The 144,179-nt window shown below is 40.8% G+C and overlaps 1 protein-coding gene across 5 annotated transcripts; it reads right to left on the bottom strand.

Moving 5' to 3' along the window:
- Positions 1-41,790: 41,790 nt before the first annotated feature.
- On the bottom strand, positions 41,791-122,917 carry ZNF608 (zinc finger protein 608). Of its 5 annotated transcripts, none has more exons than XM_032206197.1 (10): positions 122,866-122,917; positions 119,144-120,195; positions 85,333-85,588; positions 51,541-51,628; positions 48,607-51,058; positions 46,410-46,827; positions 45,668-45,840; positions 44,590-44,743; positions 43,247-43,306; positions 41,791-42,110 (listed from the first exon to the last, which is right to left on the bottom strand). In XM_032206197.1, exons 2-10 carry the CDS (start codon positions 120,032-120,034, stop codon positions 41,974-41,976), a joined length of 4,629 nt encoding a protein of 1,542 aa, XP_032062088.1. In that variant the 5' UTR covers positions 120,035-120,195; positions 122,866-122,917; the 3' UTR covers positions 41,791-41,973. The 5 variants fall into 5 exon arrangements, with proteins under 5 accessions (XP_032062088.1, XP_032062087.1, XP_032062086.1 ...); XM_032206196.1 differs by lacking the exon at positions 122,866-122,917 and adding an exon at positions 122,213-122,249; XM_032206195.1 differs by lacking the exon at positions 122,866-122,917 and adding an exon at positions 121,134-121,499.
- Between the last annotated feature and the right edge of the window lie 21,262 nt (positions 122,918-144,179).

The following is a 144,179-nucleotide window of genomic DNA, read 5'->3' as shown; positions in this document are numbered from 1 at the left end:
AATTTTTCATGAGAAACTGTTATTGCAGTTGGCCTTAAAGTTCCCATTGTATTCAATAATGTAAAGAAGTCATTATGAAAACATAACCAATTCACTAGTGCCTCCATCAAAGCTATGCTCTTTTTATCTACATGTATTCTCAGGTGAGACTGAATGACTCATCCAAACCCTTCAATGGATCTTTTTTTGTATTTTGATGCAAGCTTTTCTTCATCTGAGCTTATTCAAAGCAAACCTAAAAGTGGTTGTATGTGGTGCATGACCTTGTCATTATAGGACATGATTTGAGTCTGCTTTATCTGACAGTTGGCTATGGAATTGCTTTTATACCTACTCGTGAAGCCAAAGACAAAGAATTCTGTTTTAAGTGACATGGTAGTAATAAAAATGAGGCACATTTCCAAGGGAACACTTCACCACTTGTGATGTTGTATTTGATTTATTGATTAGTCTGAACTTAAAGTCACGATTTCTGTAGACTAGAAACAACAATAAAATATTAATCTGAATCCATTGCAGTGCACTTTGTGCAGATATCCAGTAATACAAACACAAGTTATATTCCAAGCGGTATTGAGCACTGCTTATCAGGATTGTTTTTTCTTTCTTTACTCACCTAGAGTACAGTACACTGGCGTATGTTTTCCTCTGCAACATTCTCCTGAAATGAAGGTTTATGAAAGATTATGAAAGTTTTTATATTAATTAGATGAAACACTACAAGACAGTGAGGAAGAATAAATTCGAATGAGGAGTTCTGGGGTAACTGCAGGTCGTTGCAGACTTCTGAAATAACAGCAGCTGTGGGCAGCTGGCTGCAGCTTGTCAACTGTTTTGCAGAAATAATACTGCACAAATTAGAAAACAAGAACTTTCAAAAGCATGGTTAAAGTTGTGTTATCGACTGTGAAAAAGTATGCCACTGTCTTCTGCAAGATGCAGAGTAAAAGTAATGACTGCATTGAGGACAAGCTTCTCAATATAAAAAAAGAAAAAAACATATTTGCTTGATTTTGGTGATGCTGTGCTAGTTTTCACTCACTACAACACCAGCCTTGATGAGGTTTGAAGAAAAGCATCAGTGCAGTCCAACAAGATGCCACTTCAAAAGTCCCTGAACTGCAAGAAACCTGATTGGTTCCCCTAGAACCCTGAAAAACACTAACTACCAAAAGTAAAATAAAATAAGTAAATAAAAAGAAAAAATAAAATAAAATAAATAAAATAAAATAAAATAAAATAAAATAAAATAAAATAAAATAAAATAAAATAAAATAAAATAAAATAAAATAAAATAAAATAAATAATAAAATAATATTGAGCCTGTTGCATTTGCAGTTTACAGATTTCCACCATTCAGCTCTTTCTGTTGTGATCATAAAATATTGACATCTTCGTAATCAGATATGTGTCACTGCCATCTCTGAAGCAGTTCATATAATTTTCAGTGAAAGACACACTTCTACAATGATTTTCCCTGTCATATTGTAACAGAAGAGAGAGTGCATTTCTGAGAAACAAAAGGAAATGAAGAGGAACAGGGTGAAAAAAAGTTGCCCTGAAAAAATAAGGATAAGCTAGTGTTTTCCTAGTTAGAGAATATTGCTTAGTGATATGATTAATGGAAAGCACAGGTTTTCTTGATATCAATAGCAACCATTATATGCTAGAACTGGATCATTTAATGACCTATATTTCTCTAAGGTCCTCTAATGTCTGATTGCTGAAAAAGGCAAGGGATTGTAAGCAAACCTCAAAAATCTCTAAGGTTTGACTCAGAAACATGCTCACAAATCCCATTGCTTATCCTAAGCTTTTCTAAACCTCTTTCGTGTGGTAATGAAGCAGAGGATCATTGTATGATTGGATCTCTTTTTCTCTTGTGGGTAGGTGGTCTAAAATAAAAGAAAACCAATACTGCTTGTGATATTTATCTTAATGTGAAGCAAGTAAAATGCAAAATTTTAAATAAGTAACATGGTACCACTTCTTGCATTCGCACAAAACAAAACAAAACAACAAAAAAAAAAATAGTACATCTAGCTTCAGTATTGTTTCCAGACTCAGGTTTTTCATGTTTTTTAGTGGATTCCCTGTTCTGAAGACTATTGATTCAAGAACCGTGCCCTTCCCATGCTGCTCAGGGGCTTTATTCTCTGAGGAATAAACTGACTTGAATGGGAATATTGGCAGCATATGGCACTGCTCAGGACATCTGAAGTGGATGGTTCGTTATATGGGAAGAAGATTTACTCTTCTTTAGCTCTCATTGTTGCACGCGCTTTTGAGCAGCACACGCCCACTAACTCTCCAATATGGCAATTTTACTGCTCCCGTTTTTCTAGGATTTGCTGCCCTGATGCTAATAGAAGTGAAAGAAACAGTACAGCAGCTCGTAGGCTGGGATTTTAACTACTAAGCTGTTGGGGGAATTTGTTTTGTTTTGTTTTGTTTTGTTTGTTTTGTTTTTCTTTACTGCAGTGGTAGCAGAAATAGTGTGTGTGTGTGTGGGGGGTGTTACTAGGAAGATAAATCTTCTGTATATTTAACTTCTAATATATGTGAACATGGATTATCTCTACTTTATCCAGAGCGCTGGATGTGTGTTTTTGCCCAAGAGGTACAACCACCCTCTCCACATTCTTCCATTCAAAATAGGATGTGCTTTGAAAGAGAGAAATGACTGGAAGGCCTCCTCTCATCCCCAAAGTCTACACCTGCTGGAAGACTGATGGATTTACCAGCTGGTCTGCCTTTCTTTAATCATCTTCCCGCCAACATCTGCTCCAAGCAGCAAAGCCAGCTCCATGTGCTCAAAATGGCCGAGGGAGGAAAAATAGATCTGCTGGTGGGGTAGGGGACTGCTATTTCACATGAGGTGTGAGAAATAGGAAAGTACAGTTATGTTTTTCCCTGTGGGTTTGAGCAGAGTGAATTTGATGAAAAGGTGATGTTGTGTTAGAATTGGGCTAAGCAAAGTATTAACTGAGAAGGGTTGGACAAGGATCAGTGGAAGAGACATGGGACACAAAATTCTGCAGACTAGGAGAGGAGATACAAACTTCTGTGCCTTCATGAAAAGCTGTGAATATCTGTGTGTTTACAGAGGATTGTAGTGGGAGCCAAAGGACAGAAAGGAAAGAGGAGTGGGGAGGTGCAAATGCAAGGAGCAAATCCGAGTCTTTTTGCTCAGGAGAACAAAGCCAATGTTTCTTGTACAAACACTGCTTCGGTCATGCAGGAAAAATGACTCAGCTTCTGGGGACTAACTGAATGTTTTGGCTGTGCTTCCCTAAGCAAGTCATTCTGCTTCATTTGTACATGATAATTGCAACAGGCTTTACAGCTTGTAGTCCCCTTACTGTTAAAGAAAATTTCACGTGGACCAATTTAGGCCAGAAGGCCAGGTTTATTGTATGTTGATCATGTTCGCAAGTTCATATACAGGCTAGATAATTTCTTCTTTGGTAGCTGAGTCTTAATGGTGTTTTCTTTTACATGCCAGCTATTTTCTAGCTTTTAAGTATTTTGTCACTCTGATATTGCCTGAACCATGAAACCTAATGAAGTGATTACATAAGCTAGTGAATATGGCTTGGTTCTTCTCTCTTTTCTTTGCTAGAGTATCTGTTAAATACATGAGCAAAAAACAGCTCTCTGACCTACCAGCGAAAAATAATAGAAGCAGGAGCACACACACTCGGTAAAGTAGCCTTAGATTTTTACATACACATTAGTGTTTAATTTCAGTCTGTCAGACAATTAAGAAGATTGTTTAGGTAATATTTGTATAAAAGGCATGTATAAAATTTTCACTGAATCATTGGCTGGGTATAAGACTGATCACCAAAAGCAAAGCAAAACCCAAACAAAGGTTTCCATTCTCACAACAATTATTCTATTCTGATCAGCTGAGTGTATGGAAATATCCCTTGACATGCATATACACAGTACTGATTTCCCTGTAAGTAAGCACAGTCCACCACTATCACATTCCAATTACATAGCTGTGCTATGAAGACAATTGTTCACTGAAAGCTGTTGGGAAGGCAAAGTTCACATGCCTTTAAAAACAAAACAAAACAAAATGTAAACTTTTGACTGTTAAAATTCATTATGCTTCCCACTGCTCTTCACTTCAGTGAAGGATCTTGCAGGAAAGCTGTTACAACAATGAAAAACCCATTGCTTTACATGGGGCTGTGTTTGCAAATTCCCTGTGGCTAGTGCATTTCTTTCTCAAACTGAAAGAAATGAAGTGTCATGTACATCAGGTTGTTCTTCATTGCTCACATTCCTCTTTGTGTTTACCAGAATTTTTCATCACAAGAATGCAAGAATGGCACTTTACTTAAAGATGGTGCGCTATGTTAAGCAGACAGTATTGTCATTATTTAGCTGCTATGGTAGACTGTGGATGCAGTCCTGTTGATTTTATTAAAGAGGTTGTCAGGATCTATAATTCACACATCATTAACCGCTTCATTAAAACTACAGCAGCTCTGTGAGCCCTAAACTTGTAACAGTTTCAAGACAATACAAGTAAATGCTCACTGTCTGAGACATGCAGACATCTCCAGTGACTTGTTCACTGAATAGTTAAAAGACAGTGTTGGTTTTTAGGAAATACTTTTTTTTCAAACTATAAGCATGAATGCATAAAACATGTTCACTTAGAATTTATTTGATTTAAGTTAAAAGCATTACTTTGCAATGAGGTGTGCATTCTCACATCGTCAATCAAAAAATAAAAGGCAATAACATACCAAAATGTACAGTCATTTAAACATTTTCATATGGTTTAAGTTTTCTTTACTGGAATATGAAGCAGCCGGTGTCCTGAAACAATGTGAAGGAGAACACTAACAGTCGTGAGCAATGTGAATCATATTTATTTAAGAACTTAAAATTAATGGAGCATTAATTATGTAGAGATAATTTTTATTTCCCTATTATTTTCCCAGAGTCCTTCTATATTTCTGTTTTGCTAAAGTCAGTGTCTGTCCCTTGTCTTCTCTTTCCCTCTTTCACCAGACACCTCCTTCTCTTTCCCCACTTTCTTTGCTAGAGCTACTCACTCAGACACAAGCATATACCATGGATTTTTGAGCTGTGCTTTGGAGCCTGGTCAACTTGAGCACATTTGGAACCAAGCAGAAAGATTTGCACTTCCACCCATAAGCTGTGGAAGCCTCATGGGTGGGATGCATGTGCAGCTCTCACAGCTCTTTCACCCCTCTTTTCAGAGCCACCAGCCATCCCCCCTTACACTCAGGGAGGTTTTTGGTAAAGCTACATGGTGTCCCCATGAATTCAGATCTTGTGCACCTGTCCTATAGGCTGCCAGCCTTCTCCCACACTTCCATCACCCTGAGCACCCCAGCCCCATGGTCAGCCCCACAGCCACCCCTGCAGATGACCTGACTCAGAGCCACCAGGATGCTCTGAGCTCGTGTCCCAGTAGGTCTGGACCTGCATTTCTGGGACCAAGCGCATTGCACTGCAGTTCCGCAGCAGACTGGCATCCATGAACCAGGGTTCTACTCAAGCTACAGGCACTACCTAAACATAAAGAGCCAAAATCTGTATTGCTTGCAAAAAGCAAGTAAAAGCTGAGCAGATGTCTGGAAAGCTGGCAGTCTTGTGGGAGTCTCAGTCCACTGTTATTGTTAGAGGTAGGGTCAAGGAAAGAGCAAACCCAGAGCTATCACAAGAGTAGGGCTGCCCAGGGAAATTGACTGTTCCCTGGCCATCACACTCTATGGGTTTTTATCACCTTCTTTTGGAAGGCTGCTAAACAAAATAAATAGCCCTTATTGTATGTCTTATTATCGGTCCAGGAATGCTAAGCAAAGCATAATTGATTGATGTTGTCCTGAAAGTCCATTTGAGTTTTGCTAACTTTGAGTTTACAGCTTCACTGAAAAATTAAATAGCATATTTGTTGCCATAAAGTAAATCTCTGGATAAATGTACTGTCAGCAAGCATATTGTACCTTTCTTGGAGTCAGTATGTGAATATCTCTATTGACATTTTTGTGGAGAAATAAGTCAAATTTTATTTTCAGAAAGTTTTTTCTCTTCTCCTTCCCATTTACCTAGACAGATAAACAGATGTATAGATAGCTTTCTGCTCAATCATGCTAGATTCTTTCAAGGTTAAATCCCAGGTCTCCAGGGGAATGCATTATTCTCTTTGCAAGATGTCAATATTTCCAAGAATGGTCTAAAAAGGAAAAAAAAAAAAAAAAGGCATTTTTTTCCAATAGCACATTGAATCATAGAATCATAGAAGATCCCAAGTTGGAAGGGACCCATAAGGATCATCAAGTCCAACTCTTACATTCCATTCCATTGCTTACAACTATTTTTGCTGGGACAGAGCAGTTCATGACGGTCACAAGTTATAATATGCTCACAATTTATTGGGATGTCTGGGCAGTAAAACTGTGGCTTGGGTTGAGATTATTCTTTCCATATTTTGGTATAGTAATAGTTACTGAGAAATAAAATCAGCTACGGTTAGTAGTCTTTGTCTTTAGCCCCATCCAAACATGACAAATATGACAAAACTGGCTTTTGTAAAAGGGGAATGAATGAGGAACTCTGATTTTATTTATTTATTTGTTTGTTTATTTATTTATTTTATGTAATTATGACTGGTGAGTATTTGTGCTCTCAGCAGAAAAAGTGCTTGTTATGTTGGGAACTGCTAGATCTTGACAAACCAGAAGGCTAGTCACTGTGTAAAGAGTTAGAAGCCAAGATTTTTATTTATTTATTTATTTTTGCCATGACCTTGCACTGACCTCAGCCTTGAGGTAGGAACTTCTTTGCAAGAGATAAACATTAATGCCTTCCTTTCTGTCCAGGACAGATGGCCTAAGACATGGCAGTAAATTCAATCTGCACAAGGACATTCTCTGGCAATGAAGCCAGCCTACAAGGAATGGCACACATCCTTTCCTTTAAACTATCTCACTGCTCATGACAAGTTGGCCAAATCTGTACCCACAGGTTGTGCAAAGTCACAACCCATGCCCAGCACAAGACTGCTAGCTGGTACAGACAAATCTGGGCTGAGGCAGCCCTGGCACTGTCGGTGTGGGTGGCTGAGCCTAGTGCCCAGATCTGTTTCCCAGCACTCTTTCATTTCACAGTATACCATATATATGTAGTAAGGGGGCTGCTTCTGGTGCTGTCCACTTTTTCTGGGGAGTAAATCTACCCATTCCATGTTCATTTTACCTAGAAAACTTGGAGGAAATACAAGCAGTGACCTCTTAAAGGAAGGTCAATTGTTACCACAAAAGCTTCTGAGCCAGTCAGATTGTATTCATACATTTTCCCAGCACAATTAGCACATTCCTTTCACAGCCTTATCCTTTCCCTGAAACCTGTATTCATTCTTAAGCTAAAAGTAGATTGAAAAGAAGAAAAGAAAAGAAAAGAAAAGAAAAGAAAAGAAAAGAAAAGAAAAGAAAAGAAAAGAAAAGAAAAGAAAAGAAAAGAAAAGAAAAGAAAAGAAAAGAAAAGAAAAGAAAAGAAAAGAAAAGAAAAGAAAAGAAAAGAAAAGAAAAGAAAAGAAAAGAAAAGAAAAGAAAAGAAAAGAAAAGAAAAGAAAAAGGAAGGGAAGGGAAGGGAAGGGAAGGGAAGGGAAGGGAAGGGAAGGGAAGGGAAGGGAAGGGAAGGGAAGGGAAGGGAAGGGAAGGGAAGGGAAGGGAAGGGAAGGGAAGGGAAGGGAAGGGAAGGGAAGGGAAGGGAAGGGAAGGGAAGGGAAGGGAAGGGAAGGGAAGGGAAGGGAAGGGAAGGGAAGGGAAGGGAAGGGAAGGAAAAAGTCAGATATTCCTAACTGACCTGGCAGTGTGGAGGATTGTTTGTGTCTAGAGTCTGGATGACAAGAGGCTTGTATCTATGGCAAATCAACATGTTGTAAACGTTACAGAAAGTTAGCAAGGCTTAATTAATTAGTCCCACAAGATAGTATTGTTGACTAACTGGGCAAGTCAACAGTAAAATATTTTTCCTAAAAGATCATCCAGCTTTGCAAGAGCTGAAAATTCAACAACTTATGATTATGGGCTGCAAACAAAAACTCATAGAACTCATCATGAGAAAATCCTTGTCACATATAATTGTAAAAAAAAAAAAAAAAAAAAAAAAAGTGTTTGAAAAATAACTAGGAAAAAAAATGTCTTTCCAATAGATAAAGAAAAAAATAAAAGAAAAGCTGTGTTGTCCCTCTCATACAATTCCAGAAACCTGCATACCTAACACAAAGATACTGTGAAACAGGCAAGTACATCTTATTTTGACTTTTTTTTTTTTTTTTTTGACCATGGGTCACTTTACTCAGCACCCAGCCTGATGGCTGCATATGGGTCCCTATCTCCAAGGGGAAAAAGGATCCTGGGCCAGGAGCTGGCAGGGCTCATTGAGAGAGCTTTAAACTAGGTAAGATGGAGGATGGGGTTGAAGCAAGGCTTGTTGGAACTGTGCCAGGGGGAACAATGGCAAGGCCGGGGGATAAGGCAATGGCCCAGCTGAAGTGCATCTACACCAATGCACGCAGCATGGGTAACAAACAGGAGGAGCTGGAAGCCATCGTGCAGCAGGCAGGCTATGACTTGGTTGCCATCACGGAGACGTGGTGGGACCAGTCTCATGACTGGAGTGCTGAAATGACTGGCTATAAGCTCTTCAGAAGGGACAGGCAGCACAGAAAGGGTGGTGGTGTGTCTCTCTATATTAGATAATCTTTTGATGTTATGGAACTCGAGGCTGGGAATGACAAGGTTGAGTCCCTTTGGGTTAGGATCGGTGGGAAGGCCAACAAGGCTAGCATCCGGGTTGGGGTCTGTTATAGACCGCTGAACCAGGACGAGGAGACAGATGAGGAGTTCTACAGGCAGCTGACAGAAGTTGCGAAATCGTCAGCACTTGTTCTCGTGGGGGACTTCAACTTCCCTGACATATCCTGGAAGCACAACACAGCCCTGAGAAAGCAGTCTAGGAGGTTTCTGGAGAGCGTGGAAGATAGCTTCCTGACGCAGCTGGTTAGTGAGCCTATCAGGGTTGGCGCCCCACTAGACCTTCTCTTCACAACCAGAGAAGGACTGGTGGGAGATGTGGTGGTCAGAAGCTGTCTAGGGCAGAGTGACCATGAAATGGTGGAGTTCTCTATTCTTGGCGAGGCCAGGAACTGGACCAGCAAAACCGCTGTATTGGACTTCCGGAGGGCTGACTTTGAGCTGCTCAGGACACTGGTTGGTGGAGTCCCTTGGGAGGCAGTTCTGAAGGGCAGAGGAGTCCAGGAAGGCTGGGCGCTCTTCAAGAGGGAAATCTTAATGGCGCAGGAACGGTCTGTCCCCACGTGCCCAAAGACGAGCTGGCGGGGAAGAAGACCAGCCTGGCTCAACAGAGAATTGCAGCTTGATCTTAGGAGAAAAAAGAGGGTTTATAATCTTTGGAAAAGTGGGCAGGCCACTAGGGAGGACTTTAAGGATGTAGTGAGCTGTGCAGGGACAAAATTAGGAAGGCCAAAGCTCATCTGGAGCTCAATCTGGCTACTGCCGTTAAAGATAACAAAAAACGTTTCTATAAATACATCAACACAAAAAGGAGGACTAAGGAGAATCTCCAGCCTTTACTGGATGCGGGGGAAAACCTTGTTACAAAAGATGAGGAAAAGGCGGAGGTGCTTAATGCCTTCTTTGCCTCAGTCTTTAGCGGCAATACCGGTTGTTCTCTGGACACCCAATACCCTGGGCTGGTGGAAGGGGTTGGGGAGCAGAATGTGGCCCTCACCATCCATGAAGAACTGGTTGGTGACCTGCTACGGCACTTGGATGTGAGCAAGTCGATGGGGCTGGATGGGATCCACCTGAGGAAACTGAGAGAACTGGCGGAGGAGCTGGCCAAGCCACTTCCCATCATTTATCACCATCCTGGCTATCAGGGGAGGTCCCAGGTGACTGGCGGCTAGCAAATGTGACGCCCATCTACAAGAAGGGCCGGAGGGCAGACCTGGGGAACTACAGGCCTGTCAGTTTGACCTTAGTACCAGGGAAGCTCATGGAGCAGATCCTCCTGAGAGTCATCGCGCAGCACTTGCAGGGCAAGCAGGCGATCAGGCCCAGTCAGCATGGGTTTATGAAAGGCAGATCCTGCTTGACGAACCTGATCTCCTTCTATGACAAAGTGACACACTTGGTGGATGAGGGAAAGGCTGTGGATGTGGTTTACCTTGACTTCAGTAAGGCTTTTGACACCGTTTCCCACAGCATTCTCCTCAAGAAACTGGCTGCTCTTGGCTTGGACTGGCGCACGCTTCGTTGGGTTAGAAACTGGCTGGATAGGCAGGCCCAAAGAGTCATAGTAAATGGAGTCAAATCCAGTTGGAGGCTGGTCACTAGTGGCGTCCCCCAGGGCTTGGTGCTGGGGCTGGTCCTCTTTAATATCTTCGTCGATGATCTGGATGAGGACATTGAGTGCACCCTCAGTAATTTTGCAGGTGACACCAAGTTAGGTGCGTGTGTCGATCTGCTTGAGGGAAGGAAGGCTCTGCAGGAGGATCTGGATAGGCTGCACCGATGGGCTGAGGTCAACTGCATGAAGTTCAACAAGGCCAAGTGCCAGGTCCTGCACTGGGGCGCAATAACCCCAAGCAGAACTAGGGCCTGGGAGATGAATGGTTGGAAAGCTGCCTGGCGGAGAAGGACCTGGGAGTATTGATGGATAGTCGGCTGAATATGAGCCAGCAGTGTGCTCAGGTGGCCAAGAAGGCCAACAGCATCCTGGCTTGCATAAGAAACAGTGTGGCCAGGAGGTCTATGGAAGTGATTGTTCCCTTGTATTTGGCTCTGGTGAGGCCGCATCTCGAGTACTGTGTTCAGTTTTGGGCCCCTTGCTACAAGAAGGACATCGAGGTGCTTGAGCGAGTCCAGAGAAGGGCGACGAAGCTGGTGAGGGGCCTGGAGAACAAGTCCTACGAGGAGCGGCTGAGGGAGCTGGGCTTGTTCAGCCTGGAGAAGAGGAGGCTCAGGGGTGACCTTATCGCTCTCTACAGATACCTTAAAGGAGGCTGTAGTGAGGTGTGGGTTGGCCTGTTCTCCCACGTGCCTGGTGACAGGACGAGGGGGAATGGGCTAAAGTTGCGCCAGGGGAGTTTTAGGTTGGATGTTAGGAAGAACTTCTTTACTGAAAGGGTTGTTAGACATTGGAACAGGCTGCCCAGGGAAGTGGTGGAGTCACCATCCCTGGAGGTCTTTAAAAGACGTTTAGATGTAGAGTTTAGGGATATGGTTTAGTGGGGACTGTTTGTGTTAGGTCAGAGGTTGGTCTCGATGATCTTGAGGTCTCTTCTGACCTAGAAATTCTGTGATTCTGTGATTCTGTGATCTACAACAGTTACGTGAATACATATCTTATTGGCAAGGTATCATCATCGTATTGTTCAATAAAGGAAGTACAGTCCATGCTTAATCAATGTAAAAGTAAAGTGCAGCCCAACACAACTAGAAACTATAAAATGGTAAAAAGGGAAAAATATTTTAAAATTAAAATTTAAAAATATTTAAAATATTTAAAAATATTTAAAATTTAAAATATTTTAAAATTAACCCCTTACAGGAAGGCATTAGTCATAGCATAGAAATGTCATTTGAAAAAAAAAAAAAAAAAAAGTAAAAATAAAAATAATAGAACAGAAACCTCTTACTGGAAAATTTTAGACAGTAGAGTACATTTGCCTCTACTCTAGGTCTTGTCATAGCCATATAACCTTCCTAACAGTAAGTCTGTGGTCTCTTGGGTACCATCAGAAAGATGTCTAAAGAAGCCAGGTGAAGAAAGGAATCCAGAGATGGTGTTTAAATTTTTCTCATTACAGTGAGTTGTGAATAACTATAAATTAGGACGTACAGAGCACAATTAAACATACATAGTGTTACTTCTCTTACATTTTAGCCTAGATGAAAAGCACCTGTCTTGTGAGGATAGGCTTCTGGCCTGAATGACCTGGCTTCAATATGTTTGCTATTGGTTTGCTATTGTCTTTTTGTGGGGAGGTCAGCTTGTAGGTATGCCAATGAAAGCAAAGCCAAAGAAAGAAATCTTTCACCTGGAACAGATCTTTTTTTTTTTTTTTTTTTTTTTTTCCCCACTTGGAAGGAAGCCAGAGGGAAGTGTTTTGTGGGGCATATGATGATTACATTTAATGCATATGCTGACACAGAAGGCTTGTCCATGCTCCTCTTCCAGTCTCCCAGCCAGTGGCTATCCGAGCCCTTTGGCCAGCACCCAGCCTGCAGGTCCTGCAGAACTGCATCTCGTGCAGCTGCCAGGAAGGCAGGGCATGCTGTGCACCCCAGTCGGAGTGACCAAGTCCTTGAACAGGTTGCCCAGAGGGGTGGCAGCACCTCCATCCTTGGAGAACTTGAGAATCTCAGTGTGACAGGGTCCTGGGCAACGTGCTCCAGGAGGCCCGTGCTTGAGGAACGGGCTGGACTACATGATCTCCAGGGGTCCCTTCCAAGCTCAGACACTCTGTGCCTCTGTGAGCCTGTGATGAGGTGACACTTTTGGACTCTGAAAGTGGCTGAGGACAGGCTTTGAGCAACCAAAGCTCTTGAATATGTACGCCACCTCCCCGCCTCCAACCCCTTAAGCAAGAAGAGATGAGCAGGCAGAAAGCTGTTGGGTTAGGACGAGCAGTTAAGCAAGGGCAGGTGACCTTATCGTGGGGGTCTGCTACAGGTCAGTTGACGCTGAAATCCAAGAAGTTGAGGTCTTCTGCAGGCAGATAGAAGCAGCCTTCCTTTTAGAAGCCCTGGTCATCACGGGAGATTTTGACCATCTCCATATCTTTTGGAAAGACAGCACAGCAGAGAATAAGCAATCCAAGAGATTCCTCGTATGTGTTGATGTTAAATTCTTTACTCAAGGAATAGAGGAGCCAATGAGGCAAGGTGCCATGCTGTATCTTGTTCTCACCAAGGAGGTGCTCGTTGTGAATCTGAAGGTCAACGTCTGTTTTGGCTGCAGTGACCATGAAATGGTGGAGTACAAGAGTCAGCAAGGAGGAGCACAGCAAGCTCAGTACCTCAGTCTTCAGTAGAGCTGCCTTTGAGTTCTTCAAAATTCTGCTTGGTCATGTACTGTAGGATAAGGCTCTGGAAGGAAGGAAGAAGGGCCTAGTAAAGTCAGAGTCAAGGACTACTTCCTGCAGGCTTAGGAGTAATGCATCTCAGTAAAGAGGAAGTCCGGCAAAAATGCCAGGAGGCCTTCATAGGTGAACAAGGAGCTCAAACGCAGGCATAACAAGGAAGTGTACTTCCATAACAAGGAAGGTGGAAGCAAGGACAGGTGATGTGGGAGGAATAGGGAGACAATATCTGAGCAGCCAAGGATCAAGTTAGGTAAACTAAAGCCCAGATAGCATTGCATCTGACAATTTAGGGACATCGAGGACAACAAGAACGGCTTCAACAGTATGTCAATAACAAAAGGAAGACTGGGAAAATTGTGAGTCCTCTCCATAAGGAAACAGGAGAAGTGGTTATCCAGGACTTGTAGAAGGCTGAAGGACTCCACATTTTTTTTCCATTGCCTGTCTTCACTGGCAAGTGCTCTAGTCACATAGCCCAATTCATAGAATCCAAAGGCAGGGACTGGGACTATGAGGTACCACAGACTTTAAGAGAAGATCAGGTTCAAGAGCATCTAACGAGCCTGAATGTACAAAAGTCCATGGGACCTGATGACATGCACCTGAGTGTCCCAAGGGAACTGGAAAATAACGTTACTAAGCCACTGTCCATCATCATGTTTGAGAGGCTGTGGCAGTCTGGTGATGTTCCCACTGATTGGAAGAGGGAAATCATATGCCCAATAATTTAAAAAGGGAAAAAAGGTGAACCTGAGGAACTACAGTCCAGTCAGTATCACCTCTGTACCAGGCAGAATCGTGGAGCAGATCCTCCTGGAAACTGTGCTAAGGTACATGGAAGATCAGGAGGTGATGGGTGACAGCCAACATGGATACACTAAGGGCAGATCATGCCTGACAAATGTAGTGGCCTTCTGTAATAGGGTTATGGCATTGCTGCATAAAAGAGCAACTGACACCATCTACCTGGACTCGTGCAAAGCATTTGACCGTATCCAGCACAACATTCTTCTCTCTAAAATAGAGAGAATAGAATCGCCTTTTGAACACTTGCACACATTCTAAAAATGCAAAGATTTTAACACCTTATGATAGTTAGCTGTTTCAACCCAATGATTTTAACCATAACCAGTTTACTCAACTCTGTTCTTACTGCATATTTTACATTCAATCTTGGAAACAAACAAACAAACAAACAAAAAAAACAAACAAACCACTATCTTTCAAGGGTGAAGCTTGGGAATAAAGCAAAAATCAGCAGCTGAATGTAAACTTACATATTATAATCTGTTATCGAAATCCTGGAACTATTCTACAATTTATAAATCTAAAATGCTTATGGGGTTCTGTCTATGTGGAAACTGGAGTCCCAAAGTAGTCTGAACTCTAAATCAAGGGTAACCTGAACAAAGACACATGAACTGCTGTAATCTCTCTGCCATATGTGCTTTATAAAATTCCTCTATGGCACCAGTGTGGTAATATGAATCCAAACTATTGACCTACTGGATTTCAGCCGTTTCTCTAAAACAAGAGATGCCCTCAACTTTTAACTGTGTCTTCACCATCAACAAGTTTAATATCACACAGAGGTGTATAGATGAAACTACTCAGAATACTTTTAAAGATTGCAATGAAAGACAATCACTATAAATATTTTTATACATCCCCATCACCAGGTACCGTGCACTGCTGTTTTTCTGGAATCCTGCCCAGATTTCTAACCTAATCCTGGTGCCTGACAGCATACACCAAATTTATGTATACATCCAAGATGTATGTAATACACAGAACATGCACACTAAACAAAGCATTTCTTACACATGGCAGTGGGATAGCGTGACCCTTACAAATCTGAATAGTGTCATGATTTTTTTCTTGTAAACTAGTGGCCTTTGTGCTTTGAATCCTTGCAATTGGTTTTTGGATTAAGGTTAATCTAACAGAGCAATACTTCGTCCGCAAGTAAATAGGTTTTAGACAAATGAAAATAGCAGTGGCTTTAAAAGTGCCTTTTCTGTCACGGATGTAATGTGAGGACAACTAATTCAAGGTGATAATGTTAATGGAGGTTGATAAAGTGTTCGAGCAGACATTTGTATGGATTTATCAAGTGAAGCATGCATCTGAAATGCATTAGAAAATGATCATCTCACACTGATTAAGGATGTAAAATTTCTTTCCATTGAGACATGTTTTACACCTGGGAGGCTGCACTGAGTCTTGCAAATAGCTTAAGTATTTCACAGGCAAATTATGTGTTTCTCACTTCTGCATGTTCTGTCACTAACTGAACAGAGACGCCAGAAATCTCAGCTCTTAAAAAAAAACAAAAAACAAAAAAACAACAACAAAAAAACAAAAACAAAACAAAACAAAACAAAAAAACAAAACAAAACAAAAAAAAACTTTCATTGTTTTTCCGTCCAAAACAGCCTTTATATTATGAGCCAGCCTTTTTGCAAGTGCTCTAATACATTTTGAGATGTTTCTCTTGTATTCCCTTAGCAAGCTATGACACAGCTAGATAGACATGAGGAAACTTCAGCCTTGTGAACACTTGCCCACGAGAGACATGTAATCCCTGGCAGCAGTGCTTAATCACATTCCTCAGTCAGGTGTCAAACAGAGCAAAGGCACAAACACACAAGCAAGTTTTGTTTAGAGGACCTCAAAAAACCAGCCAAGTGGCAAATTTGGACATCTGTGCTAGACTGTGGCTGTCCTGTTTTTCCAGTCTAATCTGTCAAGATAACCATTTCCCCATTCTCTTAAACAAACACAGACTTCCTTGTTTAAACACTGCAACAGTTCTAACAGAGCACAGGTTTTAATCATTCTCTGCTAAGTACACTAGCAAGAGACTGCAAAAAGAAACAAAACATCTTAAATGTGAGCTGTTGATTTTGCTCTGTGCAGAAGAATAGATGCATGCAACCCTCAAATTTCAGATGGACTGTAAACAGTGTGCTTGTAAGAAAAAGCTGCAGCTTAAAAAGATACAAGCTCTTTTTTTGGCCTTTCAGTTTGAAGAAGCAGCTGAATTCAATTCTACTCTGACAGAATAATTAGAATGGGGGGAGGGGAGGGTTCATTTTTCTTTCCCTATAGGGTACACTTTCCTACGGATTTTCTCTTCTACTCAGATTATATTAATGTAGCATTAGTGAAAGGTTTTCCATGAGTGATATAATCATAAAATATGATAAATGTTGAACTATAATCATTCATATTTAGTCACTGCTTTTAATGCCAAAATCTAGGAAGAAATAAGAAGTCATTCACAGGAAATATAGATACACAAATAAATCCAATTAAAATCAGTCTTTTTTTTTTTTTTAAATATATATATATTTAATATTGACTTTTTTATTCTCTTCAGGCTTTCCCCCCCCTGTTCTTTTGTATTAGTTCTGGTTTATTATATTCACTTCTATATTATTATTTTTTTTATTATTATTTTATTTTATTTTTGTTCTGCACATTGTTCTCTTGCCCTTCTCTTCTGTAACTACTTGTTCTTTTTCTCTTTGAAAGGAGCATTTCTCTTCCATTCATTCTTCATTGCTTTTATGCCCAGCACCCATTACTGACCCACACACACGCTTCTCTCTCCTTTTCCTATGATCTTACGCTTCTTTTCTTTTCTTTTCTTTTGTCTGTTTCTTTTCATTGCATTCTATTGTCTCTTTCTTACTGTCCACTATCACGTTCATCCTTATCCTTTATCCCCAGGGTCTACTTTTTCTTGCCATTGAATCTCTCCTTTTAACTCTTTCTCAATACGGGATTTCCCCACATCCTATTTCCAACATATGGTGCTTCTAACCTCTCATTCCTTATGAGGTCTCTCTTCCTGTCGTCCTGCAAAGGAAATATTTCTACTGACAGAAATACTACTCTCCCATCTTCCTTTTTCACCTTTTGTTCTATTTACACTACAGCAACAGCTGAGTCATATCACATGCTTGGAAATCAGTCTGCACAGGGTTTGGATCTTGTGATTTCCCACACAAATAATTCTGATAATTTTCCACCTGTGAGTCACCTGGGTGTACTCTGGGTGTGGGTTCTGGGTTGGGAGACTCCTTTTCCCTCAACAGAAGAAGAGTCTCAGCCAGGTCCATGCAGCAGCCCCCCATCACAAATTTTCCCATATAGCTCATACAGACTTCCAAGCGCTCCTCTTCTGTGGTTCTCTGGTTGAAAGCATTAAAAAAAAAAAAAAAAAAAAAAAAAGTCTGCAGAGGGATTTTTAAAATACTTTATTCTTGGATAATACAGAAACCACACTGATCCGTGTACAAACATGAACCCTGCATATATCTCTTGGCCAGAGTTAGTTCTTCCCTCTTCAGTTGTTCTTCAGGTTCAATTTATGACTGAGGCAGCTGCACACCTTTCCTCTTCTTCATTACTCTCCTGTTTTCTAAGGATGGTTCTTCAGTGGGGTAGGGAGAGAGGTCAGATAGGTCTGAGAAGATATCTATCTTCAAGTAAGACCTGTTCACCCTTGTCAGGTTACTCACCACTTTTAATATCCTAGCCAGATGCCCAGCTCTGACTTCCATTATCTTAGTCTATTGACAAAATATGTCATTTCTCCTTTATATTCAGGATAAAAATAATTAAGCAACTGGTTTTACAGCACAAAGTGGGATGAAACAATCCAGAAGTAAAGTGTCATGTGCAGTGAATCTGAAATACCGTGTATTTTGACAAAATGAGATGCAGGCAAATTCACAAAAACATTGTGATTTCTTGCACAGTAATGTATAGAAAATGCTTCATCAATAGTGTATGGACACTGGAAAAAGAAAGGCACATACCTGGAAAATGTTTCTCCTACCCAAAAGGTGCAGTGTGCTGCTGGGATCAGTACTTCAGATTGAACAAAATAATCATCCTTAGGTACTCCAGTGGTATAGCTACCATTCTTGCTCATTGCTAAATAATGCCAACGCCCAAACAAACGCTAAGGAAAAAAAAAATTAGTAGCTAAGGATCATAAGTAGCCCAGATCTGGAAAGAACCAGAAGCTGTTCACAGTCTTAGCAGGCATAAAGTCTTAAAGACTTGGACATTGGAAATGAAAAGAAATTGTAGTCATATCCCCATGAGACAGGAGTGAAAAAAAGATCACTGAACTAACTGGAAAAAGGACCTAAAGAAACAGCAGGCCCTGGTTCGGGTCTTTGTCCTAGGTCTGACTGCCTCAAGGTAAGTTTCCCTCACATGGGAAATCCAGACTTGTTTGCTACAGGGGGTCCCTTTTAGAGACCAAGTGCAGAACAGCTGGTTGTCCATAGTCTCAATTAAAAAACAGACATTTTAGAGCTTCTGCAAAGAATTTTAGCAGCACCTACATATAAATTCTTTTTGTTGCTGAAGTGTGACCATACTTAGAAAATCCTTGAATACAGAACTTATTTAAAGACAGACTTTAAAAATTTCTAAAATTGCACTGTACTTCTCTGTGCTTGCAAAGATGTCTGCCTTTGAGTCTTCTATACATGCTATAATCTCAGCATTGTGCAAAATAAGTTGCATCCTTCAAAATTATGAGGCCTGCTTTGGGAAACCTACTGTAGATTTCTCATGTCTACTGTGTTGAGGTCATCCATTGAAGCAACACGTCATGGGTGAGTTGTTTTCCACTTAGTGTTAGAAATTCTGCTGAGGGCTTTTATGTTTATGCAATATTGTGGCGTCTTTCCTCAGTTCTGACAAGGAGACTAACAAAATCATGGAAGGATAATGAATTAGAGACACAACATCCAGATTTCCTTCCATATTTTCCTGCTAATCTTGCCCTGCAAAGTCGTTAGCTAAGCAAGTTCATAATCCATCAACACTTGCACATTCTGCAATTACTAATCACCTGGAGGAATTTATAGCTTGGGGAAAAGAGCATAGTTCTAAGAAGAATCCAAATATTAGTGAGGACTGATGTTACAAAGCAGTTTCTCACAAAGGGAATGGAATATTGTCCTGAAGGTTTAAATGTCAGAACATTATGTGGGGAAATGCAAATGGCCATATCACTCAGTGAAAAGATGAGGTTTTCATAAACTAGATGCAAGGTGTGTGAAGTGAGGAATTTAGAGAAACACAGAACAGACTGTAATCAAGAATGAGAATAGAAATAAAAACTCCAGAGGCATCTGAATGGAACTAGCATCTACAAAGGAGAAATGTGAGAATGAAGAAATAGGACTCCAGAGCACCAGGGCTGTCAGACATGGTATGTGACACTGACCATCCAGATTTTAGGCTGGTGTCCAGTCTAGGACAGAATTTGGCCTGACGTGGCCCAGGACTGGCTTGCATTCCTGCTAGGGCATGCTGCTGGCTCATGCTCACAGTGGTGACCAGGGCCTTTACCCAGTCAGACTGCAGCCCATGCCTTTGCCTGAGATCACTGTGTCCCAGGTACAGGACTTAAAGCAAGCTTTGTTACACCTTGTGCCATTCTTTATGACCAAACCATCCAACCTGTCTACGTCCTGTACAGTGGCTCTTCCTCCCTCTGTACATAAAAGCTGCTCCTACTTTGGTGTCATATTCAAACGTTACCCTTGGTAAATATGTGTTGGCTTTTCCCAGTTGCATTCTTGTCCTTTGGGTGCTTGAAAGCAACTCACCACGAGATCTGTACCACAGTTTTTTCAGGGACTGCAACATCCTCTTCTCAGGCTTGAAACATCCTGGATCTGTATTTGCTCTGACCTGCCTCTGATTTCCTGGAACTGTTATCTTCAGTTTAACACCCTATGTATTGGAAGGACACAAATGGGGTACCTCCAAAATTTGTGTGTATCACTTGAGAAGATGACATACAAAATGGCATTCTAGAAGCAGGTGCTCCTGTGACTCATTTAGTCCCTAAAAAGCCCTTTAAGAGGTTCATTTGGGTCTTAGAGCATCCTGTAGTATAGCTCAAGGCTGAGCTTACAGTATGGCTTTTGGAGGGGAAAGAGAAGAAGCTACCCAGAAGCTGCGCAAAATGTCTTCGGTACATAGGCCAGGTCAAGCACTAATTGTACCTCTCCCTTTTTTGTCATGACCCAGTATGTGTCCAGCACTGTGTTGCCCACCCACACAGGCATACATTATCTGAGTGTCCTCTGGTGAGGCCCTTGGTACTTATAATATTGGTACCTTCACACGCATGCCCTGTTAGGACAACATAGGCATATACTTTGTGGGTTTTGCCTCTGTATACATCAGGCTGTGAGTGAGCACTCTGACTCACAGAGCACTCTGTAAGGCTGTGAGTGGCTAGGATGTTCTGACTTGCACCTTAAAATCTCTCTGTTGAGAGAAAGAAGGTAGAATGAATATTTGTTTGATAAACTCAATAGAAGAGGTACCTGAAGGCATGTCTTATAAGGCAACACAAAAGGGATCATACAAAATACTAAAACCTACTTTGAATATTTTCTAACAGAAGAAATAGGTTTTGCAGCGTAATACAATAGTAAGGGAATAAAGTTATCACTCATATATTTCTACCATTGTGTATCTCTGCCTTTACTTTCAGACAAAGTAATTTAAACTGTTATACTGTACAGATACCATGTAAAGTCACAGAAAGGCTGTGTTCTTTTTCAAAAGGTGAATTTTAGCACTTCAACAGTAAGTCAGATTCAAGAGCCATGTTGGCACAATCAATATAGTTTTGTGAATATTTGGCTTATTATCAGCATGAATAATTAATTCAATCGAGGTAGACTCCTTTAAAAAACAATTTACTAAGCTGTCAACCAATACGGCAACAAAACACTAGGAAAAGCTTGCTAGGAAATGCTTGCTAAGAGGCACAACTTTAAAAAAGAATTAATTATTAGATTAAAAATATGATAAAAATACTTTTCTTCTGAACCGTGTGGTTCAATTGCCACATTGTCTTCACAAAAATTCACAACTGTGAAAGATGTGTGGAAGACAAATGATTTTGTTATTATATATATATATATATATATCTGTGTGTGTGTGTATATATATATATATATATTAAATGTAACTCCCTACAAGAGATATTTCACATCTAAAATAAATGTTAAATGAATGTATTGCTTACTTCAGAATGATTTAAATATTCCTCAATAATTAATGTGCTGCTGTGCTAATGTGGCATTATAGAGAAGAACTAATTCAAAGGCAATTAGTAGTATCAGATGAAAGTTTTGCTTTGGGGACTTTTATTATTTAGGAGCTATTTTTTATCATTAATTTAAACTCAGTGGCTTACATTTGAGGTCGTGTGGCTGTGGCTGCCTGCTACATGCATGCATGCTCTCCAGCCCGCCAGCCCGTACAGCCCAGAGACAGGGACCCCAGAACAGCTTTCTGCATTCAGGCTATCGCATGGGTGTGCAAACATTTTTAACCCTGCCACCTCCTTGCTATTGTAGCTAAGATATAAAGGAAGAATGCAGCGTCCTGGCTTTGTCTTGCACTTCAGTCCTATGGAGAGGCAAAGGTTAAGAATGAGGAAAATTAGGCAGACAGCCCTGTGTGGCCCAGAGAAAGACATGCTCTTCTGTGGGGGCCAGGTCCCCTTACATAAATGGGAGAAGGCTCTATGAATGAGATCATTTTGACTTCCTCTGCTCACATGCTAATTTGGGCTTTCTTCCCTTTGGCTGAAGCAGGTCAGCCATGCAGCATGGTTCAGCGCCGCATTGTGAAACGTTTCCGAGCCCCTGGTGCCCGCACTGTGACTCAGGCCTGACGAACGTGATGTGAGAGGGCTTCTCCCAGCAGCCCAGCATCCACGGAGCCCACCTTGGTTTTCCCACTGAGATGTCTGCAGACCAGAGACCAGCACGATCAGGAGGAACCATGGGTAGCGGGTTTGATTGCAGGCCACTTCTCAAGGACTTATTAAAATGAGGTTTGTGTGTGCCCTGCCCTCACTGAGAGAAAATTAAATTTTAACAGGGTGCAGCTATAGCGTTTAGGAGTGCCAGCCATCACAGACAAGTGACAGAAAAATCAGACAGAAACACTCTTTTTCCTGGTGTTTAGTTGGTGGCTTTTTTTAATCCTTGGATGACTTTGCCCTCAAATTCTTCTACAGTTTGCTCACTGAGTTATGTTCACTTCAAAGACGGGCATCCAGTTTCCTCTGCTTCCACAGCAACCATCAATTCAAGCTAAAATGAAAGGGTCAAATTCAGAGGCAAGCAGACAGTGGTGTAAATTTCTTGTTAGTGAATCAGTCCAAATTTGTGAAATTCTTTGTTATTGCACCAAAGTCATCCCTGCTTTAAGTGAAACCAAAGTCCATTAATTTCTTTGGGAATGGCATGTTTTTTACCCTCTGCTTGATTCATTGGGTCAGATTACCTCTATACCCTTGACATGACTGTGAATTTGGATTAATTATTAATTATTAATTGTTGTTAATTATTAATTACTTATGTGAACATAAATCTGTATAATTCACTGCTGAGACGGGAATGGGGCTGATGTGGGAAAAAAGAAAGCAAAAGACTAACGAGTTTACATCTATGTATGTGTGCATATATACATACAGATATGTATGTATATATTTATACATATGAAATTTTAAAAAGTATACTTAAAAACAGAATATATCACACAATAAAAATAAGAGAAACAGAAAGGCAAATATATGTCCTTTACTGTGGAATTACTTCTAACCATAAGCTTTTTTAATGAGCCTTCGTTCACGGAAACTTTGCATCAGCTGCAATTTTCTCCTCTTTTTCAAAAGACATCTTTAGAGACGCTTTATAATATTACAAAACCACTATAAGAGTCCTAAATCCTTATGAAATGGATGCATTAGTCAGGGTAGGTCACTTTTAGCAGTAATGTTGTCAAGGACAGCCTCAGCTGCTCTTTTTTTATTATTTATTTTCACGCTGTCCAGATTTGCTTGATATTGTTTTGCATTTTTAGCCCTGTTATCTCTGAAAGCCAGAATGAAGCATTATACCACAGTCATGCTATTATCTCTGAAATATATGTGAACAAAGGCATATTCAGAAGTACATGCAGTTTGGAGGAAATACTATATTCAACACTGGAAATATTTAATGGATCAGATTCTATTCAGTCCCTTTAGGCAGTACCGTCTCTTCCCCACACACGCATAAAATTAATATTAATATATTTTTAAAGGAGATTTGCAGGTATTTAGCTCTACGTGCTTGCCTGCACAAGAGCCTTATAGAAATCCTGTTATGCCTAGAATTAATCTGTGAACAAGCTGAAACAGGATGTTAGCACCTACAGCTGTAAAGACCACTGAACTATACGCCTCATACATGAGGAGTCACTCACATTTCCTGCAATAGTGATCAATATACATTTGATTGGACTGCAGTCTCTGAACTAAACACTGGAGCCTGAGCTGCTGTTATGTATCTCTGCAAGAAAAGCTAGAGCCTGGTTTGCAGTCTGACACAGTGTTTCCCGTTCGACACTCACTAAACATATGTTTTTGAAATGGTGGAGAATTGTAATAAATTCCAGGGCTGTAGATGGGAGGACGCACAGCCTGGATTCAAATTCTTGGCTCTGAACACTTTGGATTTCAGATTTGGATCATAATCTACGCAGACAGTCAGTGTCAGATTTGCTGTGGTCAGAGTCTCGTGTGAGCTGCCAATTGTATTTCCTATCAAGAGAACAGGAATTTTATGAAAGCAGCTGTTCTGGAGAGATTTTTGCTATTCTCCAGGCTGATTAGAGCTGATTTGTCTTTATCTACTTCATACCATACTCAAACTTTGGGAAATGTACTTCATTATCCTCTTTGGAGTGACTGAGAGAGTCTGTGTTATCTGTATTATCACCAGCAGACTGATAAGACTCAGCTCACCTTCCCACTTTGCTCACTGGTAGACTCGTATCTGTGAAATAGCAAAATGGTGGAGGAGATTTGTGTGGTGTTGTGCCTCGCATACCATCAGACAGAGGAACAGCCACTCAGTACCACGCCAAAGGCTGTCTCTGCAAGGGAAGGCTGTGCTCCTGCTGTGGAGCCCTGTCTCTTCTGCCAGGAGCCACGAGGACATCAAGAGCCACGCACAGGCTTTGGAGGGTGTCAGACCTCAGGTATGCAAACCAGCAGTTAAAACCCCAGCTGGTCTTTGCAAAGCTCATATTGTACACGCTGATGGATCATAGTACTGAAATCACTTCAGTCCAAGCTGATGAATGCTGAATTGCTTCAATTTCTGCTGGCTTTTAATGGTGCCCTTGGGGGCCACTACTCTGTTTGGAATGAACTTCCTAGCACACACACTGTCTACCCAGCGTGTGATGTAAATACAACATCAGTCAGACAGTTCTTAAGGAATTGTTAGCCACTGGCTGATTCTTTAGATCTAATCACCTACTCTTGAGAAACCTAATTAAATAAACTTGTTAAAAATTTCTTCCAACTCCATGTGAATAGCATCTGTATCCTTGCCCTTGTATTCATTTGTAGTACAATGGCCCCAAATATTCATTTGTAAGGAAAAGATTTGAAAAATGCTGCTGCTGCTGTTGAACCAATGTACACCCTCTTTTTGGCTAAAAGGCACTGTCTTAGTTCAACTTTCAGAACAGAAGGCTGAAGGGAGACCTGACTGCTGTCTACAGCTACTTAGTGGGAGGATATAGGGAAAGCGGAGCCAGGCCCTTCCCAAAGCTGGACAGGAGTGTGAAAAGAAACAACAAACACAAGCTGGAACATGGGAAACTTCAACTAGGTAAAATAAAAACAATTTTCACCATGAAGGCAGTGAGACACTGGAAGAAAAGCCTGGAGAGGTGTGGGATTTTCACTCTTGAATATATTTAAAACTCAGCTGGACACAGCCCTGAGCAACCCCATCTGACCAGACCTGCATCAAGCTGGGTGTTCTGTAATTCTAAGAGCAAACCAAGGAGGTGGGTTTAATAAAATACAGCTGTGGGTAGCTGTTTCTGATCTTTGTTGGGCTCCAAAGAGTGTCCTAAGACAGTCGTGCCTCATCTGTCTATACAAAATCACATGACATTTCATACTGCTAGATTAAAATGTCCAAATACCCATCATTTAGCAACTTTAATCTCTACCCTGCTGTATGCAAACACAAAAGGCACTTCCACACTTGGAATTTCTGTCAGGGGAAGTCCTGCCTTACAAGCCTCTTAACACAGCCTTTTGGGGGATCAACAAGCATATGGAAAAGGATGATTCAACCAGATCACCCAAGTGATAGTGCCTAGTTGGTTTTCCAAGAGCTTCTTGACAGAGTCTTTCATGCTGCTGTAGTTAAACTCAGCAGGCAGCTAAGTGCCCCAGCAGCTCATTCTACCCACGTAGTATGGGGGAAAGAATCAGAAAGGTAAAAGCGCAAGAACTCATGGGTTGAGATAAAGACAGTTTACTAGGTAAAGCAAAAGGCGCGCACGCAAGAAAAGCAAAACAAGGAATTCATTCGCTGCTTCCCATCAGCAGGCAGGCGTTCAGCCCCTCCCAGGAAAGCAGGGCTCAGCACGCGTAATGGTTCCTCAGGCAGACAAATGCCATCACTCTGAATGTTCCCCCTTTCCTCCTTCTTTACCCCAGCTTTTATTGCTGAGCATGACGGTACATGGTATGGAATATCCCCTTGGTGAGCCTGTGCCAGCAGTCCTGGCTGTGTCCCCTCCCAGCTCCTGGTGCACCCTCAGCCTCCTTGCTGGCAGGACAGCACCAGGAGCTGAAACATCCTTGGCTCTGTGTAAGTGCTGCACTGCAACAACTAAAAACTTCAGTGTGTTAGCACCATTATTTTCATCATAAATCCAACACACCGCATTGTGTGAGCCTCTACAAATAAAATTAACCAGCCAAAACCATGACAATGTCCACCCCTTGTTCCATACCATTTATGTCATGCTCAGGTCCCATACTTTCCAATACATATTCATTAATCACCACCCTTGAATACACAGATATAATTTTCTTAGTCTATGGACCACCCATATGAAATGTCCATAAAATGTCCATTAAAAGTCCACTGATTTCTTTTAGTCCATGACTTAGCTTCTATCTGTTACGGTGGTCGCTCAGGACAGGAGACGTGGTGTGTTGCGTGGAGTTATTGGACGCCAAAGTCAGCTCAGGTCGGGTCACTGCTGTACTTGCACTGGTTCTTGTGAGGCTCATCCTCTCTTGATTCGAGTGTTTCCTGCTACAGGAATCCTGTGATCAAGGTTTACAAAAGTTTGAAGGCATATCCATCACAATCTCCACCCCTTGTCCTTTTGGACCAGGCCGTAGGGTTTAGCATTGCAGTGAACTCATCCCCTTGCCCCTGCTCCAGCCTGGGCTTCTCCACTGGCCACTGTCCCTTAGAGGTGTACCTGCTCTGGAATGGACTCATTCATGAGCCACAGTCCCTTCAGAAGTCTACCTACTGTGTTGTGGACTTACCCATGGCCACTAATGCCTTGTGGTCTACCTGCTCTGGTAGTAATGGGCCACACTCACTTTGAGGCGTTCCTGCTCTGGCACAGCCCTTTTCACTGGTCTCAGACACCTGTTCCGTCATGGTCTTATCCACAGCCACAGACTTCTCAGGATGTTCTGGCATGCCCTTATCCATGGACCCTGCAAGGTGTACCTGCTACACAGCATGGACTTCTCCATGGCCGCAGACACTTTGGGGTGTATGTGCTCCCATGTGGACTCACCCACAGGTCACAGTTCCTCTGATGTGAATTCAGTCTGGAGCCCCAGCCTGCCTAGTACAGCAGCAATGAGAATGAAAACAAGAACAGCAGCAATGATCTGGCCATCCAACAGCCCCGGAGAATGGTCACGGCTGATACCAAAATGTTCCCAGGCACAGCAAAGCAAGATGCTAAGGAGTAGAGCAAATGGCAGAAGCAGAAGCAGCCACTGACAAGCACTGGACTCTAACATAAAGTAAGGCAAGCAAGCTCCATGGCAAGCACGGGAGCCAGCCAATTAGCAGCTAAACAGCTATAATATTTCCACACTCCAATCAAATCTGTCATCATCTCCAACCTTTCATGGCATATGTTGGGCTCCAGAAAGGACTGCTGTAGTTTAACCTAGAGGGCAGCTTAGCACCACCCCGCTGCTCACCCACTCTCCCCAGGTAGATGGGGGAGAGAATCAGGAAGGTAAAACTGAGAGAGAACTCATGGGTTGAGACAGAGACAGCTCACTTGGGAAAGCAAAAGCTGTGCACACAAGGAAAGCAAAATGAGGAATTCATTCACTGCTTGCCATCAGCAGGCAGGTGTTCAGCCACTCCCAGGAGAGCAGGGCTCAGCATGCACAGCGGTTCCTTGGGCAGGCAAACACTGTCACTCTGAACATCCCCCCTCCCTCCTTCTTTACCCCAGGTTGACCATGACACCACACAGTATGGGACATCCCTCTGGCCAGCCTGGGCCAGCTGTCCTGGCCGTGTACCCTCCTGGTGCACCCCCAGCCTCCTCGCTGGCAGAGCAGCACCAGGAGCTGAAACGTCCTTGGCTCTGTGTGAGCACTGCTCTGCAGCAAGTGACACATCCATGTGCTGTCACTGCTATTTTCATCACAAATCCAAAACACAGCATTGTGTGAGCCTCTGCGAAGAAAATCAACTCTGTCCCAGACAAAACCATGACACATGATGGCTTTTAAAGAAACTCACCAGCATAGAAGTGCACAGAAGGAAAAAACTGGCTAAAACCCAGGAAGCTAAAGGTACAAATAAAAGGGGAGTTCTCACAACGGGAAGATGGATATGTGTCTCCACAGCTTAACAATTATATGAGAAATTAAAAAGGTTCAGGGAAGGATGGGAAGAATGATTAATAGTCTCCATATAGCAAAAAAAAAAAAAAAAAAAAAAAAAAGGAGAAGGAAAAATAGAAAAAAAAGAGATTAGTCTGGAAATCTTCAGTGAGGGGAAAAAAAGATCACTTAAGGGAGAATATATTAAAGTCTATAAAATCACAGGAGGTGTAGGAGGAAGATGATTAGAACTGAAATTGGTTTTGTTACTTCCAGTACAGGAATCCAGGTCTATCAAATAAAGATAACAGGCATTGCAGTCAGAGCACACAGAAGGTCTTCATGCAATGGCCAGCACACATGGCAAAATCCTTGGCAAGGGACACTGTGAACACAAGAAGTTTCTATTGCATTCAAGAGGGGAGGGAACAAGCAGCTTAAAAATGTTTGTACATTATTACATAGAAAAAACACAAGAGGGTCGGAAAATACCCTGGATGAAAACTGCCAGAAAGCAGGAGAGCGTTGGCATGGTTGAGTATCCTCTTCATGCTCTTTCCCAGGCATTTGCTTGTGGCCACCGGTGATGACCAAGCTAGCCATATGTTTGGCCCCATGTTCCTTGACCTCCTCTCTGACCTTCCTTCACCCCGGGTACTGCAAAGAGCACCGAGCAAGCAGGTTCCCTGGCCGCAGGGCCACCCCGCATTGCTCAGCATGGATGTGTGTCTGGGGATGTTGTCCTGCCTCCAGTGCCTTCGTGTCCCGGGGTGGCCTCCTGGCTGTCCTCCTGTGCAGCATACACCTGAAGGCTGCTGCAACTCTCAGCTTTGCATTTCAGCCCTGGAGCTATACCTTGTCAGACCTGACGTGCAGGGAGAGGGGAAGTGAGGCAACTCTGTTGCCTGGACCTTTCTGCTGCGGAAGCAGCTGGAGTTTCAAGAGCATTCAGGTGCCTAGAAAGCTCTTCAAAGGAATCTCAAAATGTGCTTTGCTAGATAGTTGCCAGATGCCTAATTCCCCTTGATTTCACTGTGATAGCACTTGTGGAAATACGTATCTACCTATCTACATCTTTAGGTGCTTAAATCACTCCAGTGTGCTGACCCCATGCCCTCCAGAACTTAAAAATAACTTTGCCTAATTGGACCCCTACTTGACCCCATGTGGCTTGAGGCCCGCTCTGCCTGCATGGGATGACAGGGCAAATGAAAATGTATTAATCTGAAGTGAAAAGCACTTATTGCAGATGGAGTGGGGTCCCTTGAGGAACGTTTCTTATCCCAAAGTTATGGACAGGCAGAGCAATTTTAATATTAATACTACATTTTAAATAATAGAGAAGCTGTGAAATGTTCAATTCATGGCCTAACAAACTATGAATCACGCTTTTGTATGCCAGATTAAAGGACTGCAATCCATAACTTTTCATGGTTCTCTAGTAAAACAGCGCTATCGTATTAAGCAGAAAGCTGCTATCCATTTGCTTTTTGTCCCCAACACAACCAAAAAGAAAGAAAGGAAGAAGGAAAATGACTGGGACAGAGCTCCGTTTTTAAGCAGGATTGAGTGGACCATGCTGGAATATTTGGAGGGCAGGGTAACATACCTTCAGTGGGAATACTAAATCCTGACACAGAACAAAAGAGCTCGGAAATAGAAAACACAGAGCGGGAGACACTAAGTCCACCACATGTGCACGCGCCAAAGATGACCAGGTCACTGGGGAGACACATATGTATGTGTGCTTATTCAAGGGTTCTGCTGTGTTCTTCTCTCAGGGAGCAGTTTTGTTACCAGACCTGGCCATTCCCATGCTCAGCACATTCACAATTCATTCCTCTGCCTTTGCAATTTTTTGCTTTGTTTCATTTGTCGCAATGTCAGCTGCTGTTAGCACATTCTCTGGCTCCTGATCTGCTGGAGATGTCTTCTAGTCCAATGCACCTGCCCTTGGCAGCTCTGAGCTACAGGTTACAGCTCTGGAGGAGAGGGAGGCATGGGGGAAAGCCTTCTCCTGCCTGGCCAGCTGACTGCTCAGCGTGCAGCACCAGGTGCAAACCATGTGTCTTCAGCAACGCAGGCATTTGGTTAGCTGTCTGGATGAGCCTGCGCCAAACATTTGGATTCAGAAAGTTTGTTTTCAGCCTTTGTGGCTGCAGCCCTGCTCCTGTCCAGTGCTCCTCCCCCCACTATTTATTCAGCTAAAACACACAAAACTCTTGTCAGTGCAGCAAGGGTGGGATTAGTTCCTTTCTTCCCTCTTCCAAGAGAAGCATTGTTTTACAAGAAGAAACAACTTGTGTCCAAAAGTAAATAGGTTAGCAAAATTGCTGGTGTCAACACGAGAATCCTGCCTTCCTGTGCGAAACAGCTCATTCATTTGGGTGGTTAAGAAAGAAATTAGGTGCCTGATTTTAGATGCCCATGTCTGGAATTATTGGCCTAAAGTCTCAAACTAACCCTTCTTGTGCCCTAATTCAATTCATACCAACCTTTTTTTGCACAGCAGACCAGTGAATCCTTGAATCCTTACAATGGATGTTTGTTGTAAACAACAAAAAAAAAATCACTACTGCGACTTCAATTACAGTTAGCTAAGCTCAGCACTGTGCTGCAGGTATCTTTGCTTGATATTTCCTAACTAAACGGACACGCACATGAAAGGGAAATAAAGATCCCCACAAGCTGCGCCAACCTCATTTGAACATTAGATTATTCACTTTCCCAACTAATCAATAATTGTTATAATTAAAATTGATAGCTGCAAATAACATGACAGAGTGCTGCTGCCAGAATACTGATTGTGTATTTGGCTTGGAAAGATAGGCAGTAGCGTGGAACACTTATTTTCCAATTTGCTTTTAGCTGTGTGCAAATTGCTTTAGCTGTATCCAGCTGATTTAGACCTTGCCTGGAGGTACACTAGATTAATTGGGAGCCACACATTCATTGCTTACAGAATGGACTCTGTAATTGGTGAAATTTGTTAGTGCCAGTTATAAAATAACTATATAGTTCTGCTTTTTAGTTGTCCTTTCATTACTCTTTCAGGAAGGGGGAAAAACAATTAGAACCTTTCAGACAATCAAGATTGCTTTTAAGTCTTTATGTAAAACTGCCAGTGTGACCACAGTCAATATTTTATGCAAGCAAACATTAGTGTGAATATGGTATTGATTTTTTTTTTTTCAGAACTGAAAAGCTCTTCAGCACACACAAAGAGATTTTTTTCTCCTTGTTGTGACTGAACTTTAGATAATGAAACCATTATGTTGTTACTACCCAGAGCTTTCAAAAGTAATTTTTTTTTTTTAATTTTAACTAGCTTGTTATTAAACAGTAGAAAAATTCATTGTTATTTGTTGACACCCAAAAGCATTAAAAGAAGACTGTGGCCACAGCTTTCCTTAATCCATACTTCTCTGTTGCTTGTGTGTATGTAATTGGTACATGTAAAACCTACAGCGAAATATATAAATAACTCTACAATGGATTAATTCAGAATTATTCATTCTTGCGATTACTGATGAATCTAGGAGTCAAGAGCCATGACCTACACTTATTTCAGTTTCCCGTGTTATTCATGGCTTTACCCTTAAAAGGAACAAGCAGTAAACAAGCTACTTCTCCTTACAACAGCTGCAATCTCTGGAGATGTCCTGCATCCTGCCTGTGGTGCAGAGCACGATGCAGTTTCACACAGACAGGGCTCAGGTGAGGCCCCAAACACACCCCTTTGTTGTGAGGGGAAAAGATGTGCCTAGCCCACTGCCACCTTTAGGATTAGGTTTTGATTGCTCAGGACACACAACCAGGCTGCAAAGATGAGAGCCTTGCACAACTCTCATTTACAGTTCCTGTGGTCACACCTTTCCCTTGCACACGTCAATCGAGCCTGTTGTAGTTAAGCTACAGATGCACACTCCAAAAACACTCCATAGCTTCACAAGTACTGGCAAGCAGGCAAAGGAGAGGCAGCCTGTTAGTGGCCTCAATTAGGAAAAAAAATTACAAAGTTCACACCTTATTGAACATCTGAGAGTCCAAACAGGCAAGAAAGCCATTGAAATCTTGTCTTTACTAGCTGCAATTCTCATAGAACTACTCGTTCTTTTTCAAGTCTCTTTTTCTTGGTGATTAGTTAGCAATTTACTTTTGATGGTGTTAGAAGATAGGGGTAATTCAGCTGTTGATTCAAGTACAGCATCTGACCTTGATGCTATCTTAGGGACTAAATACACCAGCTGAGCCAGGGGCAAACGCATAGTTTAAAAATGGGGTGGGGGTATGTGAAAGGGGTGAAGAGGTCCCTCACTGCCATAAATGCCCTGATAGACCTTCTCCTGAAACCAGTGTCGTGTTTGCTTTACAGATGTCACATACAGAGATTTTCAATGCTCATCCATATACTAGTCAAAAGAGCTTTAGTACAAGTTACAGGGGTAACTGCATTGATAGATAACTCTTTGAAACCAATGACCTGGGCTGAAATTTCTTTTCCTTTGTATCTGGTACCAGATGCTGCCAAGAATCTGGATGGCCTGTGAATGCATTTTGTCTTTTTAAAGAAACAGCAGGAAAAATGTGGAAGTTGAACACCTTGAAACTTTTTTCTCCTTTTCACATGAACAAGATCTCAAAACAAAACAAAACGTTACTAAATATACATGGCACTTAATCACAATATCACAAGAAGTGTTGAGGTTGGCAGGGACCTCTGGAGGCATCTGGTCCAACTCCCCAGCTCAGGCAGGGGCACCTAGAACTGCTTGCCCAGGACTACAGCCAGCAGCTTTAGAGTACCTCCAAGGGGGGAGTCTCCACAGTCTCCCTAGGCAACCTGTACTCAGTCACCCATACACCATAGGAGTGTTTCCTCCTGTGCTTCAGTTTGTGCCCATTGCCCCGTCTTGCTACTGGGCACCACTAAAAAGAGCCTGGCTTTGTCAAATATTATGATAAATAATACGAAAGTCTAATACTAATTTTGAAGATTCAGCTGAGGCCTCCTTTAATGCTGCATGCTGAAGTCCTAATTGTCCAAAAATGTAGCAGGCAAAACAAAAGCATCTAGTAAGATCAAAACTATCATGTCTCATTATGGAAATACACTTCGTACAGAGAAAAATACTCTGGATGGATTCTCAAACGTTTATCATCCAATTAATGAGGAAAAATACAGGTCCTTTGTACTGGCGGCTAGTAATCTAATACTGCCATTTACCGGGTCCCCCAAAAATATAAGAATTAGATCTACTTAACAAGAAAACACAGAGAATAGTACCAAAGTTTTCAACTTACTGCCATGACAGGAAGTGCAAACGGACAAACACACTTCTGGTTTGACAGATAGGTCTCCTGGCTGATAATGTTCTCCTCTGTGATAAAGTTCTTTCTCTCTATAAAAGAGGAACTCCTGTCTTCATATGGCAGACATGGTTCTTGCTGTAAAGCAGCTGGAAAACAAGTGAAATCATCTTTCTCTGAGAGAGGGGAGTTGCCTGTTTGTAACATGACAGGTGTAGTGCCTTCTAAAGACAAAGCTGTAATGGCCAAGCTTGAGCTCTGAGGTTACCTCATGCTTTATCTTGTCTCATTTTCTGTACATTGTTTGGACTTAATAACCCTCACCACTCTTGAGATAAAAAATACCACATCTCTTGATGCTGCAGACCTGTACCACTGAAGAAAACAAAGGGTACTGAGACGGCAGCTCAAGAGCCAGCAAAATATGAGCCTGCAGTGGGTGCCTGAGCACTTCACAAGAGTCAGATTGGCTCTGAGAGTGCTTGATCCACATTAGTTACATAAAAAAGATCTGCCTGTCCAGTGCCAATGCTTTACTAGGAGGCATTGCAGCCTCTGGTATCAGCATTTGCTCTCTACACCCTTGGTGCTCACCTGTGCTTGCTCAGATGACTTGTGCAATGCCACTCACTGTTCCTTGTGCTGCTTGGGTGACCCTGCTGGACTTGTGACTATCCAAATCCCTGTTCCAGTATAAAGTTTAGCATGGGAGTCTGTAGGGCAGACTGAGAAGTTTTCAGATGGGTCACTTTTATGTCAGTCCTGTCCTTCCTACACATCAGGGTCAGTTTTAGTCATTCCCTCCCGTTTCTTTATATATGTTTAATGATCTACCAGCCCCATGCACGGACATGCACAATGCTCTTCTTTAACAATACTGAATTTTGGTACAACCATCACTCAGGAAAGCAAATCCACTTATAAGTGAGACATTTTTAAAAGCTCATGACCAGGTGCAGAGATAAAAGGCCAAATTTGAGCAGTTATTACTAACCTAGAGAACTATTTTATTGCCTGTGGGCTTCAAAATAAAACCATAAGAAAATTAATATCAAATAATGCACATATTATTTATATGTGACCCTTTAATGAAGGAGATAGTGAGTACATAAACATCTGAGTGGACTTGCATGTGTATATACTCAAGGAAGTAATAAAGACCTATAATGAGAAGCAATTATTGATCTGTCTCAAGGTCCCAAATCCTTATCTGAGTTGTAACAGCAGAACTCACCTGGAACTAATGAGAGGTACTCTAGCATAAAAGACAGAGATCTCTTTCCTGTGATTTTTGGTGTTTACTTATATGATAGTTTCTTCTGCACCTTGGTTCTTTAGAGCAGTAACTTGCTATAGCAAAGCTGGGCACAGACTTGACAGATATATTGGGCTTACATGGCAAAGTTTTGATAGCAGGGCAGCTGCAGGGGTGGCCTCTGGGAGCAAAGCCCAGCAGCTGCCCCATGTCAGAGCAGAGCCAGCTCCAGCTGCTCCAAAAGGGACCGGCCATGGGCCAGAGCCAAGCCAATGAGCAACATTGCTTGGGCCTCTGTGAGAGCAGATTGAAGAAAGGGGAAAAAATCTGCTGGGCAACAGTAGCTGAGAGAGAAGGGGGAGAACCAGCCTTGCAGACACCAAAGTCAGGGCAGGAGGTGCTGCAGGCAGGCAGCAGCAGTTCCCCTGCAGCCTGTGCAGGGAGAGGCCCCTGGTGGAGCAGGCTGTCCCCCTGCAGCCCATGGGTCCCACATGGAGCAGATCTCCACGCTGCAGCCCCCACATGGGTGGAGGAGCCCCCGCTGGAGCAGGTGGATGTGGCCTGGAGGAGGCTGCGGCCCATGGAGAGCCCCTGCAGGAGCAGGCCCCGGGCCAGAGCTGCAGCCCGTGGAGAGGAGCCCCCTCAGGAGCAGGGGGTCTGGGGGGAGCTGCCGCCCACCCGTGGGGGACCCGCGCTGGAGCAGTTTGGATGGACCCCGTGGGACGGAGCCGTGTGGGAGCAGTGCTTGAAGAGCTGCTGCCTGTGGGCAGCCCCCCAGGCTCAGTTTGGGAAGGACGGCATCCCTGGGAGGGACCCCAACGGAAGCAGGGGCAGAGAGGGACCGTGAAGGAGACGCAGAGACCAAGTGTCAGGGACTGACCGCAGCCCCCATTCCTTGTTTTCCTGCACTGTTTGGGGGGAGGAGGTGGAAGAAGGTGAATCAGGGGGAGTTTTTTTTAGTTTTAGTCCTCCTTGCAGTAGTCTGTTATTAGTTGGCGATAAATTACATTAATCTTCCTTATGCTGAGCCTGTTTTGCCCATGATGGTAATTTGGGAGTGATCTTCCTGTCCTTATGAACCTTTTTTCATCAAATTTCCTCCAACACCCCTTCTGAGGAGGGAGAGTGAGAGAATGATGTGTTGGTACTGCGCTCTCCATTGGCGTTAAACCACCACAGTATGTAAAATGGAAACTGGCCATCTGAATTCAATGAAATCACAAGACAGCTACAGAGGCTGAGCATTTGGCAAATTCTCTGTTAAAGGAAGCCAGATTATTTGAAAGCAGAATGATCATGAAAGGGCTCAGCAGACACTTGAGGCAAAGCCTGGTACTAAATTGTTACGTTTCAAAGCATGGCATGGGGAGACATATTGTATCATTGACATTTCAATGACCTTTTCTGTATGGAGCTCTGCTTAAAAATCAGTGGCTTGATCAGGCTCATCTCTGTGAGCACTTAAACTGATGTGGAGGTGGAGGTGGGGAAAGGTGTGAAGAAAAGGCCATTAAAAAGCCTTGCTCTGGCATGCATAAGCAATGGAATAGCAGAACCGTCAGCCCTTCCTGCAGTCCATCTAGCCCCTTGATCTGCTTCTTCCCACTGTCTCCTGTGGAACACAGAGACCCAAAGGAAGAAGGTAGAGTCAGGTTTTTGAAGCGACCAGCAGCGCTGAATAGAGACTTATCAAGGAGAAACTGGTTCTGACAAGGAAGCTACCCAATTTGAGCACACATATTAAAGGCCAGCTCCTGTTAAAGCTAACTGCAAAGCCTATCCCTTTCAGTCACCCGTGCTGGATATGGAGAGGAAAATTTTCCCCTCTCCCCTCAAGTTTTTTCTAGTGTCTTGTGGACTCAAGTTTATATAACTGAGAAAATCAGAAAAAATGCAAAGAAAAAGAGGAACTTTTTTTTTTTTTTCATGGCAGCCTGTTAACTACATAAGAAGTTCTTCAATCAGAAAACTCTGGGGCTTTTTATCCCACCTCATTTCCACTGTTCTGTAAAGTCTGACTTGAAATACGCACGCAAAATTCCTCTTTCAACTTTCTTTTGACTAATTAAGAAAATATTAACAAGGGTCTGACTGAAGCACATTTCCTGCATACCCTTCTATTAGAAACAGCCCCAAACCAAGTCCAACAGAAACTACACGTCCTTGTTCACCACTGCCAGGGTATGGCCAGCAGCAGGGGTTCCCCTGGGGCCATCCTGGTCTCATCACACCCTCCTCAGCCAGGAACTACAACCATTTACTCTGCCTGTCAAGATGCATACCTTAAAATTAGTCTCTTGTGTTTAGGGTTTAAACGAGCTTTCAGAGAATCTTTGCTTCCTGATTCTTTTTTTTTTTTTTTTTTTTTTTTTTTCCCTCCATCAGGCACTGCTGTACCATTCAGTTTCATAAAGAAATTCTGAAGTATTATGCTGAAAGCTATAAATAAGCACTGTTTTACCATCAGCAAACTCAAACAACAGAAATCATGTAACTAACATACACCATTATACCACCCCAAAATACTTCACGCTACTGAAACTACTACAAAGCTACCAAAACATTACTACAGGTACTGGCTTCGTTTTATAGCAGTTCATTTGTCTATAACAACATATGCATTGAAAGTCCCCAGAGCACTTTTCTATATTATGGTGGAGAATAACAAGTTTTCTGCTTGATAAATATTGTCAGGTAGCAAGTAACAATTACCTTTGTGAAATCCTAAGTTTGTTAATTTATCAGCCTAGACAAGAAGTTTCAGAGTTGCCACTGAGGTTGAGAGTGCTATTTAGCATGTGCTGCTTAAAATTACTAACAGACACCATGAGGATTTAAATGGTATTCTATAGGCATTAAAATTCCTTACAGAAATGGTTAAGGCAGTGAAAAAATAGTGTCTTTGAAAAGCTTTCCCATTCCTCAAAATGAAACAGATTCAGCTAGTAAACAGTGGGTATGCCAGAAAGGACTTTCCATACTCTCTGGTAAAGCAGAATGTTTACTGGGTAAGTAAAGACATCCTGAATATGAGCTGAAACACCAAAGTTATTAGACTTCTTTTGTTTTCCGCTTTCTGTAAAAAAAGAGTATCTTTTAAAGCTTGTGCTCTAAAGAAAGGGACAAAAAGCATAATGAAAACAATACAAATCAAGACCTAGGGTTTTTCCACATTAAACTGAAGTGGATAGCTTATTCTGCTACCAAAATTCAAATGTACACTTGAATTAAATCATCATGTATTTCTAAATAAAAGTAACAAGTAGGACTTGCTCAAAAAAAAAAAAAAAAAAAAAGCTATCTGACTTTCTCAGTTTAGACAATATTGACCTAATTAAAAACCTACATCAAGGAAAACTGTAGTTCATGGTAATGCTGTAGAGCATTTAATACAGAAAGCTAGGTAAAGGTTAAGACTGAAACAAATGAAGAAAACACCTCTTTCTCTAAAGTAGAGCAAAGCTGGCTCATTAAGTAATGACTATGTACCTCCAGTTCTCTCTGATTCAAGGAAGCTTTAGACTTCCTATATAGGCTTGATATCATTCTCAGTTTTCGAGGCAGTAATGGTTTTAACATAGCTTTCAAAACCATAAAGTCTTTTGTCAGTTATCTTAAGCTCCTTGTTAGTAATGGTCTGCTCTAACTACTCATGACATCTTGTACTATCATCTACCTGATGTTAGAAGCATCCATTGCTATTACTCAGAAAGAGCTATACATATGTCCATATGACCTACATTGTGGGAATTTGAAGTGAAACATGTTTTGTGTCCCAAACACTTTATACTGAAGAGAGACAGGCTACATTAACACAGCATAAAACAGAAAAGAAAAAAAAAAAAAAAGGAAAAAAAAGGTCAAAGAAGGGAACGTGATAAAATAAAAGATCAGATACTAATCAAGAGCTGAGATTGCAAATGTATGCAGAAGGATTTTAGCTACACAGATAGAACAAGTAAGTTTTGATGATATCAAATGGAAGTAAGCTAGAGGACTTATTAAGTGGCCAAATAAGGTGAAGGGGAGAGAAGGAGAGAGATGTGGAGAGAAAGAGGAGTAAGAGAGTATGGCAAGCAAGTATTAGAATGAGATTTTATTGCAGGATGAGGACGGTACATCTGTAGTTGTGATAAGAGTGCAAGACCATGATGCCAGAAGGAAATAAGCACTAGATTCCTTGCACAACTCTCCCACTCCTTCCCTGAAAACAGACAGGGTGGAGAATTGCAGAAGGGCACCATGGTGTTGTTTATGCCATTTTTTGTGCTATCAGTGATACCTGGTGTATTTTAGGATGCATTAACGGATTCTCTCATCTTATATCCTCTGAAAGCACATGCACTGCCAGCAATTGTCAGAGACTTAATGACCCGATGATTACATCCAACCAACACACCCTTCAGAAGCAAAGGAGGGGATGAGATGGCACAGAATTAGCTCTATGAGTTCTTAGGTGTTCACTAAAGTGACCAGGGAGTCTAAAAATATGAAACTGGAAAAATGTTTCAACTGGGCTCCACTTTCAATGGTTCCAGTCTAGCCCTGCTAGTCACCCAACTCAGTCAGTTAGACTCTTGTCTTATTTGAGCCTCTAGATCTGTAAGATTAATCAAACCAACCATGCCCTCTCCATTCACATCTGTTTTCCTCCCAGTGCAAGCACCACAGGCAATAACTCCCTGGCTGGGGTTTTGGGTTGGTGTGATGATGGGCTCCCACTGACAGACTTTTCTTTCCTCTAACTGCATGCCATGGACAGGTTAGAAACTCACAGAAGTCGCTGTAATACTAAAGCCCTTGTTCACCTCTACGAGACAGCTGGCAACACCCGAATGAAAGGTAGAACAGGGTCACTGACTGCAGCTGCTAGCAGAGCAGAGTGGTAAGGGTGTTAGCTGGAGGTCACAAGGAGCACAAGCCCTGCCTGTGGAAAACAACAGCACAGATAGATCTGTACCATGCTGCTTCAGCTGCCCCCTTCCAGTGACCAGCTTCTGTGGCCCTAAGTTCCCAGGTTTATAAATTGTCTTCCTCATACTGCTGCTTCAGTTTGCTCATCCTTTGGATACACAAGGATGAAATGATTACAGCAGCTGCATGTCAAACTTGGACATGCAGATGGATATCTTTTGGCTTTGGGGAGTTATTGAGCCAGCTGCACAGCCTTTAAGGAGGTCAGCATGGCAAGTGCTAAGTTAAAAGGAAAGTTATGAAGATAGAGGGAAAAGAATAACCTTAAGTGGAGGAAGACAATAAATGGCAATGTCTGTTAGCCTCTCTTACAAATTTCAAGGATATAATAAAGTTATAACATTAATTATAATTTTAACTGCTGCTTACCCCGTATCAATCAGAGTAATTCATTCCAGTTACTTACAACACTATATTAAACCACACTAAATCAAAATCACCAATAGTGTGAATTTATAAGATCTGTTTTGCTGCAGAAGCATTAATGGTCTAGACTGAAAAGAAATCAATGGTACATTTCAATACAAAAACCGTCTAAGCTTTTAATATAGAAGTAATAAGGCACTTATTTTTAAGGAGTTCTGCATTCACAATATCCCCATCCACAAAAAAACAAAAACAAAAAAAAAAAAACAAAAAAAAAACACCTCTTCCTTCCCATTTTTGATGAAGTTAATTTGTAGTATGTCACCACTGTGAAACTTCTGAACGTGTTCAGAACAAGATGATAGGAGTAAGCCACAGATGAATAATGTGTAGTAAAAATCAATAAACCTTATTACTAGTCACTATGGGAACTTATTTTATGCCTATAAAAATAAAACAATTATACCAATATGAATGGCAGATTCATCATAGTAATATAAAAAGTCCAAGTGTGCTTGTCTGCTGGGAATCTTTAATTCATCCTTCTGCATTAAGTATTCACAAGGCAGGAGAAATGGAACCGACTTCATAAACAAGCTCTAACTTCTAGTAATTCACCCTGCCAAAAAAAACAAAACAGTAAAACTTTAAAAAACAGTTTTGACTACTAATATAACTGGGATACGTAGGAAAGGATAGAAGTTAAAGCCTCAAAAACCTGACCAGTAAATCTGACTTTTTTCAAGTCATAATTAGTGTTTTCATATTACTGTGTACTGTGTTTAGTGCAATTAAACAAACCAGGTGGTATAGCCACAAAAAATATTTATTTTGTGGTAATACAAGTACCAATGGTTAAGCACAGCAATGGCCTTTTTCTTTTACTCTACATGTCCTCAGTTTTTGTGCATTTATTCATTTGGGGGGGTGCAATACAGATATAACAAAAAAAAAATCACCTGTAATTTATAGTACACAGAGCTGTGCTAAAAAAGGCAAATCTCTAATGCCTTTTGGAGTACCTCTAATATTACACCCGAGGCTTCTATGGGCCTTTTCCAAGCCTACTGGGGTCAGCAGAAAGAGGTCCAGTGCTATCACCTGGCTTGGGTCCCACATAGGCCCTGGGAGAGGAGAGCACTGCGGGCCCGACAGGGCAGGCAGAGGATCGCTGCAGGGGCACACTGGTAACTGAGCCCCAGGGAGCACTTCTGAGACAGACCAGCAGTGGAGTGGCAGCTTCAGGCTCTGCTATCTACACCTACGACACATCTTTCAAAGTGGCCCATAGACACCAAGAAAGTACAAAAACAACTTTTTTTCTTTATTCTGATTGCCAAATTATTTAAGGCAGGTATAAAAATGAAAGCATTCAATATACATTTTACATAAAATAAACTAGATTACAGCATAAAACAAGTAACCAGGCAATGGCATTAAAGTCTCTCTTCTAAAACTGGATAATTGTAAACATTAAAAAAAAGACTGCAGGACTATTCAAGTAATAGAACAATCACAGATGTCTTCTGTTATGCAGGCTATTGGTTATCTGCCATTCAAGATTATCAAAAAAGACATTTCATTATTCACAGATGCTCATTATTTTCCATTTAAAAATTTTACATTATGTACAACACAGTTTTTGTGGTACTAAGATCCCCATGCCTTCCAAAGGTATATTTTTCACAATACACAATTACAATGAAACAGTGAATACAGTAACATTTTACACTGATGCATCTTAATAGGAGCCACCAAATAGACATCTACATTGTACCAAAGTGTCATCACAGTTAGCCTCTCTGAGAGCTTGTGGGAAATATCAGAAGGGTACGCAAGGTTCAGGCACACTGATACATAACATTATTTATTTACAACTTGAAAGAAAAAAAAAAAAAAGAAAAAAAAAGAGAAAGAAACAAACAACCTTTTGCGGTTAACACTTTCTAAACATGACAAATACATTTCTCCTTTTACTATGTGGTTTGCAACTTAGCAGCAGACCCTGTGTGCGAGCCTGGTTATTGATACAAAAAAAGTAAAGAATATATATATATTTTTATATATATATGTATATATATATACGCATATATATATATAAAAACAGAAGTCTAATTACAGCAACATTTGTTACTCTGTGATAAAATCTGCAATTTACAAAAATGAAATGACTGGTTTTTGCCTGCCATTAAGGCATTTCAAATTAACACCATGGAACTGATGTCTGTAATAAAGCGCTTCCTCATGTGATCCAGTCACATGACAATGTACATCTCCAAACTCATCATTCTCTGAAAAGAGAAAGAAGAATGTTTTAGTATGCGGTGTCCTCTTTTCCTAATGTTTTCTGCACCTCGGACAAACACTGTGAAATGAAACCTGCACAGTGCTCTCAAACCCAAGCAGGAAAGACATCTAAGCCACGTCCTTTTCCCTCCCCTGCCAGGAACAACATACTCGCGAGTAACATGTGCCGAGATCCATCTCCTGGGCTCTGAAACCCTAGCATGCATCACCTCTCTCAGAAGTAGAAACCCTTCTCATTCGAGTAATTCCAGGTGAGAGCCTTACATGGCCACTTGTTTTCAGAGTCAGCTTTCAGAAAGACATCCATAACCACAGAACTTTATAGTACTACCTAATACATCAAACTCCAAGACTTAACATGGCAGTGATGAGAAAGACCCTACTGTTAAGGGCGCTTTGGGATTTTCAGTTGAAATGGGATCATTATTATACACAAGAGTCTCTTTCCTCTTGAAGGATAAGGATAACAGTTAGAGGGTTACTTCTACTGAAGTAACTTCTACCTAGTAAATGCCTGAGAGGCAAGAGTACAGTACTGGTATGTAACTTTAAAATGATGTAATCTCTAATGGATACCCAAGCAAACCTCTCTGACAGTAAAATCATCAAACCAGGCAGACTTGCAGATTAGATAAACTCTTAATTTTTCCTGGATCTAATACAATGGATCTGATTGAATACTACGTTTAAAACCCTTTAAAAATACAATAAACAAACAAACAAAAAAACACAATTTATAATTTCACAAAATTTCACTTTACCTTAATAATACCAACACTTATAGTCTATGTAAAATCTCAGAAGGCAGACTACTTGCTCCCTGTTCATGATCTATGTTACAATTAAAAGACGCAACATGACAAAATGAAGAGAAGAAAACTATGAGAATATGAGAAAACTATAAGAATATGAAAAAACTGTGAGAAACTTAAAGAGAATAAAACTATGATTATCCCGAAGTCCCAGCCAAGTCCTTCCTCCTCCTTAAAAACTACATCACACAAGGAACTTTAGACCAACAGAGGTTGTAAAATTTATTATTTGCTTTCTCCTCTCTACGTTAAAAAAAAAGTAACTTAAGATTTACTGGCTATTTACCTTCTTTGTGCAGGAAACATACCAGTTGCAGATGCCTGCGCAGCCACCTGCTGAGTGGCAACAAGGGCAGCAGAGGTCAATCCTGAGGGAAGAAGAAAGAAGGAATGTTGATGTACTTCTGGATTTAACGCATTTTTGTGAGAAATGGTAGGAAGCATCTCCAAGACAAACAGATAAACAAACAAACAAAAAACCACCATCTGAAAATGTGTGTGTGTGTGTGTGTGTGTGTGTGTGTGTGTGTGTAACACTACACGAATGGCAAATGTTTTGGGCAACAGTATTAAGGAAATCTACCCAGTATAATCAACTTGGCTTCTTATAGTATACCGAACTGTCCTTGATAGATATTTTACAAGAAAATACAGCATTCCTACTGATTGTATTCCTTTCCAAGTACTGCACTGCATGCTGCTAAATGGTTTGTATGAATTCCTGAATAGGAAGCTCAGCAGAAGTAATAGGTACCAGGAAACAACAAGAATCAAAAGTCACAGTGAATTACAGAAACAACATGCCAGCTGCTCAGAATACAATACTTTCATAATAACTTATCATTTTTACAGTTTTCCTACTGAACAAGCATAATGCATCCCATAGGCATATGGAATCACTGAATCAAACTGAGAAATTTCAAGACTTTTACACAGGAAAAATAGCTGCTGAGGCACCAAGTGAACATAATGAATTAATGTCATTTTAGCCAGCAATTGTGATAGCACGTACTTTGCTGCATGGGAGGAAACCTCCTTTTAATTTAGCTAGAATCCAGGCTTAGTGAAAAACAGTCAAAGACTGGTATAAAACCTAGGGAGAATGAATCGTGTCTTACTGTGCTGCTTTTCCCTGACTGCAACTTTGTGCACTGCATTTGCAAAAATACAAAGAGTTCTCTTTCAGACAATCAAATTATAACACGCGCAAGCCCTTGTGACTCCAATGCCTTGTACATAAAATATGCTCATTATCAAACGCTTCTGTCTTTGCTATATTTCTTCCATTCCTTACACAACTCTAAATATACAAAAACAAGGTTGTTTGGTTTGTTTTTCACTGCCTTTCAGCCAGTTAATGTCAGTCTGCAGTAGGAATGAAAACATTCATGTGAATGACAGCCTAACTGGTGCATCTTCACTAATGTTCTAAAACCCAGCTTTGCTAACAAAACTTAGTATTTCTCAGGCATGAAGTTATCTATTTGCTGTTAGCCCTCACTGTGAGTTTCAAAGCCTTCTTCCTAAAGGTAAAGCATTTCTGATCTAACAAGGGGATTCAAAATGCTTCATGTAGATATGACTTGCAATGTCAAGGTAATGACTTCACATGGTGAGCTAATGCCATCACTGGAAACCTTCTTCTGCTCACCTTGAAATGGGTCATACTGTCCAGGTATAAGTGGGTAACCCATCCCAACATGTGTGTGATGGTGTGTATGGAGATGTCGCTGGCTAAAAGGAGAATGACGGTCTCTTTCCCTTTCTGCTTCCCGTTCACGCTCAGCTGCTGATTTTTCCACGGGCTGGCAATAAAAGGTGAAAGCAAACTGATATTAGATTTTTTCTTTAAAAAGGAGGAAATCTCAACAAAAACACACTCACCAATATTATGTGGCAATGACATTCAAATGATGAAGCTTTTTTTTTCTGATGAAGAAGTTTATAGAACGGTTTATTTGCATTTGATTCTAATCTAAAGCTTGTGTCTCTGACTAATGGAAGACTTTCTCTGAGCAGAAATTTCGAAGCAACACACTGCAGCATGAAGGCTTCCACCTTGCTGACCTCTAGTTTTGGGCACCCTTATGCTTGGCTGACTTGCCAATGCCTGAACAACCTATTTAAGCTGCTGAGAGCTGATGTAAATGAATCCTCAGCCCTCTTTAAAGCACTCAGGGGATCAAGCCTGCCTGAATAGCTAGAAAGCCCTTTCAAAAATAGAATCAGTCAGTGACTTGCTCACAGTTAAAACCAGCACCAATTTTTCTGGAAGTGACATAGCAGTGTTTGTTCTAACATGGAAATCTTCAGAAATTGGAGCTTGTAATGAGCTATTTGGAAATACGGCTTCACCAGCTTCATGGTAAATACAGCAAATTGATATTATGAGATCCCACAGCCCGTCTTCTCATTTCATTATCTGTTTCCAAACAGGAAATAATTATTAACTGCAATAAACCGTGCACCAGGAGGTACCTCTGGATCTTGGTTTCTATACGAGTCCATTCATTTAAGTCAGAAAGACCCTGAGCACAGAACCCTGTTATATGTGTCACTTCCAATTTGCCACAGAAGCACTGTGACTTTAAATTGGTTTTATTTTAAGCAATACTCTAAAGAAGCATCATGCATTCGAAGCCTGATGTCTGACTGTGTGCTTCTTAAAATTGTGCTCTTTACCCCTCCCCAAAAGTACTGCTCCTTGGTAACAACAGAAGAAGCCTTACAACAGGGGACTTGCTGCGATACTGGTTGGCATGCTGCTGGAGCAAATCCAGTGCTTTGGACTCAGTGGTTGATTTTGCGTTGATGCTCGGGCTGGTATTGACTTTCTCCGCCTCTTCTCTCCCTGACATCTTCCCGTAAACTGGGTAATGAAATCCTGGAGAGAGATAGGCCCCTGTAGGTAAACAATAAATACCACATCAAGTTACTGTTTTCGTATTTTGGATATAGAGAGGTAGGAGGAAGGGATACCAGGACAGGGGGTAACATCAAAAATGGATCATGTGACTATCAAATGGTATCTTTGCTTCTTTTTTTTTTTTTTTTTTTAACCTACTTTACACTGATGAATGGAGGCTATAAAGAGGGTTGAGCTGATAGCCATTTCAGACATTTATGGGTCCTCTTTAAGTGAAAGGAATAGTAACTATAATGGTTCTGACAGTAAGTGCTTAGAATATTTTTATAGGCAATAAACTATCTGTCAGTCTAACAGCAATAGCAGACTGTCAAGGGTTGGGGAAACTCTGGCTGGAAATGGTGACAGTTCATAAAAGGAACATCTTGTATTAAATCAGTTTCATCTACAGAACTTTACCTAGTGGAAGCAGAAGCAATACAAATGTCACCCACAAAGCTTCTAATTTACTCAAGCTACTAATAGAAATAGTAAAATGCAAGCTTTACTGCACTTTGAGCGTGTAAATCTTAACTAGTGTACAAGACAAATTTCAGAATACATACCAGGATAGCTGTGCATTAGGACAGGAGAGACTGCACGATAGGCTGGATGGTTGGGATCGTACATCTGTGGATAAGGATAAGCATGCAAGTACTGGATATATGACTGATGCTGACTCATTGGTGAGGAAACTGCTACTCTAGCACCCCGAGAGTCCTTCCAATTTACAGGAGTCTTTCGATCATCGTTTTTTATCTTGCTCTCATCCACTGATTGAGAATCAGAACGCTTGACCTCTTTAGGCTCCTCTTTAATGCTTGCTAACGAGACAGGAAGGTTAGGCAGGGAACTTTCCTTGTTAGGTGTTTTTCTAGGGCTGTCTTCTTTTAACTTTTTCTCACGATCAAGTTCTTCTGATTTTTGCTGATCAAGGTATTTGGGCTGATAGACATAATGATGCCATGTTCGTGAATCTGGATCCTAATATGGAGGAGAAAACATTTTTTTTTTCTGAACTTATATACTGAAATAAAATTATTATTGATATTCCCATATTTCAGTTAATGTACTTTTAATAGCTGTTTTAATAACATAACTGTATTACATAGAGGAGAGGTTTGCTTGCTACAGGGTGCCTTGAGCTCAAAGTCAAACCAACATTCCCATGAAAGAGCAAAAGGCTATTATCAAAATTTAATTCAATTTCTTCATCTTCTATCCTTCTTCATGCCTTTAACTAGTTTAATCATGAAATACATATGCATTGTATCGAAGTTCTGAGAACACACTGTTCATAAAACATTTTAATCAAAGCCCAGAGATATTTTCCCACTAGAGAGCAAAAAATATCTGTGAACCACAAAATTAAAGCTGCCTAATGATATGCCAGAACTCTTAGATTACCTGGAACAATGAACTTGAAAAATGTATCTAGCTGGAAGGATACTTGTGCTGTCCCTGATATTACAAACATTCACGAATCAGTGGAAGTCAGACATTTAGGCAGACTTCCTCATCTGACAGTCTTACTTTATGTTTGTAAAACTACACGTTAAGTATTTACAGGATCAAGACCACAAGGTTTAGGGAACACATACAGGATATCACAAATACATTTTTGCTTAATACATTACACAGAGCAGTTTATAAACATGTTACAGAATTAAACAGATGAGTTCTTTACCAGACTACATCAAATTGGTATTGAACAATAACAGGAAGACTTTGTTGTGTGTTTGTTTGTTTTTTTAATGCAAGATATGCAAGAGCTAATTGCAAACACTGTCTCCAACAGATACACACTCATGGCACATGCAACGGAAACATAAGAACTTGACGCGTGGACTGTCTGGTTCAAAAAACCATTTGAATCAGCAGAAATCTTCTCCTACCCAGGCCTGTACCATCCCACTTCCTTTAGAGCTCCCTAACTCCCATTCACCTGACCCCACTGCATCTTCAAAGGCAAACTGTTAGGGTGAAGTCTGGGATGTACTGTACACCAGAACATGAAAGCATTAAGCATCGAGGCTCCAGTTCAGAGCACAGAGGCAGTAACGTTGCCTGGAATGAAGGAAATCTGACATCTAGGAAGGTCAGCATGAGCCACTGGATGAAATTCTGGTTCCACTGAAGTCAATGGCAAAACTATCACTGACTTCAATGGAGAGATGATTTCATCCATTGTGTAGGTCTGTAGGGGCTGGAGGTTGGTTGAGGACAGAAGGGGAACTTAACTGTTTCAAAAAGGTCACCTTGGGTTAAGATAAAGAGCTGAGCTTCAAGCCAACTCTTCAAAGAACCAGCTCACCCATCTTTTGTAAATGCCAACTGTCATTTAACAAAAAAAAAAAAGAAACACTTCAAACCATGTTTTGAATCTACTTTAAGTCTTCTCACAATGAAAGCTGCTTATGTTGCTTGAAATTTCTCATTTCTGAACTAAGCAAATTGCTTACAATTTACATCTAAAAGAGAAATCTAATTCTATTTTATTCATGCATGTAATTTAAAATAGTCTATTCAGGTCTTAAGCCTGGGTTCTGTCACCACCTTGCTAGATTTTTTTTTTCTTTTCAAACAGCTCAACTGAAATGTCTGTTGGTCTATTCACAGACTACATTACTAACCAGCAAGAAAAAAAGGATGGCAAAGCTTGTTTGACTGCAAAGGTAGAAGAACATAGCAGAATCAGATACAAAATCTCCCATGATTTAAGGATAAACCAAGACACTCTTGTTCCATTTCCTGTGATCTCACCTGTTTAAATCTCGTGGTTGGATCCACTCCTGTTTGCTTCATGGAGTCCATAACAGATTTCATCTCCACAGCCTCCTTTATGAGCTGATGGTTTTCCATTTGCTTGGCTTTGAAACTGTCAGACTGAAGCTGCTGCTGGTGATTGGAAAGGATCTGTGATTTGCTCGTCTCCTCAGCTTTGTTAGGGACTGAAGACCCTATTTTAGTGTTATTTTTGCTTGACTCTGGAGTTGAAGGGGCCTTTGAAATAGTAGCAGATGGGATATTTTTCTGCTTGTTATCGTCCTTTCCAATTTCCTTCAAGGGGGGTTCATTCTTCCTTTCACAGTCCCTCCCAGTTTGTGCCATTTTCTGTTCTGCTAGTCGCTGGTCCTCATAGTATTTTTCATACTGCTGTCTGTAAGCAGGATTAGAGGCCATTAAGGACTTTTGGTCCATATAGAGCCCATAGGCATACTGTCCATAATAAAGTGACTGAGCAAGTGCAGGGTGTCTTTGTGTTATTACTGACTGATGTTGTGGCTGCAAATTAGAGGAACTGCTTTCACTTTTCTTGGGATCTGACAGTTCTGCCTTCTCTTTCTTTTCAGCCTCTTCCTCAGCCTCCTTTTTGATCTTCAGTCCCTGTGGGGTGCTGCTGTTCCCAGCTGCTGGGGTGCTGACCTGTCCAGAGTGCATGTAACTTGGAGAATAATAAGGATCGTAGCCATGGTAATAGGGAGAATGGGACTCTTTCGCTTGAGCCGATTGTGCTGTGGTTGAAGAATGTCCTTTTACAACACTGTCCTTATTAGAAATAATATCCGAAGGAGAGCTGGCCTTTGACCTCATGCCCTCTGACCGGCTGTCGGAGCCACCGTCATCAGCCGCATCAGAGATATCCGAGTAAGCAGGGCTGTTGGTTTTAGCGGCAGCGCTATCTGCACCATTTTGTGTCAACACATGCAGTGGCGCCATCGAAGATTGTCCATTCACCAAAGTGCTGCATTCCATCCTGGAGGCACTCCCTATAGAAGGGCTGGGAGCATTGTCTGTGAACGTGTAAACCTTATCAGCTTCAGCCTTAATACTCGCCATCCTGCTCTCTTGAGACTCGGAAAGTCCATTAGCTAACACTTCATTCTTGTTGAGATGGTCCTTTAAAAAATGTCCAGATAAATCTTTCCCAGTCCCTTTTGAATCCTCTAGCTTTCCCAGCTTAGAATCCATCTTAGGGCTTCCAGTCTCTTTGCTTTCTTTGTCCTTTAGCTTTCGCTTCTCCTTTTTCTTTTTGTCTTTGAGTGATGTGAGAGCTGGGTTTACAGTGCTTGGCTCTCCCATAATTGTGGGCTTTGGTTGAATAGGTTTTAGCGGAGGGCTCTTTGGTGTAGCCTGAACAACAGTAGTTGTTAGAGAGGGCAGTCCCGGTATTGTCCCTGTAGTGCTGGTTGTAAAGGCTGTAGTAGGTATAGCTATTAACTGGGGAGGAGTCGGTGCTGGCGCTGGGGCAATGGGCCTGGCTGTTTTCAGTTTGGAAAGGTTTTTATCCACTTTGCAATTATTAGCTTTCTTGCCTTTATCACCCATACTCTTCTTATCTATTAGCCCTTCAGCCTCCAGTTTTGGCATTTCAGTTTGCAAATTGCCATCTGCTACAGAGCAATTATCCAGTGTGGCTGCCATATTAGAAATTACTGGAAGGCTGTTCAATTCACTGTTCAGACCTTTCTTTTTGCCAGAATTCTTGCCAGTTTTGGAACCGATAACTGAACTGGGGCCATTGCTGGTCAGTTCCCTTTTTCCCTTGGGGGTCCCTGGGGTAGTGATAGAGGAAGGAGATGTCGGTGCTTTTAGCGGATCAAAGCCTGGCAAATTTGTGCTTGGCTCACTGCATTCAAGTGCCACATTACTCAAAGCTTCTTCACAGTCTGAAATTTTGTCTTCACTGTCAGGCTCAAACTCCAGTTTGTTTTCTGGGTCTAAATGTGCATGAGCCTGGTGGTATCGTAGTCCATTAATGTGCTTGTACTTTTTGTTGCAGTTGGGGTGAGGACAGTCAATCAGCACTGGAGAAGAGCAGCCTTGGTCCAAAAAAGTAGTCTCTGGTTTCCCCTGTGGGGTGGTGGGAGTGCTTCTAGAGTTAGTACGAACACGTTTTCCACACTTATTGTCCTCCGAACTGGAGTTCAAGTCTAGCTCCATTGGAGGCTTACTTTTTCTCTTGTTTGTGGATGAGGGGCTGGCTTTGACTTCATCCACAGCGCAGTTTGGGGGTGTCCTGCGCCCACTTGAGTTAAGGCTGCCCCTCCTTCCCTTCCCATTAGCACCACCTCGATTCTTATTCTGAAGTCCTCTAGACTCGGTAAAACTCGTATCATTTCCAGGTACAGCTGCAGCTGCAGCAGACCTTGCCCTCTTTCCCCTGCCCCGTCCTCCTCGCATTTCCAGGTCACTTGTTGGAGATTCACAGAACCTATATATAAACAAGAGCAGATGTCATCAGCAGGAGCTGTGAACTGAACAGATACCAAAACAACACCATTTCCCATAACAAAACCTTTATTTGCATTAAAGGAAGGATGTCCTTTCAAATGAGAATGTAACAGTCTCAGAGGGAATGTGATAAAAAAAAAGACAAAAATGGTAAAAACAAGACCAATTAATTAGTTGAAGAGAAAGCTTTTCGAAATCTGCAGAAATGTATTTTTAAATTGATCCCCTCTTTGTCTGAATCCCATGTATTTCCCCTCACGCTCAAAAACACAAAACAAAAGGAAATAAAAATGCCCACCCGCATGTCCCCACTTTTCAGCGTGGAAAAGAGAATTACCCATTTCATGGCTGTATGTTTTCAATTATATCCATTTGTTTTTTATTAATGTCCACATAGTCTCTGGGCAGAGACCGAGGGTGAAAACACAGCAGAGAAAAAACAGACTCAGAATGATTGCCTACCTGGGAGGGGCCCAGTCATGCTTCGTGCAGTCCAGCAGTGTTCCCACATAAGTCTTGTTCCTCCATGTAACGTTTACCACCAGGACACCTGCCAGTGGGAGAAAAACAAAGTATTATCACAGTCAGAACAATAACTGAGAGGGGGTTTTTCGTTTTGTTCTTCTTTTTTTTTTTCCACGTTTTTTCTTTCCCACAAAGCAAGAGCTTTATTCTCATTTGCTTTCAAACACTGTGGTCTATACTCTTCCTCTTTTCTGGTTTCAGTGACCTCAAGTTAAAACCCACAGGAAAGAAAGCAAACGATAAAGAACAAGAATGTGTGTGTAAATGTGTGTGCATACGTGTGTGTGTGTGCGCGCCTATCTGTGTGTTCAATCAAGATACAGCTGACAGAAGGAAATGGTTTTTGCCATGTCCTGTTGTAAAACGGCAACACTCACCTCTTAATTTTGCTATTATTGCACATAATTGCTTTCGTTTGGCAGCCAGCCAGCATAAACTGAGCACCAGTTACAGTGTTTAAATCAGTAGGTGACTGAGAAGAATCTGGTCTGCTTTGAACAATATGATAATGACGCTTCTATTTATTTGAAATTGCATATATCCAAACACACAAACACACATACAGATGCATTATAAGTTTTGTTCATCAGACAGAGGTGTTTATTATTTGCCTTCCCTTTATTCTGTGCAAAGCATGGGACTAGACATGAAATCTCAATCATGTAGTATGGCTAAGAGAAACCACTACACAGATACGTAGAAAGAGGACTCCTTTTAAAAAATGTACTGTCACTTAATTGCTTCTCCACTTATGGCTTCTTTTAAACGCAAATACACCTACCCACCTAAAACTGACTTTGAATTTTGGTGGAGATGGATGTCATTTAAACATTTTCAGGCTCCCCTCAAACCCTTGCTCGCACAGATAATTTATGGCCCTGTGTACAGAGCAGCCAACACAACGACCGCCTTACTCCACTGGCCACCACCACTGACAAGCACCAGGTAACAGCTATCTATTCTTATCAGAAGGTAACACTGAAATGGAGCAGCAGGCACTATTTTACCCAGCCGACTGGCACGGTGCAGCCTTTTGGACCTGTAAGAGACACCGAGGCTGACTTGCAGCACCGTGACTCATTTTCCCTTTGTGCTGCCCATATTCTGGCTCTAGCTTTTCCATTGCAGATATAAGAATGGCCCCGTGCCAGGTGTCCTGAGCCTGCCTGCTTGGTCTTACCGGTGTGATTCCTAATTCTGCACAGTTAGGAACCACACCGGTAGGGAGGCTGCCAGCAGTGCCCGGTCCCAATGCAGAGCGCTGCAGCCTGGCCTCATTCCCTGGCCTGGTGCTGTGCCAGCAGACCCAGGCACGTGCCATGAGGGAAGGCCTGCACATGGAGCACTACTTTGGGGCAACACATCTCCCAAAAGGGCACCCTCAGCGCCCCATCTGGTAGTACCCCCATGCCCCACTCCCTCAGCACGCTTTCCTTTTTCCCCAGCTAGCTCCCCTGCCTCCTGTTGTTAAAATGCAATGGGCACTTCAAACAAAATAAAGGTATACCTCTAACGAGTATCCACCTCCCTCAGTATCTGAATTCTTGCTTCTCTCTGTATGCGTGCTGTATTTGTAAATGAATTTATGAAAGAGCTGTTACCCATTAGAAAACACATAGTTTATTACCTGTTATTAGAACAGAGGGCAAAAAAATAAGACGTGGAGCAGGCGTAACAATAAAACCCTGAAATCAATAAGCATCTCAGTAATTCTTAGAAGACATTCAAATGACCTTCAAGTGTAAGAAAGTCAATATTTCAAAGCAAACATAAGTAAGTTCCTCCCTTACAGTCAGTTGCATTTAGCATCTCATTAATTTTGTTAGTCTTAGTGAAGGTCCCAGTATGTAAATAGGAGGGAAGATTGATCCCCACGCCGTGTTAGAGTAACCATGGTACAGAATACATTTCCCTTCCCTAATGAACAGCACATTACTCAACCACAGGTAAGATTCTACAGAACAGGCAGTGAAAGTAGCTCATTTAATCTTCTAAAATTATCACAGAAATGGGTCAAAAGAATAGAAGTAACGTGGGAGGTAGAACTGACCCCTAAGGCAATGTGCAACTGGCAGGCTTATTAGACTAAAGCACTGGGAAATGAAAACGGATATGAGGCAGGTAAGTAGTCTACTCTGTATGCTAGAGGCATGACCAAAGAGAAGGTATTATTCTTGCTGCACCAGTCAGGGTGTACTGTTACAGGTTTCTTTGATCCAAAATTCTTGTCCTAGCACAGAACTCCAGCACAAAACAAGAGCCTCTGCTGGCACTTCCTTCCAGGTCTCAGAGGCAGCAGACAAATTGTACCACAGCAGTCTTTTGTTCACCTCCAAATAATGCATCTGAGCATACAGAGCAGGAATTCATAGGCACGCTGGCCATTCTCTCATCTGAGCATGTGTGAGCTCTGCACGTACTGCTCTATCTCATGAGGTAAGCAGTGTATCACATGCAGGATCAAACCTCTCTGGGGCTGCACCAAGTCATACATGTAAGTAGCCCCTGTAGTGAGAAACTCCCCAGTACATTACACTGTACATTAGACTGAAACAATCTTTTAACACTCATTTCCTTAGCATTGTCTGAACAAGACTGAAAATGTGAGGGCAGTCTGAAAATCCCACAGGTTTCATAATACCTGAATACAGCAATGTATTTTCACTTGAGGGGAAAAAAAAAAAAAAAAAAAGAAAAAAAAGCCCTGAAGGCTTTAACTACTTAAAATAAACACTACTGAAGAATGGAAGAAGAAAATACACGTTTGTAATGCAGTGTTAACTAAGGGTATTTGGGCTAAGACTCTAATTAAGGAAACCTGGTCAAAAGGTCTAGTCCAGTTTTTGTGAGGTAGAGTCAAACAATTGTGAATATACATACATAATATACAAATGTTTCTTCTAACAAGTAATGTCATCAACTCAGCTTGAACAATTACCAGAGCACAATTAACAAGATTTGGATTTAATAGAGAGAAACTTATCCCAAAACAGGAATGTAAATTTCTTGATTTAATTCATTTATCATTCCATGCACAAACTACTCAACTATTCACTTGCAGTATTCCTGAAATTAGCTGTATTCTCCACAGTCCTCAGTGTGAAATATGCTAAATTAAAGTAGCCAAGAATAAGAAATCATCTTCTGAAAATTTCAAAAGTTACTACCAATGCTACTCTTTATCATCAAGGAGTGGGCACAGTAACTGGTTGACTGATAATGCTCAGGGATTGCCAAATGCAATCTAATACAGGGAAATGGGGTCATGTTACTTAGAAGCTTTACAATTCAATTCCCCTACCAGTCAGTACCTTTTCTGCCAAAATCCATTATTAGCCAAGATAGGATCATACACAATCCTTAATGTAAGGTGACAGTCACACAGAATGTTACCTAGTGCCCACTGCTGTCAATGGATGTCCCTCCCTTAAATCAAGGGGAATCTCTGTAGCCTGTTAGCAATAAAAAGGCTTTATGTATTTTATTTTTTTTCCATGTTGGATGTATCATTATGAGTTTTTTTTCTTCACTCATCATATTCATAATCATAACTCAGGTAGCTGGACTCCAGGCAAAAAGTAAGCCAATTCTAGCTGGGAAAAACTAACACGTGCCTAGAGGACCAAGAAACAATTTTACATAAGCATGTGACAATTTCTACTCAGATTTTATTAAGGAATGAAAGGTCACATGTCACAAAAGTGATTAAAATTACTTTCAGAAAGGAAGAAGCACTTTTGAAGCATTTTGTGAATGTGATACATCTTTCCTTTCCCTACATTTCCTTATTTTCAATGACTGAACAGCAAAAAGCAGCACTAAAATGTCATTGGCTATTTACTATTAATTATATCATAAAAATTTGGAAACAAAGAAACCAATATTATTACTCTGCTGTTTAAATGTAAAAGAACATGGCTATTTTTTTTTGATCTAACAAATGCAGGTGCACCGTCTTAACATAGAAAAATAGTTAGTACAAGAGATATTTAGCACCAAGCCAGGATGGTGTGCATGTTAACTACCTTGATATGGCATTTCTAGCAGCTGTGCTAAGCTTGTAAAGATCTACCCAAATCTCTTAAGATACATGTACACTGTAGTAGATGTTCTTTCACCTAAAGAAAAAAGGTTTTGTAACTTCATTTTCTGCAATTAACATAAACCAAGAATTTTTATGCTTCGTAGTCAAAGTTCTAAAAATGAGATTACATGGCTAGGAATCAAATTACCCTGTTATTATCTTAAATGCAGGGCACAATTTTTTGAAAATAATGGCTTTAGAAAACAAACACATTCAAAGTCCAGTGTAAGTAGACATTAATTAATCAGACTGGAAAGCCTGATTTAACGTTTACAGCATAGGCTACTTTTGTTTTCAGACCACAGCAACTGCTAAAAAATTCTGTTTTAGTTCAAGCTGGTTATTTTCCTAGACAACTCAAAGATCAGTTATCTGAAAGGGTGAATGGGTATGTCTTCACTTTTTTAAAAGGAGCTGTTCCCTCTATTCTTAGTAGAGAATCTGACCCAAAATTATCTTCTAAATTCTGGTGAAAACTGCACAAGGTCTTTACTGAACACTTCTGTAACTGATTTACTGAAGATTATCCAGAAGATCTTCCAAAACTAGGAATCATTTGTTTGTTGGTGTTTGTTTTTTTTTTTTCTTTACTTTTTTTTTTCAGTTACCAAAAACTACTGCTTAAACCTAAAGGAAAACTTGCCCTAAATTCCCAATCAGTTAACAGTTCTGCCTACTGCCTATACTATGCTATTTATTTATTTTAGATGATTTTGCTGATGGCAAAGGAAGACCTGCCAAAGTATACAGTGCTTTGCAGTCATCATAAGACTATTTTTTTAAAGTGTAGTATGACATTCCTGCAGCAATATTCCTGTTATATACTATGTCTTCAAAGTTGAGATGCAGCTCTCAATATTGACAAGGCATTACATCATCATTTGACATAACATTATAACAAAATCAGTTCCTTCTATCTTTATTATCAGTGAATCCACAAATTTGCTTGCAAACCAAATTCCATTTGACTTTTGTCCCAGCTTTAATAAGTACAAATAATACAGACATGCATAGGGTAGCCAAACCACAATATATATCCATCAACAGTGAGCACACCACCACCAAGGATTAAACACATTCTATTCTGCATCTGGCACAACGAACTTTTTAATCCCACAAATATCTGTTTGACATCACTGTTCTAACACCAACTGAAGTATTTCAAGTGCAAAAAGCAGGCGGATGAAAATCTACAACCTTAGGATTATCTCAAGCTTTTTTATTACTATTTGTTTAGTAAGAGCAGCATAACTCATTTGCCTCACAATATCCACCACATCGTCATAAATTCCTGATCCACATATACACCTGCAATTCATTCAGGCATGAAAAACACAGAACAATGTTTATATTAGACTTGCAATGCAAATGGCTTATATTTTCCTGATTGCTTCCATCAAGAAAGTAATCTAAAATTAACAGTAAACACTATGTATAAAGTCAAGTCTTCTACGTTGAATGCTGATCTTGTAGACATACAGTTTATTTACTACTTTAATCACACTGTCTAGCATGGCACAAGAACTTAACTGCATCTACAGCAGGTGCACATGTAACAGGCATCAACATCAGGAAGTCTGAGAATGTAATGACTGTCAGGTGGCCTAGAAATGCAAGACTTTTTTTTTTTTTTTTTTTTTTTTTAAATTGCTCTACTGCTGGATGTTTGAAAAGTCACTTTAACCACATCCTGTAATCAAACCATCTGGAGCACAGATCTGCAATTAGTCATCCTGGACATTGGACTTTATCTGAACAAATACTGTGTAGCAATGAAGCTGAGAAGATTGGATAGCATTAAGGAAAAGATGCATAATGAATTACTGTTGGTGCAGTCATAAACCTCTGAGACACTTAGCTGTGGTGTTAATTTAGTACTTTATGAAAGCATAGTAAGCTTAAAGGTTAAAAGGGCTGAAAGGCTAAAAACTGCTATTTTAGATCGTGTTGCCCTGCTGGTGGCTAAAGTAGGCTGGTGTTATTCTGGCCACATAAATTACAGCAGACTCTTCAACAGCATAACAAACTCAGCTCACATCCATGTGACTTCCAGTAAGTTCTGAGTAATGTCAACCTAAATTTGACACACACTTTATTCAACAGCATGCCTTTTCCTTCCCTCTTTAGTATGAAGTCATCAGTACAATGTATTTAAAGTTGCAACCACCACCTTAGATTTAAAAACTGTGTTATACCTTTAATGAGATACAGGCAAAAAATATATTCCCTGGACTTGCATGACTGTCATTTGTATTCAGAAAATAAGCATCAATTACAGGGTGAGTACCTCTTGAAGCCATGGAGTCAGGCCAGCAAGGAGACAACCTTTGCATGCTACCTAATAAAATGTTATTAATAAGAAGGTTTATCCCAGACCGTATAGAAGAATAAGCATTGAAATAACCGAGTAAGGGCCTGTTCCCTCACAAGCCCAAGTGCTTAATACGCAGAAGAACACACAGCCACTTCCATCACTGTCACATCCCCTGCAGCCTTTGTTCTGAAGTCTGATGAGCTGTATTGATTTGGGAAAATCATTTTGCTTCTTGGAAAACTAGACTCTAGCTTATTCACTGCCATCAATTTCTTTCTCGTGAAGACAGTTGGTCAATATTCAGTTGACTGGTCAGCTACAAGAAGCTCTGCTTTCTTTCCTTTTTAGTGCCTCCCTAGTAACGTTATTGTTTTTCAGCTTTATGATAAAAGAAAATAGCACGTTAGAAGACTTCTTGCTAGGGGTGACCTGAAATGGTAACGCCTCCAGACAAAGCAATGACCAAAATGCTAAAGATAGGTTGTCTCTCTAAGACTGGCAACATCTAATCAATAAGATTCATTATCAGTAATAACAATAATTATGGCATTCCATTTTTTTCAGTGTATGTTTCTTCTAAAGACATCCTGCTTAACAAATAGCCAACAAGCAATACCTAAATACAAATGGACAGCTGAAAGAAAACCAAATGGTCCTAATGAAATACAAGGCTATACTCATTAACAGAGCAACAGAAGATGCAATGAAAACTGTGTAATACCCTCACAGAAAGTACATCAGATTGGGTCTCACATGGCTTGTAGGTTTATCCACAACTGAATAGTTCTACTAAAATACAAGCTACCTCGAGTGGTGACTTTGAAAACTATGAAGCCACAGAAACCAACATAATTTTCTCCTGTCAAATTTATATGAAAGTGATTAGATTTTGGCAGGACTAGAAAAACTTGTGGATAAATTGCTGTTACACCTCTTGAATGTCAGACCACATATGTGTTTACAGGAAAAAGTGCAATTAATGTTATTATAAACTAACCATGGGTTTCTGACCTCCAGAGTACAACTAAGGATTTGTTTTTATACAAACCTTACCTTTTCTTTGGCCAATGTAACTGAACCACCTCACTGTTCCAGTGACGCTTGAGAATAAAACTGCAGTCTTACACTATTTCAGTTGATACTAAAAATCTAAGTTGAAAATCCTTTAACATCTGTGTGTTCTGAGGAAAACCAAATCTGTTTCAGAAATAAAGTATTTTGTTTCTAGCAGATTCTTCTTCTCTTTTACTTCAGTAATCATAACTGTGATTCACATACCCTGACACTAAAAGATGTCACACAGTCAATTTTAGAAGAAAGAAATGCTATTCTGTAATCCTGTGAATTTCCCGCTCCCTTCTCAAGGACTGTTATTTCAGCTCCTACGTTGTGGTACTGTGGAACACACAGACATTCTCCTGCCTTCTCGTAGAGTGAAAAAAGGAAAAAAAAACACATGCAATCCACTGCTTCTACTTGTAATGCTAGGACCATATGTCACTTGAGATAAGCAACAGAACACAGGGCTTTTCAACTCATCTGTCACACTTGCTTCCTGCAGTTTATATTAATTACAGGATCTCTTCAGCTAGTTATTCCTCTCCCAAAACTCTTTCACCCTTAAAAGCAAGTAAATAGCAAAGCAAAACCAGAGTGAAGTGTAGGGCAAATCGTTATTGTTTAAATATGAGAAGTAAGACCAAAAAGAGAAAAACATTTCTTCTCACCCTGACAAACATTCAGGAGTTCCTTTAATAATTATCTGCCTTCTTCCTATTCTTCATCTCTGACTCTAGACCACAGAAATACTGTTTTCATCAGCAGACAGACTGTTGAGAAGCAGCTGCAGAAATAGGGAAGCTGGTATATATTTATGTGTGCATGCATCAATGCATGTGTGTGCATCTATTTCAACACACACACAAAGGAAGCCTTAAAGAGCTTACGCTTTTTCTTTCTTTCTTTCTTTCCTTCTTTCTTTCCTTCTTTCTTTCCTTCTTTCTTTCCTTCTTTCTTCCTTTCTTTCTTCCTTCCCTTTTTTTTTTTTTTCCCTTCCTAACAGGAGTACTAGGACATCTCAATAGAAGTTTGTGTCCCAGCTCTGAACTCTGCTTCTGCAGGAACCATTCACTTGGCAAGTAAAAACCAAACAAATTACAGATGACAAAAGGCACCTATAAAGTGCCAAGTGTCTCTGGTGATTAGTCCTCCAGTGCTGTACATCACGATAAAGACCTGCCAGGTGCAAACAGTGCTACAATTATTTATCAAACAGTAGAGCAGCTAATGAAACATTAAGGAATGGGAAAGGGAAGAGAGAGAATTTGTGGGAAAGAAACAGCATGGATAAAGAAACAATTCCAAGCCCAAACCATGAAAATGCTTCCAAATCTGTAGGCTGCAGATACCAGAATTGCAGTAGAGCCAGGCAGACAATTCTGCTCAACCTCAAAGAGCTGCTGCTGATCCATATACCTCATTGGGATTGAGAAGCAGAGCCTCTTATAAATTATGATGCTTTATTTAAAGTCAAAGCATTTATTTGCTTTTGTGCCAGCTTTGGATCCTTTTCATCTCCGGCTACCAGGCCCAAGAGAGAACACATTCCTGTAGCTCTGCTGGCAGCCAGCTGTGGCCTCAGTAAATCATAAAGCCTCCTAACAAGCCACTCTTTACAAAGGCCAACTGCAGTTACTAGACATGATAACTTCTCTATTATTCCACTCACTGGAATTTAAAATAGTAATTTTAAGCTGCTGGCTGAAAACACTGAAATCTACTGACCTGCATTCTACCTGCGCACATATGCTCGTCTGTATGTGTGCTTGAGTGAAGCATTGCTTACTGCGTGGAGATTTGTCCTCAGGATAAGTAAAGGAAAAGGGTAAGTAAACACCTGAGGCAGACACACCCAAGACAAAGGGGAAGAAAAAAGGCATTTGGGATTTATTTCACAGAACTCCTTTAAGATTTCTTGCAGCAGCTAGCAGGAGACAAGTACCTCTTCATTTGTTCAGTTTCTGGGGTTTGCAGAGACATGTTTTATTTTTGTGGAGGCAAATTTCTTTAAGACCTTAATATAGGGACACCCTACTGTGAAATTTCACAGTAAAATTTATACAACTAAAATCAGTGTATATTCAAATACGGGGCATGTATTAGAATACTGCAAATATAACCGAGAATTCTCTCTCTTCTACTTCCTTCCCACCCGTGCACCTAAAAGGAATCACTTAACTACGTTATGGTGAGGCCCACCATTTCCTCTGTGTAGGAAAAACAGATTAAAAACAAAACAAAACACTTTTGAAGTCTGATGCCCTCCTTCATATACAATTCTTACATATTTGCTTCACTTAAGGGTTTGGAGTAACATTATTTTAAGGTCTGTTGTTCCTATAGTTAGTGGATGAAAAAAAAAAAAAAAAAACAACAATGCCTGAAACTCCACCTTCTAGATTTCAAAACTGCAAAACAAATATTATGCATTGCCAAGCTCTTAAAAAAGGATCTCAAAAATGAAGGTGGCTAAGTGCTACAATTTTTACGGATCCTTTCCCACGGCCTACTTTTTTTTTTTTTTTTTTGTAATTCCCTTCAAAAACAGCAGGCAGTGTTAAGCTTCCTACTATAAAATTCTTATATTTTACTAGGGGAGAAGAAGACCAGAACATGTACAAGTATTTCAGTAACACACGTAAAACACCAGTTCTTTTTGGTAAACAAGCCTAATGAACTATGACTAATAGCGTTCTCCTTGAGCAGAAGAAACGTAAAAGGGCTTTTGTTAGCATCTACTGAAGCGAAGTAGTCATTTCGCTGGGACAGAACAAAAGTTAGCTACTTATCAACTGACCAGCTTCAATAGATGTCACAGTTCTGCAGAGCAGTTCACTGTGATTTTCTTTTCCCTGTTTTAAATTACCTCCCAAGTGGGTAAACTAGTAAAATGTCTGGTTAACCAGTTGACTTCTCCCAGCTGTTCCATCACTACTGAAGCAATGCCAAGGGAAGTTACCAGCAAGCAGATTTCCCATTAGTGATCAGTACACTTTCTGCTAGGCTTCTCTCATTTTGCCAGTCATTGCATGGACAAATTTCCTTCAAGTGTCCTTCATGCCACATGTCCCAGTTTCTCCCCTTACTGCTAAGAGCTAGGCTGGTTTTCCCTGACCGGCTGTGAACTATGCCTGCTAGTACAGCCTCACTTGGCTTTTTTCATGCACTAGATCTGATCCACCTTTGACCTTCTTAGGTTTAGAAACAAAACCATTCAGACATAGAGTACAAGCCCACGTTCCACAAAATGTAAATAAAGTCTTAAGAGTTCTAGGAATCCTAACATAATCAGCTAAAATTTCTTTTGGCAATGAAACATCCCTCAAATGAGCATCACAGGCATGTCCTCCCTCATTCAAGTACAGCTAATGTGATGACAGAATCACATATTTCAGTATTATTAAACTATTTTCCCATGTCATTAAAAGAAAAAAAGAGGTTGGAATGTCAGACATGACTTAATTCCTTCGCTGGTCAGGCAAACAATATCAAGATAAAGCTCGCTTTACTCCAGAATCCACACACAAATTTCTGTATGAATTATAGACTGCACTTTGGCCTCATCTGAAAAAACGCTGGCCCCCGAGGCTGATAAGCTGTGACCCCAGGTGGCACATCCAGCCCCTCACAAGGGGCAGGGACATTATTGCTTTGCACTGAGGACTGCAGCGTGAGAGCCAATCCATCAAGCTCCCTGACAGCTTTTACTGCCTCCTCACATTCGGCCCAAGTCAAACTCCACGGCTCCTATTGTTCACATGATGCTTTTTTTCCCTGCTCTGATGAAGTTAGGGCAAGTCCAAGGCTTCAATGAGAAAGAAAAAAGGCTATTGTGAGCTGCCCAGAGTTTATTGACTCTGAGCTGTGCAACAATGGCCCAGAAGCCCTTTCCCTGAAAGTTACACATTCCTAATTGCTAATCATCATCACGATTCTGTACATCAGCACTTAGACACAGATTTGCATGAAAGAAAGGTGTAACTAACATTCAAGCAGATAGTCTCATCATCTTAACACAGTAAAAAAAAAGATCTGCTAAGATGCACAACAAGAACTATAACCTTTCAGCCTCATAGAGCTGTCATACAAACACCGGTATGTTCCCTAACATTGCAAGTGTATTAGAAAACCAGTGACCAAAACAGATTTGATTAAAAATATCCCTCGTGGAATAAGCTAACTGCAGACAAGCGGGTTATGTTTTTCTTTACCCATTCTATAGCATTTTAAGATCAGCATCATGTTGTGCTCAAAACGAAAAAACAATTTCAGAACTGACTTGGTGTCATTGTTTCTCCACAGCGTTCTGCTGAGGTCTAAAGATCATTTAAATGCAACAATGACAGAGAACAATACTGCACTGCCTTTGAAAACATTCACCCTTAATTATTACAATTATTTTTAAATAACTATGTATCACGTTAGTTGCATGCATAAATCTTACTACCACCAACAGGCCATTTACACTGTCATAATGTGCCGTCACCACATGTTCAGAAAACCCTTTTTTGTCTAAGAACTTCAACATTGCTTAACATGACTGGATTTTACAGCTGGCAGAGTTCCATGCCTTTTTTCCTCTTTATCAGAGTTAAAACTGGAAAGAAGAAAAGGAAAGGGAGGATAAATCAGCTTGCAAAGGACTTGTTTTGATAGGAGTGGAGCTCTTGATCAACTACTAGCAGCCAAATACAGTAACTCCAGAATTCAATTTCCCTGGATACTGAATAAGAAGAAGGAAGAGACTGTTTCTTCTTTTAAACTTAGCTGTAGCTTTATATGATTCTGCCATTAAAAAAAAAAATAAAATAAAAATCCAGCCTTTAGAAAGGCTAATCTCATTTTAAATTACAGAATAGCATTTTATAGACATATGTAAATATTCAGTTACTTTCTTGAACTAAAATATCGCTATTAAGATAGTGAGGGGCACTTCTAATTAAACTGGTTCATCCACGTATTTGTTCATGCACTGACTTCACAATTGGACGGGAACTGGTACGATACTCAGTTTGAAAGAACAGCAGCTTCCTTCTGCTAAATCCCCTGATACAGCAGCTTGCTCTTTCAGCTGTCATTCAGTCCAGCACGGCTTTTCATACAAAACCAGAGGAGATCAAGTGCAGACTAAGGGCTTGTTTCAAATGAAGGATTCACCTCCCTCCCTGGATTTCAGCTGAAAGCATATTTACACCCCGAAGAATAAGAAGAACTTGTAATTTGTAGTCCATCAAATAGCGCATTTTCAGATTCTGGTGAAGATTAAGTTTCACAGGTATCTAGGTGGATACCTGAAAAAATAGAGCAGTAAGAGAAGCACAAAGAAGCACTAGTAGTGCTGGAGTAGCATAATAAAAAATAAAATACAGCCAGCCTTTCAATTTATTTATATAACTACTGTGGATCAGTCACAGTATTAGTAACTCAAGGTTTTACCTATCTGAATATTCTCCTATTTCCTTTCTTAAAAACAGTAACAATGCATGCAACGTCACATTTCTTGTCTCTACAAGGAAGTAAGATGTGGCTGAGAAAAAACTAGCGAAGAAGTGTTAAAAGGTAAGTGCTGTAGCACCCAGAACTGCACTTGCAGTGTAGGTTAAAAAAAAAAAAGGATTTATGTTTACAGTGCTGTCAATTAGATATCACTCACAGGCACTGCATTCAGCTCCAGATTTTTTTTAAATGGAAATAAATGTAACGCTATTCTTGTCAACTTACAAAGCTGAGAAGTAATGCTGCTATATTTAATCTAAATTATGTTTTTCATGGGTGCTCTGTAGGATGAATGATATCTGATTTAGAAAAATGACAGCGATTTTGCTGAGCTTTCCAAAATCAACACCCATTTTAGTTGAACAAAACAAGAGGCTGCTGAAGCACATTTGTCTCTCTGATGATGTATATTCACTAAGTACAGCCCATAACCCACCTACTCACAGCAGCTTCAGACAGTTAGCCTCACCCACAGCTCCTTGCAATTTAATGAACAGTCATATCCAACAAATCTCTTACCAATAGCCTGACAGTAGTTATTCTTTTAGACTCTAGGCCCAAAAGAGAAATTTGTCATTGCTTAAATAAATTTTACAGATGTAATAGATAAAGGCAATAAAGAAAACAGGGCTTTTATAAAACAAAATTGACAGAGCAGAAAGCTGTTCCTCTAGAATGTGCATTTGTGTGCGCAGGCGTGCTGGGCTTGTGTGTACTGAAGGGAAATAGACAATGAAGGTTAGGAAGCATGAAATGACAGCCTTCTTTGCCTTCTAGGGAACGTAAATTTTATTCGCAGGGTAAAAGCCATGGTTTTCAATCTGCATGCGTGATCAACAGAAATTGATTTCAAGGAGATTTGGGGGTATTTAACTTATTGCTCAGAGATGCAAATCCCATCTTGTACAACCATTATTGTAAAAACAGAGAAAAAAATGGGTGATGTTTCAGGGCTCTGCTTAGACATTTTTATTTTTCAGATGTTCAAAGCTCACTAAGCTTTCATTTCAAATAAGGACCTGTCTATACTGAAGAACCCAAATAAAGCTGTATATGTTCTGTATGTTTTAATCCAGTGTAAAACTCCTACTCAATAATACAGCTTAAATGAAAGAAATTCTTGAATATGTTTGCCACTACGTAGCACACCCATGCTAATGTTCCTCCTTAAATGAGGAGGAAAACAGTGTTTAAATGCTTCAGTAAACATGGCAGCAGCACTAATGTGGATGCAGTGCTGAAAAGTTTTTGGAAATGAATAAAAAGATTCCTTGGCTTTGGCATGTCTACTGCATTTCACAGAGGCTTTCTTAAAAATTTTGTACCTCTTTTTTGATACTTCAACACTTATCGTGAAACCAATCAGGTAGAAAACTGTTGTTGTTAAATTAAGAAATCAAAACCCACAGATTCTTGAGCGTAGTATGTCATGTTAATACATTATAGTATGAAAAATCTCTCTTAAGTGCAGCCTTTTCTAACAGAAAACAGATCTATTCTTGAACACAGATGAGCTTCCCCTGTGTCAATAAACACAAATTGACTCTCTTTGAAACACAGAGGAAACTGGTTAATTTCTATCTCAATAAAATTTATGAAGCAATAAAAACTTTGTTGTACAAGCTGTGTGGTTTGTTTCACTTCCTTGTCACATGAATTAATGAGGAGAATTCTTCCCTTCTCTCAGACTCTTCACTGTTTCACAGGCTCTCACTGGAAAGGGCACCTTACAGTGATCAAGAGACCCTGGAGTACAATTCTACTTTCCAGTCCTCACCTCAATTTCTTTCTAGAATTTGGCACTGAACATTTTAATTTCCCATCTTTGTGATGACAATATTTGTGAACTTGATTGCCACTATACTGTGAATTGTGCTTAGTTATACAGTCTGAATGACACAAAAAGAAATGGCATGTCTGAACTAGGTAAACATCACCAGAATGAACTAGTACAACCCTTAATCCTATTTATGATACTGAAAATGTCAGCTAATTTGTCCTGCAACCCCTGAATAAGATCAAAAGGGAGGGGGGGGGGGGGGAGAATTGTACTGTCTGAAAATATGTGCCTATAAGAGTGGGAATAAAAAAGTCCGATAAAGATTTTATGTATAATATTTAGTCAGATTAAGTACAACTCTTCACTACATTTTATTGTCATTTGTCTTCTCTCTGACCACATGAAGAAAGCCGCTTTTGACAGGCCACAAAAGCAAGGCTTCTGGGAATGTTTTGTTCTCTCTCTTCAAATCCTCTGATGCATTAATTTCCTGACCTCTCTCCTAATACAAAACTACAGCTCACTCTTTACACAATCATCTTTGTCAGAATAACTTCTGCTCAGACAGCAGCTAATCCACCAAAGCTAATGGCTTCTGTCAGGAAGGAAGCAAGTGAAATGATGCTATCACTACACTACATGGATAAATCTACATACCTCAGGTGGACCTCTCCTTTTGTCAGACAGGAGCACCATGTACCAAACACATACGTAATCTAGCTCTCTCAGTCCCAACATGGGAACACGGTTCCATTAGCCAGTGCATTTTTTTTGTGGTGAGATTAAACCACTGGAGACTGTGGGCCTCACTGGGGTGGGAGACAAATGTGTGGAAGGACTTCTCCATTGCTCTTGGTCCTTGACACTGGAGATGACCATCTGAAGCCACAAAGAAATCAGCAAAACCAATACTGTCTTCCCCCTTCCTTAAGTACTTTCTGTGTAACGTTCACCAAGAGATTAAAGGAGCTTAGAGGGAAGGACAGAGTGGAATCATGCAAAACCAGGAACAGAAGATGGCAGCGCTGACAGAGTGCTACCGGGTCAGCCCTCTGTATACCTCCACCCACCGCTCCCAGCAATGGGCCACGTCTCTGAACTGCAGACAACCAAATGCACTAACAACAGATGTCACAACAAGAAGTTTGTAACACTTCGGGAAGGTGTGAAAGGAATGACAGTTGGCTGCCTTTCGCATTGCTTCAGCAGAAGCCCCCCTCCTTGCCATGAAGGCAGCCGAGGCTGTGGCACCATTTCCTCACAGGTTCGCCTCAATCAGACAGCTACATGGATTGCAAAGGCTAGGTTTCCTCCTCACGGTCACTCTTCTGACAGAGACAGAAAAGACAACTATTTACGGTAACTGCTGAGGGCACACAAGAACACGGAGATCCTTCTGCCTCTTTATGGGAACTTAACAAAATTAAGACTTTTGCCCATTACTGAGCAGTTGTTTTCTCCGGGAAGATTTTTCCTGTTCTGGCTGAAGAGCCTCTCCAAAAGTCATTTTGAGAAAGAAATGTTAAAATGACCTATGAAAAAGCCACAGGAGAGGGACAAATTGCTTTTGAAACAAAGATCAACAACGGAGATAGAGGACTGCAGATTTAGTAACACAAAATGATATATTCTTCTCACCAAAGACCCAAAAACACCTAAAATATGTACCAAAATATTCAATCAGAAGTATAACTAGATTTTTAATGAATGTCCATGAAAAACATCTGTAGAGGATATACAAAATGCCTTTTTCCCCTCACCATATGACAGACAGTCCAATTACAGTTTGCATCTTTTAGGAGACATCCTCATTTTCTTTGCAGAGGCTGATCCGCTATATACATAGTCAGAAACAGCCTCTTTTAGGAGGAAATCCCTTAGGGATAGGCAGATGTAAGGCTGCTTGGCGAACTGAATCAGACTTCAAGGCGAAAAGGCTTGAGGACACAGAAAAACTGCTGCAAAGGAAACCCACAACCTCAGCTTTTTGTGGTCTCTTCCCAGCTGACAGGATTGGTAGGCTGGTAGAAAACTACTGCCTTTATCCTTTCATTTGTGAGAAGGGTGAGAAGATTTTGAAAACTGAAGGAAAGGGATACCATGAAAAAAACTCTTGATTCTCTGTTACCAAGCAGCTCCATTCTAACTTCCCTTCAGTTTTGCAAACTCTTTTAAATTTATGTTTCTTTCCTCTGAAAATGTCTTTCCCCCTCTTCATAAAACTACTTAGCGCCAGAGAAATATTTCTGAGAACACAAAAATCTGATTTTGGTCCACCAGAACTCCAAGATTTACCAAATAATTTATGAAGACTATTAATATAGACTTTTTTTTTCTTTTTTTATTTTATTTTTTTATTCTAATAAGGTCTTGAAGGCATATCAGAATCATAGCTTGAAGCAATCTGCTTTTCCTCAAATAATAATACACTGAATTACTATTCCGTTTGGTAAGTTTCTGTTGTTCTGAAAAGAAAATTCTTGACCAATGGAGAAACTCAAGAGAACCTTAAACTTCATAAAACTTCATGAAAAAAAAAAATAAGGAAAGAAAACTTATTATCTTATCCTTTGTTAGTACTTAATACACCGATATAAAAAAAGACAGGTATTTTATAAAGACATGAAAGAAGGACTAGTGACTTCACAGCCTCTTCAGGTTTTCTAAGATACAGAAAAGGAGGTTTGTTTCCAGGTTTGTCTACAGGTTAGGCCACAAACAAATCCACTTAAATGGACAATTCCCATGACTGTGTCTTCTAATCTCAAAGACAGTGCAAAGGAGACCTTTAGAAAGAGCCCAAATGAATAATGAACAGGAGAGAATGTTGTTTGGTAAAGCTCACTATGAAGTCTCTTTGTCTGGCTTATAAAGTCATTCATGGGGAAAACACCACAAAAACAGGAAATCTTAAATACTGTCCTGATAGGTGACAGGAAATAATGGAACGTATGAGAAGAGTTGGAAGACTCTGAGTGAAAGTCTGTCTTTTTATGGCTGGCTGCCAACTCTATTATGGACACCATAAATAAAATATACCTGGCCATATATTTGAGACCTTGAAGATATTTTTTTCTCCTCTCCAACTAAAAATCAACATACAGCCAATAACCCTCAAAAGAAACAAACAAAACCATGTTAACACATATTTAGTGCTGGAAAAATATTCCATTGAAAATAATTTGAAAAACTGAAGGACATGAGCAATATATCTTTATTACTCTCCAAACTGAAACCAACAGCTGCCCTCACAGAAGGAAGATTAGTGTTATTTATGCACCTCACTCAGAATCAATGGTACTCTTGGATCTCAATAGGCTGTATTATGTCTGTAACACTTCGTTCCCTCATTCTTCATCAGACAACTCTAAAAGATTGTTACAGCAAAGCAAAGGTTACTGGAGAAGTGTCCTTTGAAATTATGAGATATTTACAAGCGTCGTATTGGTATGAAGAACGTAATTTTAAGCCAAGCACAGAGGTAACTTTCCAGTCAAGAACACCTCCACAGTCTTTTTTTTTCCCCCTTCGGCTGTAGAGTTTCAACAGTTGGTCTCTTCATTACTAGGCTGTCCAAAGGAGAGTTGTTCTCTGTTCCATATTTGGTCCTCATGAGCCCTTGATTAATAACTGACTGCTATAATTTATATATAGCCCTGGTTTAGGCAGCATAATTTCCTTTTTACTGACATTTTTAAATGTTTCACTAAATGCTGTTCAACTAATTTTAAAAAATAAAAGTGACACTCCATGTCCTAATTTCCTAGAAAATTCCTGTGTGAAAAATAAAAATAAAATAATAATAATAAAATCAACTATAAACTATCTTGCTCTAGGAAATGCAGAACTATAGAGCTGAGAAGTCCAGTTAGTCCACCCAGTTGGTTCTTGACCAGCATCAGCCTCTATCCTGAGAAAAACTGTTTTCACAGTTTTTTCCTCTAACAGCAGGTTTCACAAGCCACCAGACAAGCTATTCCAAAGCCTCATTACCCTTCCTGTTAGAAATGCTTCTCTAATGTCTGACTTGAGTCTCTCTTGCCACAATTTAAGGTCAGTATTTCCTGTCCTTTCTGTGATGGTCACAAAGAACAGAGCAACCTGTGATACACCACCTATCTCAGATCTCAGCTGTCTCAATATTCTCCTTCCCTCAACCTCCAACCAAAACAACAAAAAAATAGCAAACAAACAAAGCCCTGAATTAACGTATTTTCACATTGAACATTTCACTGTTATGATGTATTTTCCAACCTAAGCTGTCTTTTGACTTTGTTGGACAAGATTTGAGTATAAATAGAGTTTGGGCAAAATGGAAACTAATTAAATCCTGTGGTTAGGAATATAACACTATTAACTAATCTATTTCCACCAAACCTGTATTTCCAACAAAAATACACTGTAGCTGGCCTGAACTTTCTGTTGTAAACACTTAATGCTACAGCAACAATTAACTAACGTATATTTTTTCAAAAAGGTTTTCAAGGAATGGGTTTAGAGGGGAGGGTTTTTTTTTAAAAAGACCAAAGAAGAAAAACTGTTGCACAGCCTTTTTTTTTTTCTTCTTCTTTTCTTTTGCACTGCTTAGAACAGAAACCTCTTGTGAGGTCTTCTAAAATAACAATTCAGCAAAAAGTGAATGCTGAAGCCACTGAGTCAGCCCTTATAAGCCCTTTTTTCAAAAAGCCAGCTTTCAATGAGTCTATTTTAAATGTTTCCACCATCCCCCCCCAAGTTATTCTTATATAAAAACTTTCCCTCCCAACCCTTTCTCTTTGGAAATTTGGTAACCATAGTTTCTGTATCCTGCTGAGACTTGATATGTAGAGCTGTATTCTACCTGCTATTAAGCTGCTGATAGCAGTGTTTCTGTTGCAATTTATGAGAAATGTCAGTTGAAGGCAGAGAGTATTGTACACACTATATTTTCCCAGCTGGATACCTCCGTGAGCAGAAAGCAAAAACATGAATACACATGCTCCATTCGTTTGGGGAGGGGAGGAAAGAGACTGCAGGGAATAAAGGCTGCAGGTTAGGTGTGATGTTGGGTGGTCTGAAACTGGTGGAAGATGAACGTGTGAATAGGAAGCTACCTCTAACAATATCAGGAAACACAGAGGTTCTTGGTGCAGTTGTTGATGCTGTATCACCAACAGGGAGGTCACTCTGAAGATCGCTCAGATGCCTCCCTTCCCTTACACAAACTGAATTGTTGGATTTTGAACACAGTGACATTTCTCTGTTTGTTTCTCTCACCCAGGACTGTAGCTTCTTGTTTAATGTTTAGCACGAAGACCTTTTAATCCTGAATGCTGCTGAGCCGTTTCAGTGGTAATTGTATCTGAGGGTATTGTGTTTTCTTTCTTTTGTTTTTCAGTAGAGTGAGAACCAAGTCACCAAACACAGGAAATAAAATCATGTCTTAACTTGCTCTTCAGAGTTCTTCAGGATCAGTTTGCTTACTTCAATGATAGTGATATAGCAATACACTCAGTGGTGAAAATATCTGAGCCTTTCCTGGATAACAAGGACAGCGGCTTTCATGTTTCTTCATCGCACAGACAGCTAAAGGTAATAGACCTTACCAGAGAGAGGAATCAAAGTCCAATTCAGCACAGAGTGAATGGGAATTAAAGCAAAATGCTGGCTCTGTCTTCTAAAACCACCACAGGGCCATAACACTTTCTACACCAGAAAGCATTGAAGATTACAGATGAAAGTATTCACTGAAGATTACTACTCTGCAAGAACTGCCTCCCTGGAGATCAGAGTTTTGTGGCCAAGATTTTTCCTCCAGAGTACAGTATTGAAATGAAAGTGTTCAGGCAAATAACATAACAAATCCTTTAGTTTATGCCTCCACAGTCCACACTATTCAGAAGCATTCATCTGTTGATGAAGAACTACTCCAGATTTAAAAGTCCCGAGTGAAGAAGACAATGATTGTTACAGCAGCAAAATGATTCGTTATGGAACATGCGTTGCTCCCATAGCATGTGTCTTCCCCAAAGTTACCAACTCTTGCCACTACTAACTGGCTTCCAAATTTGCAATTAAACTTTGTCATCCCCCAAATCACCTCCTCCATTAGAAGACTGGAACTGAAAATCCCAAACCTACTAAAGTTAAACTGCTCACAGTCAAACTGAGGATAGAGCCAATTACCATTTAAATAACAACATGAAACTCTTTGAAGAAAAGGGCTTTTGATCTCCAAGTTTCAAATGCTGAACAGTTTGAATCCGAGTTCTTTAAATTTCCAGGGAAAAAGCTAAAAAAAAAAAAAAAAAAAAGGGACTCTGACCCAGGCTGTCATTCATGTACTTAAATCCCTAGCATTTTTTACTGTTAAATGTAGCTGTCTTGGCATGTAATTAGTGGCAATATCATCATCAATATCACGGTTATTAAATGCTTAAGTAACTTTTCTTTCAGGTCATTCTAGTGTGAGGGAACAGGGAGTAGCAAAAAGGGAAAGGAAGACAGGCCAATAGTGAAATGCGGGTTGTATTTTTCATCTTTCTCCATATGGAATGATAAATTTCAAATTTCCAAGTATTCATCAACTCACACTTTGCTGTTAATATGTATTTTGCAAATTTGAATGCCTTGTTAATTTCAAATTCAAAATAGTGTAAGGTCAAATGGCATTAAAAATCTCATTTGGGCACAAAACTGTATTGAACTGCAGTTCATATTTCTGTCATTTTTTAATGCTTTCTCTGGAGAGCTCGGAAGGAATGATGCTTTAAAAAGTGCTTTAGCCTTTGACAGCCTATGGAGTTTGCTGATGTCACACTTCCTAATTGACACAACACAGGGTCTGCACAGCACATTGCTACAACATTTGTTTTACAAGTGCACATTTCACAGGAAACCAACGATTAATTTCCCAAAGACTTACAGGCATACATTTCCAAAAAGGGAAAAAATAAAACTGTTACATATCCACACAAATCAAAATTCACAGAATCATGGCAGCTAGCCAGAGAAACTACTCCAGGTCTGCTCTCCCATCTGCTTGGTCTGTTAACTATCAGAGAATAAAATCAAATTGCTCCTTCTGCAACTAATTCTGAGAACTCCTTTAAAAAAAAAAAAAGTAAAAAAATCCATGATGCAACTTCAGTAATGCAGAATGCCTTACCATGATCAATAAATGCCCTAGCACAGTGCAATGTAGACAAAACAGCTCAGAAATAAATTCCCTCCCCAACCATGGAAAAGGTGCTGCAGCAAGCCATCATCGCTGATCACAAAAAGACCTCTCGATCCCTGCAGCAGACTGAGCCCTCTAGCAGATGAGCTCAGCCAAATCTTGATGCAGTGGGAGATGTTACCTGCTCTTGCATATCTACCCTGACCCTTTGCTTGAGACTACAGCCCTTGGAGCAAGAAGGGTAGAAACAAATACATGCCAGATCCTTGGTCACTTCCAATCACATTATTGAAGTAAAATGAAACTGTCACTGGCTTATGCAGGTTTGTAAACTTGCTGGTACTGGGAAGCATACACAATCCCTGTTGTTGCTTCTCCTAAATGGGAGGTAACCTACACAGATCAACAGGCTGAGCAGTTGAGGCTGATAACACCTTCAGCTATTTGTCTGCTGGAGCCCTTTGACAAGTAATTCTCAGTTTATGGCAGTGTACCCTGTCAAAATCATTATTTCTTCTTTTAATCTATAAATTAAAAGCCCATAGTCTTGCATAGCTTTTCTATGTCTACCACTGCAATGGTTTACAGTAATTAATATACTACAGCTTTCTACTTCACAGATTAAAAAATAATTTGACTAGGAGCACTTTCAACAGCTGCCCATAAATCAGCCTGCTCTGCTTGTAAAGTTCAACTCAAGAGTTATTGTGTCTATTGTGCATCTTAAGGTTCAAAGAAAGATTATTCATGCATTCATTCATAGCCAAGAATGTATCCCAGCAATGAAATTTACCCTTCAAAGCTGACCCAAGCTTAACCACCAGGCTGACTAAATAATTTAATTGCACAATGATACGCTATATCCCTTTTCTGAAGATTGCGTTTTTGGTGAATCAAGCTAGGTTTACACCAGTGGTATGTTAATGGCACAAATTCGAAAAGCGTAAGCAGCTGCTGTCCACAAACATTGCCAAAATGAATAATAGGAATGCAAACAAATCTCCTGGTACACAGTTAGGTTTTTTAAAGTATTTAAAAATTGTAGGGTTACAAAATTGCTTCTGTGGAAGAAAGAGGCAGAAAATAGATGAAAGCAAAGCTGTTATTTACAGACAGCCCCTAATAACTGAGTAACGTTGCCAGTATAAGAACATTAATTCTGTCACCTACTTTTCATAACCACCAATTTATTTTCCTTTCTATGTGGGGTTTCTGTGACTAGATGTAATCACAAAAAGAACAGTGAGTGTTCTTGTAACATACAAAAAAGTCAGAGGAGTCCCGTAGCAACTTTCAAGAGAAGCTGTCTGGTTCAGCTAATTCGGTAAACATTCCAGCCCTTCCTAGCTACAACAAGCCAATACAGCTAGACTGAAGATTAAGCAGAAGGATAACAATTACATTGTGTGCTACTGCCAGCGATGCAAAGACTCTAAATCTCCTTGAAGCTGAAAGCAAATTAGCAGCTTTGCCTGCATCAAGCTGTCTGTCCAAATGGAGGTTGGTTTTCACAACAGTATTACTAACTGTGCCCCTTGAAGACAGCTCTTTGGGGATACAAAAACATTTTCTCTAAGTTATTTCCTGTCAATTCCTTGTCTAGACCAACAGAACCATTTGTAACCTGATCACCACCAACAGTCTTGAAGCCAAACCCCTTAGGAGTCCCTCTCCCTCCATATTTTTACTCACTTTGTAAGTAACTTGATTGGACAGAATCAGGATAAAAGCAAAGAAATTGACATAGTCTTATGGTTCCTGTTTCATAAAAACACACCACCAACTGGTAAATCTGAGCTTCTACAGTGTTTCTGGTTGGCATGAAGCTGTACCTTACAACAACATGGAGGTTGAGGCCTCCAAATCTTCATGTTCTGGAGAAGGGAAAAGTCAAAGGAACGAGTCTGAACAACTTTTGGGACACACACAAAGTCTAGGAGACTACTTTCAAGCAAGACATGAAGGTTTGTTATGGGAAGTTTGCAAAAGAACTATGCTGCAAGAAAATGTGTGTTGTTAAATGGGTGCCTCAGGCTTTCACATGCTGGATCAGCCCAAGTTGGAAGCACTGGGGAGATGTCTCTGCCTTGTACCAGCATTTGTGAGCACAACTTTGCTGCCTTCTTTTCCCTTGTCAGTAAAATGATGTTTGAACATTTTCTCGACTACAGCTGTTGCCAAAACAGGCTGACTAGCCAGTTTAATTAGAAACAAAATATGCCATTATGTTTCAAAAAACAAGGCCTTTCCTTCCCACTCTGGAGGAAATGGGGCTTAGCTGGGGTGTGCAAAAAGTTGGCTGTGTTGAGAAAGTTCAGAGAGTGGCTACTGTCAAAGAACTAAACTACATAGCCACTTAAGAAATCTGATGTTCTTATAAATACTGAATTCTTAAGTTTTATAAGACTAACAAAAGACTTTTCTTTCCTTCATACAGTAAAGAAAAAATGAAAGACTTTTCAAATCCATGTGGACCATGAATGAAATATTGTTTCCCTATTAAAGAATTCATATAAAAATAATCTGTATTTTCATTAAGTAACAAACAGTAGCTTCCACTGATTGACCTTCAGGTTTGATTATGGCTAACACAAGTCCCGAGCTGGGAACAGTTCCAACCTTGGATGATTTGTCCACCTTTCTCTCTTTTTTTTTTTTTTTTTTTTTTTTAATTGCTCAAGTTTATAACCAGTGATGCTTCTTAATCTCAAACTGAATGAAATTAACTGATAGCTGGAGGTTCTTTTGATGAAACTGGCTTGAAGGCAGACAAACTTGTACCAGTTTCATAGCCACCAAGAGTGGCTTGAACAAAATTTCTGAAGAAGCAAAAATTAATTTCTTGCAAAACATTTTCATTAATGACAGAATCTACAGAAAGATTTTTCAGAACTTTAATAAAATTGTAGTGAATAACCTACAAAGTAAACCTTTTTTAAAATCTGTAACACACATTAGAGCAAAATGTGTTACTGACTCCTCTACAAATTGACATCAGCTAATCTCTTCCCTAAGGAAAACTGCTTCCTCAGTGAAACCTGAGACTATTCTTTTACTTCTAAAATCTCCTAACTACGGGGAGAGGGGGAGTTGGGGGGGGGGGGGGTCATACAGCCTCAGGCTTTAAAAGATCCACAAAAGCCAGCTCTGTGTGAATACAAGGTTAAGAAGTATAGGTTCAGTCACTGTAGGGGAAAGTAAACAGGCAGTAGAACATAATTACTTGTTTCAACCTACTTAAATGCAGAAGTTTTAAAGTGAGTGGGGGAAAAAAAAACATCTCTAGATTAACTGAAGATTGATCTGGAACTGCTTCTCCACAACACTCGTCCTCAGTGTTAGGAGCAAACATCTACCTACAATTAACTTCAGCTCCTTTCTTTTGGAGACCTCTATACCACTGGCTAAGTCACTGGAAAAAAAGCCAATAGGCTGTTCTAGCTGTTATGACTATACAGAAACAAACAAACAAACAAAAAAAAAACTCAGACAAAACAAAATCACTTAAGTACACTAAAATATCACATAAAGCAAAGCCCTAAGAAACTTCTCAAGGAAGCTTAACAACTAATTGACATCTGCCAAAAAAATGTAGGAAAAAAAGAAGGCTTTTCTTAAATACCTCTTAATTAATTTATTTTTTAATGATTGAATCCTTAGTCAGGGTAGTAAATTCAGGGTGTAACTAGTTCTATGACTTTTTTTTTTTCTTTTACCAGGTGCTATTTATTCCCTTAAATCTTACGGTGTTTGGGGATATAAAATTAATGAATCTCAATTGTGGTTTCCATTGCAACACTAGCTTTAATAAATCTAGAGCTAGTTTTTCAGTCTAAATCAAGAAAGCTATTTCCCTTGAGCTTTTCTTTTTCGATATTCTACTCTTTGTCTTCACACTCAACCTCTACCTTTCCTGTCTACCTGTCTCAGAACAAAAACAAACTGTAATCTTTTAGTAACCCTGAAGGCCAAAAACCTTTTCACTGTTCAAAGTTCTTAAAACGAGGTTTTTGTTCCATTTTTTGGATTGTCACCAACAATTCCAGACTGGTAGCTAGTTACTACCACATCATAACAATTGGAAAGAATTATGCATATATACTCAGGGTGACAAAATTTAAGTTTCCACTGATTATAAAAAAATGAAAAACTGCATGTTAGGCTACACACTGGTCTTGTGCAGGCAAGCTAATCCCAATGCCAAAAGCATCTTTCTGCTACACAGCTTAAACATATATATGTATTTTAAAAAAGATTTAGTTCTTTTATTAAACTGGTATTTATCTGAGCTAGTGAAAACATAGTTCCATAACAGAGAGAATTCTCATTCACCACCCTGTACAACATGAGCAGTACATAGGAACTTAGCAAAACTAGAAGACCACAGCTTGTCCGAACTAGTTAAACTATGTACAAAATTTTAGTGACTGTGAGAACATCTTTAAATAAGTGGTTTAATCCCTGAGCCACACCAGTTAAAGGTATCATTTCAGTTGTGCTTTTATTCCTCACTCCAGTGATATTTATTCAGTAAGAAAACACTTGCACGCATACACGCTTTCTTCATTAGCAGTCAATCTCTCCCCCCTGCTATCCACAAATCCAAACGCCACATGTTGCAAGCATTTTGTACTGGAATGGTCTCACTTCTAAGCAATCTGCTGCTATTGAGATTTTGCTTTTGAGCAGTAAATGCTCAAAACTCTTGCTTTTCTTAAAGCAACTCCTTCAGTCTTCATAACCTCACTGCTTGAGCAGGCTCAGTTTCACATTCAAATAGCTCCAAGCAAATGTTTCCAACCTCAATTATCCTCCTTCCTTTTTCTATGCACCCTCCCTGCCCCCATATGCTTGTTTGTAAAAGGGATAGTTTTCTATGTATGTACAAGCAGAGCAGGGAGTCTTCCTCTGTAGCAGTCTGCCAAGACGTAGCTTTTTATGTAAGCATTGTCTGGAATTTGGATTTTTTTTTTTTTTTTAATCCTCTGCCTGGGGTTATACCAAGATGGTTGCACCCAACCTCACTGAGCTGTAAAATGTGGCATTTGCCAGCTCTCTGCAGACAAACTGGCTGTTACTAACTCGGATAAATAAGACACTTAGGATACTCTCGGTCAGTTACTGCAACTGAACTGTGGCTATGCTCTGCTTAGCATCACATCTCTATCCCTAAGAGTGGAGCAACAAGACAAGCACTGGGCAGTAAACAAATTACGCACCCCCCAAGCCACAGAGATGCACTGCATCTATAAACAGTGCTGTAGGACTAGCACTACTTACAGCCTGCAGTGTGCGTATGTTCAAGGAGGAAGGCTGACATTTAGAAACCAAATTTAACATTTAACATAACAGCATATTTACACGTTCGCTGATCTGAAGTGATGATGTAAGGAAGGAATGGAAAGGGGCAATGAACTAGCTGGATTTCTCTACTGCGTTAAGAAAGATGGAAATTCACAGTGGTTCTGTTTTCATCTTTTTTCTCTTTTTTTTTCTATTACAGAAATTCACTAACATGTGATGCACTCTATTACCTAAACAAATAGCCTTAAACTTAAATTACTCTTCAAATGAACAAGTAGTTGAGCATTTCTGAAAAAAGGCATGTTATGTAAAAGAAACAGCATTAAACTTGAGGTCAAAATATCTCCTTCTGACCTACAGCTCTGCCAGCAGGGAACATTCATTATCTATTTTGCATCTCTCTTTCACTGAGAAGGTTTATACTGACATCATTTATCTACTGTTTGCTGTGAACTAAGAGCCCGCAAAGGTTTGGTTAGCGTAGGCTGGCTGATTCATGGCAACTCATTAAAGTCACATCAACTCAGCTGTGTACACCTGGCTTGGAAGAGCTGGTCCCAACAGCTTGAAAACACTTTAAGTAGCTTCTGTGGATAACACAGGGGTTTGCCTCTAAAATTATTATTCGCTCCAATTATTTAAGGTGAAAACAATCAAATAGAGGAGAAGTAGCAGACTAATTGGGAAGCTGAAGGGTACACGTAACAGTTTGTTCAGTCAGAGAGTTCCCTTTTTGGTTGTCTCAGCATAAGCATTTTTGCTACAGACATGCCACAAGAATAAAGTATGTCAAAATGCAGCTAATGCCATACTGGCTTAGTCCAAGCACTCCTTGCCTCCCAAAGAGGCCTGCACTACGTGCTGCAGACAAACACATGAGAAACACTGCAGAAGCCAGTTATATGGCAACATCAGGATTCACATCCATTAACAAGCACTACACTGTAAGGACAGGCACAATGGTGAGGTGACCAAGAAGGTCCCATAGACCCAAAAAACCTCAGCACACCTACTCCTGAACTCCTCTCATGGTCCAAGTCCTATAAAATTATACTCTTAAAAAAATTTTCTCAGATAGCCTCCTTTGGCTCTAGGACACAAAGCATGACCTCCCAAGATGTCTCTTGCAACACAGGTACGGTTTCCATAAAACACAACACTCTCTTTTCATCATTTCTCATGTGCTATGAGTTTCCACACGACACATGCCAAGCGTCAGACTTCATGTACCTTACCTAATCCAGCGGGGCAGCAGAGCTCTACAATTACAGATTTCAGGCTTCGTTAAGTCCATTCATTTACTGGCTCTGATCTCACAGACAAGAGAAAGAGGAACAGTAAAACAAAACATCTCAAGATATAAACACCTGTGCAGGCTTTTTGTGGTCACATACATTTTGATGATACTGGCTGGCACTCATACATGTCAGCTGATGGCTCTCCTAACAGCAGAAAAAAAGCTGGGTTTAGCTCTTTTGGCTAGCTACATGAAGGGAACATCTATCTCCTCCATGAGCTGCTTCTCCCTAACACAGACAAACCAAGCATGATGTTTGAACAGAGAACATCTTTGTGTTTCTCTCCCATAAAAATACGCAGTCTTTCAGTTCTGTACTGAACACGGTGGTTAAGAATACCAAGCTGCTACTTCCTGTATTCAGCAAGTTAATGCTCAACATTACACATAAAGGGCAGAATGCAAATACACTCGGCTTGAAAGCTTCTCTGTTTTTTTTTCCAACTGTATTGCTTGGTTTAATAAATGACATTACCTCTCTCTATAATCCTTGCCTGAGCTCAAGACAACAGTCTTGATTAACCACGTTTATCTGAATTTTTATGTATTATTGTAACGTTCTTTGATAAAACATATTAGAAAAAACAACAACAACAACTGAATTTCTGCATTTGTTTACTTAGATATTTGACAGTGCTTTCGACATTACAGGTTTCATTGTTTCATCATGCCTTTGCATATGTGAAAGTAGGAAGATGTGGTTGTTAAACCACAAAAAAATTGCTAAGGGGAATCAAAGGCAGCCAGACTACTTCTCATTCTTCTAATGCTATTTCTATACTCACATACACACCCTTACTTACACACACATGTATGAACACATACATAACCAAAGACATTTAAAACAGACTGTGTTCTTTCAAAACAGCATTTTGCAAAACCAACACCACCTAGTACAGCAAGGAGGAATTAGCCTTAGTTCTGTGCAACAGGCATGTTTTCAAAACACCACCTATGCATATTAGATGCAAACATGGCTGAGAAAACCACCCACAAGTATCAGCATGTCTCTCTGGGTTATCTAAGTGTTCTCCTTTCTCCTGGAAATTTCTGCAAAACAGTGTCAGAACTGATGCTAGCATAAATCTGGAACACCGCAGAGGTGATCCCATCACACTTCTGAGATCCAATATAATTAAATTTCAGCAAACTTCAGACTCCTGTTTCTGACACCTGCCAACTAGTCTTGAGTTATAAAATCAACAAGCGAACACTTTGAAAGATCCAACTCATTATTCCATTATTTATTACTGAACAACAACAGCAACTTTTACCCAAGCTGCACAAGAGGAAGAATGTTGATGCAGCAATGCGAGAACTCGAGCGCTGCGTGTTGACAGCTTGTTCTGCACACAAAGGCAGCAAGGTGACGGATGGCTGTCTCCTACACAGTTTTCAAGCAAACAAGACATCATCAGAACTAGTGCTTCTCACATCTAAAGGCTAACTCTATTACTAGACACTGAACCAAAAACAGGACATGACCCAGGGCAACTGCGTGTGAGAAACACAACAGAAAAGCAAGCTCTAAGCAATTTAGAAAGTTGGTCGGTGGTTTCCTTTTTTTCTGGGTCATTTTTATCTCCTCCAGGCAGTAAGAAACAATTACTGCTCTCTTCAAAACTGTTTTCCCAGAAGATAATTACACCATTTAGCAAGTACCTGATTCTAGATAAACCTTATTTTTCAGTATGGAAATACAGACATTTAGCAGTTGCTTCCCAGAGCATCACAAAAACAACCAAACAACAAAATACACTCCAGTAACACTACCAAGCTGCTTTTTATGATGGATTTTTACTGCTACTGGATGGTAGCTCTTGGCATCAAACGTCCAAATCATCTGCAAACTTTCAGGTTGATTTTCCCATAACCATTTCTCATTCCACTACTATACAATAACCCCAACTAGCTCCTTCCATACAATTTCTTCTTCAACCATTTACACCACTTCAGATACGTTTTCAAGTTATTTAAACAAGGATGTTACACTGAAGAAAATGCATGCACGATACATACGTAGAAATTAAACACTACACAACTGAATAATGCAACTGAGAAATGCTCACATGATAATAGCGTTCTCAGGCAATTATATTAGTAACACCACAGCTGTGGTTAGTTACAAAGCCTTGTAATAAGATATGACAGAATTCAGATACCAGCTTCACCTATACACACCTTAAGACTGAAACACTCAGTGAAGAAGTCTGATTTATTGTATCTGCCGATTAAATCAACTGAATAGGTTATCACGGAGTAAATGAAAAGAGCTGTAGTAACAACACACTCTTAATCAGCCATTATTTTGTCTGATATCCAAGGATGTTTTTTTTTTTTTTTCCCCCTTTGGGACAATTATCTTAAAAACATGAGTAGTAAAACCAAACATCATCCTTCTTGTGACCTTGAAGAAACAATGCAACAGAACTTCAACATTCCTAAAAGAAAACTGGTTACTTCAGATACTGAAAACCTTCAAAACATGCATTCTTGAGAAAATATCTTCTCTTCTAGGAAGCATGTGGTGGAATTAACAAAGAGGTCTATATAAACCATTGGATTTCACCTTCCTGTACTCACTTTACCTTTTTTTTTTTTTTTTTTTCTTTCTAAATAACTATGTTCACCACATCCTTTCTGTGTTTGCATTCCGAACGCTAGCTGCTGCAGCATATGATGTCTGCTCAGCAGCACATTTGGTTCACAGTTCCCATACGCAATAGTGGTTATGCAGACATCCTACAAGCCTATTCTAATCAGCTTATGACTCATCTTACAGAGTGGCTAAATCAGATACAAAATAATTCAAATATCTCAAAACACAAGCCAAGGTCAGAAATTTTCATACCTTAGCTTCTTGTTGTTGGTGGTTCCCTAAAACAGCCATTGAATTTATAGACAGCTAATTAGATGTCAGTCTACATGAATGTTTTTATTAGGCTTTGGAAACCAGTGAAGGGAGTAAATATGAAAAAACATATGCAAATCACAAAAGAAATTCATATTTCAATTGGACATTATGAACAACAAAGATGGTTTTGTATCTCACCAGCTACAATGATTTCGGTTAGAGTATTCTGGATCTACACCAATTTTAGCAAAGGTCGTGTTCTGGCCTAATTAAAGTCAGAATCGTAACTGGAGAAAATGAGTATCTGATAATCATCCTTCTGTTAAAGGCAAATAGAAGACCCATCTGCACCCTGTTTTCTAAAATTTGGCAGAAATGGCTTTATGCAAGCTGCTACATAGTTGCTTTCATGAATGTGTCAGAAAATTTGAAAACAGCTAAATATATACATATATCTGTGCCCCAAATGTCAAAACCCAATTAAAACGCAAAACCGATCATTAAGAACTCATTTTTCATAATAGAGTCTTGATTGTGAGCGCTGGTGTGGAGGAAAAACAGAATACAAGTTATGATATTTTCTTCAGTTAAGCAGAGTCTGAAACAATACAAGACCACAGTACAAACTGTACAACACAAAACCCTATCAATTATCTTCAGTCGCTAAAACTACATGCTAGCATTTAAAATCCCACTGCGTGGATCACTGTACTCATTCATAGATGTAGACTTACCAAACAGTATTTGTAAAGCTGTGAAAACAGGCACATTCAAAACCATTACACTTAAACACGCTGTCATTGAACTCTGAGTTGTTTCAGAAAATTGTTTTAGACAAACTGGGAAAAGGTTAAGGGAGTTAATTTCTATTAAATAACAAGAGCTTTTAAACCAGTGGAGTGCTGAGAAACTGGTAAATGGAATGTCATCCTGACCAGAATGCACTTTTTTTTTTTTTTTTTTAATACTTCATTTCTGGTGCCAAACCTTTAACAAGACAGGCTTCTTAAATTCAGTGGGGGTCAGAAGTTTAGTTTATTCAGCAAGAATAACACTATTAACGGCTACTGCTCTTTCATGTCACCACAGTTAACGCCCACACATTCCAACTCCGGTTAATACAGGCCAGTCAAGGAAAACCGGAGTCACTACAGGCAGTCATCTCTGCAGGGATATTTTAAAACAGAATTTATATTGTGCTTTAAAAACAATCTAAAAGGATCAATCTACCTTATGAATCTGCTGTAGACATACAGAGAGAAAGATGGATGGATGAAAGCATATACGAGCGAGTAAATCTGACTCTATTGATTTTTGAGAGGACAGTGCAGAGCACTTTGGTGAGGTCTTATGTATCACTGCAAAGGACCAAATGCCATTAAACGTACGTCTGCAGGATGTCAGGATTTATCACGAAGCAATGCACCGCTGTATTCTTTCATTACATCCCTTAGTAAATAATCTTGTTCTCACTGTTGATGGTGGTAGACCACTAACAATTAAATTATCCTCAAAACAAACGTAAGAGTAATCAAAGGAAGACTCTCATGCAGCTCTAACTGGAGAAATCCAGTACTGTCAAAACAAAAACTGCAGTAGTTTAGGGGATATATGCAGTATTTTTAATATTAACAAGAGAATAATAATGAGCTTTAGAAAACAAAAATGGAAAAATCTGCATATCACAGCATAATCCTCTTTCTACTTTGTTCTAAATCATAGCCAATCAACATTTAGAATTCCCTGAAGCTTTCCAGCACTCCTACTTGGCCAAATGCCTTCAAAGGGTATTAAAGAAATCAGTCTGGCTTAGATAGCACTTCTTCACCAGATGGAACATCTCTCTTAGAACAAGGATGTTTTCCTCTTAAACCACGTTTCAAACAACCAAAATGCAAATGATGATCACAGCATCAAACAGAATTTCTGAAGGGTCTCTGGGGCCTCTATTATTATATAATGGCAGAATTTTCGATCATAGTATCTGATATCCAAAATACTCGGCTTTCTAAGTTTTCATGTGAAACATTCACATATCCACTCCTCTCACATACACTCTCCTCATGATTTGCATTTAAACAGCATATTTTTGCTATTCTGTTAGATTTTTATTCATACACATTTCTCACTACAGAAATAGGAAACAATTCCATTGTTTATCGGGGTTACATGGCAGGTCATTTGGAAAAAGATGACTGCTTAAATAATAAAAACCTGCCATTTGTTTTTAAAAGAAAAACCCACTAGCTTAGCTAGCAGCTGTGCCTGCCACTGTACATTATGATGTCCCAATAGACGAGCAAGCCCCCGCACAGTACCCAGGCAGAATCTTCTCCTTGTTAACATATCTAACAGACAAGCCTAATGGAAAAAACAATTTACCTTCTTCGGTTTCATGCCACACAATTCCTTCCAAGTTCACGCTGGTCCCAGGCTCACAGGGTCCAAGGCATTCAGGTTCTGTTACAACTCCAATCTCGCAAGTATTTACACCCACTGAACGAGTCCGTACCAAAAGCTGCTCGACTGGTGCTGCAATATTGGATGAAGATGGGGAAAAGTAGGAAGGCAGAATCTGAGGTGTGATACTGCTGGAAATCGGAGGTGGAGGTGCAGGCACTGTAAACAGGGGATCAACCTGAAAACAACAGACAAACTTACTATAACGATGCTGTGAGATTTTAAAAAAAAAAAAAAAGGAAAAAAAAAAAGCTAAAAACAAACAAAAGAAAATCCAGTTTGCTTGGACTGCATTTGCATATGCAGGGATTTGAAGTAGCATTGGTAATTTCAGTTTTATGAATTTAATTTTGTCAACATCAGCCCAAATGCTGCACATGAAAAATGACGTACAAAAATATCTATCATGCTAAACAAGGCAAATTGCTACGTTTCTACAAGACTATTCCCTGTTGTCACAGACAGCTACTATAAAATAAACGTTTTTGGGTTTTCTTTTGTTTTTAAGAAAAAAGGATTGAGGACACTTTTTTCTTGGTGCTGACAGAGACTGATTTGGGGATGGAAATTAATTTTGCAAACTGGCAACTTCATTTTCTATTTAAAGAAAAACATTTATAAAGACAGAACAAAGACACAAAAATGACATTTTTTTTCATCTGCATCATCGAGAAATTAGTACTTGGAACAATTCTAATACCCAAATGCCATCAAATATAATCTCTTGTCTTCCAGCCACTTAAAATGCATTAGGATCACCCACCTAACAGCTTACAGCTAACATTTACGTCTTTCCACTTGAAATAACAGATGAGGACTTTTACAGGAATCTATCAAAACCACATAATATCTAAGGGCTTCCAAAACACATACATGGAAGAATACAATTTGCCAGACAATCAGCCAGTACACAGAAAACTCATATACAGTCAATGTGTCTATATGGACTTTAGAAGTTATGTTTGCTGTATGACTTTCAGTATACCCAGTAGTACATTTTCTGTACAAGGATCTCGCCTGAGTGTTCTTAGTATTTTATTATGGTCATAAGGTCTTTTGAAACTGAAAAGATATAAGGATTGTACCCACTAAACTAGCTAAAACAATTAAATGTACCACCTAAAATTCATGTATGTTTGCCCTCCTGGATCATAGACACCATAGCCCAAAATCCTTCTTCAGTCCAACAATTCAGAAAGATAGCTTTCTAGCTGCTTTCAAATTGATGATTAAATGTCTTTAAGTCTAGGTTTTTAATTCTGGACCCCTGTAAGAGGGCTTAACAGGAAAGAGAAGATGACTCACTTCACACTGTCATCTAGGTCTCATTCAAATATATCTTAACATAGATCAAAGTTAATTCTGCATTGTCTTAAAGCCCAATTAGCAAATGGGAGGCAACGAGGAAAAAGTACTAAAGAGTATTCATTACCCTTCTATCACATATCCTTTGGATCACGTATCAGATCACTCATCTCATGGACAGTTTTGATAATGAGAAAATGAAATGAAAATCTAAAACGATAAAGGTAAATGGCCTTTGTAAAAATTAATTCTTTTGCTTTAAGCATTATTTATACAAACAGAGGGCCAACTTTAATTGTGCATGCAGGTCCTGAGTGAGCTAAATATTAAACAAAAGCATTTGGTATGATCTTTGTATGATGAGCCTGGACTGTAATCTTGATTATACTAGAACAAAGGAGAAGACAAGAGAGACCTATAGTCACATTCTTCCCCTATAACTTTTCTTCACTTGGGAGGAGGAGCTCTTCTAATTTAAGACTGTAATAGGACTTTATATAGGCCTTTTTATTTAGGAATAATTTTCAGGTTAGAGATAGAGCAAAGCAAAGAGAAAAAAAAAAATCAAATCAAAACATGAATACTAAAAGTATCCATTAGGTGTAAAAGCCTACTAATACCAACAAAACACTACCCAGCACAAGCAGTTACTGTGGCACAAAAACAACGCAGTGTTGCAGAGATATCGTCACTCTTTACAACATGGTGCTTGCAGAGTCTGAGCACAAAGACACGTCCCTTGCAATGCAGACATGAGTCCACAGATGCAAATCATGCACTAAATGGCCCCCAGGAGCAGCAGCTCTCTTGCAACATCTAGCAGTAAGCGCAAAACCATGACCCGTGTGCCTGGTCCAAGGGGACACGGGCTTTGTGCTATGTGGACGGGCTGCCTCGTGGGGCTCTGTCAGTGTTTTGCCATCAGCGTGTACCCTGGGGTGCCATTTGGAGGAGTACTCAGCCCTCAACCCACATCACCACAAGCCAGAGGAGAACTGGGATCTTCAACCAGCAGGGCAGGGCAAAGGAGCCTGGTGCTTTAGAAAAGCTAAGCCTTATAAAACCTTCATAAAATGAAGAAACGCTATTGAATGGCCTGCTTCATGGTTTACGTGGTGTTTTGCAATGCTGTGCAAACTCTCCTAGTCCACTTGCAACATCATTCTTCCATAAAACATGCTCACCAGAAAGACAGAGGGAAAAAAAAAAGTTTGCTATTATCAAACTAAACTAGCAAATGTTTTAAATGGATGCAGACTAAACTGGAAGATGCGTCTTCCACTTTCCATGTCTTTTAAACGGTAAAAAGCAGCTAAAAAGAAAGCACAGATCTGACAGTGTAGCCTATCAACTTCTTTGTTACAAATATTTGTACTTGGCTCTGGCTTATTTAGAACTGCTAATAGATGTCCATGTTTTCCATGGAAATGACTCCTATGGGACAAGGCCAAAGAGTGGCTGCTGCAGAGAAAGGGGCTGCTGCTGTGCTACATCTGAGCACCAAGCCTCTGGCTGAGAACTCGGTGGACATTAATTCTCCCTGAGGTTCGTGAGAGCTGCACGAGTACGATGACCTTACTCATACCACAAAATACACAGAGCGTAAATATTGCTTCAGTTTTCCGTGTTTTAAAACGACCCCATCCTGTTTGATAACCGTAATGCCAGCAGAGCGGAGTGGAGGCTCTCAGTGATAGCTGTGGTGACATGGTTGCTGTCATGAATTCTACAAAGGGCACTGATGCGAGCTATTAGAGGCAAAGAGGGAGGCAGGAAGGCCGCCATCTCCAGTGGAAAACAGGCACATAAGACTAACATCTGGTGGTGGCAGACTGTCAAACTGAGGAAAGTTAATGTCAAGAACAGACGCTCTGCAGTTTCTCAGTGTTATTTCTGCATGATTATTCCCAGGTGTTGGTGCATACTGAGCAGTAGCCTTTCTGTTTATCACACAATCCAGTATGAGAATGAAAAGCTAAATCTGAGGAGGGTTATTTACATAGATGCTCTCTTTATACACATAATCAAAGGGCTCCAGAAAAGACTGAAATATTCAAGCAATATTTTCTTCATTCACCTAATTCCAAGAGCTTTTGAGAGCTGATTAGTAACAAAGGCTACAAAGCTGGAGTGTTATTCATGGCAGCTTTCCACTGCCAAGTGTTTGATTGTATCGGAGAGCTATGGCTCTCGGTAGCAGAAAGCTCACAGAAAATGAAGAATGCCTGCCAAGCACTGTAGTCAGTGCTCCATGGAGTGCTCCTCTATCTGAACATGACAAAAAATATTTCAGTGGCAGCATGACATTAGCCTGTACATGGGGAAGGGTCTGGATAAGAGAGGAAATGCCACTCTAGCTACTTTCTAATACACAGACCTTCTAATAAACAGGCTTTTCCTTCACTTACACAGGCACTTTAGATGCTGTAATTAAATAATACTCATCAAAACTCATCTTTCCAATGCAATGCAAGTTTCCAAAATCATGTTTGCAAATGGATATTTGAAGTTCTTTGCAGACAATTTCCTGCAGACCTGTGGGCAATGCTGAGCGCAAAGAAGGCAGTGCACAGATTTGAGGGGACTTCCTAGATGGGCGAGCACTCAGCATCCTACTATTGCAATCAACTGTATCATACTCTGATTCCTCCAGGGGTGGAAGAATGTCAAGTCATTCTGGGACAGACTCTCATGTATTCCCATGGGAAACCCACATGAATCAAAGAGCAGCAAAATCTCAGGAACATCTACGGTCATATGCGCCATGCCATCTATTTATCTGACCAGAAGCACACTCACAGTATTACTCAAAGTAAACTCCCTTCTCAGAGAGATTTAAGCAGATAACATTTGATCATACTACCACATGAATGTATTCTGTATCTATTCATATCTATGCCCCATCCCTGGAGGCATTCAAAGCCAGGCTGGATGCGGCTTTGGGCAGCCTGCTCTAGTGGTTGGTAACCCTGCCTGGAGCAGGGGGGCTGAAACTAGATGATCTTTAAGGTCCTTTTCAACCCAGGCCACTCTATGATTCAATGATTTACTTCAAGAATTTACTTCATTCATTTCAACTTTGAAAACTTTCAGAGGGCATCTGTCTAAAGCGTGAAATGTCTCTGTCATAGTCATAAAATGCAAACAAGAAAATAGCTGCCACACAGCCAGGCCATGTGATGTGAACCACTGAAGTGTGCAATCACATCTAGAGCCGTGAAAGTATGTGTAGTTTTGCCTCACTAATGAAGATACATCTTTTAAGAAAAATTTTAATGAAGATAGAGTCTACCGGCATAAGACCAAACAGGGTCATACACCACCCCAGTGTCACCCACCACATGATTCTGAAATGCACATGACAAAAGCCATTCACTCCATCTACCAATATACACACTAGAGAAAAGTCCAGGTTTAAGAAGCAACTTTAAGGCTCAGGATAACCCCTTGCAAGAAATTGTTGCCTTCTAAATTGAGTAACATTTACTACAGGCATTGCCAAGTGGGAATGTCTGCAGTAGGAAAAAAAATGCAAGAAGAACCTCTTCCAGACCTAATTTGGGGTACACCTAAAAAACAAAGCCTGCCTCTTTGCAAAACTAAATCAGTCCTTAAAAAAGACACCAATGGAAGACTGAAAGAAATGAGAAACCTCCAACCTTGAACACTGACAAGATCTTTAGTGTTATTATTACTCCACATGTCTGAAATGAAAAGCAGGAAATAAAGGAAATCAGGCCTATATGAAAGTCTTGCTTCTCACCAAATTGCTTTTCCTAGATTTCATAGTATAGGAGAGATTACCTTGTTTTTATATAAAGTATGCCTGCCCTACCTTAATGCTCTAAAGCAACAATGACCCTAGAAGACCTCATTCTAATCTGATTTACGATGTTGTGAATGAGAAGTAATTCTAATGAAATCAATGAAAACTACTTTGAAAGAAAACAAATGTGGGAGAATCTGACATGGAAAAAATGTTGGTGTGCTCTGGAGTGTGTCTGCCCTTCTCAACATCTCAAATAACCCTTTCCCCATGAGAACTTACATCTAAAACATAAAGCTAGTCCTTCATATTCTACTGTTATCTTATGCATATTTGTTACCCTGTAACAAATATGACCTCCATAAAGAATATTGGTTTATCTGAAAAATACCAATTAGATCTCAATTTAGTATTTCTTTCATTCAAACTCACTCAAGAAGCCATGCGGAAGAATTTTTACTCTGTACTTAACTGATGTTTATTGTTTTTGTTTGTTTGTTTGTTTTGTTTTTTTTAAATAGTACTAAATTGTTCCCAGAAGTAATTATACCTTTGAAACATTGGTTAATAATAAAGATGCTGTATTTATTAAAACATACTTACTGACTAATATAGGCATTTTAGGAAAACAAGTTTTCTACATCAAATTATTGGGGTAAAAAGGTCAGTGCTGTAAAAAACATGTTTAGAATATAGGAAAGAATAAGACACAGATGTAGAGATCTATTACAAACCTTACATGCAACATACAGGACAGTCAGAGGTAGTAAGGAAATTAGTTATTTTGGTCAACTTATTTGAGAATCACAGGAGCTCGAATATTAAGGAAGAATGAAGGAAATTCAGACTGACTAAATTGCATCCAAATTTTAGACTTAAATTCTCAATTCAAGAATAATCCATAAAATGTGCCTTCCCAATATTGTAGTATATTGACAAGAAATCCAAGATGTAATTGTGTTAAACTGAATAACACAAGTAGCATCTACATAGAGACTCTAAGTATTTCCTGTACTTAAAGTGAACTTCTCCACTTAACTCAACTGAAAGCTGGGGAAGGAAAAAAAAAAAAAAGAAGAAAAAAATAAAAGAAAGAAAGAAACTGAAAGGACATTAAGGGAAAATGGCCTTTTTTTCCCCCATACATTAGCACATCACTAACATCTGGAATAACTTCTGTATTCTGAATATGAAGCCAAAAAAAATCCACTTAAAACTCTTACATTATTTTCTGTAATGGGAAAAAAATACTACTTGTATTCAAGTTTTTATATGCCACTCCAATTAACTGCTAAAGAAGCAAACACAGTCCTGCAAAGACAGTACCTTTTGATAGTTATGTACTGTTTATGCATGCAGACCTCAAGCCCTTCTCACTCTGGACAGGACTGTATCTTTGGCTGTTCCACCAATACTATACAGGTAATATTTCTTAGGAAAGCACTAACATACAATGAAGAGCATGAAGAGAATTGAAAGCTTTAAGTAGGGTTTAATGCAGAGACAATGGTGCTGAACACCAGGCGTGGAAGCCACCTTGTCCTCTCTTGTACCTCCTGTTCTAGCTCAGATGCTTGGGATTTCCCAGCGAGATTCACCCGTTTTACTGTGGGAAAGATGAGCATTTGACAGCTGCCAGAGATAGCCTTCTGCCAAGGGCTGCATCTGTGAAAAACTGTATGTCAACTCAAACGTTTGGCAGAGGCCTGGGAGGATGCCCAGATCACCACCTGCAGTTTTCTAGTGAAGACATTTCTCCTCTTTCAGCCTGAGAACACCACATTCATTGAGATAACTTTGCCCATAGGTCTCTAGAGCAGCCTTCTCCACGGAAAGTTGGTTTCTCCTACTCAGCAGCTCAGCCTGCACTTCCAGTCTTCAGTCACCACATGGCTGTTTTGCTAAGCCTTAACAGAGAACAAACAGCACTGAACCTCTCTCAAGATCCCTGTGCTGTCCACAGGGACACACACTGTTCCACTCATCGAGAAAGGACATTTCTGTGAACTGCTTGGATTCACAGAGTGTGCACAAGATGATCTCCAGTACCAGACAGTGTCATGTGACCAGATACGGTAAAAATCCAGGTACCGATATTTCCTAGTAAGGGATTAGGTATAGCTTTTTCTAGTTGTTTTTTTTTTTTTTTTTTTTTTTTTTTCTCTCTAGTTTTTCTAGTTTTGGAAGAGGTAGACTATGACAATGATGGTTTTTGTCTAAACAAAATGACAATCACTGCTTCTTCACAAGTGTTTGCTTGACTCAACCCTGAAAAACGTAAGTTATTTCCTTAGGGAAATGCATTGTACTGTTGCATTTTTTTTCAGGTTTTCATTACCTCTCCAAGCAAATCTTAACCACAACCCTATGACCCTGCAGCAGCAGTTAACAAGGTTAACAAAAGATGGTTTCAGTTAGTCAACAGTGTCACTGCAGCTCTGGTGGAAGAACTGCCTTTGCAGCTATTCCAGTAGGGATACAAAGAATCAATCTAGTTCAGTCATTTTTGTTTCCAGGAATCTGCATTGCATAATCCGGACTACAGCAAGACTCTGAAGAGAGCAAGAGTACCTTTAGTCAGGCTTCTTCACACTTCATTGACTTCCTGTACATTGATATGCCAGCATTAGATTTTTGTTTCCTTCTACCCATTTCTTGACTACTCTACTTCGTGAGTTTGAAGTCTATACATTGTGATTCAGGCTGCTGATTCTTCAGTTCATTAATTCACCTCTATAATCCTCAGACAAAGAACTAAACTTCCCTGATGGTCCATGTATACAAAAACCTTTTATTTGTCTAACTAGATTCTTACAGATGATATTTTTAGCGTGTTCTGAACATTAATCGCTTCACTTCATGGACCTGTATTTATCCGCGTCTACTGACCCCAAAACTTCTAACTTAGCTAGACCTTACATGAGACAGGTGAATCTTCCTATACTATTGCCTTAGGTATCTCACTTGGGCTTTTGCATAGAATGTAGGATCCTGCCTTGGTTAGTTCTGCTCTCTCTCTCATACAACATTTCATGGTATTAGCTATAAACACTACAAAGCATCTGATACCACGCTCCAATTCTATTTAAAGAACAAGTCATTATTACTGTCTTTAAGAATGGGACAGATGCATTTATGATTTTTCAGCAGCTCACTGAAGAAAGCAGGTTTAAAATGACCTTTCAGCTTCCATTTTCAGCCTGGTAATTCTACTGAAAAGGAAGCTGAATCATTATTATTTAGCTATCCCTACAACTACCTGCTGTTGGAGAATTACAGTTAATAATAATAATAATAATAATAATAATAATAAAGTCTTACTCACAAAGTAAAAAATAAAAATAAAAAAGAACAAAAAACCCCAACCAATTCTCCATCTCTCCCAATTTGGAATATTTACAATCTCTTAGGGAAAGTCAATTTATTGTAACACTTTTTTTTTTTTTTTTTTCCTTTCAACTGGTGTATATCTTTACTCTGGTGTAAATCCAGAGCAGTTCCACTGAAGCAAAACTAATGGCAGAATTTGGATTGTAGTGTTTGTTTTACCAGCTACAGGGGTAATCAGCATTTCAAGTAATTTTTTATGTGAAGATTTTTAAGAGGAAATAATCCTTGTGAGGAGGAAACTGCTAATACTTACTTCATTCAGAATGCATTTTTTTTCCTCTTTCTACACTGAACATGGTACTGACACAAAGTGTCCAATAATCCTTAATGAAACTAAAGGATTAAATTTGCAATATGAAGACAAATATAAGATCTGCAGTTAACACTGAAGACTTCTGTAAATTTACTTACCTACTTGCCTCAGTTTTGAGACAATTCAGTCTTGGCAGAGAGTAGAAACCTAGGTTTAGTGTTCTTTTAAGTCTTTTTTCATGAAACTATCTACACTATAGGCACCAAATCATCTGGTTACATGCCCTGGAACAGACAGCTGAAGCCTACTCTTCCTGTGGCTTAACAGCAGGCAACCTTGAGATGCCTCTTCTCATGTCCCTACCTCGAAGACATTTTTTCCTACCGATTTTACCTTAGTACCCAGGGATCCTCATTAGCATGTTCTCTAAGCACCCAGCACAGACAAAAGTTTACGTTTGCAGACTTTCAGCAAAGGCTTATCATTTCTGTCTTGCTGAGAAAGAACAGAGCCATGGAAAGGACATGGTTTCACTCCACAAATTCCAGATACCATTACTGAAACACCTTGTGCTTCAGCACATCAGTCTAACCTTTAACTTCCCCCTTTCACACGCTGTCTCGTAGACTATTTTACAGTCTAGCAGTGATCAACAACTGCTGCAAATGAAGCTTCCTTTCTATTCAAATAGCAGAGGAAAGCATTAGCTCAAATATTCCACATTTTATGTGGCATTCTACAGTCACTTGCACCTTCTATTCTCTGCTCTGCCTGAATTGTACACATGCTTTTCACTCTGTTCACTGCATGATGAATTTATAACAAAAAGAAACATTTCTGTGCATGATAGAAACTCAAATATTTTGTTCAACTGAAATAAAGAATAAAACTAATCTAAGCTGTCATGAAATCATGAAATGCCTCTGGCAGTTCTATCAAAGTATATAGACATGTACAGATCCTTTGAAGAAATGAAACTGCAGTTTATCAAGTGTGATTTATAAGCAACACAGATTTAGCTAGGAGATAACACTGCTGTCTAATCATTAGTAGTCAGACAACAGCCATGTGAACACATCAATTATGGGCCACTGCCAAAAGCCCTTGAGATCCCAGAGATTAACAGCCAATCCTCTGTTTTACAAGCTTACATCAAAAAGAATATTAATAAGAGGAGGGGCGATGTGAAAGCTTGTCAGAGTAATTCACGCACTAAAACAAGGCATTTTTCCCTTTGCTCTGCCTTGAACTGGTCCATGAAAAAAGCTGGCATCAGCTACAAAGCGCAAAGCTGCCAATTTCTCAGAAAATGTTTTTCATTAACATATGGGAAGTTGTAAAAGGCTGCAAAAGCCCTATTGGGTGGATAAAGGCGACAACTTCTATGCATTCCTTTCCTGAATGTATCAATTATACAACCTCAATCATTATTCAGATATTTGGAAATGAACATCCACGCACAGGAGTGTTTGATGGCTTCTCTCTCAAAACCAGAGCCATTTACTATTATAAACAAATTAGCCAGCCTTCCAGGCATCCATTTACTCTGTCTCACTAATGACTTACAAAAGCTAAAGCAGAAATACTACCAAATCAGGTTCACTTCAGTCTTCAAAGGTGTGGGAAAAGATCCCACAAATGTGCCTTTCTTTCTGACTTGTATGCAGGGTGGCTGACAAGAGGTTTATTTTTCTTCCAAGCAAATGAAGAGAAACAACATGAGAATACAGGAAGACAAAAGCAGCTACGTCTCTGTAAAAATGCAAACATGGCTATTGAGATGGACCTAAACCAGCCTACCACTGGCGTTTCAAATGCTGCAAAATGAACTGCCTGAAAGCACAGCATGCTGCATGGCATCAGGTCCTCAAAGATCTATCGCCCATGGATTAGCAGCTGACAGAATTTTAGAAATACTTTGTATGTTATCCTAGACATGGTTTGGGAACATGTCCACTGCTTTCAAAGAAAAGATTCTCTCTGATACATGTCCAAAAAAGATGCATGTCTTTTTCTTGTCTAGTAGGGACTCCATGCTGTGAGAGGCCACCTTCAAAAAACCTAAGTCTTTAATTTTAGTGTATTCTCTTGTGTTTCATCTCTATTATTTTATGAGGACTGCCAATTTTTAGATGATTTTGTATTAGCTGCTTAAAAGCTAACCTGGGAAAACATTTATTGGGGAGATGTCATCTAAACCAATTGCTAACCTTCATAAGAGTAACATAAAATAGGAAAGTGATTCAGCCATGGTGAATGAAATATAAGCTGATGAAATAGAAGAAGAAAAAAAAAAACCTTCTTTTTTTAAATGAAAATATGTTAGATTTATTAAGAGGCCGTGTTCTTGTTCAGCTGGCCGAGACAGGAAATTTATCTTCCAAGCGTTCTCTCACATTGTTTTCAATTTTGCATGAACTAATGCAGAGTAATGCCAAATGTGGAACTTGGTGTGCCAAGTGGCATGAGTAAGGTTTGACAGGAGTAGCCTTCCAACATCTAGCAAATTACAGAGAGAGACTTTATTTATTTTTAGACTGAGTTCAAAGAAGCATCAAGATGTTCTAAATTTTCAACTTAAAGACATCATTTACAGAGAGTGATGAGCAGTCTGTGTACAAGTCTTGGACACCCCAAATATCTCAAATCAGGCAATTAAGGATCTCTTAAATCATTATTGAAAAAAAAAAAAAAAAAAAAAAAAAAAAAAAAAAAAAAACACAGTTTAAGGGCACAAACAAATAATATGGTGCCTGGATCAGCTGGGTCTTAACAGAAAAGTAGAAAGAGTTTAACTGACTCATGACTTAGATTTGCTCCTGCTATGCCTCCTAACATGCTATCAATAAATTCGGGGTGCAACAGCTAGTGAAAACAAAAATTTTCATAAACCAAGTGCAAGGCAGAACTTAAATCCAGTAACCCATTTTTGGTGGTGATCCTGCACAAATGCTCTGCGGGTTTTACATTCTACAGTTCTCAAGGAAGTGTGAAAATGATATAGATAGGAGCGCTGTAAAACAGGGAATGCTTGAGAAGATAATAGTTGGATGATATCCCTAACACTGAACTCCTGATGATGCATAACGGCAGAATCTTTCTTCCAAGCAACACTGGCTTCTGTTCAAATTCACTTTTAGAAAGTCGCTGATACACTGGTTTTCAGCACTGTGTCAGGCTCTAAACACTTATTTGATTTAAGACAGTGTTAATGACTTAGATAATCACACAGTTTTATAGTTCTATAATGTACTGTGCTATAAAAATTAAACCAGTGTTTATTACACCTCTGCTACTTTTACTTTCCTTCTTATTGCACCAACTCTTAAATGAGTTAAAGCAAATACTGTACAACAATAAAACATAAAAAGTGCACTGGTTGAAAACAATTCGCAATATGTAATATGGTATTTTAGTTCAAAGCCTACTCTCAAAGTAGTTCCAAACACTACTTTCAGGTATCAAAAATGACAACATTCTTAATTCAATTTTGAAGGAGCTATCCAGTCTGAAAATGTAGAAAACACTATCAACACTTAATTACCTTAAAGTGATACACATTAAAAATGGAATTACCTGGCTTATAGTACTTTAGGTAACTAAAATGTAATTAGATTGGATGGCCACTGTATTTATTTACTGCTGGAATTTCATTCCTGGCAAACACTAGAAACAATGTAGTCATCTTTCCTTTTCATGTTTGAAATGGCTGAAACACAACTCAATCTGTGTTTCTGCAAAATTACAGGTTTTTACATAGTCTCTTTGATGTCAACAAAATATTTATGTGACAGGTCCTGATACTGTACTGTCAAAAATGCATTGAGAATAAAGCTTCCTTTATCACCACAGTATCAATATGACTAATGGTCAACCAGAAAAAAAAAAAAAAAAATGACTGCATGATACCCAAAGACATGCTTGTATGTTGAGGACAGAGAAATGAGAAAAATGAACACCAAAAATAACCTTGGAAAATATGTAAGAAGTCATCTGCGGCAGAGATAGGGTCAGTGGATCTTTGAATACAAGCACAGAACTTCATACACATGCTTACACTGAAAACTAACATTTCTATTTAAAAAAAAAAAAAAAAAAAAAAAAAACACTCTTCAATCTCAATATACATAACAGAAAATTCTTCACTCTCACATGGCGAAGGAAAAGGTATTTAAACTACCCTAGTCTGGATTAGTTTGAGTATCTACTTAAGATTGACCACTTGCTTTCATTACCGTTCAAAATTAGAAGAGAATCACCGAGCATTCTATTGAAATTAGTGTAACAACACTTAAAGTCTGCACAGTATTTGTTACTGCCTGAAAAATGGATATAGCACCTGTCCCAAAACCAATGATATTAATTCACCCACCCAAATCATGTTAAAGAGTCTGATGATAATGCAGGAATGGATGCTGTCAGTGCTTATGGCATAGTATGACTACGTTCCATGCCATGGTGCCATCAATTTCCTTTGTGGTTCTAAAACCTTGAAAGGCTGAAATAAAAGACATACTTATTTGGGTCTGAATTTAGGCTCTAAAAGCCTCTTCATATGGAGCTATTCAGTATGGAGACATATTGGTAATGTTCAGTAACTTCATAATCTTTCCATCTCAATTTCACTGTCTATAAAATGGCAGCAGCATTGCGATTATGAAGCTTATCGCCAGCCTGCATACTATATTTAATTATAACTTAAAACACAGAACTGATGGCAGATTTTCAGAATACCTCACGAATCGAAACAACAGGCCAGATGTTCAAAAGAACAAAGCACACTGGGTGCACAGCTTCCCCTCAGATTCTCTTATAATGGCAAAGGTAGGTGCTAGATTGTTGAAAAATCTTACCATAGCTGTAGGTGTTAACCACATAAAAACCTGCTTTTCAGAAATGAACTCCTAATGACTACTTTGCTTTGAGATCCTTGGAAGAAGAATGAAAGAACCAAGCATTGAACTATTTAGACTTAATTCCTCTTTTCATTGCCATAAAAGGAATCTGGAATTTGGTCTTCCATCTGTTTGGGGGCAAGGAAGAGACTGTTTCTTGGCTTGCTTTTTCCTTAGTATCACACAGAAAGTCTTCTGTGTTTTTTTTTTTGCACCCATTCGTTCAAAGTAAAATGAAGAATGAAGAATAGAGATCGAGCAGGATGCCAGTGGATAAATATGACAAATTAAGCTACGCTTCCTTCTCCCACACACAAGCCTTCAGCTTAGTCCAGCACATCACAACAGCACAACAGAGGAGAATGTATTGGCTTTTTCTGCTACACTCACATTTGCATGAAAAGGAGCAGTCAAATGAAAATTAAGCACTTAAACAGCTTAAAAAGCACTGGTTCAGAATACTGTACTTCAATAAAACATTCATTGTTATTCAATGCTTGGCAAATGACATTGCCATCAAATACTAGTAGAAGAACCGTGAAGAATAAATGCTATCTGAAAAAGAGGCTTGTACTTATGCAGCGCTAATGACCATCTAAAAGAGCGATTCTGCATGGTTACATCCTCTTTTAGATTCGCAGCTGCAGTTTCACAAGAGCAGCCATACATCATAATCTGGAGCCATTTTAGGCTACCCTTGTGCTTTAAAGAGCAGTATGGGCAGCAGAGAACTCCTAATCTGCAGAGCAAAACTCCAATCAGTAACAAGTTTATTTAACTGCAATGACTGAGGATTTTAATGCTCCGCTCGTTGTAACAGCGGAGACAAAGAGGAAAGAGATCTCCACATTTAGCTTCATTAGAGAGTAAACATTCTCATTATTAGATTTCATTCTAATTAATTATAACAGTGGCACAGAGTAGTACATAAGCCATTTCTTTAAAAAGGTCAGATAACTGTATATTTTAAGACTGTAATACTTACATTTTAATTACTGTTTAATTTGTTTATTTAACAACATGCCGATCCTATAAACATCACTAATTAACTGATATACAGTGACTTTTCAGGAAGTTAACATCTTGGGAACAAACATCGTTTTACTGAACTTTGATTTGATAATCAAAGGCAATGTTAATACCCACTAGATTAGTCATAGACTTCATGGGCATGCCAAAGGTAGCCTTCACTTTCCAACTGCATGAGATTTACAGCCGCGCCCGCCGGAGCAAAGCGTTTTCTCCAGTTACGCATGCTTCTTCAAGCTCAGGTTACCTGGAAGCAGCAACACTCGGGTCTCTGCCCAGTACATATTTGTGGCTTAGTAACACATCTCTTTAGGTCTTTAATTAGGACAGACAAAAAGCAAACCAGTTTTAATGTTCTTTTGGCTACTGTACTAGCTTGCCTCATACATTATCTTTGTCTCATTCTAGAACTACCTAAGGCACACTTCTCAGGCCACGTCGTTTCAAGCTCGCCCTGCATTGCCCTGAAAATGGCATGTGCCCTCATCATGGAAACTCCCAAGATACCTTTATGTACAAATTCGGGATAGGAAGTTCCAGCACTGAGAACCCGGGGCTGGTGCCAGTTCAAACCATCAGGAGCTCCACAAGAGGTTAACAACAATTAACCAGGAAACATGGTGGTTTGCTTTCAGCCCCCCGTACTAATGGAGGTGACTGCCAAAATATACTTCTTGTGCTTTTTACGCTTCCCTTGCTGAGATGAAAGTAACTTGAAATCCAAGTTACGACAAGCACAAGCATCTGTATGAAAACTCTGGAGTACTGAGGAAAGACTAACCCTTTGGTAATTTGTTATGGCCACATGCTTCTGTGCACTGTCACAGAGTACCCACGGGGAACAAGTTCACACTAAATGTTCATCAATATATACTGGTTACTAAGAACCTACATTTTCGTGTCACACACCTTACTTACAGTATCATATCACAGGTATGAAGAGAAGGACAAGAAAGCCAAAATTCATGAGTTCCTCTAACCCCATGTTGAGAACACAGGCACTCAAGAAAGAGACTGCTCCCTTACTGACAACTTACACTCTCTTGCTTCCTCTTCCCTTCCAAAAAGGTGGTTTTGTATTTCCTTATCATGGGATAGCTCTCAGAAACCTAGCTAAGGTGCATTAAATTAAGACTAGGAGAACAACGCCCCATTTCCACAATCACACCACCAGCTGGCCTCCAGCCAGCCTCAACAGCACAGATTTGTCACATAAGCATGGAATCGATCAAATTAAATCACCTGCACAAAGAATCATTTGGTCACCTATTAGCACAGGTTACTGTAACTATTACACCTGGCACACAGGGCAATCAACAGGCCAATAAATATATTCCCAAAGGACTGTTCAGCGCTCAAGAGTGACATAAAAACAAAGCTGTTTCTGTCTTGTGCCAGCTCCAAAACAATCTCTAAGCTGGAAAATGAGTCTTCCAAAGCCTCGTGGCAAGCATGGAAACAGAGGCAAGAAAAATCCCCACAGATGTGGCTTAACATCCTCCCCCTGAAAAAGGGCTTCCCTGGCAGAACAGAGGGGTGAATCTTCTTTACCTGGGTGCAACTCACTCGCATGAAGAGACTCTGTTCCAGCTCCTGCCACTACACCCCTAGCCTCCCTCCTCCTTGCTCTCCATGATATTCCTCCTGGTGACTCTGGAGCACCTGGCCACCAGACAGGCAGTTGAGAACCACCAGATACTGATAATGAGGGGGTCTGTATGGACACTTGGAGGACAAGGCAGTAAAAGATACAAAGATTTCACACTCAGGTTTCCAAAGGCACTGTCACTTCAGGCTAACGAAATCTACTTAGTTCCCCCAGTAAAATGAAAACCCTGAAAAAGCTTTTCCAGATACATGGCCTACCCTGGAGACTTTGCTACATTTTTGCGGTTTCACAACACATTTTCCTATCAATTTGGAAATACTTTCCTCTCCTCGGTAACTGGTTGATAAATCCACAGAAATAAGAGGGAAAACTATCAGTCTACAGCAGGGAACAGGAGATTTGGCTATGTATATAATCTGTCAAATGAACAGGAGGGTCTTAAGGGAAATTTTCTGTCAATATTCCACCTCTTCTGGTACCACTGAATATGGCACTAGATGGGAAAACAGTGAAAGAGGCACTTCAGTGAAAGATTACACTACGCAAAATTAGCATCATACAAATGCAATAAAGGTAATAATAATCACTAATCTAGTGGAAATGAAGGGAAAGAATTACACATGAAGTAGTGATGACCATTTAGAAGAAAGACTCTAAATGCTCATGTCTCTTGATATTTGTTGTTGAATAAATTCCTCTGGTTAACCAGGAGATCAAAAATGACGGTCTAAATGCCCAAATCCATTCAGTACCTTTATGCTGCAGTCACACACCTGCAACTGAGCTAGACTGAAACGAAGGTATCAAATGCAGCTCCTCATCACCAGCCCCACCTCACCTCCTCTGGAGATCATCACTGCCTTCTTCTCCAAACTACCCACACAACCACACGCAGCCACCTTTTATCCCAACCAAGCTGGATACTAGGTTCAAAAAGGCATGCTATTTGGATCACTTGGACTTTTTGTTTGTTTTTTGGCAGAAGCAATCTGGGGAACAGCCCAACCTGTAAAAGCAGGAGGAAATGTGAGAAGGTACTCATCAGTGACGGGTGCTGGCAGCACCCTGGGCAGATGCAGTGGGAAGCACGCATGGGACCACAGCTCCTGTGCAGTTTTCAGGAACCGAGCAAAACTGTTCCACTGGTGCTCGCACGCTGGGGCATGCTCTGGCAGCCAGCTGCCAGTCTTGTCCTGGCACTGCTCCACTCACACCCCCTTCACAGATACAGCCTCACTGTACATCCAGACGCAAAAGCTACATACAGCCATGACAAATTTGTAGACACTCTTTTGTATGAGAGCTGTGCAAAATCTCTTGCAAGAGAACTCAGCAAAAACATGACCTTTCATGTCCTTAAATCAAGAAAACAAGATTTACCATAGCCCACTTCCACAGTGGCAAACCAATAAAGATATCAAAGAATTTCAACAGGGCTGTAATAGGATTTCATCTTGGAAGTACTGGCTCTTCTAAGTGCACCATAGCACTACTCAAAGGACTTGTAGCGATGCTCTGCTCTTATGCTGAAAAACAATGAATTCTGCAATTCAGCTCTCAAGTGAGCTGCAAGTTTACTTTCAAATGAAGATCTAATTTAAAAGGAGAGTCGATTAATCTCAAAATAACTAAGGTTTCCTCTCTGCTCACACCCTGGTTTCTCAGAGAATGCTTTACAAATTTAGCAACGACTAAAACGAGTTAGTCTAGTATGCTGACTTTCCGTTCCCAGATTAGACAACCTTCTCTATGATAAAACACTGAAAATGCTTAAACTGTGAGAAGAAACAACACAGGTGTCATACTCCTCATCCAAGAAGCTGGTCTCCATTCACACAAGTAAGCACAGTGACTTCTTTGTGCCACAGAAGCAAGATCTGACTCAAAACACCTATGGGCCATAGGACAAACAGGACAGAGGAGAAAGGTACCATGACCTATATATTTAAATTTATCAAAGGTTTGGTTTCTGGAAGATCCTCAAGTGGTTTAACCTGCTTTCCTCCTCTCATCCCTCATTCAACTCTGAAAGTAGTACTACATTTGCCTGGCCCTTTTTGGAAGCATTTGAAGTTGTTAAATGCAATTACAAGGCAGAGGGGCCCTTATGCCACCATATATACTATCCGTATCTATTTTTTATCTCAATGAGTTCAGGTCACGTCCACAATTTCATTTTGCTAACAATTTTACCATCCCTCTGGCTGGTATAAAAATCAAAATGAGCCTGTAAGAAATCTTACGAAATCCTGAGATTAAGTAATTTCTTGGCCTTAAATTGCCAATTTAGAAGGCAAATTTCCTTTTGAATTTACAAAGGCCCACATTCAGGGCAACATTGCTTAATTATTGTTTTGACTCTACCAATGAGACAGAAAAGCTCAGTAAGCCTAACTTCACTACATTGATCAAAAAAAGTAAGAACTGGCCTGGGGTGAATTTGTCTCCTGATAGTTAAGCCTCATACAGCCACAAAAAAAGGAGTAATTTTGTCTTGAGAATTTATGGAACTTCACCCATTATTTCAACGCTATCATTTTCACTGTGAAGTATGAAGACCACCCATGCGTCTGTTAGAGGCAGCAACAACAATAAAATTATACACTTGTAATTAGATGCAAAAAATATTACCATGCTGAGGCTATGCCTCCAGAGGAAACAAACTTCCTCTTACAGCCTGTTTCTGTGGCTGTGCCAGTTGCGCTGTGAAAATTCCAGTGTGAACATTACAGTGTGAAATCACAATACCAGAACACAGAGTTCTTTAAGGGTCACTCAGAACGCTGCTTTCAATCATGCAACATATGATGCCAGTGCTCACTTTACCAAATAGGCATCAGATAATAGAGGGTGGTTTACTGTTCCAAGGGAAACTGCCATTTCAGTGCTAATGGACAAAATGAAGGGACATCAACACGCTAAGAATACACACATACAATTAAAACTGCTTGTAACGGGCAGAATTCCTATCTAACTTCCCAAGCAGTATCCTCCTTGCAGAGATGTTAATGCTAATGTTGCCTCTCATTCCCAGGCAAGCAGATTCTACCTCTAAATGCAATTAGAGAAATGGACTGTTACTTGGAAATACAGCTGCATGCACGTTACCATGTAGTCTCTCTCATTCTCTGGGTAAGGAAATACAGCAGAAGCTAATAGAAATAAAACAAAACAAATTATTGAGGAGAATACTATTCCTAGGGTTACTAAGCAGTACACTACAGCTTGTCAGGAACATTTTTAATAGCCCAAGCTCCTGGCACTGCTGCTTATGTTTGCTTATATATAAGCAGAAGGAGTAATACTCCATACAGCATCAGACGTTTCAGTCAAGAGGTACAAAAAGAAGCAACACATTGCAGTGCTAAACACTTAAAAGGCCACACCTAAAGCTCATTTAACATTTTTCTGTCCTCTTACAATTACACAGCATAATACACACTGAAAGCTTTCCTATTCCCTTACTGGATTTCATATATGAAGAACCGACAATTTCTTTTTTGCCTGTATTTTTTCTTATTTTTCTTTACATGAGCTTCCTGCTAGTCAAAGGGATGAAAACCTCAATGCCTACTTTATCCTAATTTAAAGGGAATCAAACTAAGAGTATTTTATAATGACTTCAAACAACCAAACACAACTCGCCATACTCACCTATGCCCAATTATTCTCTCACACAAACTTATTACAGTTACTAAGGATGTAAAACCAAGTATAGCCAAACATATAGCCAAATCTTCATAGGCTCAGCATAATCCTCAGAAGGTTCATAATCTGATCAAATCAACGCCATTTTTCATATTAACAGTCATGAGACATTTTCCCCAAAAGCTCTGCTTCCCATGCTACAGATGGCAGGGAAGTTTTGTATATAAACAAAATCACAGAATCATTAAGATTGGAAAAGATCTCCAAGATCATCTGGTCCAACCATCCCCCTACTACCAATGTCACCCACTAAACCACGTCCAACCTCTCCTTGAACGCCCCCAGGGACGGTGATTCCACCACCTCCCTGGGCAACCCATCCCAGTGCCTGACTGCTCTTTCTGAGAAGAAAAGTCTCATCATTTCTAGCCTGAATCTTTCCTGGTGCAACTTGAGGCCATTCCCTCTTTTCTTTTACATGAGGGTTTGGTTTCCAATGTCCATATTTAGGCTTCCCAAATTAATTGTCATGTTGGTGAAAGTGAGAAAGTTACAGTAAAGAAGTCACAGAAAATTCAGCTTGAAAGGTGGAATTGTTGAAAGGATGCAAATTACTGAAAAAAAAAAGAAGATTCAAACAAAAAAGCTTAAACAATTTTTAACTGTAGAGGTTACTCCACTTGTGCTGTAAGACTTTCCTGCCTTTAACCTTTAAACCAATGACTCATGAAAATGATATCTTCAAATTTACAGGCAAGCAGCTAGTAGGACTTTTGAAAAAATGTTGTACAACAATAAATCAGGAAGCACAAGCACTTTTGAGCCTTTTGAACTGTCTGCTAATTAATTACAATACTGAAACAATGAAACAAAGGCCCATTAAAAAAAAAAAAAAAACTCTCATAAAGAAGGAAATAGAAATTAAACATGTTGTCGGGGAGAGGACTTGAAACAAATGAATTACGCTTGCTCAGATTAACAGGGGCATTCCAACCGCCCCCCCTTCAGACAGAAAACACAACAGGGCAGGTCTTCTTGCCACCAGCGGGTGCCCCTTAGCTGGAAGCAGCTCCAGCTGTCAGGTTGCTGTCAGAGCATAAAGCGCACCAACACTCCCTTCTCCCACCCTTTTGTTCCTACTAAATACGTGCACTGTGCTCAGCAGCCTCTGCTGTTAAACAATTCATTTTTCCTTGCCTCCTCTGTTTTAGGAGGAGGTAAAAATAGCAGGACTTAGTCACAAAATGTAAAGCTCATTTCCTGTACCTTAGTGCCTCATTCTTTCACCTCCTTGTCCATAGGATTTGGCTACCAAATAGGTCTTAATCTGTAAACAAATGATTTGCTCTACAATTAAACCATTCATTTCCTTTTTTTTTTTTTTTTCTTTCTTTGGCTGTTTGGCTGCTGTCCAATGTGGAGGCTCATAGGTTCTTCTATTATTTAGTGCTGGTTAAAAGGCAATAAGCTCATTTAGAGTTTATAAAACTATAAGCTATCAACAAAAGCATTTAATGCTTCTCACAAGCACCGTGGCTTTTGCCTGAAAAATTAATAATGTGGGGTTGTGTGCGTGCATGTGTATGTGTACATACCTTTGGGCGTGGGGGGCTGTTTTTTTATGTGCTGCCCTGGTTAAGCACTGCGGATATCTTTAAGCCTGTTCCTGTAAGCTGTAAATACATACGTTTCACTTTGGCTTCAATTATCAGTGCGTTTTTTTTCTCAACAGCTGATAATCATAAGAACTGCAATTCACCTTGACTACAGAGCTGGCCCTCACAGACTTTGACGTCGCATGAGAAAAGAAAAAAGGTCATGCTGCTGCAGCATTTCACCATGTTTGCAAATACTGTTTCCTTATAAAATGACGTTGTGAATCACAGGAGTCTACAAGAGGAAGCGAAATCTTTAGAGAAATAAATAACATTCTAGGTTTCTCATCTCTACAGTGAAGAGTCATTTTTGACCCAAGAGAAAACAGGGTAACATCAAGGTCATTTTCCTCTATCTCTCCTTTTACGTTTTTGTTCCTGCTGCAAAATACTTTCTCAGGAACTGTGAACCCAAACACGATGTGTGTGCGTGTTCACCTCCCCTCAGATATTCATATATATATATATAGCATGGGGCTAGCAGGCTACCAACTCAACGCGGGATGGTAAAGACAGTGAAACATTTCAAAAAAAATCTGTCTGAAGTAAGTGAATTACTGCAAATGAACAGCTAAATTTACAGGTGCAAATCTCATTTAGAAATGACAGGTACTTAGCAATATCAACTTCAGCAATATACTCCCAATGAAATTCCGCAAGCCTATTTAAAGTCTATTACGGCTGCTGACATCAATCTGCCAAGCTGCAGAGTGCTAAACTCTACCGAAGATTTGCACCTATAAATTTAGCTACTGGTACATTTGAATTAAATATACTGTGTTTCTCCATATAGGCAACTACAGACATAAGGCTCTGAGGCAGAAGGGCAATCAAGCAGAACTGTCATGGAGGCTTCGATACTGGTTTTGCCCAAACAAAAGTTCAGCCTCCCAGCAGGGTTTAGATTCCAGTCCTTTCTGCAGTGAATTAATCCAGATCTCTGGACTTTCCATCCAAAAATACACTTCTTTCCCAGCGAACTGGAAAAGCTGTATCCCTAATGAAATTACTCCTAGGAATACAAATGTTACCTGAGAATCCCAAAACTCCATTTATGTCAAATCTTTTAAAGATACACCCATGTACTCATGTAGATACATGTATACACAAGCACAGACACCTATAGGTGGATGCACGCAAACAGATTTTGATTAGCTCTACGTACAAAAACTCACTAAAGACCAAACACATCTCTGTCTCTCCCCTACCAACCTTTCAAACAAATGATGACTTCTGGAGTCATGGATAATAAGTCGCTTGCAGACAGGCGGCAACTATGTTCATTCTCAAAAACTACAATAAAGGTAAAAAAAAAAAAAAATTGTTGTGCTAGCCCTGAAAAAAAAAAAAAAAAAGTGCTTTGTATCCTGCTTTGGCATAGTAGTCATAAATTTAACCTTAATTATAAGTATTGTTCATTTTTAGAATTTATCCATATGTGATGCATCTTCTGTAATTACCAGTCAGCTGAAAAGGTTTTGTAAACATAAAGCAGTAAGAGGCATTTTAAGTCTACAATAAATATTACAGTTTGAGGAAAAAGGTAAATCTTGGAAGTGCTTTGAAAATAGTTGGCAACTCTTCCTCCCAGCATAAATCTGAAGGCTCAAAAATAAATATTCAAGAGCATTAATTTGTTTCTAGATGTGTGCGTGCAAGTAAAACAGCAGCCATAATGTGGAAATTTGAGTCACATTTTGCAACTAATTGGAAGCAGATTAGAATTCTGCCTCAGGGGAACATTGTCAAACTAGAAGCTGGAGCAAATGAAGAAAGAGGTGAAAGCATCGTGAAGAGCTGACAGATTTACAGTGCTCAAGGCAATAAACGGGTACTAGATGAAAATGAATGTGCCTCACTGTACTGCATGCAGTTCTCAGTCATATCTCAGCAGTAACAGCATACAGCCATGAAACTATTATTTTCAGAGAGATGGTGAAGGAAAGAGTAAGAATGAGAAAAATACTATCCAGGTGGCGTGGAAAAAAATTACGAATCATATTGAGACTCAAGTTGCTACAGGAATAATCAAATTGGTCATAGTAGACCCTGTTCTGTAACCTGGACTCATCTCAGGCAGGATTTACTCAGACATCAAGTAATGAACTACTTATTCGAGTTGAGCAAGAGTCAAACCATTAAGCACGTAGCAGAGAAAAAAAAAAAATCTAGCAGGTCTGATATTTTTAAAGCTAAGAATAACACAGAAGCCTGCAGACAGATACATCAGAGGCAAAGGGAAAATTATTTTTTAAGGAGTGATTACAAAAGGTTGGAGGGGAATATAAAAATGAAAATAAAGCGTAGACAAAAATGTACCAATGCTGTAATGGAAACAGCTGCTAGCTTTCTCCTTCAGTGTTTGGCATCTGGTGCAGCATCAGAGGAAAGACTGTTAAAGGATCTGGACATGAAATGTAAATAAAGACTATTAGCCAAAACTCAGCTGATGTATTATAAAACGGTAGCATTTCTTTTTTATATATGTGTTTGTGCATGTATACACCCAATATACATACATATGTGTACACACACACATATATGTATGTATTTGTTTATATGCGTAGGTATATACAACCCTATCCTTAAAAGGCAACTGGCAACACTAAATTTATTACATGAGACTACACCTTACTAGCGGTTGAAGAGTGTCAGATGAGTTTAGCTTTATAGGAAAGCAGGGTGTGCCAACAACAATCTTCACTGTTCTCAAATTACAATTTTTTTTCCTTCAAATTCCTGAACTCCAGTGCAATTCAACATACCCTGTGTAACACTAATCCCAGGGCAAAAGTAACTGGTAAAACTCTACATCAAGTAGGTTCAGTAGAGCCAGCATGCCTCTGGAGTATTAGATCTGTATCTTCAGTGCGCACTAACTAAACAACTCCCTGGACATTTACTAAATCAGATTTAAAACTTCTAGCAGCAAAACACAGTTGCATTGAGGTCCATTTCTAATTTTATTTGCTTCTATTACCTTTTGTTGCAGAGATACAGATCTAGTTCCATTCTCTTCCTTCAAAAAGAAAGAATTGGCAAGAACGCGAAGCCCTGGAACATGCAACTACTGCCATTACCCCACTGCTTTAAGCCTATAATAAAGCACAGATTTGATAGTCCTACCCATGTAGTGTGGCGAACCACACACAAATAAACAGTTCTCCATGAAGAATGAAAACCCAAAGACCAAACTCTTCCAATTCAAACATTATTGTTGCTTTTAACATGAGCCATCTGCAGGAATCAGCCAAGGAGGTGACAGGAAATCCAAAAATAATTTGGTCTGGCCCTGTGCACTATGAGAACTGAGATTACAAGTTGCATTTAACTCTTCTCAATGGTTGAGGGAAGCAGTGAAAACTGTAAAATCTGTGCTTGTGTAATGTAGACCTATGGGCACACAGAGATACACTTCTACCATAGCTTAATGCAGTATCACTGAAATTCACCAATGAAGGTGGCATTTGAGTAGTGTGAATTTAGGAGTGGGGGATGGACTTAACAGGGCCCCTGAATTAACTCAATGGCTAATGCAATAAATTAAGTGTGTGCAAAACCAAAGCACCTTGTGCATCAGAGGCCAGATGCACCTCAAAATTTCCTGGGAAACTCAGCCTAAACTTGAATGCTGCCTTTTATCAGAATAATGGAAAGTGAATTCTAGGAGTTTACATAAGTGTGACCAATTGGAGCTTACTCTTCTGTTGCTAATTGGAGCACGAAAAAAAAAAAAAAAAAAAAAGCCAGTTTCTGAGAGCAAACTACAAATATACTTTTTTATACTCCACTGCCATATGATAAGAAACAGAATCAAGCTGACTGGTAGAAACTTGACTGGCAACCAAAGACCAAGCTATTATTTCAAACTGTTATGGGAAAGCAATAAAATTGCTACCAGGTCTCCTCATGTTACTCTTCAATAAAAAGAAGCCATCAGGGAAATAAGAGGAAAAGAAAACACATCAAAACCTCTAAAGTTCCTTTAAGTAAAAGTATACTTTTGTGGCATAATGCCATCTGCTTGCTGGTTAACATGACAAGACAATTCAATAACTAGAATACCAGTGTTCCGAAAACACCAAGTAACCACAATCAATAGATTTTTAGTTTGCTCTTTTGACTGCAAAAAAAATTGTGTTCATACACCACTATTGGCATATGCTTCAAATATCCCCATGGGCACATTTTTCTTGTGTTATTATTTGACAGTGGAGATTCCCAGGAGACTGAATCACCTCAGCCAAGCTGGGTTTGTGCCCAGGAATAAGATTTAGTCTAGAACGAATCAAAAACTGGGAGAGGAAAATGGGAGAAGATTAAGTTAACCAATTTTAAGTGCTTACTATTTCTAAAAACAATACTAAGTCATACTGGTTGAGGAAGGCTTATCATAAAGGACACAATTGAATATTGCCCTTCTTTGCATTAAAAATTACTTAACAGAAAAAAAGGAATTTCAAATTTAAATTTCCAATGGCTTTTTTTTTTGAATAGCCTCTGTGGAAATTACAGGTAGATGTTAGAGAAGGTGAGATTTAGCAGCGTTCGCTTGCCTATTAGAAAAGCAGACATAACACACTTCTCTCCATAAAAATGCAACTTTTTTACTGGTAGTGTTGTGATCAAACACCATAGCTACCCTTCAGGTCGAAAATCTAAATACATGTACAATCCTCAAACCTCTTTCATTGCATGCGACTTACCCTACTCACTCTTAAATCTTTCGATCAAATAGCCCTGTTTATAAACACAGAGTGTGTATGTATACATGCACACATACACAAAGCCGTAAGAAGCAACCATCTATTCCTACCCGCCTGAATCTTCTTTTAGCTTTTTGAAAAAAAAAAAAAAAAAAAAAAAAAAAAGGGAAAACAAAAATTACAAAGAACATGCTTGTCAGTCAAGTCACTCTGAATAGTTTTACAACCTTTCATTCAAATGTAAAGACTTTGTTCCAATTGCCAAGACCATTTAGCCCAAATTAAGACAAAATGCAAAAGAGAGGCTTATTGAAACCCTGGCTACAACACAACCCAAAATCACAGTCTGATCTTTGCATTTGCCCAAATGGCTACTCATAGCCTGCAGTGAACTGTGGGTTTAATTAATGAACATAATCAGAAAAATCTTGTGATTTAAAATCTCATATTAAGAAAACCCCAGAAGTCCTTCTATGAAAACTGGTTATTATCTTTATTCAAATTATCTTATTTCAAACATATTTTTAAGCAAATTAAAAAATGATAGCTTGCATTATTATTCACTTTGGTTAAACACTGCACCACAAAAGAGCATGGGCAGAAACATTCTGATGTGAAAAGGGAAAAGTCTGTCAAACAGAAAAAAAAAAAGAAACATGAACAAGCTTTTATGAATTTTAAAAAGATATTTACATTTTGTATTTACATCATAATCAGCAATTTTCACACAACCATTTTGCTATCTTTCACCCAACAGGGAATGTTGTACATAGACCAGAGGTTTTAGAAGATCAATGTATTTCCTGTGATTATTATTAACAAATAAAAATAACTCCCCAGTATGAAAATATAGCGAAACAAACACAAGCTTTTAGCAGAACTATGGCCAGCCCTTCAACAGAAGTGAATGCACCCACAGCTGTGACCACCATCTGAGGACCCATGAGAGGATGTATTTATTATAAGCAATAAAGCACAATCAAGAAGTCAGATAAGCTCTCTGTCCTTCCAGGAAACGCAGTGACATATTGTAGTGTACACTACAACATTACGTAAGGACAAGGTAAAGCCAGCATAGTGTCAACCCCGTTAAGAATAACCTGTCTGTTGGATCAGCTGTACTAAGTACATTAGCTCAGAGCAAGGCAGACTAAAACCTGGTTATACTTGGCAATCTCACCTGTATACCGTGGAACAAACCTGGAATACATAGCTGACTGGCAACGCAAAACCTGAGTGCTACAACTGAGGAACACTGAACATCCAGCAAGTACATGCCAAGCCGCCCAAGTATCCCTGGAAGTGACACAACCTGTTTCTAAGAGTGGATGATGGAAATCCCAAATACCTAACTCAATGTCTTTATCGGAAACAGCAGTGAAGGTGGTATTTCCAATAGCAGAAATGTTAGTGTTTCCGAGTCTGCCTTCCTGACAATGCTTGTAAAACGTGCTCAGGTACCACGTGCACTGGCAACACCACCCCAGGCTGCCAGAAACACATCCTGTAACTAAAAGGAGCACTTCAAAGACTTGCAGCCAAGGCTATGGGCAGCTGGGTCAACAGCAGCGCAGTCTGTCAAGACACACTGGGCACTCTCAAGGCAGTTGTTCAAGGCCTACTTGGCCTACGCCTCCCATTCCATTTCCTTCTGTCCTCTGCTCAGGAAGGTCTTCTGACCTACTGTTTCACAGACCCCACTTGGTGACCATTAATCCAATGTGTGGTTTCTGGACAGGTGGGATCCTCCTGGCCCAGAAGAGAGAAAAGGGTGCCTGTATGCAGCTGTGTGGCGCACTCAATAGTCAGCACCATTTCAAGGGTGTCTCAGCTTGCCCACTTTCCCTTCTACCTGCCCCCTGGGCTTTAACCATGTAGCATGTGGTCTGGCTCTCAGCTGGAACAACACCTCCAAACACCCTGCGGAGCTGACAAAGTCACCCCTCAGGACACGCTCAAGCGTCCTGTGCTTTAGGGACTCGCCATGGAGACCACAGCAAATCTGGGAAGTCCAGGCAGGGTACTGGGGCCAAGCAACCACCAGGCATGCAGGTACAGAACAGACTGGATGATGGATTTTCTGAGGACGAGTCCTGCCGCCACTGACGTAACAACATTTAGCCCAGCGTTACGAATGCAGATTGCAGGGATGGTAGAGCAAACTGATGGGAACGCTGCCTTCAGGATGTGTTCAATTAGCAGAAGGCAGCCCAGGCTCTCCTGTAAACACCAAGGGAAGGATGGAGGTGGCACCTTCTCAAAACCGCATCATGCACAAACCACAATAGCTTTAGCGTGCAAGAAAACCCACACATCCCTGACTTCCAATTTACGTTGCCATTGTCAAAACACTTTTCCAACAGTCAAGGCCCTCAGCAGAGGAGCAGGAACGTGGCCAGAGCCTGGGGTCTGGGCTTCACCTTTCAGCCTGGACCGTGCGGATCCACCCCGCAGCCCGCCATTAACTTGTCTGCTTCCTGTCAGGCCACGCACAGATAATGCCATTTATCTCGGGGCGGCACAACACCAGTCATTAGCTTCAGTCAAAGGCCTCCAACAAAGGCCGGATGGCGTTTTATCCAGGGCTCGCAGGCTGCAGCCAGGAATCGCACTGCCAGACAGGTCAGAACTCAAGTTATCTTTAAAAGAGTAATTTTCCTGCTATCAATGATCCTAGAACAACTCTCCCAAGTCTCTGCACGGAAAAATTTCGTCAATGGTTTTATCGTATGCGATTAGGTGACTGATAAGAGCTTGCTAAAGTTATCTTTGGAGAGTCTTCTTTTTATTTTTTTTCCCCTCCTTCCTTTTACCTCTTGGGGAAAAACTGACAGAATAATTCAGGTTCTAGCTAAATAGTAAGATCTTTGAAGAACTGACCCTTATTGTGTTTGCCTGCAGGAGGTGATTCACTATTATAAATTCTTCAATGACTGAGCTTCTGGAAATCTCTTTAAATGAAAGTGGAACCACTTAACTGTATGTAGGAACATGTGTTTTCGCAGTCTCTCCTGTATTATTGCATTTCAGAAAGCTTCTATAAAGTGCCAGGTGAACTTTTTAAAATAATGATAATAATAATAAAAAAGGAGAGAGTCTCAAAAATATGGGCAAATCTCAACTATTCGATTCCTGGTTTTATGCTGAAAACTAGGAACAGATGGTACTTTCCATGTTCCTTGAATCTGGTTATTGAACACCTCTGTGGTTACGGGAGATTTTGCTTAGCACTTGTAACATACATTTCATTTATTGGACTATAAAATGCTACTTTGGAAAAACAAGTCTTTATATAGCTATAATTAAAACAGTCTTGCAGCAAAGCCCTTTAACATGGAGAACATGGTTAACCTCATGACATCTGGACAATCAATCCCTTCCTTTTTACTGGGTATTTATGAAGTTATTAAAATTGTAAAATTACTGGTGCCGAAAGCGCAGCCTTTTCCCAGCAGTCCCACGCCGTGCCCCAGAGGCTCCGCGCAGGGGTGCCGCAGCAGGTCCGCTGGCGCGGCCGCACCGGGGTCAGCGGCTTCACGCCCACCACCTCCCTCGGCCAAAGGGCAGCACCTCTTCACCCGGCTCAGAAAGCACCGCCACGCTGCGAGGCTGCCCTACAGGACTTTGAGAACCCTGAGCCGTGCTTATTGTTAGGCACCCATAGTTATCACTGTTTTTAACAGCTAAATCCCTTATGTAGCTTTCAAAACAGTTTGCTGTCAAACAACAATAGACTTTGTTCTTTAATTACAGCGGGTGACCTGCTTGCCCTTTTATTTCACAGTGAATAAACTACACCCAAGGCCAGCGAGGAAAGTACATGAAAAGCATATCGCCATAACACCATTAATCAAAGCATGTACCTCAATGATTTACATCAGTGGGTAAAATGCACACCAATTTCCTGACAAAGTGTAGATCACCCTCAATCCTGCCACGAGAAGCGAAGATAAAATGAACAATACCAGCCAACACGTTAATTTGCTGACGACAAGGTTCAGATGCGAAATGCAGTCTTAATCCAACACAACGTGCTAAGACAACAGAAAAATCCAATCCTGGAATATCACTTGACATTCATTTAAAAACTGCACCTGACTACAGCTTGAGATCTTCTGTATTATTTTCAGTTAAACACACAGATTTTCATGTGCCAACTACCATTTTCCCATATCTCAGAGTACATTGTGACATTGTGTTTGAATCCCCAAATCTTTCTGCAATGCACAGAAAGTAATTTTTTGTAGATAAACTGAACTCTTTTCAATGTAACAGCTGTTAAAAATACAAAAACATAGCTAAAACAGATGAAGAGTTCATGCTGACAAACAGTAACTGTGCTAAAAATGGTATGGTATGGATAAGGAATGGAAAATGGAGACAGGTTTTAACACCAAAAATCTTAGGAGTGGTTAGCCTACCTGTCAAAGCTACTTATTCAGACATGTCACTGGTGGCTTAACCACAAAACGGGCTGCACGAATATAGCTCAAACATCTTAGAATTACAGCATACTTTGACTTTATCCACATATTAGGGGAGTGGCGACTTTTACAACATACTTGCGGTTTCTGCATAAAAGAGCCAGCAGAACACAGTCATTGATTTAATTAGGCTTCATAAGATCCTATTTATCATGTTTTACATGACTTTCTGCAGCAAGGAAACAGAATAAATAGTCCAAAAATAGACATTGAAGCATGCTGTGAAAACTAAACAGTGACTACAACTCCAGGGAATCTGCTCCAAGCTTTTCACAAATAGTAAACAAACGCAATTCTGTACCACATACAAAAAACCTTTAGATTTTGACTCAGCAGGCATTAACTCATTTCTATCTAGTAGGACGCATCCAGATTCATAAGACATGTCTTTCACAGCATTAAGATAACTGAAAATTGATTTGAACATGCAGGCTTGAAAATTCTCTCTCTATAGACACAAGGTGCTTTATCCAAGTAAAGCACACCCAGCCTCATCTGAGCACGAATTTAAAACCTTTACAGGAAAAAAAAAAAAAAAAAAAAAAAAAAAAAAAAAAAAGCCCTAATGGTTATTAACCATTTGGGAAAAAAGCCAAAACAACAAACATAAAACACTGAAGTTTCACTTCTGCCACTGTCAGCAATGAGGTTTATTATTGTCGTATGTCAAGTAGGGAACATTCTCTAGGAAGAGAAACGCTAAGGGATGTTATTTAAGACAGCAAGCAAGCACACCAGTGTGCCAGACAATGGCCAACACTGCACGACTCTAATGTGCAAAGCCTGTATTAAAGTCACTGTGTGCCAACAGCACTGGCTGTTAGCAGAAATCCACGCTCCAACCCTCCTATTGGAGCAGCAGCCACAACGCCAAGGGTACCACCGGTTCTAAAGCACCCCGTACGTGTCTGCTCTGAATTTACAGACCGTCCCATTTACACTGCACATACGATTACTCGCACGTATGTGAGTTCTTCATACAATTTCCTGTGTGACTCGAGACTGAAAAGAACACAAAAACTGGAGAAACCACACCACTCTCTAATCTCTGTTGCCATGACAGCAGCCTTTGAGATACTGAAATGTTCAGATTGCCAGCTAAACAAAATTGTTGAATGTGAACATTTGGCTGAAAGATTAAAAGGCTAAGGGGGTTGCAAAAGGGCAGTACCTCCCACATTCCAGGCAGCCACTGAATCCAATCAAATGGCTCTGACTCTTTAACCACAACCATTGTGAAGACTGGATTAGGGCAATTTATCTAGATAGTTAAAACAGATTAGAGAACTGCAATTTGAAGACTATTGGCAACAAAAGTAAATGCCTACTGTACTAAGTTAATAAAGAGAGTATGAGATTTTAGGACACCTTCTCACAGTGAGCAGAACTTCCATAAATCAAAGTGCAAACATATACATATGCATTGAATCAATCTGGTTTGCTCTCATCTGCATTTAGAAAAGGTCACAAGGCTCATTCAAATTCATCTGTAGACACGCTATCTTAAAAGCAGTAATATGCATACAATATGAAATTTGATTTGTTCCTTGCCTCAAATACAAGCCCTTGAAATTATTTTCAAGTTTTCACCAATATCTCATGTCACAAACGCCCAAACCTAATCCTCAAAAGTCGACTTTGACATTACAAAACCTTCAACAGCACTGAAATGCTAAAAAGCCGGTAACAGGTCATAAAGAGCCGTAACTTTTCCCTGAGACCTACAGCCCTCCCAGACGCTTGCAGACCATACCATTAACACCAGCCCGAAAGTTTTCCCATCACTGAGCATTCGCTCAGGGAAGCAGTAAAAGCAAATAGCAGACAATGAGGTCTCAGTCTAACACCCTGATACTACTCGCTCGTGGGGCGTCGACTTGCTCCACTTTTTGGGTAGGCTGGTAGGTAGGTAGGTAGGTTATCCGTGCTGGACAACCTGTGGAGTCCATGTGACCCGTGATCTAGCCCCCCCAGACCCCACGACAACACCGCCTGCCCTGGGACGGAGCAGCTCCCGCTGACACCAGAACCTCCTCCAACAAGCTGCTACGAACGCCGTGCTCTGCCTCCACCCTTCCCTCCGAGCACAACGGTGGGCATTTATTCGTACAGAAAGCATCCTTGGCTGCCTTAACGGAAAGGAACAAAAGCACACACCCCCGCTTGGTGCCTTTCACACATTTCCACCACTCAGCACGCAAGCAGTGCACGTCCAAGCGCCAGCGGGGCTCAGACCAGTGAGCTCCCCTCTGCTCCGAGAGCCCTTTGGCACACACGTACGTGTGTGTCGGGACGAGGTGCCTCCCCTCCTGCCAGCCTCCGCCTTCCAGCAAGACCAGAGGCACCGCCTGCCTGCCGGATCATTCCTCTCTGCAGCAGCACCCGGGGGCTGCTGCCCCACCACAGGAGCCCCCCTGTGCGACCAGCATCCCTTGTCCCCACAGAGGGGCACGGCACAGCCCAGGGGCCTCGTGGCTGCCTCCCTTTTCCCACCCTCGGCTCCTGAGAGCGTGACTAGGATGTGGGGACCCTGTGGCCTCGTGGCAGGACAGTTAGCACGTGTCCGAGCTGCTGCTGGAGGAGCTGGAGCTGTGCACCCCCCGAGGCAAGTGGGGGCACCTCCAGCCTGCCACCCCACGTGCCGTCCCGCCGGTACCAGCACTGCTGCTCTCGGCTGACACCGGGGACAGCTCACCCGGGGTCACCTCGGGGCTTCTCCTCCTGGGCAAAGGCCACCAGAAGGCAGGGGCAGGATGGGAACGTTCTCCGTGTCTGGGTACAGCGGGGGAAATCGTGTGGGAAAGGAGCACACCCAAAACGTGGCGTCTCCCACCCAGGGGAGGAGGTTTGTGTCTTTTTTTAGAGGAAGAACAGACGCATGTTACGAACACAGAGCAGAGGTAACGAGACAGGAGCCAAACACACAGCTGTGGGAAGTTTATCATAGACACGGGGTGACACGGAAGAGGAGGTGGAGAGGAGCTTTGTCCTACCTTTTCTGTCTTCAACTTCTTGATTCGCCTGTGGCTCTCTTCCTCCTCCTCTTCCTTCTTTACCAAAATAGAGTTCCCCATTAACCCTGAATCCGGGGCACTTTTGCTCACCTCCCCGACGGCGGCGGCGGCAGCAGCGCAGTGGAAGGGGCTGCCGCTCCCACCGCCCTTGGACCCGTAGCCATAGAGGTGCCCTGGGGGGGCCTGGCCACTGCCACCCCCGGGGCCGTTGGGGTGGCCGGGCTGCAGGTCATGCTGCTTGTCCTTCCTGGACTTCCCCGCATCCTTATCCCGCTTGGAGCCTCTGCTGCCCTGGTTTTTACCTGGTTTCTCCTCTTTGTTTTTCCCACAAGAGGCAATAGTGGTGGTGGTGTTGCTGGTGTTGTTATTATTGCCGTTCGGGTTACCGCTCACGCTTTGACCCAGTGCTGAATTCATGCCAGTTGCCTCTCCAGGGCGCCCTTGGACTTCCTGCCTCTTGCCAGCACTGCTGATCTCAGGAATCCCATACAAGGCAGCAGAAGGCAGAGATTTATTAGCATCCTTAGAAGTTTTACTCCTTTTCACTTTTGATTTGCTAGTCTCTTTGTGAGAGGAATTCCCCTGGGGAGCAGAGGGCTGAACAGAAGCAAATTTTAGGCCATCAGCTAAGGCTGAGGTAGTATTAGCCCCACTGGAAGCCAGACCCCCACAATCCTTGGAGCTGGTGTTGCTGCTGCTGGTGGTATTGGTAGAATTATTCATCTCAAATTTCTGTCTGTCCTTCTCCAAATCGGCGTCCAAATCGATTATTAAATTCCCAACACCGATTTCCCAATCATCGCCACTGTCATAAGTGTCAACCGCGTTTGGATCCACACCTTTTCCTGTAGTGGAAGTGTTCAATGACATCCTGAAGATGAGATCTCTAGAGTTAAAATCCGATGAACTTTCCTTTGGAGATGTGGGGACATTCGTCTATCTCCGCTGGGCTTTTTTAAGTTTTAATTCTTCTTGCCTTCCTTCCCCAGGTGTGTCTAGGTTTATAACCTGCAGTCCACGTCCACCTCTTCCTGTGAGAAGGGGAAAAGTCGGATATTTCTTGTCAGGGTCTTACCAGAATACAACACAACTAATAAAAAGGGCCAAGGTGGGGGGAGCGAAATCACTCACTATTTCCCCATTTTCCCCCTTAAGTTTGTTAAACCAGAGGCAATGGCTGTGATGCCTTTACAGTGAGCATCTTTAATCTAGTTGTATCCCAACATCCACAGTCTCTCTTTAAAAACATGTCCACAAATAGAAAAGAAATTTAAAAAAATATATTAATAACTGCATGATTTAAATCCACAAAGCTCAGGAAATACAGTCTTAGAAATGGTGCCTAGCTGTTGGAGCACATGTTGTAATCTAACCCCTTGGACCACCACCTAGGCACGAAAGGGAGAAAAGGAAGGACACAGATTCACTCCTCGCTGCATTCCATGGATTTCGTGGCTTTAAACCAGACTCTTGAAGTTCTGTGACTTTCCTATGTTATCTTTTACCCCTTTTCTACTTAATCTCTTTTTTTTTTTTGGAGGAAGGGGAGAGAGGGGGTTGAGGGAAGGGGGAAACCTAATTCTCCTTGACACGACAGAGCTTTCTATTAAAAACCGACAACCCATAAACACAAATGTTTACTGAAAAATATTAAACTCTATAGGCAAGAATAAAACAAAAAGGAAATAAAGAGATCTTTCTATAAAATATATGCTCAAGATAACAGTTCTAAAAGCAGTTCTAACGCACTCCTAGGTCACACAATTGTTAGGTCTGTTAAATATAGTATTACTGACTGTACAGGAAACTGATTAAGACATACACTTTAAGTGATCTGCACCAAGGTGGCCTCAGTGACCGCAAATGAGTGTGTGTTTGACAAAGCTTAGTTAAAACGATTTTTAAAGGGATCTCTCCCTTTTACAGTCGACTGTCGAAATATTTATACATATATACACATAATGCTTACCTTTAATCCTTTATCATTTTTTAATTAAACCAGCAAATCAAAGTGCTGTTCCCACTCGTCTCAGCAACAACTCTGTGTCTCATTTTACTTAAAGAGCAAGTGAACAAGAAGTAGAAAGCAAGTATCATCTCAGCCAGTATAAATCGGTCAGTAACACATCTCCCCCTACTTTGGCACACGGATCAGAAGTCCTTTTTTGTTTGTTTGGTTTTTCCTCCTCGCTTAGAAAAATAATAAAAATTAAAAAAAAAAAAAAAATTGCTGCTGTTCCTCACAACTTTACAAGCTGGTAGGTAATATTTCACATTCAGAACTGGAGCATCAGGTTTTTTGTTTTGTTTTTTTTTTTTTTTTTTTCCTTTTAGCTTTTTTTTTTTTTTTTTTTTTTTTTTTGCCTGTTTGCTTTCCTGAGTAAAAGCACGGAATCGTAATAATAATCACAGTAATTTAAAAAAATAAAATAAAAATGTTATCCCCAACTTCCCACTCCGTCTTCAGCCCCGTGCTCGGAGCCAGCCTGAGCAGTAAGTAATGATCCCGTGCAACAAACCTACAGGCGTCCGGGTGTTACGAGACAGAATGTGCTAACATCGGGATAAATTAGTGAAAGGGAGGAAGGGAAAAAAGAAGAAGAAAGGACTGAAAATCTGGGCTGGATTCCGCCTGTTAGTTGGGAAGTGGCATTTTTTTCGCCCGTCCTGACAGATCTGATTTCTTCAAGTAACTTGAGGGGGAGAAAGGGGGGGGAGGGGGGGGGAGGTGTGGGGGTGGGGAAGGGGGGGGGGGAGGGGAAGGGGGGGGGTAAGCACTGATCTGATAAACCGGTTATCAAAACATTTGGGGGGGGGGGGGGGGGGGGGCGCCTTGACGGGGGAGGTGGGGGGGGGGGGTGGGGATGTGATGGGGGTGGGGGGTGGGGGGGGCGGCTTCAAACCCGCCGCCGAGGAGAAATATCGTAATATTAAACAACAAAACACACAGGCACAGGCACACACACACACACACACACAACACGGGAGCTAATCAGTCACGCGGTAAGTAATTCGGTAATTAGAGCCCGAGGAGATAAAGCAGACGACCTTTTCTTCAGGACAGACCGCTCCCCCCTCATTGTCTCCGCCAGCCTCGCGGCGCAGCCCGGCTCCTTCCTCCCCCCATCCCCTCACCACCACCACCACCCTCCTCCTCCCCCCCCCCTCTCTCACCCCCCCCCCCAACAAGTCAGACAGCCGCGGAGCTTTAAGCTTTAGTATTTTTAATTAGCCGGCGATGGGAAGCTAAAAGCCGTAATGAATTGCCGGCGGCGGGAGGGGGTGGGGGGGGGGAATGTGAGGAGAGGGAGGAGGGAGAGGAGGGGGGGGGGTGTTGAGGGGTGGGGGGGGGGAGGGCGCTCGCGCCCAGCAACCGCCAACCCCCGCGGCGCGGCGGTTCCGTTACGGCTCGGGCGGCGCGCGCGCGCGCGTCACGTGACGCCCGCCGGCCGCCATTGGCTGGCGGGCGAGCGGGCGGAGGGCGAGCGCTGAGGGGGGCGCGCCCGGCCCCTCGGCGGCGGCGGCGGAGCCGCTGCCACAGCCCCCCCCTCCCCCCCCCACACCCCCCCCCCTCCATTCCCCCGGCTCTGTCCCCGTCCCCGTCCCCTCCACACCCGCCCAGCCCCGGTGCCCGGCCTCGTCTCACCCGCAGCGGCGTGTGAGGGAAGGAGGGCAGCGAGCGCTGCGGCGAGGCGCCTTACCGGCCGCTCCTCGCCTCACCGGGCGCTCCGCGCTCTCGCCTCGCGGCCGCCTCGCCCTGCGGCTGGGGATAACGGGCGGGCAACGGGCTGCCCCGTGACGAGACCAGCCCAGCCGAGCCCAGCCGAGCTGCCCCGTCCCGTCCCGTCCCGTTCCGGTCCCCCACGGGCAGCCCGGACCCCCGGCAGGCGCCCAGCCCCCTTCCCGCAGCGCACGGGGGGTGTGGGTGGCTGTGGGCACGCTGCGCTCGCCCTCCTGGCTCCATCCACGCTGCGCCGGGGATCGGCTTCTCCTCTCCTCAAAGCCCCGGAGAGCCCTGCCTCAACTCCCCACCACTCGCAGGAAAAAAAATAAATAAAAAAAATAAATAAATAATAAATAACAAGAATCCCCTCCAAGTGCTACGGACACCACGCAACCGTACTTACGGTCTGTATGGGCGCCAGCTGACCTTTTTCCTCCTAACTGCATAGAGTGTGTGTTTGTTGCAGCCGCTTTTTACTGTTATTATTAATATTATTATATATATATATATATTTTTTTTTTTTTTTGAAGCAGAAGAAAAAAAAACAAAACCCTGATGTCTTCAACAGATTTATTGTGTCTGGGAGAGGAGAAGCACCAGATACCATGAACCTCCCTTTCTAGAAACAAAATTAAAACAAAAAATAAAAGCGGGTGTGTGTGTGTGGGAAAGGAGCCCACCCCCCTGCAGGCACACAGCCGTTCTCACACCCCTGCACACTCACACACACACTCACACACACACACGCGGGCATTTGCACGCGCACACGCGCAGGGATACGGCGCGCGGGCGCGCGGCCCGGGCCGGGTACCTGGAGGGACTTTTCTTTGTTCGCGGTGCCCCCGCGCCCGCGGCCAATGGGAGCCCGGCTTTGGGGGAACCGCGCGCTCTGATTGGCCGCCGCTCCCTCCCTGGCCTGCCGGGCGGCGGTGCGAGGGGCGAGCGCGCACGCGGCGCCTTGCAACGCGCGCGCCCGCCCGCGCGGTTTGCACGCGATGCCCCCGCCAGCCGGCTGCAGCCCGCCGGGTGCAAGCCCACCAGGTTTCCCGTTTTCTGTTACCCCGTGTGACATTTTGGGCTTAAAAACAGAAAAAAAAAAAAAAAAAAAAAAGACACAAAAAAAACAAACAAAAAAAAAAAAAAAAGGGAGAAAAAGGAGAGAAAGAGAGGAGGAAAAAAAAAAACAACAGAACCCAAGGTGTATCACAGCTCTGCCAAGACTCACACGCTGGGAGGAAGGCTCCCTCATCTCGCTTCTTTAATTTAATTTCAGGGCAGTTTTGGAAGCGGCGATGAACGATTTTTTTATTTTTTTTAATCATTATTATTTATTTTTTTATTTTTTTCCCTGTGCCGGTTTCAAAGAGGCAATTTAGGCACCTCGCTCATAATTTTTAAATGCCCCCCTCGTTCGTGATTAGAACAGCTTGAGGCCGGCGAGAGGGGGCTGGTAATACACATGTGCGATTATTCCCCTGCTCGGCGGAGGGGAAAAGCAAACAGTGTCTGCGGGAGGGGGCTGGGGGCTGGGGCCGGGCAGGGCAGGGCAGAGCCCCCCAGCCCACCGCAGCCCACCCCGCACCCCATCCGCAGCGCCCATCCCCTGGCCGGCCGCGGTCCCTGCTCCCTTCTGCAACATGGCTTAAGTGAGGCAGGTCGGGTGATGGTTCCCCCCAACCCTCCCTCCCCCCCCCCCCCCCCCCCCCCCCCTTTTTTTTTTTTTTTTCTTTTTCCTCTTTTTTTTTTTTTTTTTTTTTTTTCGGAAGGAGGGGGAGCAGAAAATAACCCTTTTGTTCCCAGCCCCCTGATTTACTGCTGCAGGCACTGAACTGTGAACGCCGGCGACCATATAACTACCACGTGAACATCCTTTCACAGGAATTAGTAACACAAATCTTCCCTATCGGGCTTTGTGTCGCTCCGGAGCGGTGCCCCCCCCCCTCACTCACACACTCACACACTCACACACACACACACACTTCGCCACCCCCCTTTGTTTAGCCGGGGAGCCATTGTGCCACGCCGCTGCCTTCAATCGCCTTTAACCCTTCGCAGCCGGGCATCCTCGGGGGGGGGGGAGGGGGCGGGTGGCAGCGGAGGGGCAGCGGGCAGGGCCGGGCAGGGCCGTGCCACGCTTGCACCTGGGCGTGCAAGGCGTGGGAGAGCGGTGGGGCGGCGTGTCACACGGGGTTGTGCCACACGGAGATGGGGGCTGGAGGAGGGGGTGCAGGGGAGGGTAGAGCGGGGGGGTCCCCCGGGGAAATCGGTGACCCGCAGTCAGGGCAGCGAGGCCAGACCTGGGGGTGCGGGTGTGGGGTTTGCGCGGGTGTGCGGTGGGGTGGTTTGTTTTTTTTTTTTCAGCCTCCTTAGTTGCAGATCGCTGTTCCTGTTTCTTTACGATATGTATTTTTCAGATTTAGGTAATAGCCCTGATTTTTCAATATCGACCTCTGTTTAGACACGTTTCACTTTGGGCTGCTTCTCGTCTGCGAAATTACAGTCATTTTCACATTATTATACAGTGAGTAGGAGACAGTTTGTATTTAGCATCGGGTGGGGGAAGGGGTATTATGGGAAGCGATCTGCTACGGTCAGCACATAATTTCAGCCCAAAGAAAATTGCTTCTGAATAGATGGTCTGTTAACTAGCCAAGGAACAGTCGCCGGGAGAGATTGCAAGAATGCCTCTGCTTTATCTGCCTCACACCATCGCCTGAATTCCCCAGAGCAGCGGCCAGCGCAGCGGCCTCTCCTGCGGCCGCCCAGGGATGGGTAAAAAGCCCTGGCAGCCCTGCATGGGTTGGAGCATCGGAGGAGGGCTGTGCCGCACCGGCCCCAAGCAGGATTTTTTATTTATTTATTTATTTATTGCCCCCTTTTTGCCCACGGGTGCCCAAATTCACACCGCGGTGTCAGGGCAGAAACCTCCCCACTTCAGAGGGGCCTCGCCCGCCCTCCCGCCCGCCGAAATACATCGCGCCTTCGTGCTGCCGCACGCTTCGCGAGACAGACAGCAGGCCAGTAAATTAGCGGTGTTTGCCTAAAAATAGGAAATCCGCTTTTAATTGATGCGGCTGAGGAAACCGCACCCCCCACCCCCCACTCCCCTTATCCTGCCAGGCGCACGCACCGCGCGCCCTAGACAAAAATCACCGGCGAGCACCAATGCGCAGCGCCAGGCCCTCCTCGTGCGCTGCCGGACAGCCTAAAACCCTAAATCCCCGCGTGCTGTGCGCCGAGGCTTCCTTGTTTCCCCCCCCCCCCCCTCCCGCCGGGATAAATCACGGCTCGGCCGCGGGCACGCGCAGCCCCGGGACGCGGCGGCGCGCCTCTCCCCCAGCCGCCCGGCGCCCCGGCCGCGGGGCGGGCAGCCAATCAGCGCCGCAGAAATCGCTTTCCCGGCCTCTGATTGGCTGCGGCCCATCAGAGCTCTCGTGCGGCTCCGGCCGGAGCGCGCGGCCCGTGGCGGGAGGGGTGGGGGTGGGGGTGGGGGGAAGGGCGGCGGCGGGAGCGCGCGCGGGGCGCCGTGCGGTGCCGTGATTTTGTTCGCTCGTGTGAAACTCGCCAGCGCCACGTGTTTGGTTGTTTATGTATTTATTTATGTATTTATAACGCCTGGGTGCCCTCAGGCGCGGTACCAAGCCCTGCACGTCCGCGGTGTTTGAAGCCAAATTTTCCCTTTCTCCTCCACCTTGCACCCAAAGGACAAAAATCTGCTCCCCCCCCCCCCCCCCCCCCCCCCCCGGATTTATTTACCGGGTTAATTGGGCAAAGAGCGGGCGGCGCTTCCTTTGTGTACACGTACACATACACCATTTCTCACAGCAGATGTAAAAGCGGTGCACGGGACGCTATCATGTTGATCAAAAAATATTTGGGGGTATCACCTCCTGAAGGTCCCCACGAACTTGTCAGAGCCTGTCCCGCAGTCTCCTGGTCAGGTCTGCAGTCAGTGTGCGCAAACCACTGGCGCTGCAGATTAGTTGTGGATAATTTATTACAGCTTTGCAGCCTGCCAGTGATCCATAAACTGAAGTGTGGGAACTGATGATACAAACATACAGACGAGTCATTATAGACTTGGCAGATACTTATGTTACTTTTTTTTTTTTTTTTTTTTTGAAAGAGGCAAGGCTAACAATCTTTTCTTCTTTAGAGTAGTCCGTAGGCTCCTTTCCATTTATCTGCATATTCACAACGACTCTCAGTTTGATATCTACTCTGAAGGTCACTATCTCTGCATATAAATACATGTAATGTATGAACACAAAGTACCACTGTGGTGTTTGTAGATGAGAGGCAAAAATGACCTGGCAACTGGCAACTGTAGGGAATGATTTATGAAAGAGTCTGTGTGTACATTTGTATTTACTCGGGGGATAGGGGCACAGTCTAAAGGGTACGCAGGACAGAAACCAGTACACAGGACATAAACTATCTAAGAACAAGAGGGATAAAAATAAGAAATACAACAGTTGAAGATTAAGAAAAATAAAACTGACAAAGGATTTTGCTAACTGGTGAAATAAATAGCATCCCAAGGGAAGTTCTTAAGTCCCATTGCATGGGACTTTAACATTAGTCTGGAAAATACACTAAAAAACAAATACTATCAGTAATCATTGTATTTTGGCATTGGAATGGATTGAATGACCTAGCTAGTCTCTCCCATTTCCTAAGTTAACAGTTCTGTGAAATTCTGATGTAGAATTTGTTCTACAAACCTTTGACCCGGACATGAATGTAGCCTTCAGCTTGCTGTATACTCATTTTCCCCCCAACTAATTCAAACAACAGCTTACTTATTTATGTAGTACATTGTGTAAACATCCAGACAATATTTAAAGACATGTATTTATTGTTTAATAGCCTGCATGTGATAGGAAACAGGCAATACATGTTAAAATCTGTTATGGCGTTTTGTCATAGTCTTAGCACTCTATTGCATGCTGTATTTTTTACAGCTACTTTCATACAAAATAGCATAATGTTTCACAGTCGATTATAATTTGTAATAGAAATGATGGATGAAGGTACAGTATTTTAGTCAGGCAGCATCCACATTATAGTAGTGCTAGGGAGAAAAATGTACAAAAGGCCAGTGGCTGGGTGCCATACTTCAGATTTTCAGAGAGAACAAATGAGCATGGGGAAATGAAACTGAGGCTTAGGGAATAGGATTAGATTGTTTTATTAGAGAGAAGGCTAGGAGTCATAGGCCAGGGAGAGGGAAGATGAGTCTTGAAATGGAATTTGCAGAGAAGTAGTCAGTCAGACGTAAGGAGTCTGCAGCAGAAGCTGTGGTGAGAGTAATTTGTTGTCCAATGTGAAAGAAGAGAGTAGGCAGGAGCCTGACATTGGGTAAGCAGAAGGAATCAGCCAGAGATAAGATCAGATAGTACATATTAGGATTAAGATAATGGTGACTAAGAGGCAGAGTGTGTGGAGTGAGGAATGAATCTGTGAAAGTTTTCGAAGCCGAGGTTAGGTATGCCAACCTCAGGGGAGGAACGAAGAAAACATGCTGCTACAGTTTTGAGAGAAAAGAGCCCTGAAGAGGACGACCCTGAAAAATCACCACAGAAGTTATCAGAACGTGTCTGGGAGTTTCTATCTTGTAGATTTAAAAACTGCAGTGGTGTGGAAGAAGAAAATAAGTGCTCTAGGAGAAGATGAGTGCCTGAGATCTTGATAATCAGGCTGAGAGGCGTATTAGTAAATGAAGTATATGTGCTGCTGGAGCTACAAGTGAAGAGAGCATGTGTATGTATACCAGAACAGGTAGCTATGGCCCCTGGCTTTTCTGGCAGTCCTCATTGCTCTCCTGTTGTTTCCTTTGCTGTACTGGAGGCAGGAAGAGAGAAACCCCAAGATACCTACCTACCTTTAGCTGCACAGGAAGGGACCTGGTGGAAAAGAAGCATAAGGAGACAGAGATCAGCACAATAGAGAAAAAAATAAAAAATTAAAAAATTAAACAAAAATTAAAAAAAAAAAGGGGGGGGGGGGGGGGGGGGGAGGGTGTTGAGACCAGGAGAGGGAGACAGAAAAGGAGGACAGTGCAAACACAAAAGGGGAAGAATGATCTCATTAGTGCAGAGGATGGGGGATTGGATGTTCTTTTCTCAGCTGTGTCACAATTATTGTCTGACCTTGGGGAGGTCACGGTACTTCTCTCTGTGACTCAGTCATCTTGCCTTGAAATGGTAACAAAAACAATGCGTGGATGTAAAAACATCCTTAGTTCCTCAGGCAAAAATAATGCAGTTGGATTTTTTTATAGTGAAAAGGGAAGGTGGATCAGATGAGACATTACTCACATTCCAGGCTTACTCACATTCTCTCTGGATCTACCTGAAACTGCAGAACTGCATTCTTGGTGTCTAAGAAGAAGATCCATCCAGCCTTTAGACAGTAGCTGCATAGATATAGGCCAAAAAATCACAGACAGGTCTGAGCTATATCTGCGTTATGTAAGGAATCTCTGTGCTTTCAAAACCCTTAAGCAGGGATGACTGCAGACATTTTGTCTTATATGCTGAATGAGAGAATAATGAGGCTTTTTACAAGGGCATGTAGTGATGGAACAAGGGATAATGATTTTAAACTGAAAGAGGGTAGATTTAGATTATATCTGAGGAAGAAATTCTTCACTCTGAAGGAGGCGAGGCACTGGACCAGGTAGCCCAGAGAAGCTGTGGATGCTTGAACACCCTGGAGGTGTTCAAGACCAGGTTGGATGCAGCTTTGGGCAACCTGGTCTGGTGGGATGTGTCCTGGCTCATGGCAGCAGGGGTGAAACTGGATGGTCTTGAATGTCTCTTCCCACCCAAACCATGCTATGGCTCTACTAATAGCTACAGATGTGCAGGAAAAAAAAAAAAAAAAAAAAAAAAAAGCCATGCCTGGTGCACTGGCATCCTGAACAACCTCTGGGATAGAAGATCTCTGAATGGAAATTCTAAATGAAGAATTGTAAATACAGAATTTTAGAATTTGGAAATTCTAAATAAAGAGGTCTTGAATGATAGGAGATGCTCAGGGATACTTTTGGAGCCCTTTGTTGTCTTTGGTGTCCTGGAACCAGCGGTGCTATTTTCCAGCTGAAATGCTAAAAAAAAAAAAAAAAGAAAAAAAAAGAAAAAGAAAAAAACATGTTCTGAGGGTCATTCCCTCATTACTTCTACGGAGTATATTCTAGCTCATATTCATCAAGGATGCCAAAGAGAACCTTTCCAAAGTGTATTTGAATGACAAGGATATTTATGAATTACTCTGCACTGTGGACTGTGGAAAAGTACTTTGCAGAGTGCATAGTCCTCCTTCCTTTTCTCTCCCAGATCTGATATTTAAGAACTAGTTGTATAATTTTTATTTTAAAATTTCCTTTTAATTTTACACTTCTGTAGTTTTAAGTGCTCAAATATCACACCCTCAGAATTAAAACACTGGTGTTAAAATTTTGCCTGGGGCAATGTTTTATAGCTTTTAAACAGTGTTGTTGATTTTATTTTTAATTATGATATTAAAAGATACCTACAAGTATATTGATATTAGTAAGAATTATTAAAATGCATTTTTTTTTACTTTGGAGAAATGAATTTGTGTGAACTGTTTCTAGCTGTAAATCTTTTTATCTAGCACTTCATAGTTTGCTGGTTAAAAGCATTCCTCTGAGGTCAAATAAAATTTTGTAATCAAATGCAGACCAACTTTCTCTTGTATTGCTGTTCAAAATGGGGAATTAGTTCTGAAATATAATCCGTTAACATATTAATAATAAAAACATTTAAACACTGAGGTCAAGGCTTTTGAAAAAAAATGGTGTTTTTTTTGTTTGTTTGTTTGTTTGTTTGTTTGTTTGTCTTGGGGGGGAGGGGGAAGAATATCTGTTATCTACTCTTCTTACTTGTTCTATGTAATAAAATTTGTTTATAATTTGTCCTTGCTGGAGAAAATGTTGTTGACAAGGCTGTATTGCAAGTGCATAAAGTAAGTGGACAATGGCTTCTACATGGTTACTTTGCAAAGACGAGGTGTGAGAACTGTGCTTGTGTCAAGTAATACCGTTATCACATCAGCAGTTCCACAGGCTTCAGTGTGAGGAAGAATGCCTGAACGTGACCCTAGGCAGAAAATATGAAGCCCCAAGTATTATCTGCCCAACATTTTAACATGTTCACATACTTCAGAATGATCAGAAAATTCCAGGGATACACTGCTGTATTCACACACAGTGTCACAACAACTCAGACTGCAGATAATTGTTCCTAAGTTCAGTTCTCCAGAAGGTATTTATAGAAAGAGCTTTGAGGAAAATGTGATTGTGTTCCTTTTATTTCTCTCTATTTTAGACTTATTAAAAGGAGAAACTATGCATCTGAAAAGAAAAACATGAAGAGGAGACCCCAATGTCATTACTTTGGAGTGCTGAGAGGTGGAGAATGAAAAAGCCATTGGTCTCAGTTTTACTACCACAATGGCCTTTTATGAGAGGGATTAGATACGCCTAGAGCTGGTGCAGCATTCAGTGGTGCCCTGGACAACAATCTGTAAAGAAAGATGATAAAAATCAGTTTGTCATAAGGTTAAATCACCACAGACTAGCTAGATTGGCTTTTCAGATTGTTTTTCATTTGGGGAGATGGGGAAAAAACAGAAAGAAGGAGAGAAATATGGCTTAAAATCTGTTTTTACATTTTTTTCCCTTCTCTCTCTCTTTTTTTTTTTTTTTTTCCTTTCCTGCAAGATGTAGCATTCAGAAAACATGTTGAGCGAGTTGAGGCATTAAAAAGATCAGTCTTTGGTTGCTGAATGAAAGACTGTTGTGCGTGTGACTCACATACTAAACAGAAATCTGCCTTCAAAGCCTATTTTACTGCCTAATTATATATACACAAAATGTAGCTGTCTGTTTCAATCAAATCGTAGGAAAAAGAATAAAACTCCTCTTAAGATGCAATTTTCATGGTTTGTCATAACCTTAGAACACACACTGTTAATGCAAAAGGGAGAAGTACAGCTGCAAGGTCCAGATAAGGCAACAGTAATTGTTTTTCTTTTAATTATTACTTTATAAAGACATTATACCTCCTACTCAGAATGAGGAAAATTAGTGTCCTCTCTATTTTTTTTTTTTTTATTTTTTCCTTTTTCCAGAGAAAGCTTGTTATACAGGAGCAGCCAGCCACTATGGAAAGTACTTTTAAGCAGGCTCCACAATAATAAGCCTTCAGGAAGGACCTAGGAATCCCAATCCCTACAAATCTTTGTGTTTTACTGAGCATGCCATATGAACAAAAACATATACAGACTGAAAGAATGCACTATAAAATATAAAATAATTGCTGGCAATCAGCTCTCTTGGAAACTTTCAAGCTGGACAACATGTGTGAGCCATTTCTTTTACGAGAGACAAAAAAAAAATAATAATTTTAGCTCTTCCTGCAGTAATGTGAGTATGTGCATGCATGTGAGTATAAGTACATACATACATATATATCATTTTCAAAATCTTCTATTTGCTGGTCTTTTTGAATAACTTGAACTGTAAAGTTTAATAAGCCATTACTAATTTACATCCTCTTGCAGATACAAATCATTAAAATGAAATGATGTTTTAATGGCTTATCCAATATATATCTAATTGCTCCTTAAAAGTGTCTTACTCTGAAGACATCACTGGGTATCTCCTGAGCAGACTGTAAGGGTAGAGATGGACATTCACTCAGCAAATGGCTGTGCCAGTGGAAGAGGTACTGTTTGTAAGCCTCCTGGGGACAGCACGTCGCATTTGCACTGACCTGATAGTTCCCCAGACTATTTCAGGCAAAATGAGACAAATTAGCAAAACTGTTATTCCCTGCATTTAAGCAGTTGAACCCACTTAGACAGAAGTGAGTGAGAGGGGGCAAGCTCAGTGGGTAGAGCTGGCATTCGGTAGCTTTTAGGAGATGTGGGGGGAATGGCGACGAACAAGTCTGTGTAACTGTAGGAACAACTTTACCTCCTCAGCTTTGGTTGTTTGCAGTCTAATTAATAGCCATATCCTGAACCTGCCCCCACTGTTGTTAAGCCATTGATTCTAATAGAAAGTTCTTGCTAATTACTAGGCAGAGTAAGGTCAAATTTGGTCATGTAATTCCAAAACACATTTGCTGTCCCAGCCACGGGTGTTACTTATCTTTCAAAAAAAACCAAAAAAACAACAAACAAACAAACAAACAGAAAACAAAACAAAACAAAAAAAAACAGTGATCAGTGTGCAGTGACTGTACTTTAAGCAGGTGATCTGTGTGCTGTTTCGGGACCAGCGAAGTCCCTGTGAGGCGGGCAGGGCTGTTGCGACTTCGCAATGCACTCACGACCACGCTCCTCCTCACACAGGGGCACCACTTTGGGTGCACCCCAAAGGGGCAGTCCCACTCCCCAGGCCCCATTCTCCCTCTTTTTTAAGCTGTGTTATCCCATCCTCTCCACTGTCCAGCCATTTGACCCCTAAGTGAGGTGGACTTGAATCAGTTGCTGGCCTGCTGAGCTCCCTTGGCTCACCACTTACCATAGCCGGTTTGACAAGAGCATCACCCCCATCCGAGGCACAGGCAGCATGTGGGAGGATGGGAGCACAGGAGCAGGATGTGGAGGGACAAGCACCCCTCTTCATGGCAGGGAACAATGAAGCTGGCTTGTGCCACTTAAATTAACCCTACCCCAAAGACACAGACCTCTCGGGCTGCTGCCCTGGCTGCCATCAGCAGACCTTCCGGCTGAATCACCAAAACACCTCAGCCAATTCACCTCATTTTGCCTTGAATAGACTAAGACAAAGTCATGAAGGCACCTAATTCAGAAAAACAGGTAAAAACTTTCAGCACATGGGGATAGACACCACTTCCACTGACACAGATGCAGTAAAAAGAAAAGATTTGCCTCTGTCCTCACAGCATCCGCAAGGAATATAGTGCAGAAGAATGGCTGTGCTATAAATTCACAGCAGTTCACTTTGCAGTAACTTCCTGATGTGAAAAAAGAAAATAGAAAAAAAAAAAAAAAAAAAAAAAAAAAAAAAAAAGCAAAGAAGTCAAGGTATTGGGACAGGGATTCATGTGGACTCACAGAGACATATGGGAAATCCCAGGCAAATGAAGGGAAGAAATAAACCTGCTTTCACAGCAGAGCAGAGAGGTTTGGCTGTTAGATCAACATATATAAGAGATGATGAGCTGAGCTGAAAGCAATAAATGGTTTGGAAGACAAATGACTTGGAAGAGTCACATGTAATATTCTGGCCAGGCCATTGACTGTAGAAGAATGCTCCAAAATGTTAGGAAACTGGGAGTAAGAAAATAACTGTTTCTTATCTTTGTCTGTGTATTTTTGAGTGGATTGCAACACAGTGAGTGATTTAAGAAACCCAAAGCAAAGTAAATCTCTGCATGACTTCTTCCAGATACAACAAACACAACACAAAATCACCTAATTTCTTGCTGTGTTACCCTCTGGTTTATTCCCTCATTAAGACACATTCTGAATCCTAGGTCTGGTAAAGACTCAGTATGAATTCCAAATCAGTAATGGGAGATGGGAGATCAATCAATAATAATAATAAAATAAAATTATCAGATTGTTACGGTGGTAAAACTTTTAACAATGGTTATACTACCTACATGATAGAATATTGCAGCTTCACATAAAGCCAATGGGGTTGTTACTGGTGCAATTTAGTCTCAGATCAAGCCATCTAAAATGAACCATGAGGAAGACTAGGGATAATGTGGGTCCCTTGCTGAACGAGGGGGGTGTCCTGGTAACGGGAGATGCTGAGGAAGCAGAGATACTGAATGATTTCTTTGCTTCAGTCTTTGCTTCAAGGACTCCCCCCTGGGACTCCTCAACCCTGGAGGGAGGAGAAAGAGTCTGGGAAGTGGAGATTTCCCCCCTTGTTGACAAGGGAGTGGTTTGGAAGCATCTGAGTGGGCTCAACGCACACAAATCCATGGGTCCTGATAGGATGCATCCACGTGTGCTAAGGGAGTTGGCAGAGGTGATCGCCGAACCACTTTCTATCATCTTTGAAAAGTCCTGGAGAAGAGGAGAGGTGCCTGAAGACTGGAGAATAGCCAATATCACTCTGGTCTTCAAGAAGGGCAAGAAGGGCTTTGGCAGGGAGGTTGGACCCGATGATCTTTCAAGGTCCCTTCCAAACCCTACAATTCTGTGGTTCTGAGATTCTGTGATTTCTGGAGGCAATGTTGTATACGCATTCATTTTGATGTACTGCAAGGTCCTACCAGTTAACTTTAAACTTGTCTTAATGAAGGTTTTGGAAGTAAATATTCTCAAAGACAGAAAACAGGGAACTTTAAAAAAAATAAAAATAAAAATAATTTTTTACCTCTTATTTTAGAGTTAAAAAAAAAAAAGAAAAAAAAAGGAGGAAGTGTGGTGTCTTTTGTAAACAGATATTCATATATTCATAATATTCCAGTTCAAAGTATGTGGCAGAAGCCTAAATAAGAGGGAGATACCTAGTAGACTACTAACTAGGTAGGTAGGTGGTGTAAAAGGATGCAACTTCAAGTATCTTGCCAGAAGTCCATGGCAGAACTAGGAGCACAATCTAAATTATTGGACCTCTTACCATTTTGTAAGAGGTCACCAGAGCAGACATTAAGAAAGGACATTTTCTACTACAAGTCCAAATCTCTGCTGTTACAGAAAACCATGCAATAAGCGTTACAGGACATACACAGAATGTTCAGCACGTGAGTGGTTTTCTATACACTACTGAATCATCGTCATCATAGGTCACAGAATTAATTCCAAAGTCCTGCAGCAAACACAAGACCTATTTCTAAATGACAAAAGCCATGATTATAATATGTCTCAGGAAGTGGGGTGGGAACTTGTTAGAGAAACCTCCCAGATGACTGATGGGAAAAGACTAATTTTACAGAGGAGTATCAAGAGTACATGCCAATCAGATCTGAATAACAATTGTTTCCTGACGTCAGTTTGGTATAAATTTGTGAAAAACACACATGAAAAACATTCCTGAAAAATTTCATTTCTACTAAAAGCATCTTCTGCCTTCAGTTATTACCAATGTCTCTGTTAATCCTGAAGAGGAACACTTCTTTCAAAATGCAGGGAAGCATTAGACTTTCTCATTACTTTCTCCACTTAAAACAAAAACAAAAACAAAAACAAAAACAAAAACACTTTTGGCCAGTGAAGGTTCATTAGAAAAGTGGTTAAAAACTTAATAATGCCTGAAATCCTGGTGAAATATCATTATTCTTCTGAAGCCTATAGAGTTTGGTGTTGGGGGTCCTTTTCAGGATAAGATTCCTTACAAAGATGAGATGCTTCCCTGTCAGAGACCTGAGGTGCTGATATGCCTCCTGCACACCACAGAACCAAGGTAGGAAGTGTGCGACTTTACAAGGAGGAGAGGATGACTCCCTACAGTATTCAGTCCATCTAGCAATAGCCAGGAATCTATTTTGTGTTTTGATGAGGCTACAAGGGCATGTTTATCTACTTGCTGTGAGTATGGTTGGACACAACATTACACAGCTACAGCTGGGGCCAGTCTTGATTTTGGGGTTAGGTGTACTGAACAAAGAGAACATTTGTTATTTCAGACCATTGCTGGGCCATTGCAGAATGGCAAAATAATGTTAGTCTGCGTTCTTTTATAGTTCGGTAGTTTAGTTTCCACTCCTGTTGCTGCATTGCCTAGTTTCCTAAATTTTCTGAAGCATGAATTTAGTTTTTTTGACACTTCAATATATTCTCAGGACACAGATGACTGACTGTAAACCCCATGTCACTAAATGTTTTTCTCCTTGGGGGTTTTCAGTGGGAATTATCCGTGCTTTGATTACCCATTTATGATAGTGTAGTGTAATAGAAATAAAAATAACTTAATGGAAGCTTACAAGAATAGACAAAGGAATTTTTACAATCTACCATACAGTGCATACAGGCAGAGTGTAAAATGCATCTTTTGCACTTGCAACAACATCAGCGTGAAATATGAAGCACTATGGTACTGATATATATGCACATACAGAAAGAAAAGAAAGTGTGAAAGGGTAACAGATTTTAAATACTCTTTGACTATTAACGTTGCTGTCTTAAAATATTACAGGATTCTATCACTTTTTTTTTTTTTTTTTTTTTTTTAAATCCCAGAATCCCAATTTGAGTTATATAAGAATACACTAATGCATTTTTAAAATATATGAATAAGTAAAGGGAAAAAGTCTTCTCTGCAATTCAGAGAAGATGTTAGTGTTTTTATTCAAAAGTTCTAAAAATGGGTCAAATAAAGGAGACAGCAACAAAGCCTTAAATATAGATGCGCTGACAACATAGTAGGAAAAATCTCATATCATTCTGAAAGCTTGCTACAGCACTGCTAACATATTTTGTTACAGTGCTCTCTTAGTCCTTCACCAAATGTCTAATTTCAAATCCGCTTCACGTGCTTTCCTTGCAGGGTTTAATGTACGTGATTAATCTTTACTCAGCTTAATACTGCTAGGAATGTGGCAATGACCTCAGCTGAACACTGGCAAAGTGATTAATGTTACATGAACTGGGATATTTTTTACCCAGGATCCTGAATAAACACAGACATGCTGTATTCCGTTACAGACCTTTGCTCAATTGAAAATGTACCGTGGTTTCAAAGAGTAATGTTTCAGATGCAATAAACAATGTTAGAGGAAACATGGCTCTTGTTAAAGAAAATGCTGTTTCAGGCTAAAGTCCCAGTGATCATAAAAGATATATGATGCAATAAACAAAATGAACCACAGGCAAGACAGGTCCATTTGACGACTAACCACTGATTGAATTTTCCAACACTCCTAGACATTCTGTGAGATAAACTATTCACAAAAGGTCCCTATTAAATATAAGGTTGTCATTTCATTTTTATTTTTATAGTGAGGTCCAAGAACTCTATGAATTTCCCCTATTGGTTGTTTGTGTTTTTGAATTTTTTATGATATGGGAAGACAGGCAAACAGTTGCTATGATTGTCAAATGTCTTAAATCAAGTAGAGAAAATGCAATAAAACACAGTTTCCATGGCAACACATTGTAACCTAGTACCTCTGGATTATGAACCAGCTCACATCTATGATCATTATTTGTTGACAAGCCTAAATTGAGCCTAAAAGCATTAATTTCAGAGATAAAACTGGAATGTTGAGCTAAGTAATAACAATGTTTAAATATTTCAAAGGTAGTGGCAGCAAATCAAGGGTAGTTATGTTGCCATTTACATATCGTTAATAATCTAAATGAAAACACTTTTATTTTCAAGCTTTTCAGGAAAGATATAACGAATATATACATCTCCAAATCTGGAAGCAGTAATTGACACATACTCCACATAGCCAAAAAAATACAACAGGAGCAATTATACAGGATGATATACAAGACACTATGGTCAAATAATGTGATTTTGATTTGCAGGTGTTCGACAAAAAATGAGAAAAAGAAGTATTTAAATGCTTATTTACTAAGACCATCTCCTTCTTCTGAATGCTGCTTTCTCTATTGCCCATTGGACGTTTTTGTAGGTTGCTGTGAAGCATGAAATCAGAAAGGGGGAGATGAACTTTGTTAGTAGAATTTATGTAAATCTGTCACCAACATATACATTTCAAAAGCATAAAGGTGATTGCTTTGTCTGTTTTTCACAACTCGGTTTGACTTGAACAAAACAATCAACAAGGATAACGAATCTGTCATTCCAGAGTGCTTCTCACTCTTACTTCTAGCATTCAAATAATCTTGGAGCAGGGGTCTGTGGAGTTGCAGGTCTCCTTTCACAGAGGCTCCCACAGAGTGGTGAGATTCCCACAAGTGGCATGTCAGATCCAATTCCCACCAGGCATGTCAGATCCAATTTCCATTCCTCATAAAGCTACTCTGCAAACCTGCAGACACCCTTGGTGCTACCAGTGCACTGAGGCTGCAGTACCTTCAGAAGCAACGTCAGGTATCCTCATGCATGTTCCTTCAATTTTACCACGTGTACAGAGAAAATATGTTCCATGCTTTTCACTTATTTGAAATCATCCTGTTTCTTGAGAGGGCCCATTTTGTCAGTTGATGGCTTTTCTCTACAAAAGTTACGTGAACATCTTCTGGTGGCTTATCAACAGGCACGAATGGATATGAATGGATTTTCATCTTTGTTGTCACTAAAACAAAAATCCCTGTCACTCAAAGTCTTTGCTTTAACTTTCTTTAGGGTTGTATGTCTTGAATATTGCTTTCAGATTGATTTTAGAGAAGAGACTTGATAACTCCTAAACATAGATTTGTACTCCCTGTAACATAGCTCTATTTAAAGAAAAATAATTTTTATCCTTTTAGTTGCAAAAAGTCAGATGTGCCCAGCTCTAACCACTGCAAAAGGAAAATTTGACAAACATATGCAGAAAGTTTGGGAGCAGTGAAAGCAGAGAGTAAAGCTGCTTATATCTTTAGAGCCTAGTATATGAATGAAGGAATACTTATTTAAATGAAACCCCCCCTTTTTTTTTTTTTTTTTTCCTAGCTAAATGGCACCAACTTTGTAGGGATTACAGTCGCATTTTGCAAAAAGCTCTTTGAAATTGCAGAAACAAGTTATTTACAGATATTTTCATAGCAGAACAAACATATTCCTTCATACTTATTACGTAAATATCAATTTGAAGACCTTTAAAAAACACATTTCTTGGTCTTCCTTTTATAGGACTATTGTTGTGACATATTCTAATGTCTATAAATAGCTTAACAAGGGCTCTAATTCTGATGGTCTTTACACCTTACACATGTTGATACTTCCTGTGGCTTAAGAAAAAATGCAAAAGTGGCTTTCATACAAATAAAGTCAAGATGGAGTTCTGTATTTTAAAAATCATAGGCATTCCCAGGCATTCCCTGTGTTCTTGAAGGGCAGTACCAATTCCTTAAACTACTGGGGTAACATTGAAGTGAGAAAGCTAGTTACATCTATTTTAGGAAAATTATGTACAGGCCCAATACTCTTATAAATAGTTCAGTGATTCACAGAATGATGTGTTGTGCTTGAAAAGAATCATCAGTACAGGGAGAATAAAATTATATTTAAACACAAGAGTCATTTAGTTCTTTTCACTTTAGCAGTTGCCTACCATAAATACACTATAAGAGGGGTGAAATATTGCAATTAATCGTAGTAATTATCGTACGGGTACAATCTGACCATGCCCCTTACAAAAGAAGAAAATTGGAATCTCTGTGCAAGTGCTTACCATTGAAATGCTTACCTTTTTCTCTTGACCTTCTGTGAGATGAACACGTTGTACATTGCTTTAATTTCTCTGTTTTAGACAGAGTAAGCATCCTACTTAGATTATAGTTTCCATATGAATATCTGCCTTGGGTGCTAGGTGACCTTTACCTTGGCATCTCTGCAGCTAGCAATAGCTGAGATGTGCTTTCCACAGCAGGAGCCACATTGCTCTGTGTTCTGTAGCTATGTTGGATCTCAACAACTTCATCTGTCTCATGTATTTCACCTTGTTGTAGTTCGCTAATTATAAGATGAGCTCGGAGGTAATCAAAGCTAGAGATTTTAGATAGAATCTGAATTCAATTTGATGGTGAATTCTGAAGCATATTCTATCCAAAGCAGGTATCCTGCAATCTAGGATGGATCACAGAATCATAGAATCATGTAACAGTTTGGGTTGGAAGGGATATTAAAGATCATCTGGTTCCAACCTCCCTGCCATCTAGTGGGATGCTACCCACTAGATCATGTTGTCCAGGGTCCTGACTTTGCTCTTCATCAGGCCCTTATTCCTTGATCAGAATCAGGAACTTAGTCAGGGTACAGTTGCTGCAGCCCAGATGGCCTCCAATCCTAACCTCTTCTATGAGTTCATCCACACTGCTGAGCAAGAATAATGCTTCTCTTCTGGTTGCTTTGTTGGACCAGGAAGTTATGTTAAACATATCTCCTGGATTGCTTACAACCTGCTGTGTAGCTTTTACCAGCAGACATCAGGGTGGTTGAAGTCCCCCATCAGGACAAGAGCGTGTAAGCATGATGCTTGTAGCTGAAGCAAGAAGGTCTCATCCACAGGCTCCCCTTGATCAGATGGCCTGTAGTAGACCCCGACCACCTCGTGCTCTTTATTGGTCCCATCCTTAACGTCTACCCACAAGCTCTCAACTTCTCAGTGTCTTTTTCTCAGAGGCATCTCTTCTCAACCAATCAATTTCCTAACATAGAAGGCAACACCCCTACCCCTCCTTCCCTGCCTGTCTCTTCTGAGGAGCTTGTAGCCCTCAGTTCCAGTGTTCCAGTTATGTGACCTGTCCCACTATGTTTTTGTGATAGCACTCAGGTCATAGCTCTCTAATGGCACCATGGTTTTTAGCTCCTCCTGCTAGTTTCCCATGCTGCCTGTGTTGGCGTAGAGGCACTTCATCTGAGCTATCAATGGCGTCACCTTTTTATAGGAGCCCTTTCTACTTGCTTTGGAACATTTCACAAGTATTACCTTTCTGTTTCCTAAAGTGACAACTTTCCCAGGTTATCTCCCATCACTCAGAGGTACAATCTCTTCTCCCACCTCATCTAGTTTGAAGCCCTGCTAATAAACTCAGCCAGCTCACTGCCCAGAACACTTGCCCCACTTGGTCAGGTGCTTTCCATCTGGGTCAGCATGCTTGGTTTCTCAAAAGTGTGTCTAATATCACAGAACCCCAAACCTTGATCATGGCACCAGCCACATAGCCAATCATTCACTTGGTCTGTTCATCTCTTTCTTCTTGGGTCCCAATTACCAACTGGGAGGACAGAGGAGAACAATACTTGCACTCCTGATCCCTTCACCATCTTCCTGAGGGACATACAGTACCTTTTGATTTTTTAGAGTCTCTGAGTTTCAGCCTCATTTGACCCTACATTAAAGAGTATGAATGAATGGTGTCTTCTGGCCCTACCAGGCTTGTTAGCCTCTCCATAACATCATGAATGTGGTCTCTGGGCAGGCAGAAAACCTCTCGGGAGAGATTATCTAGATTACAAATGGGTGCCTCAGAGAAAACTCTCCAATTACTAACTTTTTTTTTTTTTTTTTTTTTTTTTTTTTGTGGCACTGTTTCTAACACAGGTGGTTGACAGGGCCAAATCTGCATGGTTGCCTTTCCTGGGTCTTAACTGTTATTAAAACCCTGCTTTTTCCAGCCCCAGAGCATCATATCTGTTGTGCAGGGGCACTTCAGGGACAAGGGGGAGACTCCTCCTCCTGCTCCATACAGAGAGGAGGGTCCATCTCCCTTGTCTTGTGAGTCAGGCAAGTTTTGTCACTTCAGGGTTGGAAGCTAGCTTACCTTCACCTTGCCAGGACTTAAAGCAGCACTGTTGCTTGGCCTGTGTCAGTGTATAATACCATTTATCAATCTTCCACTCAGATTCCTGGATATTATGCTGCCTGTTGAGCTCCTCTTGCAACACAGACACCTGTTCGAAAAGTACATCCAGCTGGGCACACTTGCACCCATGACACCCACCTCTGCCTTCTAAACTTTTTCTAAAGAGAGTTTATAAAGACAGGAATAGAAGCTGAGCTGGGTGGCATCAAGCACAGTCTTTCTTCAGAATAGTCTCAGCTGCTGTAATCTTCGCAGTGATTCTTGGATTATATTGCTCGAAGGAGATATTTATGATTAGAATGATAAGATCAAGTATTCTTCAGTGCTCTTCAAAAGTGTTAGCAGTCACAAAGTTTAATTTCACTGCTAGTGGCTGTAACTTTCCACAAGGATCTAGTGTTTTTTCTTTTGGAGATTAATTCAGTGAACACCATGCTTATTCACTACGTTTTACAGCTTGATTTGCTTGCTCCATGATGTTGCAAATTCCTCTGGTTTTCAGCTGTGAAGTTGGCGTGGGCCTCTTGCACTGTGACATTCTTCATTCTTTAAATTTATTTATTTTATTTTATTTTATTTTATTTTATTTTATTTTATTTTATTTTATTTTATTTTATTTTATTTTATTTTATTTTATTTTATTTTATTTTATTATTTTATCTTATCTTATCTTATCTTATCTTAATTTTGGTATTTTGTTTTATCCAAAGTGTACTTTCCTCAAAGTCAGTAGAGTTATCAGGAAGAAAAAGCAGAACATAACTGCAGAGTGGAAAAGCAAAAGAACATCTCCTTTGCCCATTAAATTCCCAATTAAGCACATCATTGGTCCAAATCATTTGCAAAGGCCAGTGCAAGGTTATGTGGTTTATGTTACTTAAGCAGAATGGTTTATAGTTGGCATATCTGTCCTGCTGAGCAGATGATTTGCAGAAGGGAAATGTGCACATATATTTTTAAAGGGCCAAAGCAAAATCCACAGGAAAGCTTTAGCCTGCAGGAACTGTTTAAGGTTGCCACATAAGCCGTATTTAGAGAGTTAGAGGTTGAAAGACTGTAGCAGATCTATTGAGCTATTGTGTTAACTTTTCTTTCAAACATCATATATACTGCTCAGGATATTCGTAGCTCTGTATCCACTTTCAATTTAACTTGGCATATATACGCTTATGGTTTTATGGTTAAAATCACTATGAAATTTGTTAAGTGGAATTAACAACCATACAAAGTATCCACTTTTCTATATAAGCTATTATGTTTAAAGGGTGTAGATCACTGAGTTCGGTGAGAATTTGCTCAGACAAAACCAAGCTGGAAGCTGAGCGCAGCCAAATGCAATGACATCATACATTGAGTTTAAAGTTGGGCCTCCCGCTTCTTGGCCATTAACACCCAGCTCTCTGATTCAAAAGAAGCTTCATCTACATTACAAGGCATTTCAGCTAAAAAGGATAATCTATGTTGAGTTACAGAAGCTTAGAAGTAATGCTACAACATAAAACTGCGGGGTGTTTGTATTGCTGATTTGTCCAAGAGAAACCAGAAGAGAAATTTTCAGTGTCACTTTTATTTTTTTTTATTGTGCCCTGTTTTACAGTGCTGCAGCTTCATGCTGTAGCTCCTCACCCTTCACTGTGCCCCATGTTTAATGTTAAAGAGGGACCCACAAGGATGTTGTTGAACAGTCACCGTGAGTACTGTGTTCAGTTTTGGGCCCCTCAGTACAAGAAGGACATCGAGGTGCTTGAGAGAGTCCAGAGAAGGGCAACAAAACTGGTGAAGGGTCTGGAGAAAAAGTCTTACAAGAAGCAGCTGAGGGAGCTGGGGTTGTTCAGCCTGGAGAAGAGGAGG

This window comes from Aythya fuligula, chromosome Z (genome assembly GCF_009819795.1).
Source record: "Aythya fuligula isolate bAytFul2 chromosome Z, bAytFul2.pri, whole genome shotgun sequence".
NCBI classification, from domain to species: domain Eukaryota; kingdom Metazoa; phylum Chordata; class Aves; order Anseriformes; family Anatidae; genus Aythya; species Aythya fuligula.
This window is presented reverse-complemented; position numbering and strand designations above follow the sequence as displayed.

What these genes read in the sequence shown, in the direction of transcription:
- ZNF608 (XM_032206197.1), bottom strand. Translation starts at nt 120,034, where the DNA reads ATGTCATTGAACACTTCCACTACAGGAAAAGGTGTGGATCCAAACGCG. An exon ending in AGAAGTTGAAGACAGAAAAG is followed by an intron (nt 85,589 to 119,143) that starts GTAGGACAAAGC and finishes TGTTGTTTTCAG; the next exon opens with GTTGATCCCCTGTTTACAGT. An exon ending in CAACCACGAGATTTAAACAG is followed by an intron (nt 46,828 to 48,606) that starts GTGAGATCACAG and finishes CCTCCATATTAG; the next exon opens with GATCCAGATTCACGAACATG.